The sequence below is a fragment of the Notolepis coatsorum genome, assembly GCF_963971535.1.
Source record: "Notolepis coatsorum genome assembly, chromosome: 16".
Classification (NCBI taxonomy): domain Eukaryota; kingdom Metazoa; phylum Chordata; class Actinopteri; order Aulopiformes; family Paralepididae; genus Notolepis; species Notolepis coatsorum.
Window position 1 is genome coordinate 108,900,364 of NC_140180.1, and position 144,179 is coordinate 109,044,542.

At 44.0% G+C, this 144,179-nt stretch overlaps 4 protein-coding genes and 1 long non-coding RNA gene across 5 annotated transcripts in view; 2 read left to right on the forward strand and 3 right to left on the reverse strand.

Annotated features, from left to right (window-relative positions):
• Positions 1-11,745: 11,745 nt before the first annotated feature.
• LOC311243080 (snRNA-activating protein complex subunit 1-like) lies at positions 11,746-19,319 on the reverse strand (the record flags this gene model as incomplete). Its single annotated transcript, XM_084332151.1, has 4 exons — positions 11,746-12,250; positions 12,984-13,247; positions 14,405-14,623; positions 19,216-19,319. The coding sequence occupies 4 exons, from the start codon at positions 19,317-19,319 to the stop codon at positions 11,746-11,748; spliced, it is 1,092 nt and encodes a 363-aa protein (XP_084188277.1).
• LOC311242559 lies at positions 16,267-18,818 on the reverse strand. Its single transcript, XR_014620619.1, has 3 exons — positions 18,615-18,818; positions 17,859-18,020; positions 16,267-17,540 (listed from the first exon to the last, which is right to left on the reverse strand). It is a non-coding gene; the product is annotated as an uncharacterized lncRNA (long non-coding RNA).
• Positions 19,320-22,828: 3,509 nt separating the features above from the next.
• Positions 22,829-61,503, reverse strand: srp72 (signal recognition particle 72). The gene is made up of 19 exons (XM_084331523.1): positions 61,381-61,503; positions 53,636-53,756; positions 52,058-52,181; positions 51,227-51,370; positions 49,754-49,865; positions 48,892-48,923; positions 47,864-47,988; positions 45,807-45,864; positions 45,521-45,652; positions 43,316-43,444; positions 35,974-36,046; positions 34,761-34,825; positions 33,945-34,040; positions 32,666-32,769; positions 30,776-30,853; positions 27,689-27,826; positions 25,815-25,852; positions 25,146-25,305; positions 22,829-23,142 (listed from the first exon to the last, which is right to left on the reverse strand). Exons 1-19 carry the CDS (start codon positions 61,481-61,483, stop codon positions 22,974-22,976), a joined length of 2,001 nt encoding a protein of 666 aa, XP_084187649.1. The 5' UTR covers positions 61,484-61,503; the 3' UTR covers positions 22,829-22,973.
• Positions 61,504-112,277: 50,774 nt separating this feature from the next.
• On the forward strand, positions 112,278-123,005 carry LOC311242558 (leptin receptor overlapping transcript-like 1). The gene is made up of 4 exons (XM_084331528.1): positions 112,278-112,381; positions 114,336-114,411; positions 118,463-118,649; positions 119,960-123,005. Exons 1-4 carry the CDS (start codon positions 112,366-112,368, stop codon positions 120,074-120,076), a joined length of 396 nt encoding a protein of 131 aa, XP_084187654.1. The 5' UTR covers positions 112,278-112,365; the 3' UTR covers positions 120,077-123,005.
• Positions 123,006-141,823: 18,818 nt separating this feature from the next.
• Positions 141,824-144,179, forward strand: part of LOC311243081 (uncharacterized protein) — a 31,269-nt gene continuing 28,913 nt past the window's right edge. Inside the window, exon 1 of the mRNA XM_084332152.1 lies at positions 141,824-141,923. Within this exon, the coding sequence (XP_084188278.1) occupies positions 141,833-141,923 (91 nt within the window). The 5' untranslated portion in view covers positions 141,824-141,832. The remainder of the gene's footprint in view (positions 141,924-144,179) is intronic.

Here is a 144,179-nt window from a genome sequence, read left to right on the forward strand (position 1 = left end):
CCCTTAACAATTGTGTGTATTGAGCCGTACTGTATTGTACCCATTATGCAATCTGTTAAATAAAGTTTTCATTCATTCATTCTTTCATTCATTCCATTTTGTCACAGGAAAGATTTGCCTCTAGGATGGAACCCAGGTAGGTAATTTCATTTTACCTTGTGACAATATTGTCAACCACTGTAACTGAGAAGCCGTCGGTCTTGCTGAGTTTGTTATTTGATCCAAAGAGAATGGACTCTGTTTTACCCAGGTGTAATGATAGTTTGTTATCAGCGAGCCAGGTGCAGATTCTGCCGAGTTCCGAGCTGAGGGCTTTTTCAACCTGCAACTTGTCCCTGTCAGAGACCAGCAGGGCTGAGTCGTCCGCGAACAGGAACAAGTTGCAGTCACAAGCATGTGCATGTTAGAGTTCAAGGTGGTGACGGCTCTTGGGAAGAAACTGTCTCTGAGCCTGTTTGTTCTGGCTCTGATGCGATGGCAACAGGTCGAACAGGTGGAAGCCAGGGTGTGAGCTGTCCTTCATAATGTTTTTTGCTCCGTTGAGGCAGCAGGAATTGTGCAAGTCCTTCAGGGAGGGGAGGGGGCGGCCGATGATTCTCTGTGCTGAGTTTATGACCTACAATGACATACAAATACAATAAATAATATAAAATAATAATAATAAAATAAATATACATTAATATCTTACAAAGAGACAACTGTACCACTGTCTTGGAAATTATAAACTTTTTGTAGTTTGACCACAAGTGTGCAGTATAGAGTGGTGTACAATATGCTCTGAACAGAGACATCTTCACTCCATCTGTACACATGCTAAACTTATGTGACAGAATGTTTGCTTGTACATACAGAGACACTAGAGAGAGTGAACAACTTCAAGTACCTCGGAGTCCACATATCCGAGGACTTGACATGGACCACACACATATACAGTGTATAGTGAAGAAGGCACGGCAATGCCTCTATTTCCGTAGGCGCCTAAGCAAGTTCAAAGTGAGTCAGAGGAAGATCCTTAAGAACTTCTACTCATGCACAATAGAGAGCATCCTGACTGGTTTGGGAATAGCACCACACATGACCGCAGCAGACTGCAGAGAGTGGCTCGATCAGCCAAACGCACAATTGGAGGGGGGCTTCCTATCCCACTCTCCAGGACATTTACACCAGGCGTTGCAGGGCCAAGGCTAAAGGCGCTCCCATAGTCCAGCAGACTGTACACAGAGCAGACTCCGCGGATGTCCGCGCGGCTCTTTGAGCTTTCATAGTCCAGCAGATCTCAGCGGACGTCCGCGGTCTATTTCCTACATTTCTCGCACCAGTTTTACTACATTTCCCACAATTCTGTCTGTTCTACTGGAGGGAACATTATCAGCGAGAGCGAGAGCGAGAGAGAGAGAGAGAGAGAGAGAGAGAGAGAGAGAGAGAGAGAGCGAGAGAGAGAGAGAGAGAGAGAGAGAGAGAGAGAGAGAGAGAGAGAGAGAGAGAGAGAGAGAGAGAGAGAGAGAGAGAGAGAGAGAGAGAGAGAGAGAGAGAGAGAGAGAAGAGCTTCACGGGCTCATCTCTCTCCTCGCGCCGCGGCGTCACATTAAATGCAGTTCGATGTCAACCAAAACGCCGAGCAGCGTTTTGTGTGACACCAAGTCAGCGGCGCGGATGTCCGCGCCTCAGAAAATAGGAGCGTCGCACCTGTGGGTCTGCTGTCCGCAGAGATCAAAGCTCAAGAGTCCGCGCGGACGTCCGCGGAGTCTGCTCTGTGTACAGTCTGCTGGACTATGGGAGCGCCTTAAGAGAATAGTCAAAGACTCTAGCCACCAAAACAACTGCCTCTTTGCACTGCTGCGGTCAGGCAAGCGCTACCTACCGGAGTCTCCTGGCCAGTACAGAGAGATTCAGAAGGAGCTTGTATCCCCAGGCCATCAGGATGCTCAATGACTCTATGCAACACTAGCACATTCATCTACATTCATTGCACACACATCCACATGCACACACTCACTTTAAAACAAACACTCACCTTTAACATTCACTTTAGATACTTTTAACACTATTTTACTGTTACATTTGTACTCTGGTTAGATGCCAAACCTATTTTCGTTGTAATGTACTTGTGTTATATAATGACAATAATTATGAATCGAATCGAATTTTCAGCCTAATCTAAATCAGTCACAATTTGCTTTCGCGCTACAGTACCTGTTGAATCTGTTTTGCACACGGTCCTGTTGTCATTATTATCATTACACCATACTTAGTATGTTGAGACTCAGACTCGGAACTCAGCAAAATCTGCACCTGGCTCGCTGATAACAAACTATCATTACACATGGGCAAAACAGAGTCCATTCTCTTTGGATCAAATAACAAACTCAGCAAGACAAACGGCTACTCAGTTACAGTGGGTGACAATATTGTCACAAGATTCCTCCTGAGCAACGTCAGAAGGATACGCCCCTTCCTGACAAAAGAAGCCACCCAACTCCTCATCCAATCAACAGTCATCTCCCGCCTCGACTACTGCAACGCACTGCTAGCTGGCCTCCCGGCCACTGCCACCAAGCCTCTTCAACTCATTCAAAACGCAGCGGCCCGCCTGATATCAAACCTACCGAAGTCGGCCCATGTCACCCCACTTCTTAGGGACCTGCACTGGCTCCCCATTGCTGCACGTATCCGCTTCAAGGCCCTCGACCTAGCATACCGTGCAGCAAAGGGAACCGCTCCCGCCTACCTCCGGTCAATGGTCTCTAACTACACACCCTCAAGACCCCTACGCTCTGCATCTTCTGGCCGCCTCAGACCTACTCCTATCCAAGCTCCCGGAGGGTCATCAAAGAGAAGCCGCCTATTCTCAGTCCTTGCCCCACAATGGTGGAATGAACTACCCATCCCAGTTAGGACAGCCGAATCCCGTCCAATCTTTCGCAGTCGACTAAAGACTCACTTCTTCAACCATTATCTGAAATGAAAAAAAAAAAAAAAAAAACTAACCCTGACTAACCTTACTGTCATGCACTTGTCCTAATAAACTAACCTACACTGTAACACGCAACACTTGATGAACATTGTTACTCAGCTGATAGAGTTGTACCCTTCTTGCTGTCTTGTCGTACAGAACTTGTAAGTCGCTTTGGATAAAAGCGTCAGCTAAATGACTAAATGTAAAAACAAGGAAAGATGAAATTACCTACCTGGGTTCCATCCTAGAGGCAAATCTTTCCTGTGACAAAATGGCATCAGATGTAATAAAAAAAAGTCAACCAACGAACTCGATTCTTGTACCGGATCTCCTCACTGGTAAACAAGAATACCCTGAAGACTCTGGCAGGAGCACTCATTCAAGGGTACTACGACTATGCTTGCACCTCATGGTACCAAAGCACCTCAAAGGCGCTAAAAACAAGATTACAAACATCACAAAACAAACTGGTCAGACTACTACTTGACCTTACCCCTAGAACCCACCTCACCCCTGCCCACTTTGACAACCTAGGATGGCTTAGAGTAGACGACATGTGGCGAACCACATAACGCGCCGCTGAGTCGCGGCACGGCCGACCCGGGTTCGGGAATCATTATTTGTTGAATATCTTCCACCCACTCTGTCTCCCGTTTCACCTCTCTCTCTCTCTCTCTACTCGACTGCCCAGTAGAATAAAGCGATAAACGCTAAAAAAAGTAGACGACAGAGTACAGCAACTTGCAATGGGCCTGGTCTACAAGATACACTACACGACCAAGGTACCCATGTACATGTCAAAATACTTCCCAAAGGTCAGTGAATACCACGATCACAACACCAGAGGGAGCTCCACAAATCATGTTAAACCCAGATTCGGCTCAAACAAGGGACTAAACACGTTTTGCAATTATGCCACATCAATGTGGAACGCCCTACCCAAACGAATGTGAATCACTACCCACTTTCATATTTCAATATTCCCTACCATAAGCCAAACGGTGAAGCACAACTACGTAAAAATCCAAAACAAAATCAAATACGACCTTGACAGGTGGTCAAAACTCAAAAACTCAGTACAGGCACGGGTATCAATAGTTAAGATGGACGTCCTACCTAGAATCAACTTCTTCAGCTCAATGCTACCGTTACCCCCTCCAGAGGGTTACTGGAAAGAATTACACTCCTCCACATACAAATTTATTTGGAATAACAAACCACCACGTATAAAAAGATCCACCGCACAGAGAAACAGAGCAGACGGTGGTATGGCATTTCCAGATTTCTACCACTATTTTAAGGCGTACACTTTAAGACCACTGACAACATGGTTTGATCCCCAAGCATCAGTATCCTGGAGAAATTTAGAAGAAAATATAGTAGCTCCACATAGGCTGAAGGACATAGTATACACCAAATGATCAATTAAGCAATGCAAACGGAAATTTGGCCCCACAATTACTCATGCGATCCGGATATGGCGTGAAACACAAAAAAAATATTCTATCCCACAGAAATGGCATAATCATACTCCCTTATTCAATAACAATGCACTCTTGATTGGAAAACAACCTATAATATTCCCTAGATGGGAAAAGCAAGGCATACACTCATTAGGAGATGTTTTCAACAAACAGGGTTTTTGTAGTTATGATGAAATACGCAAAAAATTTAATCTCACCAAGTCCACATATTATTTTTACGCACAGTTATTGGCATGTTTGAAGGCTCACAGTGTTCCATTAAGGATACCAATTGTACACCACAGATACCACAAATTCTTCTATGAAAGAGAGACATCGAGAGGTTTTGTTTCAGATTTTTATCATCAATTACTAACATCCTCATATGAAACCCTCCATCTAGACTCAGTCTGGAGGAGGGATATACCAGACCTGGAGATAGATTTTGATTGGCAAGAAGCCTGGGCAAATGTTCGACTTGCATCAAGGAACCCGGACCATCAACAAATCTTAACTATATTCACAGGACATACTTAACTCCTATAAGACTGAACAAAATGGGTCTTAAACAAGACCCCAAATGCTCCTTATGTACAAATGGGGACGAGGGGACATTTATGCACATGTACTGGGACTGCCCACCAGTTAAGATATTCTGGAAAGAAGTGACCCAACAATTATCAAATCTCTTAACTCTGAATATACCTGTACACCCCTCTGTATTACTGCTGAATGATGTCTTTGAGTGTGCAGTACATCCACAGCTAAAGAGATTGGTTTTATCTGGTATCACAGTGGCTAAAAAGCTGATAGCATCACAATGGTTTCAACCGGAAAAAATGTGCCGGAAGGTCTGGATTCTTACATATCTCGATGTGATTTATCAAGAAATATCTACAGCAAGAATTTTGGGTCTCAATTAATCCAAAATGACAATGTGGTTAGAAGTGGTGGAGAGAATAAAAGCTAGCATATAAAGGTAGTGTCTGGTAGGAACAAGTTATAATGGATGGATTATCCAATGGGGGGTCCGGGAGGGGGGGGTACGAGCTAGAGCATATGTGTGTAGGGTATAGATAACAGGTATTAGGGGTATATCCTGTATAAGACATTTAACTAAATGGTGATTTCATTGGATATGCACTGTTAATTAATGCTTGTATATCTTATCGTGTGTTGTCATGTTTGTTTAAAAAATAATAAAAAAATAAAATACAAAAAAAGTTGATAATACGTTTTTCCAATGATAAATCCCTATACAGATGGACTGTGCTGGAAACTAAAGTGACGTCCCGTAACGGTTAGATCCTAATGAGAAAAACTGATATGCCTTACCTTGCTGCTACCTTTTTTATGCTCCGTTTATATCCTATGTCTGTAACCAATTATGTTTTATATGTCTGCACTTTATGCCTGCATTGATTTGTTATATTGTTTACACTGCTTTTTTACCTCCCCTCCCCCCTCCCCAATGCTGCTATGATGCCTGAATTTCCCCAAGAGTATCAATAAAGGAATATCTTATCTTATTTCTTATTGCTGTGAAGCACTTTGAACTCCAATTTCTGTATGAAAAGTGCTATACAAATAAAGTTATTATTATTGCAAGCAGAACTACACGTTCACAGGGATTCATTCTCTTTGGAGGGGAGAAGGCAAGTGCTTTGCTTCATGAGATGAGAATGAGAAATTACTTGATTTACACCATCATACTATTTTGTTCAAGTCTCCCTTTTCCTCATCGCACATTACTCCACTAGTGTAGTTACAGGTAATGACCAGTAGATGGCAACTTCTACATTTAGAACTAAAATGAATAAAGACCGGAAACTATTAAGCATCAAATAAATCTGGTCTTAATTTCATACATACATTGTTTTAAGCCCAAACTGGACTTTCTTTGGAATATGGGGTATTTTCACATACATTCACAAGGGGGTTGATTTGTATTTGAAAAATGAGGTGTATGGAACCTTCTGAACCCATTGTAAATCAGAATATAGATTTGTTTTACTCCAGCATATAAACATTACCAATGTAAATACACTTTTTACAGCCACAAAATACTGCAAAAAAAACTTGAATTTATGTCAGCTTGTATCAAAAGCTCAGTCAATCAACTAGAATAATAAAAACATTCCTCACATCATTCCTACCATATATTTTTGGTAGTGGGGCTACTAATTTGTTTAAATCTTGATCATGGATTGGGCCTTTAATTGATCTAGAGCCAAAATATTGTTAAACTACTCATTATCTAACGTTTCTAAACCTTATTCATCCACAGATTTGCTGAGGACGTATGCTCCTTCTCAGCAACACCCTGCAGGCCAGCCACACCTGGAAGCTGCTCAGTACAACTCAATAACACGAGTCTCTAGGACGGGCCCATGGGCAAACCCTTAACTCATTCAGCGCCAGCCATTAGCCGGGTCCCGTTGTAGCCATGCCACGCTTTAAAGATAGGAGTGCGTCACCTTGTTTGTAGAGCTATATCTATATTCTAGCTATGGGGACAATACTATGGTCATTTGACACCGACTTTCTTCCGTCCAAGATGCAAAAAAGAGATAATTTCTTCATGCATATGTTCGCACGTTATCCCGTGGTGAACAGAAGTATAATTTCAGTGGTCCGGGATCATTCCTGGGAAGTGAGTAATAGGGTGCAACGTGAATTTTACTATAAGCGTTGGCGTTTCTTGCCTGGACACGCTACTATTTCCAAATCAAATGTATATAATAGGTATTATGTTTCATCATGAATGCATGAAAAGGGGGGGGGGGGTCGTTTCTGATGCTTTGATTGCCAATAACGGCATTCGTATTGAACACTAAAAACGCTGATCAGCTGGATCGGTATCAAAACATTGTTGGATCAAGCTGAAATTGTCAGATATTCCCAGGGATGATTAAAGCAAAAAAAATATCTCCTCACTGAACTTTTTTCAGGCCAAGTCATATTCTTATTTTAACCTCCATTGTTTGTTTTTTTAATAGCGTTAGCGTTTTAAGGGAGCCTACTTGTTTCGGTTAACAACTCACCACTACAGACAGCCCCCAGTAGCCTAGGCCCTAGCCAGTCTCTTCAAACTTCCTCTCGCTACTTTCTTTTATTAGGCAGGGCTGTACGCTAAGGCATACTTGGCACAGAATATTTTTTAGGGGCACATTTTTAAATAACAATTTTACCATTATAGTGCAAAAAAACATGTTCCTCCTGCCTCATTACTGTGGTCCTTTTATTTAACATTTAAGTGCGTTTGTTTTCAGGTTTGTATCTTTTATAATGAACCAACTGAGAAAGTGTGTAAATCACTAATAGAACAAAAACAGCATGTGTGTGTGTGTGCGCGCGCTTGTAGTGCTCCTTGAATGAGATCACCACAACACACACACCATTGCATTAATCAGGACGACAAGAAACTCTGCATACCTTTGTTTCACAATGAAAAGTGCTTTATAAATACAATGAATTATTATTATTGTAAATAACCCCATGAAAGGTTTATTATTTTTATGGGTAATTACCCGCTTCATATTTGTGATGTTACTGGTTTCAGGGTGTGCCTAAAGTGATCAATGTGTTGGGCCGTCTATAGAGATCTATGCTAATTAATGTTTGTGTATATCCGGGACTTTTTTTATAAGAATTGAGAGGCCTACTACGGTATGTGTATATGTGACCTTTATTTTGAAAACCGTGTTGCGACGCAACCTTGTTTAAGTTTGCGCTTTCAACTTACTTCGAAGGAAAGACTCTAATCAAAAAGGTTTAATGGACCTGTATGAGGCCATAGCTCTTACGGTGGGACTTTATAGAAGAGGAATGTAATACTATGCAAAACAAGAAATAAACAGTGATTTTACCAGCAGTAAGTTGCAAGCCACTTTCATACGGGGAACCGTGACAAATTGACAATTATTAGTATTATCTTATTTGCATATTGTCTCATTATTAGATAGATAGGTTCATACTTTATTGATCCCCGGAGGGAAATTTAAGTACAGTATTTAAGTATTGAAAAACGTCCTAATAGTGGGCTACTCACCTAATACATGGCTGAACGTTAGAAGTGTCCGTGTCCCGTCATTGTAATCATCACTGCCAGATCAGACTTAATTTAATCGGCTATGGTCTCTTATCATCTCTCCACATCGGACGTGGTTGTCATTAGGGCTGCAACTAATGACTAATTTGGTAGTCGACTAATCTGTCGATCATTTTTTCGATTAGTCGACTAATCGAAAACCAATGTAAAAAAAAAAAAAAAAAAAAAAAAAACGATTTTTTTTTTAATTACCCATCTTTGTGAAAGTGGCTTCTCAGCTCTGGTCCAGCTGAAGACAGAGCAGAGGAACAGATTGGACATTGAGCATGACCTCAGAGTTGCTTGTCTACCATCACCCCAGACTTTGAGACTCTTGTCAGGAGCAAACAACAACATCATAACATGATGATCCCATAGCAAATTAAAATAATGACTCATGAAACATTTGAATTTGGATCTTTAAGCCACTTTAAATGAAAATGTATTTGAAGAACAATACAGCAATCACTCATAACAAGATAAATAAATTAAATACAAATTAAAGTGGAAGTGTACTTTAAATAACTTTTGTTTGCTGTGTGTGAGAGGAGTCCGTGTGTGTGTGTATGTGTGTGTGTCTTACTCTGATCGCCAGGGACGTGCACAGGATTCTAGAGGGGCAGGTGCTCAAAGGCTGAAAAGGGCACAACACTTGTGTGTATATATTAAGCGAGTGCGCGTAGCGCGCGAGCACGATTTTTAAGGGCCCTTTTCGGGCGGGGGGCCCCCTTTTTATGCTTTTTGGGGGGTTTTGGTGATCAAATATTGAATATTGAACTATAATAATCAGTGCAGGAGCTCACTTATCTTTGAAAGACACTTTTATCACTGACTTAAAAGGCCCATACATTTCCATAAATGTTCAGGGGGGAGGGAATAAGTGCTTACCCTACAGACCCCAAGAAGTGCTGTATATTCTGTATTGTTTAATATAAATGCATTTTTTATTCCAATCCCAATTTGTATTTGAGATTCCCAAATCCCATCGGACTTGACTTCTTTGTGTCCCTCAATGAGTGTAATACCAGCATTCAACAGCGGTTTCTATCATCATCATCATCATCACCACGCTATGCATAAAATATATAGGTCCGCGGAGAGGTACGCTGAGGAGGCAGTGCAAACTGCAATGGAATATGGGGCATCTCTCTCTCTTTACCTAATATTTTTATTCTATCCTGACATTTTTCAGTTGGAAGGGCAGTCTATATGCGTAACAGTAAAAAAAAAAAAAAAAAAAAAATTTCAAAAAGGGCACTTTTTTGATGAGGCTCAAAAAGGCAGGTGCTCAGGCACCCCTTGGCCTCTATGTGTGCACGTGCCTGCTGATCGCTGTGTGAGTGAGAGGAGTGCGTGTACTGTGTAATTTGTGTGTGTGTCTTACTCTGATCGCTGTGTGAGTGAGAGGTGTGTACTGTGTAATTTGTGTGTGTGTCTTACTCTGATCGCTGTGTGAGTGAGAGGTGTGTACTGTGTAATTTGTGTATGTGTGTGTGTCTTACTCTGATCGCTGTGTGTGAGAGAGAGGAGTGTGAATGTGTGTGTGTCTTACTCTGATCGCTGTGTGTGAGAGAGGAGTGTGAATGTGTGTGTCTTACTCTGATCGCTGTGTGTGAGTGAGAGGAGTGTTAATGTGTGTGTGTCTTACTCTGATCGCTGTGTGAGAGAGAGGAGTGTGTATGTGTGTGTGTCTTACTCTGATCGCTGTGTGTGAGTGAGAGGAGTGTGTATGTGTGTGTCTTACTCTGATCGCTGTGTGTGAGTGAGAGGAGTGTGTATGTGTGTGTCTTACTCTGATCGCTGTGTGTGAGTGAGAGGAGTGCGTGTGTAATGTATTGTCTAGTCTGATCATCATCTCCTGCAGGGGAACAATGTTTTCAATGTCCAAAATTTGCTATGGGATCATCATGTTATGATGTTGTCTGGAACCCTGAGAAGCCACTCTCACAAAGATAGGTAGTGCACACAAAAAAAAAAAAAAAAAAAAATTAAATAATTTTTTTTTTTTTTTTTTTTAATGACTAATCGACGCAACAATTTCTCGTCGACGATTTTTTATAATCGACGTCGTCGATTATGTCGACTAATCGTTGCAGCCCTAGTTGTCATAAGATAGACTGATATCCGCTCCGTTCTTCTTGCAGAGCAAGATTAGCGGCTTAAACTTATTGAAAGGAAGTTCGGCGATGCCACATCCAGTTTCGATTCGATTGTTCGCTAGGAATTATGGGATTTGGTGTTGGATGTATGGACTCTACGCAGATGGGGACATGGTATTTAATCGCACGATAAACTACCAAGTTGAATAGCGTGGCCCATATTCACTTCACACTCAAATCTTTTTTCACACAGGCTATGACTGCTTGCCGCGGCAAAAAAAAAAAAGCCATTTTTCATGATATTTGACGCCTCTGATTGGCTCAGGTTAAAATCCGTCACGACTCCGAATCAAATGACGGAACTCCAAATCAAATGGACGGATATCCGTCTCAAGACGGAACGCTTTAATGCCTGTATTCCTTACCTGTGGTGGGTGGTATTCCAAAAAGAATATTCCATTTGTCTGATAGCGATTTCCAGTCTGGTCCAGGACATAATTTGGCACAACTTATGGATCGAGAGTGCCAGATGCGTTTCCAAGTGTTCGGATGAAGCAATTTACTTCGGCTCCGTCTAAATATAGCGCCCGGTGACATTTGAGTGTAACACAGAGTTAGATATAAGGTTTCAAAGGGTGGGCGACACTGCCATCTGGCAGGATGCGGCCGGTATTGCACTTTGGCAATCTCAAAATCCTTTCATATGGCAACACTGAGGTCAATGGATGAATAATGAATGAAAATAGTGAATAAAAGAAAAAACAACCAAAACCCGAGATATCTCCGGTTCTGGCGTCCAACGCATGGCGAGTTAACCCGAGATATCTCGGGTCTGGCAATTAAAGAGTTAATGTACCCAACATTCGGCCATTTTGAAATCAGTCTATCCATCTCAATGCAGAAAACATTTTGTTTATTGAATACCAAGACCGCTTTCGTTACTTACAAACACTGCCCTTCTGGACAGATATGAACGGACGCTCGCCAAAATGTAACATGTGTTACTTGTCCATTCAAAGTTATCCTTCAACTGAAACATTTGTGCAACCAGGCTTAACAAAAAAAACAGCGAGCAAACAATCTAGATAGAACTCAGTTCAGGCAACGCCCTAAACTCTTGTCTCCCAAGTTGGACAGTCATTGGGAGGGTCCTGGTTGGTTGCTCCTCTTCAAGGCGTTGTTCAGGGCTACCGCGTCCTGCTCGGAGGTCTCCATGAGCCAGGGGTAGAAACCCCCCCTCGAGTGGCTCGTCGTGTCCAGCTTCAGCTTGTCGCAGGTCCGGGCTTTGAGCGAAGGGGGCCTCCTCCGTCGACGATGGGGCCCCTCCTGTTCATTCTCAGTGCCGGAGCAGGACGCGTCCACGGTCTCCACCTGCCGATTCCGCCGCGCCTTGGACGCCTTCTGGTAGGTGTTGTAGCTCCTGCTCTTGATGGATGCTCGGCGCTGGGCCGTTCCCCTGCACTCCTTCGCCGTCCGACTTTCCTCGTCGGCAGAGTGCTCGTCTTGGCTCCCTGTGGGGAAAGCCTTCTCCTGCCAAAGGTGGAACCCGAGCACAGACTCGTAGAGGCGGGCGGAGAAGTCTCGATGGACCACGGAGACGTGGCAGCTCTTCTCCATGACAGTAGTTTTCATCTCGTCGTACCTGTGGGAAATTAGTGTCAGGCTTGAGAATATTCAGTTGACTTTGTACTTATATTTACCTTATTGGGGAGTGGGGACGTTGATCTAAGTTATTATAAATGTTATTAGGTACAATCAATATCGATATAGAATATGAATTATGACATTTTGTTCAGGCCTCTCTTTAGTCCAGTGTGTCTGTGTCAAGGCCAAGCACCTGTGCATTTTCTCTAGTTATCTCTGGGCCAACGTGTGGCTAAATGGGTAGGGGAGAAACACGTCAGCAAAAAAACACATAAGCTATGCATTTGAACCTACAGGTTTGGTGGGAAAAGGCACAGATGCCGTGTTTGGGACTTGGGATTGGCCTTTGACCTTACGCCTATGGACAGAGCAGAGCGTAATAATGAGGGCTAGGGCATTAGCGCCCTCGCTCTTTCTGCACTCTCTTGGTCTGGAGTCACTCTCCCTCTCTTTCAGTCTTTCTCGGCTTCCATCTTTAATCTCTCGTATTCTCCATCTATACTCTTATTTCCTACTATACTTCGCTATCCCCTTCCTGGTTATTCTTTCGTCATATTCTGCTGTCATGTCATTAATTGAATGTATGTTAAGTGTTCCATGGACCACCATACGTAAATATGATGTCCTTATGATTTTTTTCAATAAATACATGACATATTGTTCGATCTCTTTTCCAGTGTCTTAACATTCTATATCATTCCGTCTTGAGTAACAAACGTACCCCCACATACCGTCTCTGGATGTTGGCCACCTCGTCCAGCGTGTCGGAGCTTATGAGCTCCTGGACCTTCGTGCACCTGCCAAGAAACCGGTGACTCACGGGCTCTTGTTTGGGGTTCCTCGGCTTGGTGTAGTTGAGGTAGTGAGGCATCGCCGTGTAGTGGATCGCTCTCACAGCCATGAGCTTCTGCAATATGTAAACCACATCATGGTGCCCAGACTCCACGGAGTCTCTGAGAAACTTCAGCACGTGGTCCAAGCCCTTCAACGGAAGCCTGAATGAATGAATGAATGACAACTTTATTTAACAGATTGCAGAATGGGTACAATACAGTATGGAGCAATACACACAATTGTTAAGAGGATGCAGACCAGAGAAAGACGTTTGTCTTGTTTACATCAGGGTCCCCCATTTTCAATTCATAGTGACATTTATGACATACACAACATACATGACATGTATGGCATAGGGACATACATGATATACAGGTATATAGTACTGTTACATTTGTGACATATACAATATGCAAATATACAGTACTGTTACCCTGTATATTTCTCTCCCACCCTCCCACCCGTCCTAATGTACAGTCCCCTCCCCATCATATGTATATACTCTGTCAGGATCTATGGGTAACAGTACTGTATATTTGAATATCGTATATGTCACAAATGTAACAGTACTAAATACCTGCATGTCTATGTATGTCCCTATGTCATAAATGTCATGATGTCATGTATGTCATAAATGTCACTATGAATTGAAAATGGGGGACCCTGATGTAAACAAGACGAAAGTCTTTCTCTGGTCAGCATCCCCTTAACAATTGTATTGTATTGTTGTTGAATGATGTTTCGCAGTTAGCAGCCTCTATACAGCTAAAGAGACTAATTTTGTCCGGTCTTACGGCTGCTAAAAAGTTGATAGCATCACGATGGATTCAACCGGATAAAATGTGCCGGAAGGTATGGGTTCTGACCTATCTCGATGTGATTTATTTAGAGATATCTACAGCAAGAATTTTAGGGGTCAATGAAGCCAGCATTGCAATCTGGTTAGAAGTGGTGGAGAGAATAAAGGTTAGCATATGAATTGTAATCCCTGGTTAGAAACAAATAATGGATGGATTATCCAAGGGGGGTCCGGAGGGGGGGGGGAGAAGAACGAGCAAGAGCATATGTATGTATTGTATTGTGGGGATTATGTATATATCTCGTAACCTACATTTATTGATTCAAATACAGGAATGTATATTCCTGTGATTTATTGGGATATTTACAGTTAATGTTTGTCTTGTCAAAAAAATAATAAAAAAATGTGTTCACAAAAAAAAAAAATTGTATGTATCGAGCTGTACTGTAGTGTACCCATTCTGCAATTTGTTAATAAAGTTTTCATTCATTCATTCATTCGCCCTTAAGTGACTGTCACCTGATCTTCACCCTGGGCATGGCCAGCTGAGTGTGGTAGAAGGCGTGCATCAGATACAGGCCCCCCACCTGGATCTGGTAGCTGTACGGCGGCAGGAAGAACTTGTAGGCGGTGGCCAGCGCCACGCGGCAGAAGCGCTTCATCTCCGCGTTGTTCATCAGACCCCGAAACACGTCGGAGAAGCACATGTCCCTCCAGATGGCAGAGAAGTCCTCGTACCTGAATTAGTGAACACTTTATTTAACAGATGATTGCAGGTGAATGGGTACAATACAGTACGGCTCAATAAATACACACAATTGTTAAGGGGATGCAGACCAGAGAAAGACGTTTGTCTTGTTTACATCAGGGTCCCCCATTTTCAATTCATAGTGACATTTATGACATACACAACATACATGACATTTATGGCATAGGGACATACAGGTATATAGTAGCGTTACATTTGTGACATATATGATATGCAAATATACAGTACTGTTACCCATAGATCCTGACAGAGTATGATGGGGAGGGGACTGTACATTAGGAGGGGGTGGGTGGGTGGGAGAGAAATATACATACAGTGGGGAGAGAATATATACATACGGTGGTGAGGAGACTGTACATTAGGAGGGGGTGGGAGGGAGAGAAATATACAGGGTAACACAACAGTACTGTATATTTGCATATCGCTGCTGGCGGGACAAAACCTCATAACTCCAAAAACCCAACTTTTCAGCAGATGAAAAAAACGAACACAGATTTGAGGGCGAATAGAGTTACGAGGTTTAGACAGATGATTGATTTAATGCTTTCCCATTGTGTAGACTTTGTAAAACCACACACGTAGAGGATGATCTACTGAGTTGATAAACAAAAATTTAGTTAGGTTTTGTCCCGCCAGCAGCGATATCGTATATGTCACAAATGTAACAGTACTATATACCTGTATGTCATGTATGTCCCTGAATGAATTAATGAATTTAACAGATTGCAGAATGGGTACGATACAGTCAGTGGTGCGTTGCTCATATCAACTGAGATTGCACGCAGGATAATGACGCCGCACGGTCCCGCGCGCGCATATGTTCCCTCGCGCACATGTATAATAATACACTTTATTTGTATAGCCTTTCATACATAAACTGCAGCTCAAAGTGCTTCACAACAGAAGAAAGACAGGCATAAAATGAGCACATAAAGTGCAGACATATAAAATCAGTTTTTCACATTAGGATCTAACATCCCAACAGGCAACCTTGTTTATGGTTTGATTCAGTTTTAATATAAAATAATAAAAAGAAAAAGAGTAAGATTAATTAATTATCTACTCAGTCCCAAAGTTTGTTATGTAAATATGGAATGTCCCAAGTTGCTGCTGTTTACAGGGTTTATTGTTGTCCAAAGGTGAATGAAGGGTTAAATCAGAACAGTTGTCAATTGCTCCATTGTCAGTTCCAAACGGTGAGACAGGTAGGAAAAAATGGGATTACGGCCATAATGGAGGCGGTGAGCCCCCTAGTGTTCAAACATAAATAAGACACTATTCCTAAACAAAACACTCATGGCCTTTACAGACAGAGTAAAATAGTGCAATGCAATACTTGTTGAATAGAATACAAAATATATATATTTTACAGTGCAATAAAATATGTAGCCTTCAATATATAAAGAAATTATATTGTCAACAGATATGGTGGGAAAAAAAACAATGTTTTAAATGTAATTGTTGTTACATTGTTAATTTAGTTTGTATTTATTCAATTAAAGAAATAGTTTTACACAAACTTAAAATAATCAGACAACTTGTGTTTACGTGAACTTATTTTGAGAAGGGGAAAAAAATTACACAACATCACTTAAATTTTTCTCAAGTTTCTTTAATAGTTGTCATAGTAAAATACAGAATACTTTTCCATTAAATGCTTTTTTCTGTATGAGCTCCTGAGTGTGCTAGATAAAAAGTATAAAATTAAAAAAAGTCAAGAGTACATAAACAAAAAGTGTTCAGTCAATCAATATACAAAAAATAGTAACAGCAAGGTACAATGCAGCAATGGGATCGGGTACAATTTAGGGTAAGGTGCAATGAGGTATGAATTCAAAACCATCAAGCTAACCCCCACCAATTGGTCCTGGGCCTGTATTTTGGTTTTGCCGTCTTCGTTCTCTTGTTCTCAGCTGAGTGATGGGCTCTCAGCCAAGTTGTCACGTATGTTGTTGGATCCCTGAACCTTCGAGGTGGCCCGTTTATTTTAATGAACATCAAAGATGCTACCAGTGAAACCATTAACCGTGAGCAGGTTGGGGTGATAATTTGATTCATGGCACTGAATACCCTTTCACATTCTGCAGTGCTACATGGAATGACCTTTGTACAATTCAATAAAGGCCTAAGCTCATCAGGTATCGTTTCTCCATTGCTCTCAATGAAGTCCCTGAATCCATCAATAGTACTATTAATGGCCAGCTTGAATCTTTTGCACAGATGCCTTATTTCCACCTCTCCAAATCCTAGTGGCATTTCTTTTGGCCAGCTTTTACATTCAAGGACTTGGAGTTGTTCAAGCAATTGAACATACTGTGCTTCAGACTCTCTGTGCAACTAATGTTGACCCCTTAAAAGATGCAGTGGTGAACAACCGATTGGTTAGATTATCACTCAGACTTCTGAGAAACTGTTTCCGGTTGATGGAAATCATTTTTGGTCCGTCTGTCAGATTAACTGTGCCAAATGTACCTTCTTTTACTGCAGTTTCAGCTTCAAGGACTTAGTTGCCTTGTTTTTCTCCCATTGAGTCAATGATTTCTCAATTTTCAGTTTTTTTGCCTCATTGACAATCTGTTCTGCATGGCAATGCGAAGCTGAGGTGTTGTGCATAGTCACCTTTTTCCTAAGAGACAGCTGCATAGCATTTCTTACTGTTCCACTGTATGTGATGTTGTAGGTAGTCCATTCTCTATTCAATCGCATATTGTGGCCTTTGAAGACAGAGAGATCCGTAATGGATGAGCACACTTTGCAGCCCAACTTCCCATCTTTAAAATCGAGCCAGGGGTAGTTAACCCGTCTCTCTTTCCACATCTTGTCTGACCATAGGTGAGGAAACGGTGAAAATGTAGTGGAATCAGATGCAACAATTTCATCTCCCTGCTGAAAAAACAAACAGAGAAAAACACATTCCCAGCATATGAAAGACTGAATGAAAACTTTATTTAACAGATTGCAGAATGGGTACAATACAGTACGGCTCAATACACACAATTGTTAAGGGGATGCAGACCAGAGAAAGACGTTTGTCTTGTTTACATCAGGGTCCCCCATTTTCAATTCATAGTGACATTTATGACATACACAACATACAGGTACAAACAACCCGTTACCCCCCCCCCCCCCCTCACTCTCCAACCTCAGCATGCATAGACCACACTACAGTAAAATACTTATTCTGAAGACATTATTGTTACTTACAGCATTGAGTGGTGGCGATCGTGGCAGCGTTTGTGTAGGCAGACCCGTTTCATGCTGAATAAACAAAACAAAAAAAAGTGGTGGTGGGAGCTGCTGTGTATCTGGCAGTGGTGTAACAGGTGTTACACCACTGCCACTGCCAGCAGTTTGTTCATCTCCCTGCTGAAAAAACACAAACAGAGAGGGAAATATTAGAACACATATCCTGGTTCCCATTAGTCATTACTGCAGGATTTGTTTCTTGTCTAGCTAATTCAACAGATTTAAGCATCATGTGATTATTATGAACAGCAAGGCCTATGTCAAAGCATGCGTTCATGGTTTTGCATGGTCTACATCATTGATTCACTATATTCCAACCACATGCATGGCCTACACAGTAGATTACAAACAAAAACGAACTGAATTTCGTATATTTATTTTATTATTATTCTTCCAATGTGATCGCGTGGCAAATACATTTCTCTTTGGCTGGCCTTGTTATGATAGCAGAAGAATATATCTGCATTTCTGTCAGTACAAGATTAATCAGTGAATCACATTGAATAATAACATGATTATGTCTCGATGTCTGATGGACTCTGTAAGACTGTAAACACGCATTTGTCATGTCTCATCAATCATGAACCACGATTATTTTCAAGAGAAACAAAACAGGCAAATAACCTAGCTAGTCAATCTGGACAAAAGCCTATATTACAAAAATGAAAGCTGTTCAAACGCTGTTGCTGTTACTATTAGGTTAGTGTTACTTGCCTTCCTGCTCCTGGCGTCCACTCCTGGTTTAGCAAAACTAAGTTTGCTTTGAACGAGTGTCGCACTCGTCCTCCTCTTCTTCCTGGACGGCATCATCCTTGCTCGGTTGTGATTGTGATGATGAATGAAGAAGACACTCAGGTAGTCAGATACTGTTAACTTTACATTGTATGTGCGGACGTGGTTGAAGACACCGGCCTAGCGGCTATTGTTATGATAATGCGAGGCGGCGCCGCGCCGGGAGGCAGGTAAACACGACGAGCCGAGTCGAGTGCTGTGCAGCGCGTTGTTGAGTGCACGCGCATGCGCGCACAACCATGCATGTGCGTGCACGCGCTTCTGCTAAAATCTTTACTAACTCCGTCCCATGAACAACGCATGCGTACGGCTCAGTACCTATGTTATTTTATTTCATACTTATCTTGTCTTGCACAGTCTCTGGAGCGTAACAGTAAGAAGCATTTTGTATAAAAGTATTCTGTACTTCTGTCTTCTGTATGACAACTATTAAAGAAACTTGAACTTGAAACTTGGTACACAGTTAAGAAGAGGACGCAGACCAGAGAAACACGTGTCTTGTTTACTAACCAGGGCCACTCACCTCACCGAGTCGGCGAGCTGGAAGCGCCCCAGCAGGGCCTCCACGTCCTCGGTGAGGGGCCTCCAGAAGAACTCGGAGTAAATGGGGGGAACACGGTTGGGCATTCTTCTGTCTCCAAACCCTGCAGGCTTTACAGCAGGGTGGCGAGGAGGTTCAAATCAACCCGACAGACAGACACACAGGTGGTTGGTTCATTGAAGAGTTAATTGAAGTTGACCGAGAACCACCTGGGTGGTGACGCGGCGCGCAGTGATCCGCGGTGCTAAAAGGACTATAGCACCTCCTCTTGAACTTCCTCCATGTGGCGAAATATTGATTTTATTTAACCAGGCAGGTCAATTAAGATCAAATTCGTATTTGTAATGACGGCCTGGCGAAAGGACAATGAGGGGGGGAAAAAGGGACAAAGATAAATAAATAAACAAACCAATAATGAACAATCCAGATACTATTCCATAACATATAGCTGTTGCAGATGAGTGCTCTGGGAGGCACATTAGTTGTACAGCTTAGATGTTTGTCCTTGTTTGAAGCAGCCGTTTTAGATTGAGTTTACTTTTAATTCATGTTACTTATCCCGTCTTGCTTCAGGATAGACTCTGGCGTTGAGTTGTTGGATGTTGAAGTAAAGTAACTCAAATTAAATCTCCCCTTGGCTTCAGATAATAAGACACACAGGCTCCCGGTATTCTCTTTTATAACACAGGTTCATTGGCATAAACGGTTATAATACCATTAACCCTTACACTACCACACAACAGAAGGTTAACCTTAGTTTCACTACCACAAGGTAGGCTATAGGTGGTACATGGGGCCCATCTCTGAAAGTGTACCGTTTAACTTTACCAGGTTGCAGACTTTCGGGGACAGAGCCTTCAGCGTGGCGTCCCCTACCCTCTGGAACTCTCTCCCCCCTGAAATCCGCAACGCCCCAACCCTGGACACCTTCAAAACTGCTCTCAAAACACAGCTCTTCCCCATTAGTTAGTTTAGATTAGGTTAATTATCCCTTACCTGCCCTCACACCCCCCCCCCCCCATTTTCCCTACTTCCACAGCCCTATTTTTTGTTGCGATTGTGAAGCGACCTTGGGTTTCATGAAAGGCGCTATAGAAATTTGATCTATTAGAGGCCCCGAGTAGGTGGTACATAAGGCCCATTTCTGAAAGTGTAGTTTACCAAAAGAGGGCCCATCTCTGAAAGTGTAGTTTACCAAAAGAGCCCCCCAGTAGGTGGTACATAGGGCCCATCTCTGAAAGTGTACTGTGTTTACCAAAACGTTGCTTTACTACAGCAAAATTAGCCATCAGCTGTGCACATGTAATAAGGCCCCAGATACAGCGCTAAAGTACTGAGCATGCTCCAGCTTCCAAAAGGACTACACTGAGGCGAGCATAAAACACGAGTCAAAGGTTACCACTACCAAACACACACAAGGGCTGAGCTGTTACACTCCTACCAAACACACAGACTGAGCTGTTACACTCCTACCAAACACACACAGACTGAGCTGTTACTCTCCTACCAAACACACACTAGAGGACTGAACTGTTACACTCCTACTATACCAAACACACTAGACTGAGCTGTTACACTCCTACCAAACACACACTAGACTGAACTGTTACACTCCTACTATACCAAACACACTAGACTGAGCTGTTACACTCCTACCAAACACACACTAGACTGAGCTGTTACTCTCCTACCAAACACACTAGACTGAGCTGTTACACTCCTACCAAACACACTAGACTGAGCTGTTACACTCCTACCAAACACACACTAGACTGAGCTGTTACACTCCTACCAAACACACACTAGACTGAACTGTTACACTCCTACCAAACACACTAGACTGAGCTGTTACACTCCTACCAAACACACTAGACTGAGCTGTTACACTCCTACCAAACACACTAGACTGAGCTGTTACACTCCTACCAAACACACTAGACTGAGCTGTTACACTCCTACCAAACACACTAGACTGAGCTGTTACACTCCTACCAAACACACTAGACTGAGCTGTTACACTCCTACCAAACACACACTAGACTGAACTGTTACACTCCTACCAAGCACACTAGACTGAGCTGTTACACTCCTACCAAACACACACGAGAGGACTGAGCTGTTACACTCCTACCAAACACACTAGACTGAGCTGTTACACTCCTACCAAACACACTAGACTGAGCTGTTACTCTCCTACCAAACACACTAGACTGAGCTGTTACACTCCTACCAAACACACACTAGACTGAACTGTTACACTCCTACCAAGCACACTAGACTGAGCTGTTACACTCCTACCAAACACACACGAGAGGACTGAGCTGTTACACTCCTACCAAACACACTAGACTGAGCTGTTACACTCCTACCAAACACACTAGACTGAGCTGTTACTCTCCTACCAAACACACTAGACTGAGCTGTTACACTCCTACCAAACACACTAGACTGAGCTGTTACTCTCCTACCAAACACACTAGACTGAGCTGTTACACTCCTACCAAACACACACTAGACTGAACTGTTACACTCCTACCAAGCACACTAGACTGAGCTGTTACACTCCTACCAAACACACACGAGAGGACTGAGCTGTTACACTCCTACCAAACACACTAGACTGAGCTGTTACACTCCTACCAAACACACTAGACTGAGCTGTTACTCTCCTACCAAACACACTAGACTGAGCTGTTACACTCCTACCAAACACACACTAGACTGAACTGTTACACTCCTACCAAGCACACTAGACTGAGCTGTTACACTCCTACCAAACACACACGAGAGGACTGAGCTGTTACACTCCTACCAAACACACTAGACTGAGCTGTTACACTCCTACCAAACACACTAGACTGAGCTGTTACACTCCTACCAAACACACTAGACTGAGCTGTTACTCCTACCAAACACTATAGGGCTGAGCAGATTCAGATATTTAACCTTTTTTGATGCAGGTAGTTTTTTAGGAATCTCAAGACATATTTCTGACGTCTCACGATATGTTCATAATAAAGTATGTTTGGGACAAAGACGTGGGAACACGCAGGGAAGGCATGTCGTCAAGGAACACTTTTATTAAGACGTCACAAATGGGACACGTTTGGCCAAAATGGTTCCTTTCATCTTTTGTAAACTGTTCCAAAAACAACATGCGGTCGACATACTTCCAAGAATTAAAATCTTCCTTTAAATGAGACCAACACAGGGTTTAAAAATAAATATACTTTTAACTTTGTATACATAACCTGTAATTTTTTCTTCCTTATTTTGGTTGATAACAAGGTCAGTGGATTGAAAATGAACAGGCATGTCAAGGAAGCTCATGTTGACAGCCAGCCAGACATTTTACACACACTGGGCCGTGGGAAATTGAAATAAGAATTTGATCTTTATTGTGAAGTATGCATTACAACAAAGGAGAGGCCCCTCTTGCCAATAACAAACACAAATGAGGTCTCGAGGCCATTTCTGTGTGGATCAAATCAACGAGGTAGCAGGTCAGGGCAGAGCCTTGTACTCCACTCCTTTAAAAACGTATACAATAACTAAAATACATTGTTTGTACACATTTTAATGGATGGTCTTTGAAAAAAAAAAAAAAAAAAAAAAAGAAGAAAGTTGAACAGAAAGAAAAGAAAAGCTCATGTTTTTTTCCTCGGTTACTTCCAGCCCACATGGTCGTCACTACGTCAACGACCCTTGTCTCAGTCACGTGTCGCCTCTTCCTCTTCCTCCTACCAGCCTCCCTTGCCGCTCTTCTTCTTCTTCTGGGGGACCTTCTTACGCGTGGCCCCCGAGGTGGAGGGCTTCTGCTGGCGCGGGGGGACGGCCGGGGCAGAGCCGGAGGCCCCGGAGCCGGGCCGGGGGGAGGTGGGGGGGCTGCTGGCCGTCTTACTGGCATCCCTGCAACACAGCACATGGGAGACGGAAGTATTCTTTACTCAAGTACTGTACTTCAGTACATTTTCTAGCTACTTGTACTTTCAAAAAGAAATGTTCTACAAGCTGGTCCCATGTGGTTCTGTCCATCCTGACGGTATAGAGATCTACCAGGAGAGACTAGTGTGTGAGAAAACTACAAACTTTGTCAATTACATTTACACATTTAGCTGAACGCTTTTATCCAAAGTGACTTACAAGTTCTGTAAAAGTCAGCAGGAAGGGTACAACTCTAGCAGCTAAGGGTCAGTAAGTACGCTCATCAAACGGTGTCGAAATTGAGTGCTACAGTCTTGAATGCATGGGTAATATATATATATATAGACATATTAGCATAGTAGGTAGTAGTATAGGCAAGGTAGATTCTTTAGTAGCAAAGTGCATAATAGTAAACTTAGTTGATTTAACCCAACAAATCCATGCCATTGGGTGGGGGTGGGGGGGGCTCTATGCCCACATTATAACAACGCTTCCCAGAGAAAATTACTGTGCGTGAGGGGGGCGGGGGCATGATTGCACAATACCAATAATCAGTTGTACGTTTTGTTTTCTTATTATGGCCAACTACAACTATGTTATTTCAGCCCAATCTTGCTTAGAATATGTAAAGAAAGTACTAATCAACCACAGGTACATAATTGTACATTATAGCCATAAGTAGTACATTTACGTATTGAATCTTAAAACTTTTTACGTTTTCAGAAAATGGGGAGGTGAACCCAGAGCGCCCAGACGGGAGGTGAACCCAGAGCGCCCAGACGGGAGGTGAACCCAGAGCACCCAGACGGGAGGTGAACCCAGAGCGCCCAGACGGGAGGTGAACCCAGAGCGCCCAGACGGGAGGTGAACCCAGAGCGCCCACACAGGAGGTGAACCCAGAGCGCCCAGACGGGAGGTGAACCCAGAGCACCCAGACGGGAGGTGAACCCAGAGCGCCCAGACGGGAGGTGAACCCAGAGCACCCAGACGGGAGGTGAACCCAGAGCGCCCAGACGGGAGGTGAACCCAGAGCGCCCACACGGGAGGTGAACCCAGAGCGCCCACACGGGAGGTGAACCCAGAGCGCCCACACGGGAGGTGAACCCAGAGCGCCCACACGGGAGGTGAACCCAGAGCGCCCACACGGGAGGTGAACCCAGAGCGCCCACACGGGAGGTGAACCCAGAGCGCCCACACGGGAGGTGAACCCAGAGCGCCCACACGGGAGGTGAACCCAGAGCGCCCACACGGGAGGTGAACCCAGAGCGCCCACACGGGAGGTGAACCCAGAGCGCCCAGACGGGAGGTGAACCCAGAGCGCCCAGACGGGAGGTGAACCCAGAGCGCCCACACAGGAGGTGAACCCAGAGCGCCCACACGGGAGGTGAACCCAGAGCGCCCACACGGGAGGAGGGCTGCGACGATGACGTCCGCCGCACAATATTCAAATCAGATCTTTCCCGGGCGGCCGGGTAGTGCAGCGGACTAATCGTCTGTCTACCACCACAGAGACAGTGGGACTGAATGCAGCTGTGGTGCTTCCGGGTTGGCCGACCGTCCATACTGACACAATTGGCCGTGTTAGAGGGTGGGAAACCCGGCGAGGGTGGGTCCTGGTCGTTGTAAACAGCAACTCCTACAGTTGGGTCGGGGCGCCTGCACAGCGAGGGAAGGAACTAGGAGAGGTAGTGTGACCTTCCACACCTTACACTCTCCCAGTGAGAGTCTGCGCTGCCAGGTGAAAAGAAGCGATGGGCTGGGTACACATGTGTCGGAGGAAGCATGCGATAGTCTCCGCCCTCCCGGACCGACGGTAGGGGGTAGAGTGCGCAACGACCAGGAAGGGGATTGGGAATTGGCCTAACAACTAACATTGGGAGGGGAGAAAAATGGAAAAAAAGAAGGAGGAAAAAGATAATTAAAAAGAAATATATATATCAGATCTTTCCAATGAAGGCAGGAAGGAAGGAAGCGTGTGCAGAACTCACAGGGCGTCTGAGGCGGAGGCCGTGGCCCCCTGGGTGCCCTTGCCCACTTGCTCCTTCTTCTTGCCCTTCTTCCTGCCCCGGAAGTAGGTCCGCTCCCTCATGGGCATCCAGCGCTCCGGGTCCGGCGTGGCTTTCGGGTCACAGTTCTTGGGCAGTTTGCCTGAAAAGAAAAAAGAAAGAATTATTAAACAGGAGAAAAATTCCAACAGCACAACACTGTAGATGAAAAATACGGCAACGATGTTGACATCGGCGTGACAGATCTGCGTGGTGAAATGGTGCGTGTTTGGCCCAGGGAGGGAGGGGCCTGTGGTTTTGGTGAAATTGTGCGTGTAGAAAGGGAGGGGCCTGTGGTTTGGACTAAGAGGTAAATGGACTGCATTTATATAACGGCTTTTATCCAAAGCGCTTTACAACTTATGCCTCTCATTCACCCGCTCACTCACACACACACAGATGGCAAAGGCGACCATGCTCATCAGTTAGGGGTTAAGTGTCTCGCTCAAGGACACTTCGGCATGCTGCTGGGAGGAGCTGGAATCTAACCGGGAACCTTCCGATTACCAGACGACCGCTCTACCTCTTGAGCCACTGTTGCCCCACTCTTTGGCAGTGTAATAATGCATTAGTCAAGGAGGAATAATAATAATAATAATGATGATGACATACCCTTCTTTTTCTTCTTCTTCTTCTTGATATCCGCTTGGCTGTGAAGACAGAACAAACGGATTGAGATAAATGCAAGTGGATGAAAGACACAAGGGAACCTAAGTGAAGGGATGTGGAATCACCAAGCTGTGTCATTATGCAGCCCGATCTTGCTTAAAAATAAAGTACTAATCAAGCACAGGAAAAAAGGTACATACCGGTAATGTATGTTATGTTATAGCCATAAGTAATAGTACATATTGTATAAAAAATATAACATTGTGTACAAAATGTTATAATCAGTGAGATAGTCACCACTAACTACAATCATAGTGAGATAGTGGTGAGAGCACTTGCCCACGACTGCAATGGTTGTTGGTTCAACTCCTGGTTGCAGCGCTCGTTTTGCACCTTTGCCAAACACAATACGTAAATATATTACTTCTGGCTAACGTACATTATGTACCTGTGGTGGATTAGTACTAGAGATGTTCCGATACCATTTTTTCCTTCCCGATCCGATTCCGATACCTAAGCTTTGGGTATCGGCCGATACCGATACTGATCCGATACCAGTGCATACATAAAAAATAATAATTATTATTATATTATATAAATTACCGGTATACATTTTTCTTTTCTTTTTACAGCTACAGATACTGTTTTATATATACTGTTTTTTAGTAATAACTAGAAAGTAATGGTATTTATTCAACAACAGGTGATTGTATAGATTAGTATTAGTATCATTAATTGACAACTATGTTCAATGAGAACGGTTGTTGGGACATTGGATCCGCAAGCCGCACGGACATTATACGTTGTTGCACTTGCTACCCAGTCTGCTCGGGTAGCAGAGGCGCATGCTTTTTTTCTGTAGCCTATGTGTGCGAAGACGCTCTCTGATTGGCTAGCCGCGTACAGCGAAGACCCTCTCTGATTGGTTTGTACATATATATTCTCTGCTTCAAAGTGGTTATGCTTTGGCCCTCTTTCGAAGTGGGTTATGCTTAGAGTTAGGGTTAGGGTTAAGGTTAGAGACCCTTCGGCGCTAAACCAATCAGAGACGGTCTTCGCTGTACGCGGCTAGCCAATCAGAGAGCCTCTTTGCACACATAGGCTACGGAAAAAAAATCACACAGCAGAGGCTATGGCTAGTAGTAACGTTTATGTTGTGATTTTCGATGCAAAATAAATATTCAACATTCTCTTTTGAGACTCCGCCTCAGACTCTTATCCTTTGGAACTTGCTGTACTTTGCTTGCAGGTCTGCAGCCATTATTGCTGGATTATGAATAGCACCAACTTTAGCCAAGGTACCGTTATCAAGCTAAGCTAGCTGACCTAGCTCATCTTCCGCAAGGTTTTCACATTGACATTTGATAACGTTAGTCAGTAGCTACTTGACTTAAATACGATTCACCGTGGGTGCATTATTGTTGATAGACGGCCAGAGTCAGGTCCTGGAGAAAGGACAGGCGATCATCTGATTTGATGTAACGTTAAAGCAGATGTTGTTCCAACTAGCTAGCTTTTCAGCTGTTAATGCTACAGTGTAATAACACCAGCAAGCTAAACACATCCGAGCTCCCCGTCACACCGCTCTGTACAGTCGGGACAATGGAATTTAAGAAAGTATCTGCTGTTAAAATGACAAACAGCATCACACTTTAATTCACGTCGATTAAAAACACGTTCATTTTATAATCCTCACTCTCCGCAGGAGATAAATGACATCATATGGTATCGGAGCGCAGAATTAGAGGGTACTCGCCGATACCAGCATTTTAGGTAGTATCGGAGGCATTTCCGATACTGGTATCGGTATCGGAACAACTCTAATTAGTACTTAATGTAGGTTTTGTGACGAGAGCGTGTCCCAGTGTGACCCTCACCCCTGCTCTTTGGGCAGCGTCTCTCCCGCCACCTTGACCTTCCTCCTGACGTAGTTGAAGGCTCCGGGGGAGTTCTCCAGCTCGTCCACGTCCACCTTCAGGGACATGGCGTCCGGCGAGGGCAGGTGTTTGCTGAGGCTGGGGACACGGTGCTAAGGAAACACTAGGGCTGTCTTAAATACTTCGAAGCTTCGTTCGATGGCACTGAGGCTGGGCACACGCTGCTGAGGAAACACCAACACTAAAGAACAGGGCTGTGACAAGGAAACACCAACACTAAAGAACAGGGCTGTGACAAGGAAACACCAACACTAAAGAACAGGGCTGTAACAAGGAAACACCAACACTAAAGAACAGGGCTGTAACAAGGAAACACCAACACTAAAGAACAGGGCTGTAACAAGGAAACACCAACACTAAAGAACAGGGCTGTAACAAGGAAACACCAACACTAAAGAACAGGGCTGTGACAAGGAAACACCAACACTAAAGAACAGGGCTGTAACAAGGAAACACCAACACTAAAGAACAGGGCTGTAACAAGGAAACACCAACACTAAAGAACAGGGCTGTAACAAGGAAACACCAACACTAAAGAACAGGGCTGTAACAAGGAAACACCAACACTAAAGAACAGGGCTGTGACAAGGAAACACCAACACTAAAGAACAGGGCTGTAACAAGGAAACACCAACACTAAAGAACAGGGCTGTAACAAGGAAACACCAACACTAAAGAACAGGGCTGTAACAAGGAAACACCAACACTAAAGAACAGGGCTGTAACAAGGAAACACCAACACTAAAGAACAGGGCTGTAACAAGGAAACACCAACACTAAAGAACAGGGCTGTAACAAGGAAACACCAACACTAAAGAACAGGGCTGTAACAAGGAAACACCAACACTAAAGAACAGGGCTGTAACAAGGAAACACCAACACTAAAGAACAGGGCTGTAACAAGGAAACACCAACACTAAAGAACAGGGCTGTGACAAGGAAACACCAACACTAAAGAACAGGGCTGTAACAAGGAAACACCAAGACTAAAGAACAGGGCTGTAACAATGCATCGATCCTAAGGTGACGATTCAACTGCATCGATTGAAAATGTTAGAATCGATTTAAAAAAATTAAAAAAATAAACAATGTTGTCGACTTTTTATTTACCTATAGTCCATTCATGCTGAGTGAATCAGTTCCCCCAGACACATTAGTGTATTCAACATTTCTTGGGGAATTAACTGATAGAAAATGTATGGAATCATGGTCAAATGAAGAGATTTCATGATGCATTGAATCGTTGCCTGAAGAATCGTAATCGAATCGAAGTGGGGTCAAATATTTACACCCCTACTAAAGAAACCTACTGCACACAAGTGCTTAAGAGAAGATATTCCTTTATCGATCCCCTTGGGGAAATTCGGGCGTCATGGCGGGATGGGGGAGGGGTAATAGAAGAAAGACATAATAGACCTGTTCGCTGTCCACGCCAAGACTCGGTGTGTGCACATCAAGGGGGCAAAAGGAACGTAATCCTGGTCAGAACAACGGGGCAGACTACAATATATTTCCATTTGTTAGCCATGCTAGCGATCTAAACAATCAATCCATGCCAAAGCTAGATATGTAAAAGGTGAAAGATTCACAGCCACGCTGATTTGGCAAAATGACATCCAGCTGTTCATTTGAAAGTACTTTTAGTCAGGGGAGTGTCATGGTTTCTCCATCGAGCCCCGTCGTGTTCTTTAGCGCAGCAGCTCACGCAGGTAGGGGGAAACTTAAGTCACGTGACTCAGTTGGTGTTGCTGATTGGCTTGAACGCAGTATGTTTGGAAACAGCAAACAGGTCTATAGGCAATCAAATCTGAATATAAAAATACGAGACACATAAAACCGTGCAAACAAAGGGGTGCAGATGATGATTGGAGATAGGTTATAACATACGTTACAATAACTATAGGCTAGGGGTGGACGGTATGGTCTAAAATGTATATCACGGTATAATTTGAAGCATAGACGGTAACGGTATATATCACGGTATCATCGTTTTTGATAAACATTTTTTTTTTAATTTTATATAATTTTTTTTTTTTTTTTTTATAAAATATATATATTATATAATTAGACTTGTACTGGTATTATCTGCGAGACATCGCCACCACGCAACAAGCTCCACTGTCTGTGTACTACGGCCAGGATTCTCCGGAGCTGCACCTGGACCTATACTCTAGTAGCCTCGAGCAGAGCTACGGCCAGGATTCTCCGGCGCTGCACCTGGACCCTATTGTATTGGTATTATAACGTTAGCAAGCCCTCAGCTCGAATACGCATCGAATCAGTGTTATAAGACATTGATATCATGAGCTATCTGTAGCTACTGCATATATAATGTTAATACAACGCCTCAGTGAATTATTTAGTTCAATGGGACATTTCGTTTTGAACGGTGAACTAATTTGCGTTAACGTGAGCTAACAGGTAGCATACACGTCTCTAGTACTAGACTTTGTGGAGCGTTTGTTGATGTCAGGAGCTATCGGTAGCTGGCCGACTAGATACCGTTCGGTTAGACAATGCCCCATCATGTATTAAACTAAAAGTGAATAGTTGACTGGGTCATTTAGTAACGGTAGCTAAGCTAACGTTAGCTCAGGGAGACGCCGACAGCTCCCGTGTCCCGTCCCACTAGACTACTAGACCCGTGTTTACATGCGTGCGGTAGGGGCTGGCACGCCCACTGCGCGAAGCCTCCTAAATAACTTTTTCCAGTTCGCACATATCTATTATCTATGACTAATTCTATCTATTTTTAGGGGCAAATGCGAGTGAAATAGTCGCGCTGTGGTTACATGACGTCATTGCTATTTTAGAGCTGCACTACCGGTTACACGGTATACTCAAAATCCATACCGTAGAGCAAATTCATACCGTTTATACCGTATACCGTTTATACCGTCCACCCCTACTATAGGCACTCAAATAAAGTTTTAATCAAACAGGACAACTTGGCGGTGTTAATCCTGTCCACAAACACTGTGGGTCAACAGTCATTTCAAACACTGGTTAAGGTAAAGAAAAGGATACGACTTGGCTTTGTCGGTGTCCACTAGAGAATAGGCAGAGATGAGCTGAGCCAACGTGTGGATGTCATTGGTGTTTTGTCTGGACAGAAGAAAAACAAGGGTTACATCCAACAGATTGGTTTAGCAACAACAAACACTTTAGCAGCCAGCAATGATATTTAGATGTTGGGAACACATTTGACATTGCTACTTAAGCACTTTGAACTGCAATTTCTGTATGAAAAGTGCTATACAAATAAAGTTATTATTATTATTATTACTCCTTTCCTTTGTCCAGGGTGATAACTACTACCTTACGTCACACAACCAATCATCTTTAACCTCACATTAGTATAAAATGGTCCAGGAACATCACTTACCATCTCGTACTCAAGACTCATCTATTAACACTTTGCATGCCACGCCCGAGATTATTCGGGTTATTACCCCCCGGGTTGAATGCCCAATCACGAGAATATTCGTTTTATTCGTTTTTTTTTAAATTTTTATTAGCGATCTGAAATCATATTGCATCAAGTGAGTCTACCGTTGGAGATCCAGTCACCCCAGGCGCTCAGATGTGAAAAAAGCACCCCCTATCGTCTCCCAGATGGTAAATCACCCTTTTGGATTGGACTCAATGAAAAAAAAAACCTGCACTCCACATTTGACTTCTCACTCATGTAACCGGGGTCTACCAGCTTCACTCTGGAGCCTCGGAGCCGCGGGGAATATGTGTTTTACTGTATACACGATGGATCAATCAAATGAGCGATTTTTTCGAATGGCGATCAGGAATTGGAATAATCCATTTGGATACCATCTGATCTCAGGTAAGGAATCTATGTTATCAGTATTAGGATAATCAGACCCGTTTTCACGGATATAAGCTTTTATGTGATTATGGTGATAGGCTGTTTGACTCTGCTCGCGGTCAGGAAATAGGAGAATCGATTTTCAACTGGCGGCACGAGCGTGCAATGCGTACACATAATGCTATCGATCATCTAGCGTTTATTTGAAAACGATTCATACATAGGCCGAAAAATGACAACGTTCTAGAATATTCCAGTAAAAGGCGATTATCATAGAATGTGTTGTTTTTTCCGTGAAAACGAGTGATTCCGTTTAAAATGCTATTAAACGGAAATGAAGCGATAAAAAAACAATCTGCTAAGACAATGTTGACTGGAAAATGAGTCTTTGATAAGCGACGGGCAGATTAGACACATAGCCATAAGATAAAACATAGATTAGGCGATATTAACGTTAACATTGGAGTGGATGTGGGCATTCAAGAGGGTAAAAAGGAAAACACGGCTGGCTCTCAAAGTGTTAAAGGATGCAGTAAAATAAACCACCCCTCAGAATAACAAATGGGGGGGGGGGGGGGGGGTGTACTTCGTTCCCACATGAAACTGCTCACAACAAGGTCTGGATTATCTTTAGTAACCGTCATGATTGATGTAAGGAGACATTGCTGTTTTTTTGCAGTCACCAAAAAAAATTTCACACAAAAATAACAGTTCTTAGCTTCCATGATCTTGTTGTAACTAAATGATTTGCTGGGGGGGGGGGGGGGATGACAGTGTGGCCAGCTGGGCGTCAGCAGCCATGATAGGCTCACAGGGCTACAGAATTAGTCGTGTCACACAGAAGCTCCTCCCACTCCAGTGGCAGAATGTGAACAGGGCTCTGGTGACGAGTTCTGCACACGCCTCCAAGGAGTTAAGTGTTTTTAGTGGAGGGGACCGTTACGTCTTCAGTGACGACATCCTCCATTCATTTACCTTCCAGAGAGACTGGGAACTAAATGATGGGTATTATAATTCATAAAGGAAAGTACAACACTATGGGACGTATGAAATAGGTTCTTTGTTGTTGTTGTTTTTCTCTGCAAAGCACCACTCACTTCCACAGCTGTTCCAGGTCACTAATGGCTTCTTTTTTCCGTCCGTACTTCAGTTTGAAATTTGCGGCCTCTCGCACCAGGGCCAGGTGTGACGTGGATCCAGGCTGGTATAGAGAGGGAGCCAGTTAGTCAACACAGGGGAACCGTATCTGCAACATTATGGGATATGCGCTCACCGTCTTCTCCAGAGTCGGACAAGAAGATGGATACCACTTTGCTCCCTGCGTGTTCAGTACAATCCTATCTGGCTGCAAGCTAGCCTAGCTTAGCACAAATAAATGGAAGCAGTATCCGTATCGGCCCAGCTTAAAACTCCTGGAAGGGTGTTTTTGGCCAACAGCTAGGCTAATGGTCCGTATCCACTTCCATCATTTGTGCTGTGCTAGGCTAGCTTGCAGCCAGGTTTGTAGTGAACACGCAGGGAGGGAATTGGTATCCATCTTCTTGTCTGACTCTGGAGAAGACGGTAAGCAAATTTCCCATAATGTTGGCGTGTTCCTTTTAAAAAAGTGAACAATGTAGTTAGGAGAGAGAAATGGGAAATTCAACAGAAGTTAAAAATAAATGTTACAGTATATAACTAGGGGATCCTAAGGTCGAATCGCATCGAAGTCAAATTAATATTGAATCGTTGCCTGAAGAATCGTAATCGAATCGTTGTGGGGTCAAATATGTACACCCCTATTTATTGACCTATAGTCCATTCATGCTGAGTGAATCAGTTCCCCCAGCCACATTTGTGAATTCAAAATAGTTTGGGGAAATATTAACTGATCGAAAATTAATCGCATCGCATTGAATCGTGGTAAAATGAAGAGATTTCATGATGCATTGAATCGTTGCTTGAAGAATCGTAATCGAAGTGGGGTCAAATATTTACACCCCTAATATATAACTGAATAAACAAACCTTTGTAAAAAATAAACGAATAGAGTCTCACGTGACAAGTTACCGCTTGGCTGTCGTTTACAACGGCAGGGACCACAGTTATGTTTACTTCTGTTGGAAGAAGTATCTTCCAGACAAATTATTTGGTTTTGATTAGGGATGTCCGATATTATCGGCCTACCGATATAGTACATGTCACCTTTAAAAAAAGATTTCTTTGAAGTAGAATCCACCCAAAAGTATAATTCACAGGGTTATTTCCATAATATCACACCGCTCATAACAGTTTTGATTTGAGAATATCGAACAAGTGCTCCAATTCCTAGCTTAGGGAGACGGTTGTCTATATAGATAGATTTGATCTTGTGAATGTTAATGATAAGACACCAACCTGTTCAGCCTGGTAGTACTGAATAGCTTGGCTGAAGACGTCGATGGCGCTGTCGATGTCCTCCTCATGGCCGTACATGGTGACCAGAGCCGACACCTGGGGACACATGGTGTGGGAAGCTGGTTAGCTGGACAGCACTGCAGTCAGCAGGTACATTTAACCCTTTCACTACCACACTACAGACGGTTAACCCTTTCACTACCACACCACAGAAGGTTAACATTTCACTACCACACTACAGAAGGTTAACCCTTTCACTACCACACTACAGACGGTTAACCTTTCACTACCACACTACAGAAGGTTAACCCTTTCACTACCACACTACAGAAAGTTAACCTTCCACTACCACACTACAGAAAGTTAACCTTTCACTACCACACTACAGAAGGTTAACCTTTCACTACCACACTACAGAAGGTTAACCTTTCACTACCACACTACAGAAGGTTAACCTTTCACTACCACACTACAGAAGGTTAACCTTTCACTACCACACTACAGAAGGTTAACTTTCCACTGCCACACTACAGACGGTTAACCTTTCACTACCACACTACAGGTTAACCCTTTCACTACCACACTACAGACGGTTAACCCTTTCACTACCACACTACAGAAGGTTAACCCTGTCACTACCACACTACAAAAGGTTAACCAGAGCCAGACTGCCCTCTAGTGGCACAAAGTCAACATTACAGTGTGACACAAACACCAGGGGGGGACAGAGGAACAGGAGGGGTGGGGGACAGAGGAACAGGAGGGGGGGGGGGGCAGACTGGGCTGAACTTTAGTTATCAGAGGTAACAGACTCACCATTCCTTGTTTGTATTTCAAATCTTCAATCGACCTCAAGATGTCACAGGCTTTCGTCACATGACCTGAGGACAGGAAACAAGCTCTTATTGCAAACTGAACAGGAAGCCCAAAGCTGCAGTTAAAAGGACCACCCCGCTCTAAATAATTTGAGTTTTAGCCCATTTACTAATCAGCACACGCATGTTACATTACCCCTGGTCATTTTCCAGATTTTTTTTTTTTAAAACCTTATTATTTATTTTAAACATTATAGTAATAAACCATATAATTATACAGAAGAAACCATCTCCTGGTCGTGCTAACAAATAAAATATGGCCCCCACTTGCTCTCTCTCTCTCTCTGCGTGTCCAACGCACGCATAACATTTTCTGACAAGAGGCTACCAACTTGTGTAGTGCGTATATTTTCCCTAACAGAGTTGCACTTCCGCGTTCGGTTTGCGCGATCCGATTGGCCACTGACGGTTTTTTCAGCGCCAATCGCGTTACTCCTAACAATCGCGCCAGCAGGCTGTTACCCTAACCTTAACCAACTAACCCTAACCTTAACCAACTTTGAAAGAGTCGCCAAGCTTAACCAGTTTGTTAGGAGTAACGCGATTGGCGCTGAAAAAAACATCAGTGGCCAATCGGATCGCGCAAACCGAACACGGAAGTGCAACTCCGTTAGGGAAAATATACACGCAACCAGGAGATCAACATAAAATTGGTTCACCACCATACCCATATGGTCCTTTAAAAAGGGGACTCAGTACTACCGAATTACGTGGGTACTTGAGAGCACCGATTCATGCTAGATGGTAAATGGTGCATTTTATAAAGCGCTTTACAATTTCTGTTCCTCACATTCATCCATTCACACACCAACGGCGGAGGCGCCCATGCAAGGTGCCAACCTGCACATCGGGAGCAATTAGGGGTTAAGTGTCTCGCTCAAGGACACATCAACACGCTGCCCGGGAAGAGCGGGAATCGAACCGGGTACCTTCTGACTACCAGACGACCACTCTACCTCCTGAGACACTGTTGCCCCTAGATCAATCTTTATGTGCTTGTTATATGTACCTTTATGTGCTTGTTATAATAATAATAATAATACATCCATTTTATATAGCGCTTTTCCAGGTGCTCAAAGACGCATATATGTATATGTACCTTCATGTACAGGTATATGTGTACACCATGTGAAGGGGCGGACGGAACACAATACCTTGAGTCAGGTACAGCTGTGCCATCGTCAGCTTGATGCCCGGCGCACTCTCTGGGTGCTGATCTGAGAATTGCTGAACAAAGAGTACAAACAATTTGTAAGATTTCATGAAAAAGAATAAAGCTGATGACCAGGATTCTGCAGGGTAAAAGAATAAAGCTGATGACCAGGATTCTGCAGGGTAAAAGAATAAAGCTGATGACCAGGACTCTGCAGGGTAAAAGAATAAAGCTGCCTACAGATGACCAGGATTCTGCAGGGTAAAAGAATAAAGCTGCCTACAGATGACCAGGATTCTGCAGGGTAAAAGAATAAAGCTGCCTACAGATGACCAGGATTCTGCAGGGTAAAAGAATAAAGCTGCCTACAGATGACCAGGATTCTGCAGGGTAAAAGAATAAAGCTGCCTACAGATGACCAGGACTCTGCAGGGTAAAAGAATAAAGCTGCCTACAGATGACCAGGATTCTGCAGGGTAAAAGAATAAAGCTGATGACCAGGATTCTGCAGGGTAAAAGAATAAAGCTGCCTACAGATGACCAGGATTCTGCAGGGTAAAAGAATAAAGCTGCCTACAGATGACCAGGATTCTGCAGGGTAAAAGAATAAAGCTGCCTACAGATGACCAGGATTCTGCAGGGTAAAAGAATAAAGCTGCCTACAGATGACCAGGATTCTGCAGGGTAAAAGAATAAAGCTGCCTACAGATGACCAGGATTCTGCAGGGTAAAAGAATAAAGCTGCCTACAGATGACCAGGATTCTGCAGAGTAGGGTGCAGGTATGATAGTTGATCATCATAATTGTCATATGGGGCAAATGTTTTTAAATTCTGGGGAGCCACAAATTGGAATTTGCTACCGTCACAGTTAAAAAGCATTAGTAGCCGACACAATTTTAAGAAAAAAGTCAAATCATGGCTCCTCGACAATGTTAAAAACTAGATTTGAAAATGTATGCAAATGTTGTCCGATACATCGTTGTCTGTGGCTACGTTTGTACTGCACTTAAAATTGACATGTCTATGTAGTTTGTCATATTGTTATTTGTGGTCATGTTTTGTATTGCTCGTCTGTCGGAGACCAAGGACCACTGTAGGCGCCGTAATGGAGGTCTCTTTATTATGATTCAGTATTCTAGTTTTGTTGTATTATTAGTTGTACTGTCACTTTAGGTGGTGGGCGTGCTCACGGGGGTGTGGCGCTAATGGGAGCGTCTTATGGAATTTCATTCACCTTTTCACGTTGACAGTTCACAGAGGTTGACAGCTCACGGAGAGAGGGGGTGAGAGTTAGGAGAGCATATTATCTTTTGACCGCAATAACGCAATACCGCAAAGTGCAAATCGTATTTTGTTTGTCTCATGATGAAGCGAAAGAATAAATGCCGTAAAAGTATTTCCTGGACGTGGAACGGAGTTATTTCATGTCGCGCGTCAATTGTTTGAACTCCATCGCTCAGCCCCTCGGCACTATCTGTCTATGACAGTCTACTGCCGCAACATAGTCAAAAGATAATTTAAGCAAGCAAACAAAAGCGTTGATAAAAGGAAATCAACAATATTGACATTACGGATTCCTCGAGTTGCCTCGGGGCGCTGATCTTGAGGGCATCACTGAGACGCTCGGATCATCGCTGCATTGGAGGAGCGCGCCATCACTTCTGAATACCTGACACGCAGACCAGCAATAAGAAGCTAAGTAAATTGTTTTATTCAACTGTGAAGCCTTTCGTGTTAAAGAAGAGTGTGAATTAGTTACTTTGCTCGTCCATTGAGGATCGGTTTGTTGACTGGCTGCGTCGTCTTGCGCTCATGGACGTTGCGCGGCCTAAGCGGCAGCTAATTGATTGATGGATTGATTGTTCATTAAAGAGGACTGTGGATTATTGAATAATTGCACCTGAGCACATTGAAAAATGGCATCGGGAAGATCAATTGTTGATACTAATGGCTCATCAAAAACGGATGGGAAGAAAAGAGAAATTAAACTCACTGCCAAAGGCATGGCCTATAAATTGGAGACACTTCATAGTGAACGTCACGCAAATGTTCGCAAAATGAAAGGTCTTATGAAGGTATTAAAGCAGCTTATGGACGATAATGACAATGCTTCACAGGTGCAGTCTGAATTGGACAATTTGAACCAAATGGTTGAAGATACCACTCTGTTACACAAATCTGTAATCTCTTTAATTTCTGAAGAGGAACATGAAAAACAAAACGAATGGTTTGAAACAATATTAAAATGCAAAAAGGGATTCACGGATGATGTAAGGCAGTGGCTTTCTGAAACTGGGAGACAAAAATACAGTACAAGTGCCAATGTTTGTGTACATGATTCCCCCATACCTGTAACACAGCAAGTAACTCCTGTTGAAATACCCGATGAACACTGTGATGTAATTAAAGCTGATGATGAAATCAAACCAAGTGACAGTGTGTCAAATTCTGGAAGCAGAGGTTCAGCCTATCGAAGCTCTGCTGGGCCTAGGTCTAACATCTCAACCACGTCTTCCGCACGCAAAGCTGAATCTGACATGGCCGCTCTAATTGCAAAACAAAGGCTATTAAAAGATAAGCACACAATAGAGCAAGAGGAAGAAGAAGAAGAGGAGCTGCTAAGGAAGAAAAGGGTACAATTAAGAATGCAGGAAGAAGAGCAAGAGGAGCAGCTAAGAAAGCAAGAGGAACAGCTAAGGAAGCAAAAGGAGCAAAGAAGGAAAGAGGAAGAAGAGCAAGAGGAACAGCTAAGGAAGAAAAAGGAGGAACTAAGAAAGAAGAAGGAGCAACTTGAACTTGACATGGAAATAGCCTCAGCAGCGGCTAAAGTCAATGTGCTAAGAGGCTCTGGAGGATCTCGTATTTCAACTAATATGTCTGTTGTATCTGATGGCATGAGCTCTTATTTCCGAAGAGGACAAAGGAATGTTCAGACACTCAGTACTGAAGCACAAACCGCTACAACCACAGATCAAAATCTAAAACCACAACCCGAATTGTCAAGACACACAGGGGTCAAGGGACAAAGGACGTTACAGTGCCCTCAAGCACAGCCACGGATTCAGCACCAAAGCGTTCACCCTGCACCACAACAAGCAATCAGCAGCAGCAACATAATCACTGTTTTAGAGAAACAGAATGAAATAACAGCTTTGCTAGTCCAACAACAGTCTCTTTCATTCTTGCCTAAAAGAGACATTCAAATTTACGATGGTGATCCTTTACATTTTCACACCTTCATAAAGTCATTCGAGCACAGCATTGAACAGAAGACTGACAACCATATGGACTGCCTGTACTTCCTTGAACAGTTCACTAGGCGGCAGCCTCGTGAGCTTGTCAGAAGCTGTCAGCATATGGCTCATGACAGAGGGTATGTGAAAGCTAAGGCTTTGCTACATGAGCACTTTGGGAATGGACATAGAATTGCTTCTGCCTACATGGGAAAGGCTCTTTCATGGCCACCAATAAAATCAGAAGATGTCAGAGCTCTGCAAGCATACAGTCTCTTTTTGAGAGGATGCTGCAACGCCATGGAAGAAGTGGAAATGATGTACGAGTTGGACATGTCTGCCAACATGCTAGCCATCATTAGAAAATTACCTTACAAGCACAGAGACATATGGAGAACTGTGGCCTGTGACCTGCAGGAAAGGCGTGGCCATAGAGCTAGATTTCCTGACATTGTTGACTTCGTTGAACGACAGGTGAAAATTGCAAGTGATCCAGTGTTTGGCAATATACAGGACACACCATCAGCAGCAGCACCTAAGGATGTGAGGAAGTCCAGCAATCAACCATATACAAGGGCAAAGGAAAGTAGCTATGCTACCACCACTGCAACAATTGAAAGGAAAGATGAACCTGGAACAAAGATGGAGAGAAGCTCATCTAGTACAACGACTTGTTGGTTTTGCAGAGGTGGACACACATTGGATATGTGCTCTCTATTGGAAAGGAGGGTGCATAGCGAGAAGATTGGCTTCTTGAAGAATCATAATGTGTGTTTTGCCTGTCTGTGCATTGGGCACTTGAGTAAAGAATGTAGGCAACGCCTCTATTGCAAAATATGCAATCTCAGGCACCCTAGCGTACTTCACATGTACCACAAGGAGGAGGGAACATATCAAAGGCCAGCCAAAAGAGAATCGGAGACAGCAGTGGGCAGTGCGCCGATCTCTGTACAATCCAGTGGTCTTACAGGGGCCGGTGAGCAGGACTGTACACTCTCTATAGTACCAGTACAGGGCAAATCTAAAAAAGGACATGTTACAATGACTACCTATGCCTTCCTGGATCCCGGTAGCTCAGCATCTTTCTGCACTGAGCGGCTGATGAGCAAGCTGAACGTCACCGGAAGAAGAACAAGTATTCTCCTTAGGACTATGGGCCAGGAGAAAGTGGTTGAAAGCCACATTATTTCAGACTTGGAAGTGGCTGCGTTAGCTGGTGACTGGTTTTATGAACTCCCTGACATTTACACACAGGAAAGCATGCCAGTCCACAGAGGCAACATTCCGAGACAGAAAGACCTTCAAAGATGGCCTCACTTGGAACATGTTTACATTTCTGAGATTGACTCTGGGATTGACCTGTTGATAGGAGCCAACGTTCCCAAGGCATTGGAGCCTTGGCGAGTTATACGGAGTGTGGACGAGGGTCCATACGCAGTCAAAACTGTGTTGGGTTGGACTGTGAACGGACCTCTCGGAAGAAAATTGGACAACCAGAATCGTCCAAAGAACGGGAGTTTGGCAAGAGACAAATCAAACCTAGCAGAGGACAGACAAGCTGCCACTTCAGAGAAAGAGCTACAAGAGGATTTGGACCGAAAATTGGAAAAGAAAGAAAAGCGAACAGACGATTCTGTTGATTCCAAGAGAGCGAGGCGGCGTGACAGAAACGTAGACAATAACATTAAGTTTGAAAGCAACAATTCTGAGGACCATCACATGGATTTCAAGCCTGTGTCCCAGGAAAAATCGAAGGACAACATTGATACAGGAAAGAAATTCAGAGCTAAAAGAGAATCAAAGAAGGAAGCACTGGCGAGTCCAAAATCGAAATGGCCAGTTGAAGATTCATACACAACTGACTCTAGGGACAAAGCAAACGATGACACTACTTCTGAAATGCCCCGTGGCTATAAGAGCCAAATTAAAACGAAGAGATGTCCAAGGAAGAGGTGCCGGCTCAAAGACAAAAGGTTTGCCTTCAACAGGAAAGAGAGGTGAAAAGAAAAGAGAGCCGTGAGAACTTCAGAAAATGAACTTCATCAGGAAGCGAAAGAGCCATGAGGACATTAGATGTTCATATTCATTGAACCCCATAGACTGACACATAGATATACACCCATAGACTGATACATAGACATACACCCATAGACTGATGCATAGATATACACCCATAGACTGATACATGGAGATGTGCACCCATAGACTGACTTTGCCACATTGGATTACAGTTTTGTTTTTTCTGACTTGACTGACCTAGCGATCATAAAGATCCCTCCTTAAGGCTATGTGCTAGTAACCTCTGGCCCTAGGATACGATTAAGAAAGAAGAAAAGGACATTTGCGAGAAAATTATTAAAAAAAATCGAAAAAAAAATTGTCAATAATCGTGCCTTATATTTAATGTTTTTCTTGTATGCTCCTACATAATTTACAATTGTATAGTTATTACATGTGAATAATTAGGGGCCGGTAACGAAAGAAGCTATTGTTTGAGTAATTAGGGGCCGGTAACGAAAAATAACTATTGTTTGAATAATTTGATGTTTTTTCTTGTAGGCACCTACATATTTTACAATTGTGTAATTATTATATTTGAATAATTAGGGGCCGGTATGTAGGCGCCGTAATGGGGGTCTCTTTATTATGATTCAGTATTCTAGTTTTGTTGTATTATTAGTTGTACTGTCACTTTAGGTGGTGGGCGTGCTCACGGGGGTGTGGCGCTAATGGGAGCGTCTTATGGAATTTCATTCACCTTTTCACGTTGACAGTTCACAGAGGTTGACAGCTCACGGAGAGAGGGGGTGAGAGTTAGGAGAGCATATTATCTTTTGACCGCAATAACGCAATACCGCAAAGTGCAAATCGTATTTTGTTTGTCTCATGATGAAGCGAAAGAATAAATGCCTTAAAAGTATTTCCTGGACGTGGAACGGAGTTATTTCATGTCGCGCGTCAATTGTTTGGACTCCATCGCTCAGCCCCTCGGCACTATCTGTCTATGACAGTCTACTGCCGCAACAACCACAATGGAAATAAGTCTCGACTTGACTGTTTTCTGGAATCTTGAATTTTTGTCAAATAAATGTCAAATCAAACCAATGTCACAGGTGATGTATTCCCAGCTGCTCCAGTTCTTTTTTTTATATCTACTTTTTCTTTTGATTTTTTTTTCTGTGATTTTTCTCCCCATCCCAATTTACCTCTCGTACCAATTGTCCCTCCCCTGGTCCTGATCGTTGCTCGCATATGCCCCCCACTGGCCGGTTGTAGGGAGGATAGAAGCCTTGCATCACATGTCCCCTCCGATACATGTGCAGGCAGCCTGTCATATCTTTTCACCTGCCAGCGCGGACTCTCATTTGACGAGGAGTTACGTGTAGGAGGCTCACACTGCCCCCGCCATTTTCCTGACTTTGCTGTGCAGGCGTCCCCCAACCGACCTGTAGGAGTCGCTGTTTACAACGACCAGACTACCACCCTTCGACTTCCCACCCGCTAACTCTGCCAATTGAGTTAGTATGACGACCGGCCCAAGCCGGAGGCAACGCCGACAGCCGGATTCGAACCCGGTGTCTGTTGCGTTGGTGACGAGCGAAATGTCCGCTGCGGCACCCAGCCGCCCAATGGCCTTGATCGTGCTGCTTTTCTCTACACAGCTGGGCCACCTGGATGAGTACTGACCTGTAGGGGTGGGAATCGCCAGAGACCTTGCGATACAATACTATCGCGATACTCGATATATTGCGTTTTTTTTTTATCAAATTATTATATATATATTTTTTACCTGCAAAGTAAAACTCTCAACATGTTTTATCTAATAAAATAAAGTTCAGTCCGTTCATCTCACTTCAATCATTTTTATTGCAGAACATGGTATTTTCTCAAGCAGACAGATGTAAACACTGTAATCTGTGTTGCATGTACCTGACAAACTGAACTGTTTGTATTACAGTCATATTCCAACTTAACTGAATGCACATGTGTGCGTGTGGACTACTGTACTATTACAGGTATTGAAATGAACAATGCAACTTCCTTATACAATTTTTTTAATTATTATGAATATACTACTACGTATCGATTCCCCCCCCACCCCTACTGACCTGCAGCAGCTCGATGGCCTTGGCGTGCTGCTTCTCTCTACACAGCTGGGCCACCTGGATGAGTACTGGCCGCGGGTGACCCGGGTTCTGAGACTGGAGGCTGGAGGACAGCTTTCTGCACTGGTCCGCCTGTTGAGGAGCACACAGATATATATATATACACCAATGAATAGCACTCTGGGATTTATTCAAAATTATTATTAATAAGAATGTCATCTATCCCGGGAACAGAAGCACACTATCCCGGGAATCCCAGGACAACGTACTCGCTTTTAAAGCACAACTTCAGCTACCAGTCAAATTTCAGTAGATCTTTGTTGATCTTTACCTGGTTAGTGTACATGGTCAGTTAGTGTGTACCTGGTTAGTGTACATGGTCAGTTAGTGTGTAGTGTGTACCTGGTTAGTGTACATGGCCAGTTAGTGTGTACCTGGTTAGTGTACATGTTAGTACTGTACCTGGTTAGTGTACATGTTAGTACTGTACCTGGTTAGTGTACATGTTCGTACTGTACCTGGTTAGTGTACATGTTAGTACTGTACATGTTAGTACTGTACATGTTAGTACTGTACATGTTAGTACTGTACCTGGCTAGTGTACATGTTAGTACTGTACCTGGTTAGTGTACATGTTAGTACTGTACATGTTAGTACTGTACCTGGTTAGTGTACATGTTAGTACTGTACATGTTAGTACTGTACCTGGTTAGTGTACATGTTAGTACTGTACATGTTAGTACTGTACCTGGTTAGTGTACATGTTAGTACTGTACATGTTAGTACTGCACCTGGTTAGTGTACATGTTAGTACTGTACATGTTAGTACTGCACCTGGTTAGTGTACATGTTAGTACTGTACATGTTAGTACTGTACCTGGTTAGTGTACATGTTAGTACTGTACATGTTAGTACTGTACCTGGTTAGTGTACATGTTAGTACTGTACATGTTAGTACTGTACATGGTTAGTGTACATGTTAGTACTGTACATGTTAGTACTGTACATGTTAGTACTGTACATGTTAGTACTGTACATGTTAGTACTGTACCTGGTTAGTGTACATGTTAGTACTGTACATGTTAGTACTGCACCTGGTTAGTGTACATGTTAGTACTGTACATGTTAGTACTGCACCTGGTTAGTGTACATGTTAGTACTGTACATGTTAGTACTGTACCTGGTTAGTGTACATGTTAGTACTGTACCTGGTTAGTGTACATGTTAGTACTGTACATGTTAGTACTGTACATGTTAGTACTGTACCTGGTTAGTGTACATGTTAGTACTGTACCTGGTTGGTGTACATGTTAGTACTGTACATGTTAGTACTGTACCTGGTTAGTGTACATGTTAGTACTGTACATGTTAGTACTGTACCTGGTTAGTGTACATGTTAGTACTGTACCTGGTTGGTGTACATGTTAGTACTGTACATGTTAGTACTGTACCTGGTTAGTGTACATGTTAGTACTGTACATGTTAGTACTGTACCTGGTTAGTGTACATGTTAGTACTGTACATGTTAGTACTGTACCTGGTTAGTGTACATGTTAATACTGTACATGTTAGTACTGTACCTGGTTAGTGTACATGTTAGTACTGTACATGTTAGTACTGTACCTGGTTAGTGTACATGTTAGTACTGTACATGTTAGTACTGTACCTGGTTAGTGTACATGTTAGTACTGTACATGTTAGTACTGCACCTGGTTGGTGTACATGTTAGTACTGTACATGTTAGTACTGTACCTGGTTACTGTACATGTTAGTACTGTACATGTTAGTACTGTACCTGGTTAGTGTACATGTTAGTACTGTACATGTTAGTACTGTACATGTTAGTACTGTACCTGGTTAGTGTACATGTTAGTACTGTACATGTTAGTACTGTACCTGGTTAGTGTACATGTTAGTACTGTACATGTTAGTACTGTACCTGGTTAGTGTACATGTTAGTACTGTACATGTTAGTACTGTACATGTTAGTACTGTACCTGGTTAGTGTACATGTTAGTACTGTACATGTTAGTACTGTACCTGGTTAGTGTATTAGTACTGTACATGTTAGTACTGTACCTGGTTAGTGTACATGTTAGTACTGTACATGTTAGTACTGTACCTGGTTAGTGTACATGTTAGTACTGTACATGTTAGTACTGTACCTGGTTAGTGTACATGTTAGTACTGTACATGTTAGTACTGTACCTGGTTAGTGTACATGGCCAGCAGGGCCTTGTTGAAGTCGATGGCCTGCAGCTGCTTCCTGGCCAGCTTGTATTCCACACCGTCGGCTTGCGTCAGCTTCACCTTCTTCTTTGAGTCAAACACATTTTGGTCCTGGGAAGAAAAACAAACCGGGTATAAAGAAAAACCACTATCCTTCCCACAGTATTAGTGGGTCGACGTGATGTCCGTCGTTTTCATTTTAATGAGACGTTTAAACCCGTCTTTAGTGACTCTGATCCTGGGCTCCCTACCAACACACACCCACCTTGTTTATTGTGATGATGTTGTTGGCCGTCACGGCCAGCAGCCCTACGTCAGACGGCCTGCAAAGTAAGCACAGGATTAGAACATAACAAGACCATTTACTTGAGAAATGAATTTAAGATGAAATACTAGGGATATTCAATTATTCCATTTCCATTTCCTCATCGACTTCAATTCATTCGAAAAAGAATTCTCTTCCCGTTTTCGCTCGTGACTTTTCACCTAGATCCCACGTGGGGTAATCATTGGAAAGCCACACTCATTGGCTACAAGATTGTCCAATCATTTTCAAGATTGGCAAACGATTGACGGAGCTAGAGACCCGGGAGTCCGGGGTGGTAATCTGACTCTGCCGTGTACAATGGTGCACGCCTCACATATCGGCATGTAACTCACGAACCGCTGAACAGATTTGGTCAGGTGAGGTGGCATTAGAATGGCAACAAATAGGGCTTTAAAGTGGAAATGAAGCAGTGCGATAAATACATATTCATAGCATCACATTAGTATTTAGATAAGCCACAGAAGAAGTCACGTTATAAAAATAAGCAGTTTCTAAGAAAAAACGATTTGTGTACATTTCTGAAGCATTTAGCATTATGGGCGCGGCCATTTTGTTGCTGACGTCATACCGTGGGTTGGGTGTATACACTCTGGTTAGCTGCCTATATTGAATGGGTCAGTCAGCAAATAAAATGTTGCCTACAAAACAACGGGACCGCGGTGGTTCTGTTTGTATTGCTCCTGGCTGTTCAAACTAATTTTACCATGTGAGAGAGAGGAAAGTTGGTTAATTTCCACAAACTACCAGTGAAAAAAACAGTGTTGTTGACATGTTGGCTCGGGCTGGCTGCACTCAGGCGGCGCGACCAGCCTGTTGGACAGGGAAGGAGGATCTGCAGAGAACACTTCATTGCCTCGGATTATGTTGTTGGGGTGGGATGTTTGTCCAGAAGACCACTAATCAGCTGAAGCCGGACGCGGTTCCCTCGGTCTTCGACAGACAGACCGGCGTTAGCTCTCGGGAGCGATCGCTAGCTAGTTGGCACCAGCCGGGGCCCGGCGTTAGCTCTCGCTAGCTAGTTAGCGTTAGCAACCGGAGCGTCGCGGAGCATTCAGCCTGCTGGCTACACAGCTTGTGTAGCCAGCAGGCTGAATGCTCCGCGACGCTGGTTGAAGTGGGTCTAGGTAGCCAGCAGGCTGAATGCTCCGCGACGCTCCGGTTGCTGACGCTAACTAGCTAGCGAGAGCTAACGCCGGGCCCCGGCTGGTGCCAACTAGCTAGCGATCGCTCCCGAGAGCTAACGCCGGTCTGTCTGTCGAAGACCGAGGGAACCGCGTCCGGCTTCAGCTGATTAGTGGTCTTCTGGACAAACATCCCACCCCAACAACATAATCCGAGGCAATGAAGTGTTCGCTGCAGATCCTCCTTCCCTGTCCAACAGGCTGGTCGCGCCGCCTGAGTGCAGCCAGCCCGAGCCAACATGTCAACAACACTGTTTTTTTCACTGGTAGTTTGTGGAAATTAACCAACTTTCCTCTCTCTCACATGGTAAAATTAGTTTGAACAGCCAGGAGCAATACAAACAGAACCACCGCGGTCCCGTTGTTTTGTAGGCAACATTTTATTTGCTGACTGACCCATTCAATATAGGCAGCTAACCAGAGTGTATACACCCAACCCCCGGCATGACGTCAGCCATGACGTCAGCAACAAAATGGCGGCGCCCATGTTGAAAACAGGGATATTATATTATATTTTTCAGACAAATAAGATAGATTTCACATTTGATTATAGAACCCTGTCTTACACAAGGTACACAACAAACAAACTAGGATCACATTGCTCACTGCTTCATCTCCACTTTAATCCTCTCTATATATTGTATTAAAAAAAATGCAGACCCGAGCCGCCAGACGCTCGGAAATCGTTCTAAAAGAGGGCCCGGGGCCGGGCCGTTGCCAGTTAAGTGGTTAAAGAGCTTCAACATGGTGTATGAAGGTCTTATGACAGAGATTGAATGGAGGATGCAAAAGCACAATTAGAACAAGCCTCACTTGAGCTTGATGACCTGGTTGTAGAGCTGCAGCGCCTCCTCTGTCCGTCCTTGTAACTGCATGATGTAGGCCATCTGAGAGTGGATGACGGCCAGCTCAGACTCAATGTCCTCCTCAGTCACATCCTACAAAAGAACAAAGCCCGTCACGTCAGTCCCCCCAAGTCCACAAACCGCTCACAACATACACAATACTAACAGTCAGTGGTGATGGGGGCTGCAGTGGTCTACAAAATGTTAGCGAGGCTAGGCTAGCAGGCTGGTGACCAGAACGTTGCCAGTTAGATCCCCTGAATGACGGGAACATCTGTGTGGGGAAATTGAATGAATTACACTCTGTCCCCTCACTCATCACCTGGTTGAAGTGCTTTTGAGCAAGGCCCTTAACCCCGAACTGCCCTTGTAGGTGTGAATGTGGTGAGTGTGAAGCGCTGCATTATGGGATCAGCAAATCGGGTCAATAAAAGGTAAAAGATTATATATATTTACATGGTAAATGGTGCATTTATATAGCGCTTTTATTCAAAGCGCTTTACAATTTAGTTCCTCACATTTGACCCATTCACTAAACACATCACACACCGACTGCGGAGGCGACCATGCAAGGTGCCAACCTGCTCAGCAGTTGGGGGTTAAGTGTGTTGCTCAAGGACACTTCGACACGCTGCCCGGGAATCGCATCGGGAACCTTCCGATTACCAGACGACTGTGGGATTCAATGTCCCCGATGACATCACTGGTGGCCATATTCAAACTCATTTACTATCAACAACTGTCAAACTAAATGAAAGTGTGCAAAACTGTTTAGAGTTGTTGGATGTGTGTTGACATTATGTGCAAAATAAATCAGCATTGTTTTTTTGGTGAAGTGCCCCTTTAAAGGCTCACAGATGTTGGGAGAAAAGGTTGCAGACTAAAAAAACATTTTCAGAAACAAGTCGCTGTCCAAGAGAAACGCTGAACCAGTGGAAAAGCAGCAGAACTTTGGACGTGGCAGAAAGCAATGCTTTAGAAAAACAGATCACTTACAGAATCCTCAGCCAGGGACGCTCGGCAGAGATCTGCAAAGACAAGGAACAGGGGTGAGAGCGACAACGGCAGGGTTTACCAGTAGAGTTCACCAGTAGAGATTACCAGTAGAGTTAATACCAGTGTTGTGGATTTACCGGAAGAACAATTCTGATCGTAGTTGGTTTTTACACATTTATTAGGTCAAATAGGAGATTGGCTTCAGAAGACCAGACAGGGAGTCCTGGCCTAGGACTCCAGAAGCGGCAAAATGAAATTCAAGGACTCAAGTACTTTTCCCAGCACTATTTTTCATTTAAAAAGGGCATTTAAAAGGATACAATTCACTTTTAAATGTTTTATTTATTTATTTTATAACCCCCCCCCCCCCCCCGGATGCTATATTTAAGGCTTAAAAATAATTCCCGACAATTAGTTACACTTTAAATAAAAAAAAAATGATTTCTTGATTCAGAACAATTTCATCATGGATGAACAAAAGTTTCAATGCGAATGGTTGATTTGAATTTCAGGGACTTTTTAAGCACCTTGTTAAAAAGATTTGCCGTTTTCAAGGAATTCCAGGCCTTGATTTTATTTTTATTTTTAAGCACTTCAAGGACCTTGTGCGAACCCTGTATACATTACAAAGGGGGGCGGGGTTAACCAGTAGTTGGGAAAGAGGATAGGAGGATGAGACAGGGGGGCGGGGTCAAAGGGAGGGGCTGGAGAGCGGTGAAGGAGGTAGAAGGGTGAAAGGTGGACAGGATGTCAAGGTGAGAGACAAAGGAGAGTAGGGGCGTCACTGTGGGAGAGTGTATTGGAGGGGGGAGGGACAGAATGTCCACTACATCGCTGGCTGCTAGAACGCCACGGGACTGACCTTCCGCTTGCCGTAGTTTATTGAAGGCCTCCGTAAGCTGTCCTTGGCCAATGAGAGTGCAGGAGGCGTTGTAGCACAGCTCATATGTGGTCTCGGGGAGGCCCAGGTCATCCTGCAGGGACAAGACACCGGCCGAGGGACTTCAGTATAGACAACGGGTAAAGCGGTTTGTTTCCATGTACCACTCAAAAAATGAATCACAATTATTCTGTATGATCGTGATCATTGTTTTATATTGCCCCTTTGAATTGTTCCTCTTCCATAATACATTTCAGATAGATGTAAAAGGTAGATCGATATTTTTTTAAGACACTGTACATCTTAAGATTGCCACCCTGTGGTCGTGAGAGGTAACTGCACTTTGTAAAAAAGAATGTCTTCTTGTATTTAAATGTGTTATAGCCAGGAAGCCATACGTTCCCATTGTCTGTTTAAATCATGAAATACTGCTTGCAAACACATGTTTTAAGCTTTGAATACTGTCATGTATTATCGTGGAAAAACAGGGAAGCTCTGGATCTATGGATGTAGATTAGTAAACAGCACATTACACTCCAGGAACAAGTGCAACGTCTGTCTATGTCGATCACAAAGGATGAATTATACTGACCAAAGCAACATTATGACTGTGACTTGTTTTAATCTTAATGCGACTTCAGGGTATGAGCCACATCTGGTGTCACTGTCGGCTAGATGCACCGTACTTCTAAGTTGTACAAATGCATTGTAGGTTTTGGTATTTTTTGTAAGCTTATGTTGATAATAATAAAGTGTTTTCTTAGACCGACTCCATCATTTATTTGCTAAAGAAGGATTTTTTTTCTTCTTTTTTTCATGAAAAAGTTATGTAATGCAGGTTTAACAAGCAGGAAACCTTGCAAAACCATGGTGCTACCCGGGCGTGCGTTCCACAAAACATCCCTGCCAGATGCTCCATGAGTAGGCCTGGTGAGTGAGTGAGTGAGTGATCCCAATTTGCCACACACAGCAGACAGTGCCAGTCCTGTGCAGCATGGATGAATGTCAATAGTGTCTTTTATGAAAAGCTTGGACGGCCATCTCTGGTTGAAAGGCGTAACTATCATTGGTATTTGTTTATCTTTAAAGCCCTTATTGGTAAACTTCCCCCTTACATCACAACACTGTTGGAATGGAATCTTGGAACCAATTCTATACATTAAAATGACTGGCTGGTTCTTAGGGTTCCTCAAGTTTGCTCTGAACTATGGAAAAAAAAACAGCCTTTTCCTTCGACACTTCCAACACCTAGCCGACTCTGAAGCTGAAGCTTCTTCCTTCTCTTGCAGAATAAAAAGAATACGATCTCCGACCACTGTGCGTCGATTTGTAACCGAGTTTATTGATTGTTCTCATCTTATTTTGTTGAGCCTATGTGTATGAATTTTCTGATAACGGTGTCTTGTTTTGTAAAGGAGGGTAAACCTCAGTGGTTTGAAACAGGGCGCCGCTCACCATAGACCCCTCCTCCCACTGGCTCATCGCAGCCACCACAGCCGACAGGTTGGTCTTCCGCTCCTCCTCGTACTCATCCTGGGAGTTCCTGATCAGGTCCGTGTAGACGGCTCTGCACTCCTCGTATCGCTCCAGTCTGTACAGCTGGGCCAGCGGTGCAAAGAGAAGCAGGGTTTGAACAGAACTCCTGGAAGCCTTGTTCACTCTGTGCCTTTTCTAGATACAAACATCTCTTTTGCCTAATTTTTTTTTTTTACTTTACACAAAAACGTCCAAGAAATATATTGCAATATATTTGACAGGGAAATTCACCAACACTCTCTATAATTCATATTATGTATGTCAATGCTCCACTTAGTTTTGTTATATTATAAATACTTTGTTAGCTCGTCATTCAACAGAGATCTAGGCATAAAATATGTCCCTTTTAACCCTTTCACTACCACACTACAGAAGGTTAACCTTTCACTATCACACTACAGACGGTATTGAACTGTGTGGGTATCAAGCAGGAAGAAAGACTGCCAGGTTTAAACTGTGTGGGGGACCATCATTTTACTACTATTTTATTGCACCATTGTACTCTTTATTATTGTCTATTTTAAAACGGCCATAGAATCAAACCATAAACAAGGTGGCCTATTGGGACGTTAGATCCTAATGTGAAAAACTGTGATTTTATAGGTCTGCACTATGTGCTCATTTTGTGCCCGTCTTTGATCTGCTGTGAAGCACTTTGAGCTGCAATTCTTGTATGAAAGGTGCTATACAAATAAAGTGTATTATTATTATTATTATTAAGGTCACAGTAGCAGTACAGAAACCACTCACCACTTGACCGTACAGCTCCTTCAGCTTGTCCGTCTGTTCAGCAGCGCCTTCGATGGTCTTCAGGGCGTTTTCCACTCTGTTCAGCCGATACTCACAGTACGCCTTCTCGAAAACAACCAGCTCACTGAGGAGAGGAGAGGGTTAACAGGTGATAAACAGCCAGCTCACTGAGGAGAGGAGAGGGTTAACAGGTGATAAAACAACCAGCTCACTGAGGAGAGGAGAGGGTTAACAGGTGATAAACAGCCAGCTCACTGAGGAGAGGAGAGGGTTAACAGGTGATAAAACAACCAGCTCACTGAGGAGAGGAGAGGGTTAACAGGTGATAAACAACCAGCTCACTGAGGAGAGGAGAGGGTTAACAGGTGATAAACAGCCAGCTCACTGAGGAGAGGAGAGGGTTAACAGGTGATAAAACAACCAGCTCACTGAGGAGAGGAGGGTTAACAGGTGATAAACAACCAGCTCACTGAGGAGGAGAGGGTTAACAGGTGATAAACAACCAGCTCACTGAGGAGAGGAGAGGGTTAACAGGTGATAAACAACCAGCTCACTGAGGAGAGAGGGTTAAACAGGTGATCAGGGTTCCCAGACATTGTAAAATAAAATTCAAGGACTTTCAAGTACTTTCCTAAGCACTATTTTTCATTTTAACACGTTCAGCACCAGCCAATACCCATATCCCTGTAGCCGATATAGACATCTATGTAGGTTCTTTATTTGCAGTGGTTGCTGGAGTTTGAGCATTTATAGTTCCACAGATATTTTTTTTGCTAATCTGCGTCAAAATAAATGGGAAAATGCAATGCAATCACAGCACTTGCAGGTGCTGCGTCGCCCAACACACAGTGAGGTTTTGGGAGAGGTGCACGCAGCATTTTTTCGTTCTGACTATAGACCTGTTCGCTGTATACATCAGACTGTGTGCGAAAAGGGGCAAAAGGAGCGTAATCCTTGTCAGAACAACCGGGCAGACTACAATACATTTGCATTTGTTAGCCATGCTAGCGATCTAAACAATCAATCCATGCCAAAGCTAGATATGTAAAAGGTGAAAGACTCACACCCACGCTGATTTGGCAAAATCAGACATCCAGCCGTTTCCATTTGAAACAACTTTTAGTCAGGGGAGTGTCATGGTTTCTCCATAGAACCCTGTCATACTTTTTTTGCACATCAGCTCACGCAGGTAGGGGGCAACTTAGTCATGTGACTCAGTCGGTATTGCTGATTGGCTTGAACACGGTACGTTTGTATACAGCAAACAGGTCTATAAATGAAATGTTAAGCTTGAAGGCGCTGGTTTCAGGGGGTCAGCACCTGCCATGCTGTCAAAAGACGTCATTTGGTCAACTGAGTTCCCATAGTAGTTCAACAGAAACTCGGTGCAAATCAAAACTAGAGACATCTGCAGGAAAGGAGCCACGCTAGAAATAACGTTTAGTGAAAATCGTATACACTGAAAAAGACTTGACGGATTTGAATAATCAATTTGATTCAAATGAAAATACTTCTATATACGTTTTCCCCGTCATAGAATAGAACACACTACTAGTAAAATACACAAGAGTAACATACCTGCCAAGCACCTTCGAAAAGATGTTCATAACATTCAGTGCCTCTTTGAAGCTGCCGTTTTGGACAAGGCATACAATTTTACAGTGGATGGCTGTGACATCATCCTTGGTTTCATGCACAACTGCAACAGACAAAAGCACACGTCTTTAACAGGCAATATGATGTTCATAGAATTAGAAATCAAATGGTACATTTTTGGGCTAGAAATTCAGCATTGGCTTTAGCAAAAGCTGGCCCTAGAATCTAGAGCCATATGAAATCCGCGTTCACGGAATCGCGGACGGAATCGCGGAATTAACCAATAAAAATGGAATCAACTGCAAAACGTGGAATATTGCAGAATTTGGCCTAATCTGGACTGAAATTTCGTTTTTGGGTGGAACGTTTGGTGCACACACGACCGGGGAGGCGGGGACTCTACAGCGTGTTACACACAACACAGCCGCGGTGCTCAAGCGTCTGGCTGCTTCAGTGTTAAAGGATAACTCCACTATTTTGGGAAATTAGCTTATTTAGCATCTTCCCTGGAGTTAGACAAGAAGATACATACCTTTTTTGTCTCTGTGCGTGCATTTTAGCTTTGGGAATAGACGCTCCGTTAGCATAGCTTAGCTTCATCACTGGAAGTGAGGCAGGACAGTAGCCTTACAGTGCCTTACAGTGTATTGCAAGGTCTGACATTGACCAAACTTGATATGCATGACCTTGGTGGGCTCTAGGTCAACTCCTGCAAAGGGGGTCAATGTCAGACTTTGCAATCAAAAGTTAGGGGGCTAATAACCCTTGCCATAATTTCAGTGCGCCCCCTAACTTTTGATTGCAAGGTCTGACATTGACCCCCTTTTCAGGAGTTGACCTAGAGCCCACCAAGGTCATGCATATCAAATTTGGTCAATGTCAGACCTTGCAATACACTGTAAGGCACTGTAAGGCTACTGTCCTGCCTCACTTCCAGTGATGAAGCTAAGCTATGCTAACGGAGCGTCTATTCCCAAAGCTAAAATGCACGCACAGAGACAAAAAAGGTATGTATCTTCTTGTCTAACTCCAGGGAAGATGTTAAATAAGCTAATTTCCCAAAATAGTGGAGTTCCCCTTTAACATCGTCAAGAAGCTAAACTATTCCACAATAAGCCCTCAATTCAGAGCAGAACAGTATCCTAATGACTTTTATGCCTCCGGTGATAAGGTGTTTTGCTAATTCTGTCAACGTTCCGTGGACTGGACCCGCAAAAACACTTGCGACACTATTGTGATTAAATAGCTATAACGTTAGGACGTTTAGCTTCTAGCTAAATCTAGTGCACCCATCCATTTGTTTAATGCAAACGATTGTCATTATACACTGCCCTTTATAAACTAAATACACTTAAATAGCTATGTAACGTTATAGGACTATCTATGGAAATGATAGCTTCTAGAAGTTCTAGCTAAATCTGGTGCACCCATCCATTTGTTTAATGCAAACGATTGTCATTATACACTGCCCTTTATAATCTAAATAAACTTAAATAGCTATGAAACGTTACAGTACATAGGACTATAGATGGAAATGATAGCTTCTTGCTAAATCTAGTGCACCCATCCATTTGTTTAATGCAAACGATTGCCATTATACACTGTCCTTTATAAACGAAATAAACTAAACTAAAGGTGCCTAAATTATGCATTACTATATTTCATCACAATAATATAATAGATATAGCTAGGTTACTGACATTGTCATTGTGATAATGTCAGTAGTAGCTAGCTGTATCTATTGTTTACACTTGAAATATGTATTTTTATTTTGTCACAATATTAATTGAAAAATATTGTGTAAAATTGAACTGTATTTCTGAGTTGCAGCACTTAAAAACATTAAATGGACTGTTATATCTTATTCAATTGTGGACATTTATTCATTCCCACTTATTAGACACTATTTCTGATGGTAAAATGAGCATAAAAGGCAAAATACAGAATTCTGAAATATTAAAACGGAAAAAATGGAATTCGGGAAAAAATAAAATGGAATTTGGAAAATAATAAAACGGATTTCATATGGCTCTACTAGAATCCATACATTGGATGCATTCCATATAGTCATAGAACACTCCATGCAATTTGTTGGGGGGGTTCCCCTAGAATTAGGGATGCACCGAATGGGAAATTCTTGGCCGAAACCGATACCGAAAATAGGATTCATAAATGATTCATAGAATAGAATTTTTTTTTACCAATGTTGTTCAGCTACCCGATTATGGAAAAATATATGATTATGGCAAAACTTAACTTAAATAATAAATCCCTATTATGGGTCCATAAAACATTTATTCAGCACTTCTGAATGCATACAGTCCATTAATTCCAAGTCAAGTGGCGGACATCTGTGCTCTACTGAGCGCACCTTTCTAGTCCGCAGATGAATGTGCTCTCTTGACTTTGGCACAGTAGACGCGCAACGTGTATTCTCGAGAATGATAATAATAATAATGCTCTTCAGATTATATTATCAACGACAGACAGCGTCAATGTGAGAAACACAATCCCCCCCTCTTAAGTTAACCGCGACGGGCTATAGTAAATAAGGATATAAAGCATGTTAAAGACGCATTTATTGGACGCGTTGCGCGCTGAGTTTACATAGAAACAGCGCGACACATAGAAACAGCGCGCATGTAATGACTGAAGCCACGTTTTGATGACATCATCACAACAACACGCGTTGGGTTCAGCGTTTCCGTTAGCCGGTAATTACCGGTATTTGACCGGCAAAATCTGTTGAAGTCCGACATATTTAATCTCTCCGGTCTTAATGTCCGGTGAAAATAATTCCCTGAGTCTAAGCACAATTTGATTATTTGAATTGTATTAAAATAGGCTAAAATTAAATAGCCTATGCGATGAACGAAACAATCATTACATGATTTGTTTCATCGTTGCTTCTAATAATGACAACGACGTTGTCAGCGAGAGCTTAGTGCTGGGTGTGCGAACTTTTGTGAAGCTGCAGAGCCGGAACAACAGCAGCACAATGCAGTACTCCAGCAGTACTCCAATTCAGCCATTTTCAATTCAATGTTGGGTGGGGGGCGCTGTTGTGCGGTTCCCAGAAAAGAGCCAATAACAGCTGAATATGCTGCTCTGCAGCGCCATACTCTCGCAAATAAGTCATTGGGAGGTGGAGAGAGAGTCGTCACGCAGACCCACGATAATGTTGCCGTCTCTCTCTGCCAAATTTCTCAGTTCTTCGCTTGATATAATTAATACAAATGTCCAATATAACGGAATTCGTTAGCTCATAAAAATGTGATTATAACAGACTGTTGTTTATTAATGTCGGGCGACTGCCCACAGACACCTATTTGATTTAAAGTCGGCAGCAGCACGAGTCTCGGGACTTATTTTATTTGGAATATAATGACTTTATACGCAAAAGTAGCCTAGTTTTAAGTAAAAATATTATAAATCTACATGCCTTGATGATGTCATTCTTTTGTTTTGTTGTCATTCTTTTGCCTATCAATTGTTTTTAAGCTCAATAAACTCTGACCGGAATGTCTCTCATTTGACCGGTAGATTGAAATCTACCGGACACTGAGGCCGGCAACAATTTTTTCTAACGGAAACCCTGGTTGGGTTACAGGTTGTTTCTGTTTCGGTGATATATTTTCGGTGAAAAAACTCTTTCGCCCGAAAGCCGAAAGGCCATTTTTGGTCATTTTTCGGCCGAAAACATTCGGTGGCCGAAATTTCGGTGCATCCCTACCTAGAATACATACATTGCATGTATTCCATATACAGTCATAGAACACTCCATGTAATTTGTTGGGGGGGGGGGTTCACTGTGTTACTTAATAATTAATTGCCATAGCCCCTTTCGGGACTGTAAATCACACCAACATTGTTGGACGAACTACTCGCTCCGTGAATACACAGACAAGTCCCTTCTACGATGATGTAAAAATCCTACAATTCAGTCTGTCGGGCTGTTCCGCATCAAAACGCTCGCCGTACAGGTGTCGCACAGACATTTCAACGGTAGTCACAGTTGCACGAGGGTTTCGGACAGACAAACGCTAGGGTTTAAAAGCTTGGCGTTGCTAATAAACATTTTAAATAATTTTAATAAACTTGTCAGCTCAAAACGCTTGTCTTCCGGCTTTGGCTGCCTAGTGCGCCTGCGCTGTGATGGCAGCCAAAGCCGGAAGAAAAGCGTTTTGAGCAGCGTTGACAAGTTTATTAAAATTATTTTAAACGTTTATTAGCAACGCCAAGCTTTTAAACCCTAGCGTTTGTCTGTCCGAAACCCTCGTGCTACTGTGACTACCTTTGAAATATTACTGTGTGGGCGAAAAACTGTATGATTGCCCCGTCTATACCAAATCAAAACTGCCCTTGTTCCCGGTAGACATCCACTTTAAACACCTGATAATTACCACCTGATAAGTAAGGGATAAATAAAATAAAATAAATAAAATAAAATAATTGACCGACACAGAGTTTAAAATACCGAGCCGCTTCGGCGAGGTGTTTTAAACGTCAGTGAAGGTCAATTATTTTGCGACAATGATCGAGTATAGCTATACATTATCCCGCTTATTACATGGCTAACTTACTAACAATATACCTAATTCATTTTACATCGACTAGCAACACTGGTTCTGGCTGCGTTCTGGCTCCGCCCCCTGTCATCGCCGGCAGCAGAACACCGGCAGTGTCTAATTGCACTGAAACAGTGTGTGTCAGTGGGCTTGATTGCGAACAGCTGAGCACAGCGGTCATTATTGTCCCACAGCGGTCATTATTGTCTGATAATGACCGCTGTCGGGGGCTATTGACCAATCACAAGCAAGCATTTCGGCGAATGTGAAAACGCCATGTAATAATTATCATTAATCAGCTAACCATTAGGCCTACCATTTTCATACCAATAGGGGGAGCAATCATTCCAAATAACCAAAAAGATTCTGTTTCATTATAAATATATACACGACAATATAGAATAAGTTTAAATCTAAATATCAGCACATGGTCAAAAAGAAAATTTTTAAATAATAAGCAATATTATATGGCTACAACAGAACGTGACGGAATAGCAAACACAGCAGCACCAATCACATGAAAACGTATGTTAATCACAAATATGGTGAGGGACATTGGACAACTGTAAACGCACCTGTCTCATCAACATTTTCATTTGATTGGTGCTGCTGTGTTTGCAAACACACACAGAGCAACAAATTAACAACGTTTGTCCGAGATAAGCGACAGTTGTGATTGGAGGATCAAGAAAAGAGGGCAGGGTTTGAGATAGGTCCAATATTGATTGATTGAAAATTTTATTAACAGATTGCAGAATGGGTACAATACAGTACGGCTCAATACACACAATTGTTAAGGGGATGCAGACCAGAGAAAGACTTTCGTCTTGTTTACATCAGGGTCCCCCATTTTCAATTCATAACATTTATGACACACATACACAAGATAATGGAATACAATGCAATCAATGTATGGAATATCAGCCATTCTAGGGCTAACCAAAGGGCGACACGAACCAATATACATCTCCTAGCCTAGGGGCACACACTCTGGTGGTTTTCATAACCACCTGAACGGTTTTGGGTCAAATTAACTACTCCATAATATGCTTGGATCCCTTTGATGCTTGGATTTCACTATGCATTGAAAATGGGGGACCCTGATGTAAACAAGACAAACGTCTTTCTCATGGTGCCTGGTCACGTGTATGCTTTTACCAACGCAGTTGTGTTTCCGGGTTCCCGTTTTGCGCTCTGATTGGCCACTGACCTACACGCGTACGCCCCCCCTCGCTATCGCCTTTGGGGCGTGAGATATGAAGACAGATTTAAGTCTGCGACAACAACCCAATAATAAACACTCGAAACAGCTATTACCAGACAATTACAACAGCAGTGGTGCCTGCTTCAAATGTCACGTATTATAGGCTATAAGCCTGTGTAGATCTATTCGGAATAATAAACATATACACCCTCTAGCAAAACATGACACAATGTGATCCTATCTCCGATAGAGCGGCTGGTCGCAGAGACGCGAGTTGAACGAACACATCGGGAGGAGAATGAATGAATGAAAACTTTATTTAACAGATTGCAGAATGGGTACAATACAGTACGGCTCAATACACACAATTGTTACTGGGATGCAGACCAGAGAAAGACTTTTGTCTTGTTTACATCAGGTTCGTTCGTTCATTCATTCATTCATTCATTCTCCTCCCGATGTGTTCGTTCAACTCGCGTCTCTGCGACCAGCCGCTCTATCGGAGATGGGATCACATTGTGTCATGTTTTGCTAGAGGGTGGCGATGTTTATTATTCCGAATAGATCTACACGGGCTTATAGTCTATTTTATTTGACAGATTGCAGAATGGGTACAATACAGTAAAGCTCAATACACACAATTGTTAAGGGGATGCAGACCAGAGAAAGACTTTTGTCTTGTTTACATCAGGTTCGTTCGTTCATTCATTCATTCTCCTCCCGATGTGTTTGTTCAACTCGCGTCTCTGCGACCAGCCGCTCTATCGGAGATGGGATCACATTGTGTCATGTTTTGCTAGAGGGTGTACTGTATATGTTTATTATTCCGAATAGATCTACACGGGCTTATAGCCTATAATACGTGACATTTGAAGCAGGCACCACTGCTGTTGTAATTGTCTGGTAATAGCTGTTTCGAGTGATTATTATTGGGTTGTTGTCGCAGACTTAAATCGGTCTTCATATCTCACGCCCCAAAGGCGATAGCGAGGGGGGGGCGTACGCGTGTAGGTCAGTGGCCAATCAGAGCGCAAAACGGGAACCCGGAAACACAACTGCGTTGGTAAAAGCATACACGCTGCCTGGTCAGTGAAGTGGTAACACAGCTGGTGCCTGGTCAGTGAAGTGGTAACACAGCTGGTGCCTGGTCAGTGAAGTGGTAACATAGTGGTGGTCAGTGAAGTGGTAACACAGCTGGTGCCTGGTCAGTGAAGTGGTAACACAGTGGTGGTCAGTGAAGTGGTAACAGAGCTGGTGCCTGGTCAGTGAAGTGGTAACATAGTGGTGCCTGGTCAGTGAAGTGGTAACATAGTGGTGCCTGGTCAGTGAAGTGGTAACACAGTGGTGGTCAGTGAAGTGGTAACACAGCTGGTGCCTGGTCAGTGAAGTGGTAACACAGTGGTGCCTGGTCAGTGAAGTGGTAACACAGCTGGTGCCTGGTCAGTGAAGTGGTAACACAGTGGTGCCTGGTCAGTGAAGTGGTAACAGAGCTGGTGCCTGGTCAGTGAAGTGGTAACACAGTGGTGCCTGGTCAGTGAAGTGGTAACAGAGCCAACCGATGACAAGCTAGCAGCTCGTCTTGAAGGGAAGGACACGTCACTCGTGAGCCAGGAGACAATATCACTGGTTATTATTCTTCCTCTACAGCAAACATATGACCGATATTCAGACTGATACCCGTAACGTTACACATACAGTGTGCAAAAGGTGACCAGCTGATTATAGCGTGTAAACCAAAACCCAAATATCTGTACGCATTAATGTCAAGCCTGCTACTAGCTAGAGCCAGCTGTTAGCATGTCGGCTAGGCTAACTGTTAGCCTATAGCCGACATGCTAACAGCTGGCTCTAGCTTTAGCTGCTTCAGAGATGAAGAGCTTCTCTCTATTCTGCAGCACAACGACAACAAGCCGTGTTGGTTTCGAGAGAGACGGCGAACAAACATGAAGCCCTACTTTTGCTGACCGCCTTCAGGGCCCTGGTAAAGTCCCCGTTCTGCCCACAGCGGTTGACTTCGGTCCACAGCGACGCCACGGAGCCTCCAGCGCTGCTCGCCATCTTGCTGCGTGGGTCTTCTGCTGCTGCGACCCGGAAGCAGAAGGTGCTCCTCTTCCGGTGTCGATGAAACCACAAACAACCCGACGAGCGTCAAACAAAAATAATGTATAATAATAATAATAATAATAATAATAATAATAATAATAATAATAATAATAATAATAATAATAATAATAATAATAATAATAATAATAATAATAATAATAATAATAATAATAATAATAATAATAATAATAATAATAATAATAATAATAATAATAATAATAATAATAATAATAATAATAATAATAATAATAATAATAATAAACATTACATGGGGTAGTTGGAGAGATAGATAAATTACGTTTCACATGATAGATACAATTAAATAAAATAGCTGGACATAATAACAAATCACACAGAAAATTACATGAATGAATGAATGAATGAATGAATGAATGAATGAATGAATGAATGAATGAATGAATGAATAAATGAATGAATGAATGAATGAATGAATGAATGACAACTTTATTTAACAGATTGCAGAATGGGTACAATACAGTACGGCTCAATACACACACTTGTTAAGGGGATGCAGACCAGAGAAAGACTTTTGTCTTGTTTACGTTATCAGGGTCCCCCAGTTTCAATTCATATTGACATGTATGACATACTCAACATACATGACATTTATGGCATAGGGACATATAGGTATTAGTACTGATACATTTGTGACATATGCGGTATCCAAATATACAGTACTGTTACTCATAGATCCTGACAGAGTATATACATAGCATATGATGGGGAGGGGACTGTACATTAGGAGGGGGTGGGTGGGAGAGAAATATACATCCGGTGGTGAGGAGACTGTACATTTGGAGGGGGTGGGTGGGTGGGTGGGAGAGAAATATACATACGGTGGGGAGAGAATATATACATGCGGTGGGGAGGAGACTGTCTATTAGGAGGGGGTGGGGGTGGGGGGTTTGGACATTTACGGTGGCCGCAGTTTAGAATTGCAGCCTCCCGTAGGTGCTCTTTAAGAGTGGTTTTGAATGTGGGTAGGGATTCACATTCCTTTACAGCTTTGGGTAGGGCGTTCCACATTGATGTGGCATAATTGCGAAACGTGTTTAGTCCCTTGTTTGAGCCGAATCTGGGTTTAACATGATTTGTTGAGCTTCCTCTGGTGTTGTGGTCGTGGTATTCACTGACCTTTGGGTATTTTGACATGTACATGGGTACCTTAGTCGTATAGTGTATCTTGTAGACCAGGCCCATTGCAAGTTGCTGTACTCTGTCGTCTACTCTAAGCCATCCTAGTGTAGCAACCTAAATATGTCTGGCTATTATTCAGATTGGCTAACGTAATCTTTTGCATTCCCTGTGTTCACAAGGACATTGTAACCAGTTGTCCGCCCTTGATCATACCTGCCCGGACATGGACAAATAACGTGCAGTTCTCTTTGATCACCCCGCCCTGAATATGTAAGGGATAATGTATAGCTACGAGGTCATTGTCGCAAAATAATTGACCGACACAGAGTTTAAAATACCGAGCCGCCTCGGCGAGGTGTTTTAAACGTCAGTGAAGGTCAATTATTTTGCGACAATGATCGAGTATAGCTATACATTATCCCGCTTATTACATGGCTAACTTACTAACAATATACCTAATTAATTTTACATCGACTCGCAACACTGGTTCTGGCTCCGCTCGTCGCTCCGCCCCCTGTCATCGCTGGCAGCTTCCCCAGCAGCCGGCAGTGTCTGATTGCACTGATGTCAGTGGGCTTGATTGTGAACAGCTGCGCACAGCGGTCATTATTGTTCCACAGAGGTCCGTTATCGGGTAATATCGGACCTCTGACGCGCTATTGACCAATCACAAGCAAGCATTTCGGCGAATGTGAAAACGCCATGTAATAAGGATTATTAACTTGCTGCCCTTTGATCCTCCTCTTCTAAACTTGGGCGTTTCATAGCGGGATAGGATTACAGGTGCCGGCAGGGGGCGGTGGTGGAAGGCTGGGCAGAGAGGAGATCAGACGAGCAAGAAGGGAGTTCAACGTGGAGTGGAGCACAGAGGAAGCTCTCTTCGGCGTTGGACACAGACAAGGACAAGCGAGCGTGCGAGGAATATACTCTGCTACCAAACGGGTTATTCCAGAAATACATGCGATAGTTGAGCGGTTGATTAATGTGCCGGATAAAGGAATAGGCTCTGCTACAAAACGGGTTATTCCAGAAATATCTGCGGTAGCTTAGCGTTTGATTCGTGTGCCAGAGACACTGTGAAGGGCGGCTTCACCCGGCGAGGAGAGCCGAAGACCAGGTGATAGACATTGGTCACCTCGCGGTAGCTGTGTATATAGGCGTCATAGTAGGAGGGTGCAATACGACCCGCAGTTTAGTTGTGTTTAGGACAGTACTACAGTTTAGCATGCGCGATGGCCCATCTCTTCAGCCCAGCAGAGGACGCCATTACACTGCACGTTGCTCCAGCCTCTTCAAGCCGTTGCCCGCAGCATCTGCCCCAGCGCCTACCCCGCCCGCCGGCTGTTATCGCGGGATCTCCGTCTGCCATCTTAGCATCCGGACTAGTGGTGCTAAGATTGGGCCCCATCTTGGATAAGTATCAGAGGTGCCCTGAGTGTTGAAACGTGTTCAGTAGACAGTCTACGGTGGGGAGCGAGCTCTATGGGAGTGAAGATAAATGGTGCATTGAATGCACACTGGAGAGCAGTGTAAAAGGGGCGCCCCAAACATTTCAAGCCGGCTCTAGATAGGTTTTATTTGCTAACTGTGGGCCCACTTTTAATTTCTTTTGAGTGTAATAACATGTGTGTTCTTTTATAAAATTCCCATTGAACTCCTTTACTTTTTACCTGGTTCTCCCCTACCGCAAAGCGGAGCAGTAGATAACCCTTAAAGGGAAGAGGTTCTTACTGTGTCTGTAATATAGAGAGAGCACAAGGTGCCCATTGTGGGAAGAGCTTTCAGTGTGGGAAAAGCTTTCTGTGTGGGAAGAGCTGTCAGTGTGGGAAGAGCTTTCAGTGTGGGAAGAGCTGTCAGTGTGGGAAGAGCTTTCAGTGTGGGAAGAGCTTTCAGTGTGGGAAGAGCTTTCAGTGTGGGAAGAGCTGTCAGTGTGGGAAGAGCTTTCAGTGTGGGAAGAGCTTTCAGTGTGGGAAGAGCTGTCAGTGTGGGAAGACCTTTCATTTTGGGAATAACTTTCCTCCATGTGTATTGTAGAGCGAGAGCACTAGGTGCCAGTGAGGAGATAGCTTTTCCAATTGAGTAATACCCATGTAAAGTGAACCAAGTTATATAAAAGGAGACGTAAATGGGAACACTGTGTGTGAGTCTTTAATGTGCACTTTGCCTAACCCTTTTCTCTCCGGGTAATGATCATCATTATTTAACCCTTCCCCACCCCTGTTTCTAGTTCATGTTAACGGCCTCTACAGGTCATTACGGAAGGGTACTGCTTTGGGGAGCGAAAACATTATTCATCTTACTGCCATCAGGTGTGGGAGGGCTCAGGAAGTATTGGTGGAAGTGGGGGTCTGTGGGGAGCTACTGCTGATCGCCCTGGAGGGCCAGAAGGACCAGAGTACCATCCCTAGGTCAGTGAATCCTAGGCCCCATCCGCTCCTGCTGTTGGACCCCCACTTTGACGTTCCTGGCCTAAAGTCGGGGATCCAGTTAGACCCAGTTCTGCTGCGTCCCGCTACCAGGTGGCCGTGTACAACCACTCCCATAAAGCAGGGATAATCCACCCTGCTACACTAGGTTGTCAAAGTGTGCAGGGGTGAGGTGGGTTCTAGGGGTAAGGTCAAAGTCTGACTAGTTTGTTTTGTGATGTTTGTAATCTTGTTTTTAGCGCCTTTGAGGTGCTTTGGTACCATGAGGTGCAAGCATAGTCATAGTACCCTTGAATGAGTGCTCCTGCCAGGGTCTTCAGGGTATTCTTGTTTACCAGAGAGGAGATCCGGTACAAGAATCTAGTTTGTTGGTTGACTTTTTTTATTACATTGGATGCCATTTTGTCACAGGAAAGATTTGCCTCTAGGATGGAACCCAGGTAGGTAATTTCATCTTTCCTTGTGACAATATTGTCACCCACTGTAACTGAGAAGCCGTCGGTCTTGCTGAGTTTGTTATTTGAACCGAAGAGAATGGATAGTTTGTTATCAGCGAGCCATATGCAGATTTTGCCTAGTTCCGAGCTGAGGGTTTTTTCAACCTGCAACTTGTTCTTGTCAGAGACCAGCAGGGCTGAGTCGTCCGCAAACAGGAACAAGTTGCAGTCACAAGCTGACGACATGTCATTTGCATAAATTAGGAACAGTAGCGGTCCTAGTATGCTTCCTTGTGGAACACCACAGCTCACTGTGAGGGGGGGAGGGATAGAGTACCGTTTACCTTCACCATCTGTTCTCTCCCCTCCAGGTAGGATTGCATCCAGCTCACTGATAAACTATCAAAACCAATTGCTTTTAGCTTGTCAATCAGAATGGAGTGATTGACAGTGTCGAAGGCCTTTTGTAGGTCCAGCCTGACCATACCGCAGTATTTGCCCGCGTCCACCTCTTGTTTGATGTGGTCGTTCAAATAGAAAAGGCATGTGTCAGTGGAGTGGGATGTTCTGAAGCCAGATTGGAATTCGTAGATTAGATTTTTTCCCGCCAGGTACTTTTCGACCTGTTCATAGACAATTTTCTCCATGACTTTCGAGATGGAGGTAAGAATAGAAACAGGGCGGTAGTTGCCTGGGTCTAATTTGCTGCTCTTTTTGTGCAGAGGGGTCACTCTCGCAATTTTGAAGTCCTTGGGGACGTGTCCCTGTTTTATGGAGAGGTTTATTATGTGTGTGATGACTGGGGTGATGGCGGCGGCTGCGTCTCTGAGGAATTTGGAGGGGATGTTGTCATGGCCAGTGGCCTTGTTAGGTTGGAGGGCGCTCAGTTTTTTGAGTACCTCATCTGTTGTTACCATTTCTAGTTTGAAGTCGTCTTTGCGGACCCCTAGGTTTTTGTAGTATTCTACTATGTGTTCTACCCCATAATGCCCTCAGTGGGAGGGTAGTTTATTTACAAGTGTTGTGGTTATGTTTGTGAAAAAGATGTTTAAGTAATTGGCTACATCCAGCTTGTCTGTGATGAGTGTGTTGTCCGTTTTTATGTTTATGTTTGAGAATCTGGTTTTAAGTTTTTTACTGCAGCCTAGTTGATTATTGAGTAATTTCCAAAGTTCACATGGTTTGTTTTTGTTTTCCTCAGTTTTGTCATTGATGAAATATTTTTTTTGCGTTTTGATCATGGTGTTTACGTCATTTCTTAGTCTGTTTCTTTGAATTTTTTGTTCAACCACGTGGGCTTGGAGTTCACTGTTTGAGCTTTTGGAAAGCTTTGTCTGACTTTTATGAAGTTCCGAGCATTTCTTGTCTCTGGTTTTCATAGCGGCCAGTATTTCAGTGTGCATCCATGGCTCAGCGCGATTTTTAACCCTGGTGGTTCTTAGGGGTGCCATGTTGTTGAGTATTGTTGTGAATTTGGTTTTGAAACCAAGCCATGTTTCTTCAACCTGTGTACCACTGAGTTCATCTGACCAGTCCATGCTCTCCAGTTCTTGGTTAAAGGCCTCTCTAGAGTAGGTTTTAAGGTCTCTAGGTGTGACTGTTTTGTGACAGCCGGCCTTCTGTTTTAGCTTTTTGCGGGTACAGAAAATCATATAATGATCACTTAACCCGCATGCTATCACCCCTTTATTGGAGATCATGGACTTGTCAGAGGTCAAAATTAGGTCAATGGTGGTTTGTGTTGAATCACATACCCTTGTGGGTTATAGAATAGAATAGAATAGAATAGAATAGAATAGAATAGAATAGAAATACTTTTATTATCCCATGGGAAATTTGACACTGCAAATCGCTCAACATTTAAACATTTAGACAGGACAGGTCACAAATTAGAATAATAACACAAATCAAATCAAGTTGCCTAGGGTAAGAGTAGAGTAATAGAATAAAAATGAAATAAATATACAGTAAATAAATACAGTAAAAATATACTGAGCATGGGGAAGGGGGGGGGGTATAGGTAGTAAAAACAACACAGCAGTGTAAACAAATTGGTCAATATAATTAACTATCTAACTAAATGAAATATATATTCACAGTATTCACAGTGTCACATAAGGTGCAGTATGCATCAGATAGTGTTATTGTCCTCCTTGGGTTCCTATTAGTCCTAGGTCAATGTCTGGCAGCCGTCGTTGCCCCCTGTTTTGGAGCCTGGAGGCCGCTAGTCGCGGCCTCCGGCCACTATTGAGCTGCCGCTCTGTGCTCAGTGATGCAGTGAGGCACAGTGATGCATTGTATAGTCTGATGGCTGTTGGAATGAAGGACTTCCTGTGCCGTTCAGTGCTGCATTTGGGTAGTGTGAGCCTAGCACTGAACATGCTCCTCCTGTCAGCCAAGTCTGTGTATAGTGGGTGGGTGGGGTTTTCCCTGATGGCCTGGAGCAGGGGTCGGGAACCTATGGCTCGCGAGCCATATATGGCTCTTCTGGTGACAGCATATGGCTCCCAGAAATATTTGAGTAAAAAAAAATAAAAAATAAAAAAAAAACGTTTTTTTTTTTTTTTTTATAATACTTGTGATATTTCTTAATAATACTGTGTCATTTTAAAGTAAACAGAATTAGTTTTGAAGATACAGCTAATAGTATCTGTAGCTGAAGATATAGCGAGCAGAGCTGGCGAGGGAACACAAGTGGACAGAAATTAAAAATATTCAACCTGAAGACCAGCTGATTCTTAAAACTTGGAACGAGCTTCCTGTGACATACCACACAATGCAGCGTGAGTATTGCCGTATTGACCATGTTTGGCTCTACATATGCATGTGGGCAGTCATTCTCGCATATGAGGAACATTAAGACCAACCTACGCTCACGTTTAACTGATGGAAGCCTCAACGCCTGCATGAAGCTCAACCTCACCACGTATGAACCAGATTACAAGGCCATCAGCAAAACCATGCAGCACCAGAAGTCGCATTAAAAGTAAGACATATTTAATTTATTATATGTTAAAAATACTATATGGCTCTCAATGAAATATATTTAGAAATATTTGGCTTTTATGGCTCTCTCAGTCAAAAAGGTTCCTGACCCCTGGCCTGGAGCTTAGCAAGGCTCCTCCTCTCCGCCACCCTCGCTAGAGAGTCCAGCTCCACCCCAACCACGCTGCTGGCCTTCCTGACCAGCTTATCCAGCCTGGTTGTGTCCCCTGCTCTCAGTCCGCTGCCCCAGCAGGTCACAGCGTACAAAAAGGCGCCCGCCACCACCGACTCATAGAACATCCTCAACATCCTTGTACAGACATTGAAGGATCTCAGCCTTCTGAGGAAGTAGAGTCGGCTCTGGCCCTTCTTGTACAGTGCCTCTGCATGTTTTGACCCGTTCAGTTTGTTGTCGATGTGCACACCGAGGTATTTGTACACCTAAACCATCACATCAACTCCCCTGATGGAAACGGGGGTCACAGGTGCACTCCTCCTCCTCCCCAGCTCCACAACCAGTTCCTTGGTCTTCGCCACATTTAGCTGCAGGTGGTTTTTATCGCACCATGTGACGAAGTCCACTACCAGTTCCCGGTATTCCCTCTCGTCACCGTCCTTTATACATCCCACTATCGCAGAGTCATCAGAAAACTTCTGAAGGTGGCAGGACTCTGACCGATAGTGGAAGTCGTTGGTGTAGACAGGGTTGGGTGATTAGCTGGCTGAAACCGTGCAGATCAGAAAACCTACTGAAGGCCCTGAAGACGGGTGCTGCTTTACGCAGCATATCCGTGTTCCAGTCCCCAATAAGATTTTTTTCTACACCCTGAATTTGGTATCTTTGTGTATATACACACAGACGCCACCTCCATATTGATTCCTATCCCTCCGGACTATTGAGTAGTTTTCGATTTCAATCTCTGGAGCCTGTACAGATGAGTCTAGCTTTGTTTCTGTGAAACACAATATGTTTGCCTTCCCGTAACTAACTTAACATAACTTACTTTGTTTTAACGGATGCATTTTTAGGAACATTATCATTAAAGGTGACTATGACATCAGCACAAATGTTCTAGAATGTTCGGGCGGAACTAATGTTCCTAACAATAGCTCCGTGGGTGAATTATGTACCATTACAATCACTACACTGACTATAGATAACATTAAGCCACTAGGTGTCGCACTAGAGCACCAGCATGTCATTTATCCAATCAGGTTTGATTGAATTGATTGAAAATTGTATTAACAGATTGCAGAATGGGTACAATACAGTACGGCTCAATACACACAATTGTTAAGGGGATGCAGACCAGAGAAAGACTTTAGTCTTGTTTACATCAGGGTCCCCCATTTTCAATTCATCATAACATATATGACACACCTGACAATGTCCTAGGACAGTTTAATTGGGGGAGAGACAGACAGACAGACAGACACAGAGACAGAGACAGAAAGACACACAGAGAGAGAGAGAGAGAGAGAGAGAGAGAGAGAGAGAGAGAGAGAGAGAGACACAGAGAGAGAGACATAGAGAGAGAGATAGACACAGAGAGAGAGAGAGACACAGCGAACAGGCTCTTGGAATGGGTGTCTTACACACACTTCTGCAGTCCCTCCCGCCGTCCCTCTCTCTCTCTCTCTCTCTCTCTCTCTCTCCCTCTCTCTCCCTCCCTCTCCTCGCTAGTTCTCTGCCTGTCAAACCCCGTTTGAGGAAGTGTCGGGTTACACTATGCCTACGTCCCGACACACACGCAGTCAAGTTTGTGTATGTTTGTGTCCCCAACGAGGGAGAGAGATGGCGCACACACATTACACACACTTCTGCCCGCCCGCCGTCCCTCTCTCTCTCTCTCTCTCTCTCTCTCTCTCTCTCTCTCTCTCTCTCTCTCTCTCTCTCTCTCTCTCTCTCTCTCTCTCGCTCATTCTCTGCCTGTGAAAACCCGTTTGAGGAAGTGTCGGGTTACACTGCACTACAACCATAGAGGGGGCGTTACTGCAGATCAATGCTATGTCGACGTCACAGAAACCGTCAAATCAGAAGTTTAGTTGAGTGAGGGAAGATCTCGTGAACTCGAGACTAGACTGATGAGTCAATATGGTAATAATTAGAGACACAGACCCATTGATACTAACCTGTATTACTATAAACACAGAAAAAAGGCATTTATAATGCATGTCCCCTTTAAATCAACTTTCCAGCCCCCTGTCAACTGTCAAATGATGTCAACTGTCAACCTGAATTAACATTCAGTATGCAATATGGTCTGATATTAACATTCAGTATTCAATAGTGTCTGATTCAATATTAACATTCAGTATTCAAGTAGAACAGCTAGCTAGCCATTGTGGACACTCACCTTTCCACAGCAAAACGGTAGGCAAGGCACCTTGGTTGAGAAATGTTTCAGTCTATATGTGTTGTAGGATAGACAGTCTATCTATCCTGTCTCAAGATGCACAATGGCATCATGAGTTAATATAGCCCAACATTTTAAGTAAATTAAATCAATTTCCCTTGTGAAATTGAGTTCTACTTGCAAAAAAAAATTGGGCTATATTAACTCATGATTTGGCATGTTATTACTAAATCCAACACATTTTAACTGTTATTATTAATAACATGCACTTAAGTTTTTGGTTTAAATTTAGTTCACTTATTCAATCAATTTTAATCAAACTTATGTGATTAAAATCTATTCAATATATGACGTGTCCCTTTGTTGCCTTAATTTTTTTAAGTAAATCTATTCAATTATATGAAGTTTCCCTTAGTTAACTTAATTTTTTTAAGTAAAAAAATTGCAATTTCGAAATTTACTGTGTACATACACATTATTTACAACACATGGCAATTCTTATTTACCTGCTCTAATGAATAATGCAAATGTGTTTTAATTGGCATTATAGGACTTCAATAACACTGAATGTCACTGTTCCCATAATTTCTTCATTTCTATACCCAATATCATGTCTTCTTGCGGTGCTTGGTTTACTTGAATTGGGTCAACAGATTACCATGCATATTAAAAAGAATACCAGGTAAACATGTATTATGCTAAATCAAAACATTTTATTGCAAGTTTATTGCAAGTTTAAACATAAAAATTAAGCACAACATAACCCCACACCCCCCACTTGACCTTGCCTCCCCTCACCCCCACCCCAACACTTGACCTTTCTTAAGCCAGTAGCTTATTCTTGAGGTTGGTCACTTTTGGAGACAGCCTTGTCCAATCCAGCTCCAGGAAGAGTTTCTGGAAGACTTCGAATGTGTACCTGAGACCAAAGAGAGGAAGAAAACCAATGTCAGGTGCTTAAAATGAAATGGACAACAGTCTCACAACATTGTAAATGCCCCAACACTTGACCTTGCCTCACCCCGCAAGGTAAAGTGTACACAAGGTGCACATTATAAACAAACTGTTCTGTGCCAATATTCAAAACCATGAAGCCTCTCCGCTCAAATGAGTATGGCTATTTGGACAAATCTGAGATGAAACAACTACTTACAGTAACCGGATCACTGAAACTCACATTTAACCAAAACTTGAAGGAAACAATGTTATTTTTGACAGTGACTTTTCCCTTTCACTCTGCAAGGGTCACCTTTCTTACCAGTATCTTATTCTTGAGGTTGGTCACTTTTGGAGACAGCCTTGTACAATCCAGCTCCAGGAAGAGTTTCTGGAAGACTTCGAATGTGTACCTGAGATCAAAGAGAGGAAGAAAACCAAAGAAAATGGCATAAATAATACAGGTTCACTCAAGGTAGGTTAGAAAAATGTAAAGGCCTTTAATTCTGTGTACCTTAGTTCCTTGGGATAGGCAAGATTCACTGCATATGCCAACCCAACTAGCCTGGAGCAAGCCCATGGGAAATTACCCAGAGCAGTCAGAACCTTCACGCCCTCTATGACGATACCGATGTCGTCGGGACCCTCTGATGTTTCCTTCTTGATCGTGTAGATTTTTGTTGTTTGTACAGCAAGGTCCTGCGACACACCATCTCCATCAGCATCCTGAAAGGGCAAGAAACTTTAGACTGTACAGCCACAGGAGAAGGTCCTATAATTGAACATCTCCCAAATTCCTTCCTTCCAACCTTTGGACAAGAAAACCAATGGCCGTATTCACAAAACATCCTCAGGCTTAAAGTTGCCCCCAACCCTTTTCTCTATTTTAACATGTGCTTCAACTTACATCATACTCCTTTAAGAGCTGATCTGTAGATTCCCCAAGGTACATCACCAAGCCCCGAATGGCAACATCTCTGGTGATGTTGATGCTCGGAGCCTGAAATGACACAAATAATCATTATTCTTCAGTATATTGCAGTGTGGAGGATGTGAGCAACTGCATCAACTGTGGGCCTATGGATGCCTTTACCTACTTCCTTACTGTTCATTGACTAGTTCAGCTTTTAACACCATAACCCCCCATACTAGTCACCAAATTCGGGGACATTCACATATTTTCAGAGTACATAATTATGAAATGAGTTTGTGTTTTGTCGTCTCACGCACACACGTGTGTTGTGTGTAATTACCTTCCATGGTCCAGTAATTATTATTAGAACTCCGAGCACCAAAACTTTGCAATTGGTTATGAATCCAAACCAGTGGAGTTCTCAATAAGCTGGTCAAATAAGAGTCCATCTCAAAATAAACAGAAATGAACCAAATACAATTTGAAAACTATTTTCCAACCAGGTGCCCCACATTAACCAGCCGCCAACTGTGTATTTAAAAGGTCTGCAACTACAGAAAAGTCATTGAAGAGTACCTCAAGTAGGATAGCCTTCAACCTCATCCCCACGGCGCCACCCTTGGACTGGAAGAGGGCCAACAGCTTGGGAGTGTATTCATCCAGCTTGGACATGAACTGTGATTCAAGGTGCACCATTGTGATTCTTTGAAACTCATCCTGGAGCTGAAAGACAAAAAGGAACATTGAAGCCTCAAATGGTACAAGTACATTTCTAAAAACTGTATAACCATAAAATAAATAAAAACACAAAATCCATCCTCCTCACCATCACTGGCCTCTGGTAGGCCTACATCAGAATGGTCAACAGTCTGATTATGGTGACTCGCAAACACGTCTTGCTTAAAATCACTCAAAGAATAGCCTATATGGCTTGTTTTTGTGTTTGAGAAATGTATTGTATATATTTGTGCAAAAGTCACAACATTTAAATACACAAAAGACAGTTTTGTGCCTCTTCAGATGCCTTCCAATATGCTGAAAGTAGTCCTTCACTGTAGCTGTAGGACAATGGCGACTGCAAACTAAACACTTAAAATTAATAATTCCTGGCCTTGAACTTTCTCCTGCTGCATGGTATCTGGATAAATGTGTGCGAAGGGCACCCTGTGTTTTGAATGTGCAAGGACAACCGTCATGTAGACATGGCTAGGGTTGTGCACTACCGAATGTTGCGTGTTGTAGTCTGTAATGCTTCAGTAGATTCCTCCTTGTAGTAGACAATGATTTGCAGATCTTACAGTTCCACCTCATAGTCCAAGCCTAAGATAAGGAAAAAAGTCACTAATTTACATACCCAAGTAAATGGAAAATTGTGCCACTTCTACAAGAAATATTTGCATGTTCACAAAAAGAAAATAGGGAAATTACACCGTGTTGTGGCTGATAACGTTACAGCTTAGCTAGCACGATAGCTAGTTAGCAAGAACTGGTTGGCTAATATAGGCTAGCTAGCTAGCATGCGAGCCGACAGCATGGTGCCTGGCTGTTGCCACGTTTGAATCTTAACAGGTGGGTTACCGTGTCGGGCCCGTGCACTGAACCACCGGCGGCGATATAGGCGAGGCAGGCGAGGCAGTCGCCTCAGGGCCCGCGGGGGGGGGGGCCCGGGACTGAATGGAGTTCCCGTTCGTGGGACGTCTCTTGTTTCCCCGGGCCCTCCTATTCTTCCCGATTGTAGCCTAAAATAAATTAAAGAATGATGATTGCTGGGAAATGTTGTCTCTCCTGTTGTGCCTCCAGTGCAAAATCTGACTTGTTACTGGAGGACAACAACATTACCCAGAAATCAATGCGTCATTGCGTCATGAGACAATTTACCTGGCGCGGAAAACGAACAGCAGACAGGTCTGTCTCTTACAGCGAGTGAAATCATCAGTGAGTCAGTGAATGATCCATATTCCGCAACCATGACGCCTAAGCCTTACAAACATAAATGTGGCCGTCAAAAAAGAACCGACAAAAAAGAACAGGACGAGAAGAACGCAAAGCTACCTAAATTAGACGCATTTGTTATAAAAGTAACAGGGAAACAACCTGGTGCCGACGTTCCTCCTCCTCCTGACCCCCCATCCCCAACAACAACAAGCCCTTCAACACCACCGGATCACCCGACAACATGCCCGGCACGGACACTGCCTTCAGCCGCGGTGTGTCAACTACCATGCAGCAGCAGGTAACCTTGGACAGTCCCTAGGTTGTACATATTGTGTATACAATGCTAGAAGCTAACGTAGCTTAGCCCAGCCTGGTAGCTATTGTGCTAGCAACATGCCGGGACATAGCTTTCTAGCTGTCAATCTTGCCTCAGGGCCCGTGGGGCATTCCAACCGCCACTGCACTGAACACACACACAAGTCGCGGCACTTTGCGAGCGTCTAGAGGCTCTGGTTGCATTTTTCGCCCAACATATAAATACTGTTAGAAAGATCTATTTTTTGCCGTTCTTCTAATGCAACCTCACTCTACCAATTCCGTGCCTCGGTTCTCGAGTTACATGACGATGTCAGGCGAGCGTCTTTTTAGCAAGAACTGGTTGGCTAGTATAGGCTAGCTATAGCAAGCATGCAAGCCACAGACGCATTAGCGAACCAAGATAAGATAGTGAAGGGGGAGTCGGAATTGCATGTACTCTCCTACAACAGTCGGAAAAACATTTTCTCCTGAAATGTAAAACTTAATAGGCTACTTTTAGCAGCATGTTACATGAATAAAAACATAGTGGTACCAGACCAGGCTGCAGAAACAAATTAGTGGGGGGGCATAAAATGTTCTCGGGGGGGCACAATGGTTTTTCAACACAGGTTCCCTTTTATACTTTTCAGCTGGGACAACGGCGCTGTGGCTTGCTTGGCGCTGCCCACGGTGCTGAACTAAACAGCAGAGAGGCCATTGAAAAATCTAATTTCTCTCTATCTTAAGAACATTCACTTATACAAAAACAGACTGAACGGATATATATAACAGACCTGCTGGGGCAGCGGACTGAGAGCAGGGGACACAAACAGGATGGATAAGATAGCGTGGTTGGGGTGGAGCTGGACTCTAGCGAGGGTGGCGGAGAGGAGGAACCTTGCTAAGCTCCAGGCCATCAGGGAAAACCCCTCCCACCCACTACACACAGACTTGGCTGACAGGAGGAGCATGTTATAGGCTCACACTACCTAAATGCAGCACTGAACGGCACAGGAAGTCCTTCATTCCGACAGCCATCAGACTTTATACAATGCATCACTGTGCGTCACTGCATCACTGAGCACAGTGACAGTTACCATCTTCCTGGACTCTTAGTTTTTAAACAGCACTGTGCAATATTACACCTACTGTAGACTTCAGTATATTTTTACTGTATTTATTTACTGTATCTTTTATAAAAATGTTATTCTATTTCATTTAATTCTAGGCCATTTGTTTTGTTATTCTTATTCGTTACTTGTTCTGTCTAAATGTTTAATGTTGAGTGATTTGCAGTGTCAAATTTCCCTCAGGATAATACATTTCTAGGGGCGGCTACGTGGCGTAGTGGGCAAGGCGCTCGCCATGAATGACGGAGACGCTGGGCTTGCCTGTTCGAGCCCAGCGCTCCACATTGCTTTCAGTTTAGCTGGTCGTTCATACTAATACACATTGGCCGTATTAGGGGGTGGGAAACTGATGGGTGGGAAACTGATGGGTGGGGATCGGGCGTTGTGGACAGCGACTCCTACAGGTCGGTTGGTGCGCCTGCGCAGTAGAATCAGGAAGTGTCGGGGGCAGCGTGAGCCTCCCACGCGTTACTCCTCGCCACTGAGAGATCGAGCTGCGCAGGTGAAAAGATGCGACTGCTGTTACCTCAAGTACCGGAGGGGACTTGTGCTATGTATGACTTAGTCCACATTGCAGCCGGCTTGTGGGAGGCAAGAAACAGCGTTCGTGACAGGGGAGGGTTGAATTGGATGATATGAAATTGGGATGGGAGAAAATATAGAAAATGGGAGAAAAAGTGGATAAAAAAAAGGGATAATACATTTCTATTCTATTCTATTCTATATATTTGAAAAGTCTCCATTTATTCAACACTTCTGAATTCACTGACAAACTGAACGGAACTGACAAAAATAAGTGCATAAAAAAGCAAACAAAATTCCTCCACAGGCTACTCACCATCATTAGTAGAGCGGCAAGCGACGTTTGGGGACAGAGTGAAATCTTCTTAAAACACTGTCCCTCCACTCATTCTTGAACTTTTTTGTTAAGTCCTTCTCAAATGCCAACTGAATTAAATTGGCCTTGCGTCAATGAAGCATACTAAGGCGATGTTCTGTAAAGACGTTCTTGAGGGTAGAAAACGAATTCTCACAGAGTGCCGTGCTAGCTTCAGTAGTGTTGTTGTTGACATCAGTGCCCACTAGGGCTGTCCCCGACTAAGGATTTGGATAGTCGGCTTTGATTGAATTTTTTCTTTTTTTTCTTCTTTTTTTTTGACTCAGTGGGCGGGCCAGGCCCCCTAATGCCCGCCCATGGCGCCGGGTCTGAGTGGTACTGCATTCACTTGAGAACAGGCAACAGATTAAATGTACTCGTAATTATTACTCACCTGGGTCCGTGTGCATGTACCAGTGCCACACTTTTTTTTAGTGGAAAACATTTATAATAAAAAATAATATTAAAAAAAAATATATATATATATATATGTATAAAAAAATAAAAAATAAAAATGTATATTAATAATAATTAAAAAAAAAAATTCTGTCTATTACTAGTGAAGCACTGCCTCACTAGTAGTCATACAATAACCTCCACTGCCTGACATACAGATAGACAATACTGCTACATCTATACATTTATGACATACCAGATTTACAAATACAGTATTGTTTGTGATACAAAAAGAGTCTAAAAAAAGAGAGTCTCGTGTATTATTGGGTTAGGACATTTACTGCATTGGAGGGGGGGTTGGGTTAGGTCATTTACAGGGGCCAGTTTCGAATTGCCGTCTCCCGTAGGTGCTCTTTGAGAGTGGTTTTGAAAGTGGGAAGTGATTCACATTCCTTTAGAGCTGTGGGTAGGGCGTTCCACATTGATGTGGCATAATTGCGAAACGTGTTTAGTCCCTTGGCCGAATTTGGGTTTAACATGATTTGTGGAGCTCCCTCTGGTATTGTGGTCGTGGTATTCACTGACCTTTGGGAAGTATTTTGACATGTACATGTAGGTGCATTCCACATGGGGAAATAGGAAGTATAGGGTGGGGATACATGCACGCAACAACAACATTAATAATTTAGGACCAGAACATTTTTTAAATGATAAATTCATCAATCAATATATTTTTGGGAAAAGCGATTATTCTGCACCTTTCTAAAAGCTCTGTGGATGTATGACCCTTTAATAAATTTTTATCTATAGCACCTTTAACAGATGCAGCTAATTTAGGAACATTATTATTATCATCTATTGTGTGATGTTTCTTCTTGACTTGTACAAGAAGACGTGTACAGCCCATGGGGGCTATAGGGAGGTGTAGTCTGACGTCACTGGTTGTTCCACCCGTATAAGTATTTATCATTGGCAAAATGGATTATCGGCTATTGTAACAATTCTGCCGCATGAACATTGGCAAGCTTTCCATTTTGCACAAAATGAGTTCCCTTCTTTTTTTTAAACACATTTTTTTTTATTTACATTTATAGACAAACAACACTTCCATCCATTGGGCCAGGCCCAGTAGAGGAAAGGATAATTGCCTGCTATTTCCCATGCCATTGAGAGTCCCACCCCACGCCCACCGACCCCCCAACACACAGGGACCCACCGGGCAAAGCCCAGCCGCTCTGATCCCCCTGAGAGAAAACCCTCCCTCCCGCCCTCCTCCCCGAGAGACAGAACACCCCCATATCCTGGTCCACCATGCGTGGAGCCGAGCCCCCAGAGCCCCCACCGCCCCCGCCCGACCGCCAGGCCCCCGGCCCACGAGAACCCCAAGCCCAGGCCCACCGAAGGCCAAAGCACCACGCCTCAATGGCCCCCCGACCCCCTGCAACCCCAAGCCCGGTGCCCCCCCGGCCCGGTAACCAGACCGCCCCAGCCACGGCGGCCGAGGACCCCAGGAAACCCCACCCCCCCCCACACCAATCCCACAACACGCAAGGCCCCCCCTCCCCCGGGCCGAACCGCCACTGAACCCAGCCTGCCCATCTCTGTACCTCCCATGTCACCGACATCACCGCATACATTTATGAAAATAAAACTAACAACACAATAAGAAAAACTGACATGAATATAAATGGTTATATGGTTCGCACTCTTTCCCCGGTTGGCGGTTTGGAGGGGGATCAGCCCTCCCACTGGAGAAGCCCCCCCCAGAGACAGAGACACCCCCCAAAGGAGATTCTCCAAGCCTCTCTTCATGTCCAACATTTTGAATTCTTGTCCTTCATATTTGTCCATGTGCACATAATAATTTTTTTTTTTTTTTATAAATTCTTTTATTTTAATTTTTTTTTATTATCCTCAAACTAAATCCTCAATTTGCTAGCGGTCAGGTGGCATAGCGGAGATTGCACTCGTCACCAATGCAAGAGGCTGCGGTCTCGACTCGTGGAGTCAGCATTGCTTGGGGCCTGGAGCTGATCGCTATACTAACCCGTTTGGCTGGGTTAGGGGGAGGGCAGGTCATGGGTGGGGATCTGGCGTTGTGGACAGCGACGCCTACAGGTCAGGTCTGGGCGCTTGCTCAGCGAGTGGCAGCACTTGATGGAGGCAGCGTGCCCTCCCACGCGTTACACTTCACCAATGAGAGTCCTCGCTGCCAGGTGAAAAGAGAGTCACTGGCTGTCGCCGCGCGTATCGGAGGAAGCGTGCGGTAGACTTCAGGATTCCCTTGTACCGACCAGTAGGAGAACATGCGCATAACAAACAGGTAGGGTAGGGGGGGGGGGGGGGGGGGGGGGGGGGAATTGGCACAACAACTAAAAAATTGGGACGGGGAGAAAACAGAAAAATCTGAGAAAGAGAGAATAAAAAAAATATATTTAAAAAAAAATCCTCAATTTGAATAAAGTGATTCAAACTTCGTCAGGGTTTTTCGAACGAACGTTGGAACCTTTTTATATATCCTCAAACTAAATCCTCAATTTGAATAAAGTGATTAATCTGATTAAATGAGTCTTTTTTCTTTTATTATTTTGTTAGTGATGTAATAAGTTCAAGTTTCCCGCCTCCGCCTCCGCCCCTCACTCTCCGACACCTCAGCGGAAACACTCATTCACGCCTTCATCACTTCCCGCCTCGACTACTGTAACGGAATCCTTTTTGGTGCTTCCAAGAAGGTTCTGGATCGCTTACAGTACGTCCAAAACTCTGCTGCGAGGGTCCTCACGCGCACCAAACCCTGGCAGCACATCACCCCCACCCTGCAAAAACTCCACTGGCTCCCCATCCACTACCGAATCCCCTACAAGATCCTCCTCCTCACCTACAAATCCCTGCACGGGTTGGCCCCTTTATACCTGACCAACCTACTCCACCCCTACACTCCAGCACGAGGCCTCCGCTCTGCCAACTCTGACCTCCTCACCATCCCCCGCACCAGGCGTTCCACACTGGGAGACCGAGCTTTCGCTGTAGCTGCCCCCAGGTTGTGGAACTCCCTCTCCCCCTCCATCCGAGGCTCTGACACCATCAACCTCTTCAAAACCAACCTAAAAACCCACCTGTTCACACTTGCCTTCACGCAACACGGCCCCGCTCCCAAGTAGCCCACCCCTGACTCTTTTCTTTTAAGCCACAGATCCACGTTGTTTTGTTTTGTTGTTTGTTTGTTTTTGTTTTGTTTTCTGTTTTTTTGTTTGTTAATTTCAACCACTTCATCCAATTGGACAGCACCTTGCTTCCTTGTTTTATCTTATTTGTTTTTTCCTGTTGCTACTATACACATATATTCATAATTCTTTTTTTTATCCTTTTTTTTATTCTTTTTTTTCCGCCCTTTCCTTGTACAGTGTCATTGAGTCTGAGAAAGGCGCTTCTCTCTTCAAATCCAATTTATTATTATTATTATTATTATTATTATTATTATTATTATTATTATTATTATTATTATTATTATTATTATTATTATTATTATTATTATTATTATTATTATTATTATTATTATTATTATTATTATTATTATTATTATTATTATTATTATTATTATTATTATTATTATTATTATTATTATTATTATTATTATTATTATTATTATTATTATTATTATAAGTTTCAAGTTTGTTTATTATTTGTCATACAGAAATACAGAATACCTTGCATGAAATGTTTCTTTCTGTTCTGCTCCTGAGAGTGTGCTAGACAATAACAGATAGTATAAATAAGTATAATAAGTAAAGAATAGAAAGTCAAGAGTCAAGTAAAACAAGTGTAAACAACAATCTTTCAGTATACCTCTATTTACAGTATGTACATCTGGTACACAAATGGTGAGGTATAGCTTAGCTTGTGGTGCCACCTTGTGGTGATCTGCAATAAGAATAAGGAAGGAGAGTTCAGTTCAGTTCAGTTCTTTAATAGTTGTCATACAGAAGTACAGAATACTTTCATACAAAATGCTTCTTACTGTTACGCTCCAGAGACTGTGCTAGACAAGATAGTATCAAATAACATAATAACATAATATAGCATGAATTTAGAAGAAGAAAATGAGGTCACAGTGTTCGGTATAGACATATGTACAATGTTCTGAGTTACCATATAATATACAATACACAATACTATGCAGTGTACTAATGTACAGTACTATCTAGTGCAAAGCAGAAATGGGATGAGGTACAATTTTAGGTACAATTTACAGTAAGGTGTACGAGTTGTAGTGCAATCCTTCATCCATAAATATAAAGTGTGGGGAGTGGGTGCTACAGTGTGTTTGTTTAAAGTGGGTGTGTGCTATAAGTGTGTGGAGTGGGTGCTACAGTGTGTTTGTTTAAAGTGAGTGTGTGCGTGTGGATGTGTGTGCTATGTGCGTTTGGTGGTTGTTGTTGTGTAGTGTTCATTCATTGTTCGTTTAGCAGCCTGATGGCCTGTGCTCGCCTTGAGACTCCTGTATCGCTTGCCTGACCGCAGCAGTTCAAAGAGGCAGTTGTTCGGGTGACTGGAGTCTTTAATGATTCTCTTAGCCTTGCCCTTGCAACGCTTGTAGTAAATGTTCTGGAGGGTGGGGAGCCCCCCTCCAATTGTGCGTTCGGCTGAACGTGTCACTCTTTGTAGTCTGCTTTGGTCTTGTGCAGTGCTATTCCCAAACCAGGAGGTGATGTTGCCGGTCAAGATGCTCTCTATTGTACATGAGTAGAAGTTCTTAAGGATCTTCTGGCTGACTTGGAACTTCCTTAGGCGCCTGAGGAAGTAGAGGCGTTGTCGTGCCTTCTTCACAACACTGTTAATGTGTGTGGTCCATGTCAAGTCCTCGGATATGTAGGCTCCGAGGTACTTAAAGCTGTTGACTCTCTCAACCGGTGCCCCGTCGATGCTGAGGGGGCTGTAGTCCTTGACCCCCGACCTCCTGAAGTCCACAATCATCTCCTTTGTTTTGCTGACGTTCAGGGAGAGGCTGTTTTCCTGGCACCATCCCGCCAGGACCTTGACCTCTTCCAGGTAGGCCCTCTCGTCGTTGGCAGAGATCAGGCCCACCACCACTGTGTCGTCAGCAAATTTGACGATTGTATTGCTACTCCGCTGAGCCACACAGTCGTGTGTGTACAGGGAGTAGAGGAGGGGACTCAGAACACAGCCCTGGGGGGCCCCTATGTTGAGGGTGATGGATGAGGAGGTGCAGTTGCCTGCTCTCACCACCTGGGGTCTGCCAGTCAGGAAGTCCAAGACCCACTGGCAGAGGTCATAGCCCAAGCCCAGGTCCCTGAGCTTGGCTATGAGTATGGAGGGGACTATGGTATTGAATGCCGAGCTGTAGTCGATGAATAGCATTCTCACATAGTTCCCCTGCCTCTTGTCCAGGTGTGATGCTGCTGTGTGCAGCACATGGGATATGGCGTCCTCCGTGGACCTGTTGGGGCGGTATGCAAATTGCAGGGGGTCCATGTTGATGGGGAGGGAGGAGCAGATGTAGCCCTTTACTAGCTTCTCGAAGCACTTCATGGCTATGGAGGTGAGAGCTACAGGGCGGTAGTCGTTGAGGCAAGCAGGCTTGGATTTTTTGGGTAGATGTGCAATTCCCTTACTAATAATATAAATATAAATTGTAAAGTGTAAAATAACACTTGGAACAAAAAAAACTGATAATATACGATTGGTAAACACTCTGATGAACCAAAACACTTAAAAGAAAACTGGATGAATTATTATAATAATATGAAGTTGGCACTTCTTTATCATTGCTATTGTAGATAACTGTGGCAATAGAGTTAATACATAAAAATACATACATTTTTTAATTCATTGATAACCCAAAAAAAACCATTATCTACTTGAGGAGAGAATGTGTATATCTGTGTTTTAACTTTGTGTACACACTTACCGCCCATAATGGGAGTAGGTATGCGTTACTCATAAATTGTTTCTGCTTGGGGAGACGTCTTGGTTTTGGGGAGAGTAATACTTAGGCCGGGTTTCCAACCTGTTCTACTTCTAGAAACAAAACAGTGAACAAAATGTGTATTTTAGCAGCTTTAGGGGCTACAGGCGTGTAGTTCACCAGTTTGATAAGAATCTATTATTTGGAAACAGAAAATACTCTGTTACATTATAACCACTTGTAGGGCTGGGCGATATGGCCAAAATGATATTGCGATAACGATATCGATAAGAATATCATATCACGCAATATCCATAATTATCGATATTGTTATAAGTATTAAAAAATATATATATATATATATTTTTTTAAACAACAGATGTATGTTTATTTTGCAGCAATTCTTTGTCGTTGCCGCCATCTTTAGTGTTACATCCCCTCACACTCCAGTTTTCAGGCTGCAGCTGGTTTGAAAGCGAAAGTAAACAGGCTTCTCTGCTGGCTGTGGCTCCAGGGGAGTTGAACAGTTCTGGCTCTGCTAGTTTCCTTTCTATTTGTTGGCGCTTTTTTGGTGGACAAACCACCGCACATGTGCACCGTGACTCATGACTGGAGACTAGCTCTGCTAGCACACATAGCCTACTGTGTACAGACGGTTTCAAACTGTACATTAGAAAGCAAACCAAATAAATGGACAAGAGAAAAATAAATCTCAATTTGGTCAGTATTGTCATTTGGGCAAGCAAAGCCATTACTTTAAGTTGCAGGCAAGAAAGACAAAATATATCGCGATAATTATCGTTATCGTTATATCGCCCAGCCCTAACCACTTGAATGTGTAAACACCATGTCTCATGCCTCACCATAGTGTGAACAATATGTATATATATACCATCTTATATATCTTTACATATTGTTTTCGAAGGAATTTATTTTGGTCTCATGAGTGTTTTACAAAGGTGTGAGAGAGAGAGAGACGATATAGACAGACACATGATCAACGATATATCCTTTGCTATTTTAAGCTTGTTCTGGAAGAAATTACTGTGAGTGTCAACCTTTAGTAAAGTCCTGTCTTTAGTTATCCTAAATAAATCTTGTACAATTGATATCTTAATTATAACTTATTAACCTTAGTTGTATAGTGCATAATGAAACGTTTGTCAATCTGTATTGTTCTAGAGAAAGAATGGGCATTCATTCAAGTCAAAGTCTGGGAGGAAGTGGGGGGGTCTTTCGATGTTGATTAAAAGGCAAGCAACTAATGTCATGAGTGCAAAATGAAAGGACAATAAATCTAATCTAACTGAAATTGTGTAGCACAGACCTTTCTATGGATCAAAACCTCAATATTATTATGGTGTAGTTAATACTTCATGTATCCTTAATCCCTAGGCTAATGAGGCACTAAGATGTTAGTAAAAAAAAAAAAACGGTGTGTGTGTGTGTGTGCGTGCGTGCACTGTGCACGAGTGCACATCTAGGGGCGGGGTGTAGATTTGGTCTCCCTGATGTTGACTCCTTAGCCACAGCCTTGGGTTGCTTCAGCCCCCCTACAGTGGCAAATCCTTATGGAAGCCAACGGAAGCCATGCCTCCCTAATATTAAAATATGAATTAATATCAAATATGAAATATGAAAAAAAAAAAAAAAAAAAATGTAATATAGTTTACATTCTTTTTCATCTGTGTTATAATTTTTTTTTTTTTTTTTTTTAACTGTCTCCCTCTTCTCCTTCTCACTCCCTCTAACACACTGTCAGACTCACTGTGCTCACTGCAGCTAGTATAGGAGAGAGGCAGGGGGTAGGTCTCTTTCTCCAGGCTTCCAGCATTATAGAGTCCAAATCCGATCCTAGCCAATCAGATTCGAGCTGACTGCCACACCCTAAAAGTTTAAAACTGTGAGGAAAACACTCAGCATATTTTCCCCTCTGCACTCTGAACATTGTATTAACCCGTAACTGTTCCCACGGGCCGAATATTGCCCCGATCCTCGCGAGATTAAATCCACGGGGACCTCTCGGCGTGCCGAAGCTTTTCCTAAATCACTTCCATCATCGAAAACGAGGGGAAAAGGTCGGCTCGCGACCCTGAAAATGTCGCGTGATTTTAAAAACGCTGTATTAAGTGAGCCTATTATGGGATCCACGCGAGCTTTCTATCGTGGAAACATCTGGGCGTCCCGCAACTTTTTCTTATTCACATGTAGCCCCGAAAATGCTTAGAAAAGGAAAACAGAAAGCGTGGAATAAACTCGCCGAAACGGAAAAGTGTCCCACGGGCGCGCCGTGGTTCCGATCCGCGTGAAAATATTCACGGCCATAGAGGAGACCGTGGGACACCTTTTTACAACCGAATACGTGTCTCGAATTTGCTCCCACGCGGCGCGCAAAATCGTGCAAGGAAAAATCGGACCAAAAATGAACCAATGCTCCAGCAGTATTAATGACCCTGATGTAAACAAGACAAACGTCTTTCTCTGGTCTGCATCCCCTTATACAATTGTGTGTATTGAGCCGTACTGTATTGTACCCATTCTGCAATCTGTTAAATAAATAAAAAGAAAGTTTGACTGGCCGCCGAGCCATACTGTAGTGTACATGGTGACTGCTTGACTTAAAAAAAAAAATATATATATATATATATATTAATACAAATATTTAATAATTTTTTTTTTAATAATTTTTTTTGGCTTCCCCTGTTATTTTACCCACGCGACGCCACTGCCCCCCTAAAAAGGGTCTAGAACCACCACTGGTAGATATTATAATGTTGCCATCTGCGAACCACCAGAAATAGGTCTGCAACTATCTGCATCCATAAATAAAGCAGGCTTCAGAGGAATGTCTGTTATGGCTGTGGCCAGTGCATCTATCATCTTCTGCTTGTGTAAGGAAGTTGAATTCTCAATTTAAACATATCCCAGTTTTGCGCTGTGCCATTTTTTTTTTTAGTTTTTTCCCCCACAGGTTTATGTCTTCTTTCTTCTCGGAAAATATGCCTGATATTGCGATGGATACAGTATTTATACGAGACCCAATACGTCATTTGGTGGTATGTATCCATCCGCCTTTAAAATAGTACCGTATACAGTACAACACAATTTTATCTACATTTATCGTATATATCTTGCTGAATTAATTTGTTAATACTCTTTACACACATTTACTATACCCAAAACGAAATAATTTTAAGGCACTATGAACCAAATGTGAGCCTAGAAGACACTTACGAGTATTGCACAGTAGGTAGCAATGACAACCAATTGTATAAGTATTAATATTTTGGAGGTTATCCTTTCAGCTTCCAAGTTAAACATTCAGAGGAAGAACCTTGTTTTCAGATTAGTGTTATTGCCAAATAACCTTATCTAAATACGTTAGTTTATTCAGATTTAGACTGTAGAGGTTGTGTACTTCCAAGACATAAAACATTCACACTCTAGATTAAATTACAACAGCATCTAGTCTTGTATGGTTTATTGTAAGGCTTCAAATGTTGGGTCTACTTTATACAAATGTATTGGACATTTAGTTACTCTGGGGAAAGACAACATTTTGCATACAATACCATGGTTAATGAAAATAATGTATAATATTGTATGCAAAATGCTCTTTCCCAAGAGTAACTAATTAAATGAGTCCCATACATTTGTATATAGTAGACCCTGGCTGTGCTTTCACTTGCAAATGGTGGTCTGGATTCTAATTATCTAGAATCCAGGCCTCCATTTGCAAGTGAAAGCACAGCCAGAGCCAGTGCAACACATTTAAGAGCCTTCACTGGTTAATTTTACGGTTTAATAAAATGTATTCAGTGTTGATTCAATACACCAGAGTAAAATGTCTTATGACCTGGAGATCTCTTACGCCACTATATATGCCATATGTGAAATGTTGCATACTACCGTTAGTAGATCCATAAAAGTAGTAAATACATTATCCATATTTTAATAACAATGCCAAAAATTTGAAATGCAATGTTCAAATTAATTTGATTGGGTCATGACCAGTAACAAAAACAAAAATAATCTCTTACCACGGTAATACTGCTGATATTTTACTCATGTATACGGGCAAATTGGTAATCAGGAGATTAACATGCATATAAACACCACCATATCCTATCCAATACTGTAACTGGATATTGGCTAGTATCTGGAATATTCATAAGCATACCATTGTAAAAACAAGGACAAGTAGTCAAGAAAATGGAATCATTTACTGCCCCATTAAAAAAAAAGTTATTACTCAGGTTGGTGCAAATAAATATACTGCAATGGGACCCTTAGTGTGTAGACCTTTCTTTCATGTTTACACTTTACTGCCCTCCCCTCAGACGCAGGACAAGGTGGAGAGTGGATTCTTTCTGGATGTTGTAGTCGGACAAGGTGCGGCCGTCTTCCAGCTGCTTGCCGGCAAAGATCAGCCTCTGCTGGTCTGGGGGAATTCCTTCTTTGTCCTGGATCTTGGCCTTGACATTCTCAATAGCATCACTTGGCTCAACCTCTAGGGTGATGGTTTTGCCGGTGAGGGTCTTCACAAAGATCTGCATGCCTCCCCTCAGACGCAGGACAAGGTGGAGAGTGGATTCTTTCTGGATGTTGTAGTCGGACAAGGTGCGGCCGTCTTCCAGCTGCTTGCCGGCAAAGATCAGCCTCTGCTGGTCTGGGGGAATTCCTTCTTTGTCCTGGATCTTGGCCTTGACATTCTCAATAGCATCACTTGGCTCAACCTCTAGGGTGATGGTTTTGCCGGTGAGGGTCTTCACAAAGATCTGCATGCCTCCCCTCAGACGCAGGACAAGGTGGAGAGTGGATTCTTTCTGGATGTTGTAGTCGGACAAGGTGCGGCCGTCTTCCAGCTGCTTGCCGGCAAAGATCAGCCTCTGCTGGTCTGGGGGAATTCCTTCTTTGTCCTGGATCTTGGCCTTGACATTCTCAATAGCATCACTTGGCTCAACCTCTAGGGTGATGGTTTTGCCGGTGAGGGTCTTCACAAAGATCTGCATGCCTCCCCTCAGACGCAGGACAAGGTGGAGAGTGGATTCTTTCTGGATGTTGTAGTCGGACAAGGTGCGGCCGTCTTCCAGCTGCTTGCCGGCAAAGATCAGCCTCTGCTGGTCTGGGGGAATTCCTTCTTTGTCCTGGATCTTGGCCTTGACATTCTCAATAGCATCACTTGGCTCAACCTCTAGGGTGATGGTTTTGCCGGTGAGGGTCTTCACAAAGATCTGCATGCCTCCCCTCAGACGCAGGACAAGGTGGAGAGTGGATTCTTTCTGGATGTTGTAGTCGGACAAGGTGCGGCCGTCTTCCAGCTGCTTGCCGGCAAAGATCAGCCTCTGCTGGTCTGGGGGAATTCCTTCTTTGTCCTGGATCTTGGCCTTGACATTCTCAATAGCATCACTTGGCTCAACCTCTAGGGTGATGGTTTTGCCGGTGAGGGTCTTCACAAAGATCTGCATGCCTCCCCTCAGACGCAGGACAAGGTGGAGAGTGGATTCTTTCTGGATGTTGTAGTCGGACAAGGTGCGGCCGTCTTCCAGCTGCTTGCCGGCAAAGATCAGCCTCTGCTGGTCTGGGGGAATTCCTTCTTTGTCCTGGATCTTGGCCTTGACATTCTCAATAGCATCACTTGGCTCAACCTCTAGGGTGATGGTTTTGCCGGTGAGGGTCTTCACAAAGATCTGCATGCCTCCCCTCAGACGCAGGACAAGGTGGAGAGTGGATTCTTTCTGGATGTTGTAGTCGGACAAGGTGCGGCCGTCTTCCAGCTGCTTGCCGGCAAAGATCAGCCTCTGCTGGTCTGGGGGAATTCCTTCTTTGTCCTGGATCTTGGCCTTGACATTCTCAATAGCATCACTTGGCTCAACCTCTAGGGTGATGGTTTTGCCGGTGAGGGTCTTCACAAAGATCTGCATGCCTCCCCTCAGACGCAGGACAAGGTGGAGAGTGGATTCTTTCTGGATGTTGTAGTCGGACAAGGTGCGGCCGTCTTCCAGCTGCTTGCCGGCAAAGATCAGCCTCTGCTGGTCTGGGGGAATTCCTTCTTTGTCCTGGATCTTGGCCTTGACATTCTCAATAGCATCACTTGGCTCAACCTCTAGGGTGATGGTTTTGCCGGTGAGGGTCTTCACAAAGATCTGCATGCCTCCCCTCAGACGCAGGACAAGGTGGAGAGTGGATTCTTTCTGGATGTTGTAGTCGGACAAGGTGCGGCCATCTTCCAGCTGCTTGCCGGCAAAGATCAGCCTCTGCTGGTCTGGGGGAATTCCTTCTTTGTCCTGGATCTTGGCCTTGACATTCTCAATAGCATCACTTGGCTCAACCTCTAGGGTGATGGTTTTGCCGGTGAGGGTCTTCACAAAGATCTGCATGCCTCCCCTCAGACGCAGGACAAGGTGGAGAGTGGATTCTTTCTGGATGTTGTAGTCGGACAAGGTGCGGCCGTCTTCCAGCTGCTTGCCGGCAAAGATCAGCCTCTGCTGGTCTGGGGGAATTCCTTCTTTGTCCTGGATCTTGGCCTTGACATTCTCAATAGCATCACTTGGCTCAACCTCTAGGGTGATGGTTTTGCCGGTGAGGGTCTTCACAAAGATCTGCATACCTCCCCTCAGACGCAGGACAAGGTGGAGAGTGGATTCTTTCTGGATGTTGTAGTCGGACAAGGTGCGGCCGTCTTCCAGCTGCTTGCCGGCAAAGATCAGCCTCTGCTGGTCTGGGGGAATTCCTTCTTTGTCCTGGATCTTGGCCTTGACATTCTCAATAGCATCACTTGGCTCAACCTCTAGGGTGATGGTTTTGCCGGTGAGGGTCTTCACAAAGATCTGCATGCCTCCCCTCAGACGCAGGACAAGGTGGAGAGTGGATTCTTTCTGGATGTTGTAGTCGGACAAGGTGCGGCCGTCTTCCAGCTGCTTGCCGGCAAAGATCAGCCTCTGCTGGTCTGGGGGAATTCCTTCTTTGTCCTGGATCTTGGCCTTGACATTCTCAATAGCATCACTTGGCTCAACCTCTAGGGTGATGGTTTTGCCGGTGAGGGTCTTCACAAAGATCTGCATGCCTCCCCTCAGACGCAGGACAAGGTGGAGAGTGGATTCTTTCTGGATGTTGTAGTCGGACAAGGTGCGGCCGTCTTCCAGCTGCTTGCCGGCAAAGATCAGCCTCTGCTGGTCTGGGGGAATTCCTTCTTTGTCCTGGATCTTGGCCTTGACATTCTCAATAGCATCACTTGGCTCAACCTCTAGGGTGATGGTTTTGCCGGTGAGGGTCTTCACAAAGATCTGCATGCCTCCCCTCAGACGCAGGACAAGGTGGAGAGTGGATTCTTTCTGGATGTTGTAGTCGGACAAGGTGCGGCCGTCTTCCAGCTGCTTGCCGGCAAAGATCAGCCTCTGCTGGTCTGGGGGAATTCCTTCTTTGTCCTGGATCTTGGCCTTGACATTCTCAATAGCATCACTTGGCTCAACCTCTAGGGTGATGGTTTTGCCGGTGAGGGTCTTCACAAAGATCTGCATGCCTCCCCTCAGACGCAGGACAAGGTGGAGAGTGGATTCTTTCTGGATGTTGTAGTCGGACAAGGTGCGGCCGTCTTCCAGCTGCTTGCCGGCAAAGATCAGCCTCTGCTGGTCTGGGGGAATTCCTTCTTTGTCCTGGATCTTGGCCTTGACATTCTCAATAGCATCACTTGGCTCAACCTCTAGGGTGATGGTTTTGCCGGTGAGGGTCTTCACAAAGATCTGCATGCCTCCCCTCAGACGCAGGACAAGGTGGAGAGTGGATTCTTTCTGGATGTTGTAGTCGGACAAGGTGCGGCCGTCTTCCAGCTGCTTGCCGGCAAAGATCAGCCTCTGCTGGTCTGGGGGAATTCCTTCTTTGTCCTGGATCTTGGCCTTGACATTCTCAATAGCATCACTTGGCTCAACCTCTAGGGTGATGGTTTTGCCGGTGAGGGTCTTCACAAAGATCTGCATGCCTCCCCTCAGACGCAGGACAAGGTGGAGAGTGGATTCTTTCTGGATGTTGTAGTCGGACAAGGTGCGGCCGTCTTCCAGCTGCTTGCCGGCAAAGATCAGCCTCTGCTGGTCTGGGGGAATTCCTTCTTTGTCCTGGATCTTGGCCTTGACATTCTCAATAGCATCACTTGGCTCAACCTCTAGGGTGATGGTTTTGCCGGTGAGGGTCTTCACAAAGATCTGCATGCCTCCCCTCAGACGCAGGACAAGGTGGAGAGTGGATTCTTTCTGGATGTTGTAGTCGGACAAGGTGCGGCCGTCTTCCAGCTGCTTGCCGGCAAAGATCAGCCTCTGCTGGTCTGGGGGAATTCCTTCTTTGTCCTGGATCTTGGCCTTGACATTCTCAATAGCATCACTTGGCTCAACCTCTAGGGTGATGGTTTTGCCGGTGAGGGTCTTCACAAAGATCTGCATGCCTCCCCTCAGACGCAGGACAAGGTGGAGAGTGGATTCTTTCTGGATGTTGTAGTCGGACAAGGTGCGGCCGTCTTCCAGCTGCTTGCCGGCAAAGATCAGCCTCTGCTGGTCTGGGGGAATTCCTTCTTTGTCCTGGATCTTGGCCTTGACATTCTCAATAGCATCACTTGGCTCAACCTCTAGGGTGATGGTTTTGCCGGTGAGGGTCTTCACAAAGATCTGCATGCCTCCCCTCAGACGCAGGACAAGGTGGAGAGTGGATTCTTTCTGGATGTTGTAGTCGGACAAGGTGCGGCCGTCTTCCAGCTGCTTGCCGGCAAAGATCAGCCTCTGCTGGTCTGGGGGAATTCCTTCTTTGTCCTGGATCTTGGCCTTGACATTCTCAATAGCATCACTTGGCTCAACCTCTAGGGTGATGGTTTTGCCGGTGAGGGTCTTCACGAAGATCTGCATCTCTGCACCTGTACAGTAAAAAAAAATAGTGCAACACGTTATATAGATCCACAAATCAAGCTCAGGCAAGCCCACTGCAAACCTATAATCTCAAATAGCATTATCTTACAGCTAGCAGTACCATGGGGGGGCTGATAATTGATTCTATTTTCTAAGCTAAATTAAAGATAATCAAAAAATCGATTTTTAGTGTTGTGATATGGTTTTGACTATCATGAGCCAAGAACTAAGACCTGGCTAAATCCAACAGATGGCAAAGTTAACAGAGGAGAATGACTCATGACAAATACAATATTTGTAAGGTGTATAGTAATCTAGACTAGACAATTCCGTGCTGGGAAATTGTGAGTGTGGGTGATGCCTGTGCACCGCCAGCCAACGGGAGAGGGTCTGTATTGTCTCTTTCCACAGCATCTGAATCTTCTGAGAGAATTGTTGAATAGATACAATTTTTTTTTCTAGAATGTTTGATTATGACATGTTCTAGTGTTCTGTGACATCACAAATGTTCTAGAATGTTTGATTATGACATCATACTGTGACATCACAAATGTTCTAGACTGTACTATTATGACATCATACTGTGACATCACAAATGTTCTAGAATGTTCTATTATGACATCATACTGTATGATCGCAAATGTTCTAGAATGTGCTATTATGACATCTTACTGTGACATGACATCGCAACGGAACATGTTTGAGTTCAATTTGAATAATATAAATAATGTTTAGTAAGGCTGTCCCCGAAGCCTGTTTTTGGGATTCAAACTTCGTCAGGGTTTTTCGAACCTAGAGGTTCGAACCTTTGTTTAAAAAAAAAAATTAATAAAAAAATGTATTCTCATTTTTTTTTATAATTAAAATAAAATTATATCCTCAAACTAAATCCTCAATTTGAATAAAGTGATTAATCTGATTAAATGAGTTTTTTTTCTTTTATTAAATCAACTTTCCAGCCCCCTGTCAACTGTCAACCTGAATTAACATTCAGTATTCAATATTGTCTGATTCAATATTAACATTCAGTATTCAAGTAGAACAGCTAGCTAGCCGTTGTGGACACTCACCTTTCCACAGCAAAACGGTAGGCAAGGCACCTTGGTTGTTTGTTGAGAAATGCAGGCTTCAATCTATGTTGTTTAGTCTATCTGTTCAGTACTGTTCAGTCCTGTTTCATGATGCACAATGAGATCCTCTGAGAAAATTGTTGAATATATATAGAACACAAATGTTCTAGAATGTTTGATTATGACATCAACTGTGACCACAAATGTTCTAGAATGGTCTATTATGACATCATAGTGTGAGATCGCAAATGTTCTAGAATGTGCTATTTTATGACATCATATGACATGACATCACAACGGAAAATGTTTGAGTTCAATTTGAATAATATAAATAATATGTTTGGTAAGGCTGTCCCCGAAGCATGTTTTAGGGATTCAAACTTCGTCAGGGTTTTTCGAACCTTCGTTTAAAAAAATAAAATAAAAAATGTATTCTCGTTTTTTTTTTTTTTTTTTTTTTTTTATGTTTATATCCTCAAACTAAATCCTCAATTTGAATAAAATGATTAATCTGATTAAATTAGTATTCCTTCTTTTATTAAATCAACTTTCCAGCCCCCTGTCAACTGTCAACCTGAATTAACATTCAGTATTCAATATTGTCTGATTCAATATTAACATTCAGTATTCAAGTAGAACAGCTAGCTAGCCGTTGTGGACACTCACCTTTCCACAGCAAAACGGTAGGCAAGGCACCTTGGTTGTTGGTTGAGAAATGCAGGCTTCAATCTATGTTGTTTAGTCTATCTGTTCAGTACTGTTCAGTCCTGTTTCACGATGCACAATGAGATCCTCTGAGAAAATTGTTGAATATATATAGAACACAAATGTTCTAGAATGTTTGATTATGACATCATACTGTGACCACAAATGTTCAGAATGTGCTATTATGACATCATACTGTGACATCACAAATGTTCTAGAATGTTTGATTATGACATCATAATGTGACATCACAAATGTTCTAGAATGTCTATTATGACATCATACTGTGACATCACAAATGTTCTAGAATGTTCTATTATGAAATCATACTGTGACATCACAACGGAACATGTTTGAGTCTATTTGAATAATATAAATAATGTTTGGTAAGGCTGTCCCCGAAGCCTGTTTTTGGGATTCAAACTTCGTCAGGGTTCTTCGAACGGACGTTCGAACCTTCGTTTTTTATTAAAAAAGTAAAATTAAAAAAAGAAAATGTATAAAAACATCTTATTATATATATATATATCCTCAAACTAAATCCTCAATTTGAATAAAGTGATTCAAACTTCATCAGGGTTTTTCGAACGGACGTTCGAACCTTCGTTTTTAATTAAACCTGCATTGCTATTCCTAGCACTATTTGGGCAACTTTACACAATTCCTGTGAGTCTATGGAAGACATCTGTAAGGTTTATTTAAAAAAAAAAATCATTGTTTTATATTTCTAATGGAGTACTCAAAAGCATCATTTTCCAGCCTCAAGATTTCAGTCTGTTATTGGCTGGGCTCCGCCCATAAGCACTTTCAGTGACAGTCATCCACACAGTCTGCGAGTGGCAGACAGAGAGAGAGAGAGAGAGAGAGAGAGAGAGAGAGAGAGAGAGAGAGAGAGAGAGAGAGAGAGAGAGCACTGTGTAAACACAGCTGCGTGCGAGATACGCAGGTCCCATTCTCTTCCTCTCTCTCCCTCTCCCGTTTGAGGAAGTCTTCCACTGTGCCGCGCGCTACAGCTATAGACGGGGCGTTATGCTCCCGAATCGAGAGAGAGAGAGAGATAGAGAGGGGGAGAGAGAGAGACAGACCGAGAGATGACAGCGCGACGCGCGTGTGTGTATGTGTGCTCTGTCACGAGGGTCTATATGATTGTCCCTCTCTCTCTCGCTCGCTCTCTGTCAAACCCTGTTTGGTGCGCTACAACCACACTAGTCAGACTACTGCTTGACCTTACTCCTAGAACCCACCTCACCCCTGCCCACTTTGACAACCTAGGATGGCTTAGAGTAGACGACAGAGTACAGCAACTTGCAATGGGCCTGGTCTACAAGATACACTACACGTCCAAGGTACCCATGTACATGTCAAAATACTTCCCAAAGGTCAGTGAATACCACGATCACAACACCAGAGGGAGCTCCACAAATCATGTTAAACCCAGATTCGGCTCAAACAAGGGACTAAACACGTTTCGCAATTATGCCACATCAATGTGGAACGCCCTACCCAAAGCTGTAAAGGAATGTGAATCACTACCCACTTTCAAAAACACTCTCAAAGAACACCTACGGGAGACTGCAATTCGAAACTGGCCCATGTAAATGTCCTAACCCAACCCCCTCCAATGTACAGTAAAAATGACCAAGTATGGTTGTCAATATTCCAATGTACAGTTTTGCTTGTATAGTTGTGCATCCCCTTAACAATTGTGTGTATTGAGCTGTACTGTATTGTACCCATTCTGCAATCTGTTAATAAAGTTTTCAATCAATCAATCAATAGACAATTGGCACTTCCCAGGTAATTCTTTTTAACCCCGTTTGACCCCCGTTGGCGGGTTGGAGGGGTAAGGCTCAGGGGCGGATTTAGGATTGTAGGAGATCCGGGGCTTAGCCCAGACGGGCCCCCCCTTTTTTTTTTTTTTTTTTTTTTTTTTTGGCAGGCAAGGGGTGGTTTGGAGCGGTCAGCAGGCCATGTGAGCGGATCGGAGCGTGAGCGGCGTGGGGCGCGGAGCGGGCGGTTTTGACGTGAGCGAGGAGTGGGTTTTAAAATGGGTCGGCGCGACGTCCGGAGCGAGAGTTCTCCTCCGCTCCAATCCACTCCAGGTCGCTCACAGTGGTTTAACACTGTTGATGTAATATACATGCAGTACAATGCCAAAGCAACAGATGGCGATGTACAAACATGAAGGCCATTTTCAACCAATGAGAAGGGTGAACCTGTGATATCCGGTTCAGGCTTTGTCACTGTAGAGACGCCCACACTCACTCCTGTTAGAAAACGTATCGACGCCATTGTTGTTGACGTTAGCTTACATGCTAACGTTAATGGCAGCGACCATAGCATTGTGGCTCGGCTAGCCTATCATCGCTTAATAGAGCTAGTGGATGGATAAACAACGTTATTTAACATTGCAGAATGGGTACAATTACAATGCGGCTCAATACAAACAATTATTAAGGGGCCCAGGGGGTGTAGACTGTTGTAGTTTGAGCTGATTTACACCATGCTCCAAAAAAAAAAAAAAAATCTGCCGAGCGATTTGGCGCGGGGCTCGATTCAAGGTGAGCGGGGAGCGACTTGGGGGCGGGGTCAACATGATCGATTAGCGGAGCGGACCAAGCTTTAAAGAGCGAAGAGCGGATTTCTCGGCCGCGCCGATCCGCTCACGTGGCCTGGCGGTCAGGCACGACCCCCTCCACGACAGATTTTTTTTGAATTTAATGAACCTGTATGTGCAATTTCCTGCAATATAGAGCCTTCAATCTTGACCAATAAAGCTGCTCTTTTCACTATAAAACTCAGTTAACCATAACGTAGTTATGGTTAGATTTATATATTGGGGGGGGATATATCATATTTTTCATATAATCAAAAAGTGGTGGAGCAAGATCATACCTTTGCTCCCCCAAGTTCAATAGTGGGAGAGCAGAGATGCTCCGAATGCTCTTATGGCCAGGCGTCTATGATTCACTGATACAAAGTAAAATAGTGCAGTGCAATAAAATAGTTAGTAAAATAGAATAAAATAATGCAATAGTGCATTGCAATAAAATAGTTATCGTATTTTTTCGGGAGGCTGGTAAGGAGTGCATTACAGTAGTCGAGTTGGCTTGAGATAAAGGCATGGATCTGGTTTTCAGCGTCCTTTTGATTTATAAATGGCCGTACTTTAGCTATGTTTCTAAAGTGGAAGAATTAAGTTTTTGTCAACTTGTTGATTGTGATTTAAAGCTTAGGTCTGAGTCTACCATAACACCAAGACTTAACTCACTCAAATACAGTTAGCAGCTGGATAGACCACAGATGGAAATTGGCTTCTGCTAAATCTGGTGCAAACATATTTTCATGTAACAATGATGAATTGTAAAAAAAAAAAAAAAAAAAAAAAAAAATCATTTATTTTTTTATTTATTTTTATTTATTTTTTATTTTTTTTAAATAGATTCGGGGCTTTTCAGAATACATCCGGGACTTGAGCCCAGGTAGCCACCCCCTAGCTCTGCCCCTGGAAAGGCTCTCCTGGAGAGGCCCCCTCCTATAACGATGGAGATATTCCCAGTGGGGATTCTCCAATGTCCCTACAAACATAATAGATAACAATACTGTGAGTGAGCTATTACTTAATGACATTAGTGACCATCTACCAATTTTTGTTGTGTATGATACTATGTATAGAAAAGTCCTGGAGGCAAAACATTTAAAGCCCAACCTCCAGGTTAAACCCTACTGATCAATTATGGGTAGTTTACATCATTGGTATATAATTTCATTATCTATTTTTTTTCCATTTGACACCGGAAATGCCACTCTGAAAGAGTTAAAAAGGTCCATGCACGAATAACATGCACGCGCGAATCAAAAAAGCTTATCAAACGCCGACGTCACAACAGGACAACAGGTGCATATTAATGAGCCGAATCTAAAAGCTTATCAGACGCTAGCACCTAGCACGGCCATGACGTCACTTCAGGAAACGTATGCCTTATGTCCGTCCGGGTCATAGTACTAGATCAATGGTGGCTCACTCGGTGCATCACAGTTAGCCTATATCTCCGCCGTCCCTGCTACAGTCGGGACCACTACACTCACTGACGTTAGCCTATAGCCCGCCGTCCCTGCGGGTGGTTCTCTCCTCTTTGTGTGCCCCCGTCCCCGCGGAGGAGCTTGTGGACTCGACAACAGCGGCGGCCGCAGGGCGCCGGAGCCCGCAGCGCTAGTTAGCTCATAGCTATCGTGTAACACTATAGCCTTTACGGGCTCGAGCACCCTACGGCTGCCGCCGCCGTCGCGTCCATGGGCCCCCCAGCAGGGCACCCGTGGGGACGGGGTGTACAGAGAGGAGAGAACCATTTTGGGTCGGCTGTTCATGCCGGCCAGCGAGCCGGATGTCGGGATATGTTGTTAGCACAATAGCTACCAAGCTAAGCTATGTTATCTACTAACGTTATAAACACAATATGTGTACAACGACACAATGATTTACATTATTACAAATATGGTAACGTGGTTGTGGCTTTTACAAATAGTGGTTAGCTTTAGAGATGGATGGATGGCTATAATCACGGAGCAATAGTGAGGTGAAACAGATACATTTTCATTCGGCTAGTAGCAAGCATATATCTATGGTAGCAAGGCTCTCTGCCTGCCACTAGCTGTGTGACTCTCAGCGCCCCCTGGTGAGCCCCCTGGTGCCCTGCACCTGTTGTGACGATCATTTCGATTACACACGCACGTTATGAACCATTGATTAAAATATGCACGTGCGTGGTGATTGTGTTGGGCAGACAAAATGTTTGATAAAAACGCTAAAACTGGGTCAATTTCAATACTTTTTTTTCCCCTTCTTCATGAAAGCCACTGTTGGCCTAGTCCACATTGTTTATTGAACAAAAATACAACGTGGAGGTTGACCTTTAAACTATAGCCGTGTAAGAAGTGAGGAGTCATTGACTGCTCTGAGAAATAACTTAATTGAACAGGATTGGAATACAGTATACCAAGCAAATAATATTGATGTCGCCTATGACTCTTTTCTGGAAATATTTAAAGCATCATATGACAAAAAATGTCCAATAAAAAAACAGGACAAGAGAAGAAATTCCACAAAGAATCCATGGTTAACAAAGGGGCTATTAAATGCTTGCAAAAATAAAAACCTGTTGTATAGAAGATTTATTAAATACAGAACTAATGAAACAGAGTCTAAATATAAAATGTATAAAAACAAGTTAACAATTATTATGAGAAACTGTAAAAAGGAATACTATGCCAATCTACTAGAAAGTAAAAAAAAACATGATATTAAGGGTATTTGGAAGGTGCTTAATAATCTTATCAGAAAGGGGTCTAATGGTGTGAACTATCCAGATAATTTTATTGTAAATGAAAAGTCCATAAGCAACATGGATGAGGTGGTTGATGGTTTTAATAAATTCTTTGTACGTATTGGACCTGAATTGGCAGAAAAAATTACATTCACAACTGGGTCACTGATAAACTGATAGACTTCAACTCAAGCTCAATGTTTCTTTATCCGGTAGATGAAAATGAAGTAATGGACACTCTATTGAACTGTAAGAATAAAATATCTAAAGATTATAATGATATTGATATGGAGACGATTAAGAAAATTGTTGGAGGAATTATAAAACCACTAACTGTCATAATCACAGCACGGGCCTACTTCACTCCCCCTCCTTTTCCCCTCACGTCCTCCACACGCTCCTCTTCATCCCCCTCTCTATCCACTGCGCACTCCTCATCATCCTCTCTTTCTTCAGTCACCCCTTCCTTCACCCTCATTCACCCAGCTGTATTCCATCCCCCTAATTCACACACGGGCAAGCACACCACTCTCCCCAGCTGCACCCTATCCTCCCCTGATGAGGGGACTATATCTGCACCTCGACGCTGACCAGAAGCTGTCGTGGTATTAATTACCACTGCCCAGGTACGACGTCTCTGCCACAAGCTCTACTGCTAGATACCCTCCGTGTATTGGCTTACTCTAACCCGTTTCTCTCCTGTGCCCCAAAGGACCGCCGTCCCTGTCTGGACGTCACCTGTTCCCGAAGAGGAACATCTATTCTCCCGCTGCCACCCAGCAGCTCCAGCGTCCCTGTCTGGACGTCACCTGTTCCCGAAGAGGAACATCTATTCTCCCGCTGCCACCCAGCAGCTCCAGCGTCCCTGTCTGGACGTCACCTGTTCCCGAAGAGGAGCACCTATTCTCCCGCTGCCACCCAGCAGCTCCAGCGTCCCTGTCTGGACGTCACCTGTTCCCGAAGAGGAACCCCTATTCACCCGCTGCCACCCAGCAGCTCCAGCGTCCCTGTCTGGACGTCACCTGTTCCCGAAGAGGAACACCTATTCACCCGCTGCCACCCAGCAGCTCCCCCGACAAGCACCAGGACCGCTTGCTCGCTCACTGCCGCCGTGGCAGCCACAGGACAGAACATTAACCCTGTTCTATTTCCCCCCAATTCCTGTGTTGCTCAATTTCCATTAAACACCCTTGAAACCGCTCCTTTCTCTTCTCGTGTATTCAGCAATTGGGCTGTGCTCCAGACTCCAGTTCTCACACTAACTCACATTTACAATTTAACTTTTCAAACAGGAACATTTCCAAATAAAATGAAAATAGCAAAAATAATACCATTATTTAAATCAGGGGATAAACATACTTTTACAAATTACCGGCCAGTCTCTCTCCTACCTCAGTTCTCAAAAATACTAGAAAAGCTTTTTTCAATAAGACTTTTCAGTTTTATTGAAAAAAATAACTTGCTTTCCGACAGCCAGTATGGTTTCCGACATAATAGATCAACTTCATTGGCACTTACAGACCTAATTGAGGAAATCATGTACGGACAATAAGAAATTAGCTGTAGGAATATTTATAGATTTGAAAAAGGCATTTGATAGATCATGGTATATTATTAAAAAAAATTGATAGATGTGGTATTAGAGGAACTGTTCTAAATTGGTTCGAACGTTATTTGGAAGACAGGAAACAACTTGTACAAATTGACAAACATATAGGTCAACACTGATGAACATCGTCTGCGGAGTACCGCAAGGGTCAATTTTGGGTCCGATACTGTTTTTATTATACATTAATGACATATGTATCATAAGTATCATCTATCATGAAATTCATTCTTTTTGCAGATGACACTAATATAATTTGTTCAGGGCAAAATGTACAGGATCTTTTGCAGGTGATCACACAGGAGTTGATCAAGTTAAAAAAATTGTTTGATGAGAATAAATTGTCGTTGAATTTGAGTAAAACTAAACTAATGTTATTTGGAAAGCGCAATAGTGACATAACAGTGAAAGTTATGATAGACAATGTATGTATTGAAAGAGTAAATCAAACCATATTCCTGGGTGTGATCATAGATGACAGGATAAGCTGGAAACCACACATCAGTCATGTAAAATCCAAGATGGCCAAAAGTGTGGGGATTATGTATCGATCCAAGAATTTTGTCAACCAAAGGTCACTGTTCATCCTCTACCATGCACTTGTAGTCCCATATTTAAATTATTGTCTGGAAGTATGGGGTAATACTTATCGTTCCAATATATCACCTCTTTATATTCTGCAAAAAAGGCCATTAGGAGTATGTACAATGCTAAGTACAACCAACACTCTACCATTGTTTTTACAAGCATCAGCTTTTAAATTATGGGACTTGATCAAAATTAAAACTGCCGAAATCATGTTCAAAGCTTCACATAACTCTCTTCCAACCCCCATCCAATATCGGTTCACTGAGGGTAGGAACCAGGATTTATAATCTTAGAGGGAAACAGAAACTCCAGCAACCGGGTGTAAGAACCACTCTAAAAATCTATGTGTATATCTGTTTGTGGAGTAAGATTATGGAATGGATTGGACGAGGAGGTTAAATTGAGTAAAAACATATACCAGTTTAAAAGAAAGTTAAAAAAAGGAATATTGGAAAGGTATAAGGAGGAGGGTGAACATGATGTTTGGCATTAACCCATTCCCTGCCACCACTTTGATCATCTTATACCATTCTCTGCCAGTACTGTAAGTCTATGGAGATGTTCACCTTCTTTGCAGGGCTATAACTTTTTAAATTGTATTGCTAAATTGACATTACTATGGCCCATTCAACATCGATTATCTATCGTTCAGGATGTAGGAACGTTTAACTTTTTCATTCACACATTCATACGAAAATACCGTCTAGAGTATAAATATGTTTTTATCGTTTTCTGCAGTATTTCCTAGAACGTGAGATATAGACATAAATGCATATATTAGATTATCAAATGCCGTTTGATACCGATGCACGCTATATTAAAAATTTCAACTGTACATGGTCCTAAACGTTATGACTGATCATCTGCGGGTGAACGGAGGGGGGGGGGGGGGGGGGGGGGGTCGTTTATAATTCCGTGACCGACGTTAAATGATTTATGTAGTATGGGTGATATATTGATCACAGCAGTTTGTATCGAAAATGATAAACAAAAACGATGAAACTCACGGCATCTTCCTCGTAGCATTGGGCGATGAGAGCAAACAGATCCCAGTTATGTGATGTGGATCGAGGCGATCCAGTTCCGGTTTGTATAATACTAATATACGCCCAAATCATGTGGATTATTGAGTTATGGCAAAGATCCATATCCACGGTGTGTGTCTTGAGTCCCGGGACGATAAACGAGTGGCCGGACGGAATTAGGGGACGGACCGAGCTGCAACGGGAATTTCCGGTTTGGCAACTCGCCGATCAGCCACCAGGTGGCAGTATTGAAGCGTTGCAGAGTTGTGCTGAGTCCTACAGCATCAGCCAAGACTCCGTGGGTGAAATATGAATATGAACTTGAAACACGTCGTACGCCGTTATTGGCAGAATTCGCATGAACTTGAAACCAGTTGTATGACGTTATTGGCGGAAAAAGGGTGAAAAGGAGTATGTATATAAAATATGTATTGACTGGTCAGACTCATGTGTGTCTTGTTGAGATGTCGGGGGAATGTGGGAAGCGGAGCTGTGTTGCATGTTGTGTGTGTAGCGGTTGATGGTTGGGGTGTGGGGAATGGAAGTTCACAGGCTTGGCTTCTTCCATCCCACTTTTCGGACCATGGGTGGTGTCTGTTGTTACTGTTGTCTATTGTTTTGTTGTGGTTGTAGTGCTGTTTTGTGGTTGTCTTGTATTGTATAGGTTGTATGGTTAGAAATGAACAAATGAAACTGATAATGATACTTGTTTAGTTTAAGAATAGGGGGCAGGTAACCATAAGATTTATTCTTCTTCCTGCTCCTTTTGCCCATGGTAGAACTGTATTTATGATTTTGTATGAAAACTGTATGATTGTATTGCTTCCATGTAGCAAATAAAAACTCTGAATCTGAATTGTCCAACATTTTATTTTAATTTTTATCTTTCATATAGTACATTTCCCGAGCTCCCGGTCAGGTCTCCGAATGTGATTCCCCATGTTCCCCGTCATCTTAGTTGTGTGTCATGTGTGCTAGTGTCCTCAGTTTAGTCTAGCACATATTATTTGTATTATATGTCCCGAATCAAGTCCCAATTTCCCCAACTAATGTGTTCCACTAATGTGTTTACCTTGTCTGTATTCCCAGTGGTCTGTGTGTTGTCTGCAGTGTCTCGAATCATAACCTCCATTCACTATATATATATATATATATATATATATATATATATATATTAGTGCTGTCAAACGATTAAAATATTTAACTCGATTAATCGCATGATTGTCCATAGTTAACTCGCGATTAATCGCAAATTAATCGATTTTTTATTTTTTTTTACCTTAAACAGATCTTTTTCAAGTTCCAAGTTTTAATACTCTTATCAACATGCGAGTCAACAAATGCTTGCTTTGTGCAGCCATTTAACACAAAAGGATGACCCTCATGCATTGCAAATTTGCATCAAATTCAAAACAGAGTGATGCACAAAATAACTTAAAAGAAAATAATAATTTAAAACAATGAATAAAGTGTGCATGAAATAATAGGGGAAAGAAAACGTTAGGAACTTGTTACATTCACACACACAAGGGCTGATTAATCACACACCCCCCTCTCTCCCTCACACACACACTCTCCCAGTTCTTTTTCTCTTTTGCCCCTTCCTCATCTCTCTCACCCCCCTCTCTCTCTATATCTCACACACACACACACACACACACACACACACACACACACACACACACACACACACACACACACACACACACACACACACACACACACACACACACACACACACACACACACACACACACACACACACACACACACACACACACACACACTTCAGAAACAAACATAGTATCAATGAGAGCATCAATAATACACTTGAGTGAAGTCTAGTAAAAAAAAAAAAAAAAAAATTTTTTTTTTTTTTTAGTTAATCTTGAGTTAAAAAAATTAGTGGCATTAATAGAATCGGGAGTTAACGCGATATTAACGCGATATATTTGACAGCTTTAATATATATATATATATATATTTTCTTTTTTTTTAATCTTTTTCCCCCTCCTTTTTCCTCCGATTTTCTCCCATCCCAATGTTAGTCGTTATGCCAATTCCCAATCCCCTTCCTGGTCGCTGTGCACTTACCCCCCACAGTCGGTCTGGGAGAGTGGAGGCTATCACGTGCTTCCTCCGACACACGTCCAGCCAATCAACCGCTTCTTTTTACCTGGCAGCGCGGACTCTCACTGAGAGGGTGTAACGTGTGGAAGGATCACACTACCCCCCTTAGATCCTATCCGCGCTGAGCAGGCGCCCCGACCGAACTGTAGGAGTTGCTGTTTACAACGACCTGGACCCACCCCGCCAGCTTTCCCACCCTCTAATACAGCCAATTGTATTAGTGTGAACGGCCAGCCAAGCTGGTGACAACGGCGGAGCTGTGAGCTGGATTCGAACAGGCGAATCCAGCGTCTCCGGTGTTGGTGACGAACGCAATCTCCGCTACGCCACCTGACCGCCCTACCTCCATTCACTATCTATTTATATGCATATGCGATATTGAATCTTGGTCGGTGTGTGTGACCTCAGTGCTCGAGTCCTGCTTGGTGTGTGAGACTTCGTTATTCGAGTTATGGCTGGTCCGGTCGATCTCGGTGCTCGGATCCCGGTTGGGGTGTGTGGCCTCCGTGTTCGTATCTTGGCCGACCCGGACGGCCTCTGCGCCTGCATCTCGCGTGCGGAATCGATGGTCCGGCCGACCTCTGTGCCCGAGTCCTGGTTGGTCCGATTGTATCCAGCGTCTCCCTGTCCCTCCCCCGGGGGCCGTCCGTTTCACCTCTCCCGAACCAGCCTCCATGCTCCTCCGAACACCCTGCACTGCATCGAGTCCAGTCCGCGCGCCGGCCTTGTTAGCTTGTAGCTCCCTCTCCAGCCAGGCCTCGCTGCGGTCCAGCGTCCCGTCAGCTTGTATCCCTTGCTGCTTCATTTTCATCTTGTTAACTTCCATGTTAGCCTGCAGCTTCCTCTCCAGCCAGGCCCCGCCTCGGTCCAACGTCCCGTTAGCTTGCATCCCCCGCTGCGCCATTTTCATCGTGTTAACTTCCATGTTAGCTTGCAGCTCCTTCTCCAGCTCCAGCTGTCATATACGGAAGTATATAAGATATGCAGGGGTAGTTCTAAGGCATGCGCATTGATCTGGAGTTATATATTGTTACACGGAACGTGAAGGAGTCTGTCTGTTACTGCATACTGAAGTTGTCAATAAACAAGCTTGCACCAAGTCATAGCCTCCAGACGATCATTCTACATGGTGTCAGAAGTAAAGTAGAAAAACAAAATGGCAAAATTTCAACCGCCGGCGAGTTTTCCTTTCGACAAACCAGGAGAATGGCCCGAATGGAAGCAGCGTTTTGTGAAATTCAGAACGGCTACCAAGTTGGATAAGGAAGAGGGTACCGTGCAGGTTAGCAGTCTGATATATGCTATGGGAAGCGAGTCGGAGAATATATTCCATTCGTTTGAATTTGAAGTAGTAGCACATCAAAATGACTTTAGAAGAGTGCTAGTGAAGTTCGATGACTACTTTGTACCGCGACGGAACGTCATACACGAACGGGCATGTTTCCATCAACGGGTACAGAGAGCAGGAGAAAAAGCAGAGACTTTTATTAGGGCTTTGTATGAACTGGCTGTGCATTGTGATTTCGGCGCGAGCAAGGATGAGAACATCCGTGACAGAATCGTCGTTGGAGTCCTCGACAAAGAAGTCTCCCGTAAGTTGCAGATGACGAGATATCTGACACTCGCGCTAACCATAGAGACTGTCAGGCAGTCTGAAGAGGTTGCGGCGCAGATCAGCATGCAAGGAGAGACAGCCGGAGGCGGGGCGATACACGAGGTGACTCACAACAAGCGCTACAAAGGAAATGGCCGCCAGGGTAAGCCACAAGGGGGCGACAGAGGACAATGTAGACAATGTGGGAGAACGTGGCACAGTAGAGATGAGAACTGTCCAGCTAAAAAGTCCACATCTAATACCTGCGACAAAGTAGGGCACTGGAGCAAAGTGTGTAGAAATAGGAAAGCAGTACGTGAGGTCAGAGAACAGCAACAGCAGCAGGACTCTGGGTCAGAAGATGGGTACTACATGGGGGAAGTGAGTAAAGCAGGTGGGTCGCCAAAGAGGTCGGACGTCAAGGTGTTGATGGGCTCCACACCGGTCGAGTTTAAAATCGACACTGGGGCGGATGTGAGCATCATTCACGAGGAGACCTACCACTCACTCATGCCAAACAGACCGCTGGAGCCTGCGGAAATAGGACAGATCCAGAGCACTGTGACCTACAAGGGTAAAACACACCCACTCACAGCTTATGTCATCCGGGGGCCTACAGTAAACAACCTACTCAGCAGGCCAATGTCAGTGAAAATGAATTTAGTGAGAAGAGTGGAGGAAACGGTGAGCAGCAGCGGGAAAAATGAACATTTGCAGGCATACGGGGAGCATGGGACATTACAAACTGAACCAGTAAGAATACTGCTGAAAGATGGCGCCCAGCCGTACGCGGTATACACAGCGCGACGTGTACCTCTCCCTATGCTGCAGAAGGTCAAGGAGGAGCTCCAAAGGATGGAGAGGAATGGCATCATTGAGAAGGTGACACAGCCTACCGATTGGTGTGCACCCATGGTGCCGGTCCTGAAGAGCACAGGCAAAGCCTGCATCTGTGTGGATCTCAAGAGGCTGAACGAGGCTGTTAAAAGAGAACAGTACACCCTGCCCACTACCGACGAGATCACAGCAAAGCTAAGCGGGCCACAGTCTTCACGTCACTCGATGCCGCCAGTGGATTCTTCCAAATCCTGTTGCACCCAGACAGCTGTAAGCTCACCACCTTCATCACGCCGTTTGGCAGGTTCAACTTCAAGCGACTGCCATTCGGGATCACAAGCGCGCTGGAAATCTTCCAGAGGAAGATGATGGAGACCCTGGACGGGTTAGAGGGCGTCGAGATCTTCATGGACGACATTCTCGTCTACGGGGCCACAGAAAAAGAGCATGACAGTCGCCTGGAGAAGGTGATGCAGCGCATAGAGACGGCTGGCCTGAAGCTGAATAGAGAAAAGTGCTCCATCAAGCAAAGTCAGCTACGGTTTCTCGGGCACATCATCGACCAGTCCGGGATCCGGCCTGACCCAGCAAAAGTGGAGGCTATCCGGCAGCTGGCGCCGCCAACAGATGTGCAGGAGCTGAGGAGGGTGCTGGGAATGGTGAATTATCTCGGCAGGTACGTCCCAGACCTCTCAACAGTAGGACAACCGCTGTATGAGCTCCTGAAGCACAAGAATACATGGACATGGAACCATGCCCAGCAAACAGCTTTTCAGAGGATCAAAGAGCTGTTGACCACAGCACCAGTACTCGCCTTCTACGACGTGAGCAAGCCCACCGCTGTGTCTGCCGACGCAAGCAGTTACGGGTTAGGGGGCGTGCTACTTCAACTTCATGGCGAGCAGTGGAAACCTGTGGCGTACTGCTCAAGACGCCTCACCGAAGCAGAAACGCGCTACGCCCAGATTGAAAAAGAAGGTCTGGCGGGCGTGTGGGCGTGCGAGAGGTTCGACCAGTACCTCAGTGGACTGGGCCAGTTCAAGCTAATAACTGACCACAAGCCCCTTGTACCTCTCATTAACACTCGCAGCCTGGACAATGTGCCTCTCCGATGCCAGCGACTCCTCATGAGGCTCATGAGGTTCAACGCGGTGGCAGAGTATGCTCCTGGAAAGACTCTGGTTGTCGCAGATACTCTGTCACGCAGCCCAATGGCCAACACAGATGCAGACTTGGACACACAGCGTGAGGTGGCATGCTATGTGGCTAGTGTAATGGAGGGGATCCCAGCGTCCACAAGCAAGATGGACGAGATCAGAGCGGCCACAGCAGCTGACGCCGAACTGTTGTCAGTCGCCAGACTCATAAAAAAGGGATGGCCTGAACACCTAGCCGAGGTGCCTATCGAGGCGAGACCCTATGGCCCAGTGAAATCAGAGCTGTCAGAGCTAAATGGACTTGTCCTAAGAGGGAACAGGATTGTCATGCCGAGACAGATGAGAGGAGAGATCCTTCAGAGAATCCATGAAGGGCACCAGGGCCTAGTGAAATGTAGGGAGAGAGCGAGTTCCTCAGTATGGTGGCCTGGTCTCTCCACAGAGTTAAGCCAGCTTGTGGCGTCGTGCCAGGTGTGCTGTGAACTGAAAAGAACTCAACAAAAAGAGCCTCTCCTCTCCACGCCACTCCCAGAGCGACCCTGGAAGAGGATCGCCATGGACCTCTGTGAGTACAAGCACAACAACTACCTAGTAATATCAGATTATTACTCTAGGTTCATCGAGATACTCCACCTGTCTTCCACAACCAGTACACAAGTCATTCAGAGGCTGAAGGCCGTGTTCGCGAGATTCGGAATTCCTGAGGAAGTGGTGAGCGACAATGGACCCCAGTTTGCAAGTATGGAGTTCAAGGAGCTGGCTAGGCAACTGGACTTCAAACACTACACGTCCAGCCCTCATCACCCGCAAGGCAACGGGCACGCAGAGAGAGCCGTGCAGACGGCAAAGAAAATCCTCAAGCAAGATGACCCAGCTATGGCTCTACTGAGCTACAGGTCTACTCCGTGCTCCTCCACAGGCTACAGCCCAGCGGAGCTCTTGATGGGGAGGAAACTCAGAACCACCCTCCCCACTCTTGAGAAAAACCTCACCCCAAAATGGCCCAGCAAGGCAGCTGTGCAAGAGAAGGATCAGAAGGAAAAAGCTAAACAGGCCTTCTACTTCAACCGCCGTCATGGGGCCAGGGCCCTACCCGCCCTGCGACCAGGAGACGTTGTACTCTCCAAGCTGGACCATGACAAGAAGTGGTCCTTGCCAGCAGTGATATCCAGCGAGAGCAGCACCCCGAGATCCTTCGTCATCCAGACACAGCAAGGAACAGAGCTGCGGCGTAACCGCCGCCACCTCCAACCGGTGCCTGCGATGCAGCCAACCCCAGCAACGCCTGGTGAGTGCGCAGGGACAGACTCCCACTCTGACAGACACACCTTGTTAGAGACTGTTCCTGCCAGTCAGAGTGTGGCTACAGCTACAGCTACAACCCCGTTGTCTGGTCAAACGGTGACCCGATCGGGACGACTGAGTAAGCCAGTCAAGAGACTTGACCTGTAGATCGGTCGGGTAAAATGGACTGTGCAGAGTTTTGGGTACAATGTTAAAAAAAAAAGAAAAAAAGAAAGGAATGTTGTATTGGATGTTGAAATGTTGGTTGGTGATTTAACTGTAATAATAACACTTGAAAGCTTAAACAGTTCATTGTTTTAGACAGAGACCAGAATGTGTGATGATGTCTCAGATTTAAGTTAAAAAGGTATGTTCAGCCTATAGTACTTTTCATTTGGAATGTTCCTATGATGTTAGAGATAACATGCTGAAAAGGGGAGATGTCATATACGGAAGTATATAAGATATGCAGGGGTAGTTCTAAGGCATGCGCATTGATCTGGAGTTATATATTGTTACACGGAACGTGAAGGAGTCTGTCTGTTACTGCATACTGAAGTTGTCAATAAACGAGCTTGCACCAAGTCATAGCCTCCAGACGATCATTCTACACCAGCCAGGCCTCGCTGCGGTCCGACGCCACGTTAGCTTGTATTCCCCGACCCTTCTCCAACTCCTCCCTGAGTCCATCGATGTTGCCCTGGCTGTTCCGCGTGTTAGCTTGGATAGCCATTGCGTTAGCCTGTATGCTAGCTTGTAGCTCCTGGTTAGCTACTGCGCTAGCCTGTTGGCTAGCCAACGCGCTCTGCATTTCAGCTTGGATGCCGGCCCGTATGCTAGCTGCCCACTGCGTCACGCTAGCCTGTAAGCTAGCTTGTATGCTAGCTGCCCACTGCGTCACGCCAGCCTGCATGCTAGCTTCCCACTGTTTCATGGCAGCCTGAATCATCTCCTGCACCCTCCTTTGTACTTCTTCTGGGGTCGTTTTTCTCTCGCCTTTTCTCGTGTTCCTCCTTCCTCCTCTCTTATATCCTTGGATTGTCACTTTTTATTTCGCTTTGAATTGTTTTACTTCCTTTTTTGATATTCAATGACCGGGAGCTCTTTCATGTGGCTGTTCACCAGAACGTCGCCATGAGTTCCCTTCTACCACTAACATTATTGTTTAAGCATTTTTGGTTGAAATAAAGGTAGATATAAGGTTCTTAATTTGTCGTAAAAAAAGGACTACATTTACCAGTAGGCAGCCTGTTGTTCAGTAGCCAGTAGGCAGCCTGTTAGCGTCTATACTTTCCACTAACCGTCCAAAAAACTTGCCGTCACAGTCACACGATTGGGCGCACATGTCACATGACCAGAAACGTGCGTGGCCAATCAGAGCGCAAAACGGGAACGCGGAAGGACAAGTTGCTTGTGGAAAGTAAACAGGCAGCCTGTTAGGCTGTCGCCAAACAACGTCACGGCAAGCTGATATCAAGCTAGTTAGCTAGCTAACGTTAAGATTACCTAGCTAAACGTACTAGACGTTAGCAATGTCTACTGTCGTGAACCATTTTAAATTGGGGCATGTAGAGGAGTTTCTGGAACGAGTAAAATGTGCAGGTCCTCTTCTCAGACCTGTGGGGCAAGCACTGCACACGCATCATGCCGGCTAGCAAGCTAGCTAGCTACAACGTTACAAGCTCAAAAACCTTATAACTACTACTACTGTCGTGTCCATAAGTTCCCTGGAAGAATACTTTGTTTGTGAGGACAAAGGTATACAAAGAGGAGAGAACCATTATAAATCGGGGCATGTTAGGAGTTTCGGGAATGCCGGCTAGCAAGCTAGCTAGCTAACGTCATGTAAAAAACATTAACGTTATAAACTATACACAATATGTACAACGAAACAATGATTTACATTAGTATTTACAGTGATTTAATATGCAGCAAAATAACGTTATACGATTTAAATTATAAATACAAATATGGTAACTTTCTATCATGACGTCATACTTTGGTTCTAGAATGTTTTATGTTCTAGAAAGTTCTATTATGACATCACCACAAACGTTCCAGAATGTTCTATGTTCCAGCAAGAACTATTATGACATCACCACAAATGTTCTAGAAGGTTCTATGTTAAATAGGATGGTTCAATGACTTTATCTAAATCCAATCAATATTAAACATTCATATACAATAACCTAAATATATATAGCTTTGGCTCTTACAGTGGTTGTGGCTTTTACAAATAGTGGTTATAGCTTTAGAGATAAATGGCTATTATCACTGGAGCACTAGTGTTGGGTGAAACAGATACTAGCCACAGATTCAGGGTCAGTTATTTTCCCATTGTACGAATTGTTAAGCTTATGGAATGTAAGGGAAATCTGATCCTAGGTCTGCGACTAAAGCCAGGAGGCTACGCTGTGGTGACGTCAGTCAGCAGCGGCCCAAATAGCAGTGTAGTTTCCCAGCGAACGAAAACATAAACGTTGTTATTTTGCTACCTTTACGATTAATTGCGAATATTTTCCTGTTGAGCTATAGAGTGTGGATAAATACGCACAGAAAGGTACACCATGCCAACCAGGCTTTATTTATCTAAAACGAGCCGATTTAGAAATGGTCAATGGGGAAATACACTAAATGGAACAGAGGGTGGAACAGGAAAAACCGAAAATGACGTAACCACTACACATCCCTCCCTATTCCTGATTTGATTTTTTTATTTTTTCATTGAGCTTGTGCGCAGCGCATGCGCAACGCCCCCCCCCCCTGCACGGTGCGAGCTGGAGAGAGGTCCAAGGAGGAGGAGGGCGCATTGTTGTCGTTTGTCAAGGGCTGTCTCTCAAGCTTCTGTCCAGGAGAATGGCCGGGATTAAAGGTAACGAAACCAATCTTCACCCTGCTTTACTGAAGGAACATAATAATTCCACACCAGTTGATTTAGCGGTGACGTTAACTTGTCTTATGATGGATCGATATATGCTAGTTTGCTGATGTTAGCTCACGGTAGCGGGTGGCTAGCTGCAAGGCCAACACAGTCAGTCAGTCAGTCAGTTAGCAGCTACAGCACCTCTCACTGTGTCGGCTGATGGATGATGGTAGTAGCCCTCTAGCCTGGTCGGTTAAGTAAACTAATGTCAACGTGATCAGCATCCACCCCCCACTGCAAATGAGCCTGCATTTGATTGATTGATTGATTGAAAACTTTATTAACAGATTGCAGAATGGGTACAGTACAGTACGGCTCAATACACACAATTGTTAAGGGGATGCAGACCAGAGAGAGAAATACTTTCGTCTTGTTTACATCAGGGTCCCCCATGTCATGTCGGTGTGTTTGGCTGTATTCAACGAGGAGGACGAACTACACCCAATTTAAGTTTCCATTGATTGAATTGATTGATTGACATTTGTTAACAGATTGCAGAATGGGTATAATAGTAACACAATTGTTAAGGGGATGCAGACCAGAGAAGTCTCATACATACGTCAAATGTATATACTCTCTTTTCTGGACTCTTTTTGTATCACAAACAGTACTGTATTTGCAAATCTGGTATGTCATAAATGTATAGATGTAGCAGTACTGTCTATCTGTATGTCGTGTGTGTGTTATATATGTTATGATGAATTGAAAATGGGGGACCCTGATGTAAACAAGATGAAAGTCTTTCTCTGGTCTGCATCCCCTTAACAATTGTATGTATTGAGCTGTACTGTATTGTACCCATTCTCCAATCTGTTAATAAAGTTTTCAATCAGTCAATCAATCAATCATACACGTTATCTAGTCTTAAGACAGTCGAAACAATATTAGTGAACACGAGCAACTCTCCCCCAAATCCAGAAATAAAAAGTGCTCAAAGTAAAATAGTCTTGACTTTCAGCAAGTCTGAAGCTGCTCCATACTGGATGTAACAGTACTGTATATCTGTATTGTCGTGTATGTCATATAAAACTTTCGTGGTCTGCATCCCCTTAACAATTGTATGTATTGAGCTGTACTGTACTGTACCCATTCTGCAATCTGTTAATAAAGTTTTCAATCAATCAATCAATCAATCACACAATGAACTGGGAACGATGGATAACATTTGAGGGCACCCAGGGGACTGCTCTTTAAAACCGGCTTTTGGCGTTTTCACACACTGAAGCGGTGTGACAGCCATGGTCTCTGACATTCGTTCGTATCGTATCGTACAAGACTGTAGGCAGCGGCCAGCAGGTACCCCCCCCCTCCCATGTGAAAGCCCCATGCCTCCCCGCCAGTTTCACATAATCCTTGCGCGTGAGCTAGTTAAGACAAGCTACTGGTATATGTGAAATCAGCTGATCACCATCACATGAGAATACCTCACCCATAGTAATACTAGAGCCCCCCTCTCCTACACACACACACACACACACACACACACACACACACACACACACACACACACACACAAAGAAGTTAGATATAAAACATGTAGCCCATTATTATTATGGTTATTATTATATCATGTGGCCAGCCATTGTTCTATCCCACCTTTAATGCAACAATTAATAACTGTACAGGGCAATATTCCTGTGGGTAGGTGGTGTGGGGATAGTGGCATGGGGCAGCGCTCCACCACAATATGAAAATAGTTGTTGGTTACTTATGATATAACTTACAAGCTAACCCCCACATCACATCATGAAAACATCACACCCCTGTCTCGCGATCTTTCCATTCTGTGTTTGTTCCGGCGTGACGGAATAATGGGGTAAGGTTCCCAGCTTGAACGGGCAGCGTGAAAGGAGCTACTGTCTGGGCTGTCAATGCTAACTGTTGCTCTCTGTCTCTCATCTAGCTCTGATCAGCCTGTCTTTCGGTGGGGCCATTGGACTCATGTTCCTCATGCTGGGATGTGCCCTCCCAGTGTATGAGTAAGTTACACCCATATAGTAGTAGAAGAAGAAGTGTATGAGTAAGTTACACCTATATAGTAGTAGAAGAAGAAGTGTATGAGTAAGTTACACCCATATAGTAGTAGAAGAAGAAGTGTATGAGTAAGTTGCACCCATATAGTAGTAGAAGAAGAAGTGTATGAGTAAGTTACACCCATATAGTAGTAGAAGAAGAAGTGTATGAGTAAGTTGCACCCATATAGTAGTAGAAGAAGAAGTGTATGAGTAAGTTACACCCATATAGTAGTAGAAGAAGAAGTGTATGAGTAAGTTACACCCATATAGTAGTAGAAGAAGAAGTGTATGAGTAAGTTACACCCATATAGTAGTAGAAGAAGAAGAAGTCTTTAATTGTCATGCAGATTAACACACACATGCAAGATGGGTAACACACAGCAACACACAGATGCACTGAGTCGCCAATTAAATGTCTCTCTGCACTTGACCCATCCCGTCGTCCTTCCCCCTAAGGGCAGCCGGGAGCAGACATGGGCGTGGGCCGCGCCCGGGGATCAATCCAAGTGCTCCTGTCCGTCTTCGTCAGAGACACGACACCGTTTATCTTATTGGGAGGGGAAACCCTTGCAAGCACAGGGGGAGAACATGCAAACTCCACACGGAAAGGCCCGGGAGATACCCCCACCTGGGTACCTGGCAACGCGGCGAACCCAGGACCTTCTAGCTGTGAGACGACAGTGTTAACCACTACACCACCGTGCCGCCCAGTAACCTCTCCGTGTGGGATTGGAGCTGCACGATGGGACACGAGCACGAGACACATTTCTGGGAGATCAGATCATTCTTTGTTTTCATAGGTCGCTATGGATGCATTTCAATTCACCTTATTCACCCTGTCACCATATTGGTGGAGTTTGATGTAATGTGTCAGAATCAAACCAAGCTTGTGATCACCTAACCTCGTTCCCAGTTTTATCTCCATGAGATAAAGCCTGGTAAAGGACTACTGCCGAAAGTGTCTATGGGGTAGAATTTACGGTGTATGTACTTCCCCTGGAAGCTGCCTCCGAAGTCCGAACGGACCAAACTTTTCCCGAATCCTGTCGGCAAACAAGCTAGAACGTCCCGGTCATGTAGTCAATTCTTCAGGCAAAGCCGTTGCAGTGGCTTAAACGAGGAAATATTGTGCACTTCACACGTTTCTATAATTGTTTTGTCGAAACCGGAAAGCCTGTAGCCTGTACTTCCTGTACTTCCGTTTAGACATTTTAGGAGGCATATCTTTACCAGCCTAGTGATCACCTGACTCACAGTTGTTCACCACTGTGGGTTTTGTGTTTTGAGATACATGGAAGTGAATTAGTCATCAGTTCACTGAAATGCACTGAAAATAAAGATGGCGCCAGTGAGGTGAATAAGGTGAATGAGCTGATGACTAATTCACTTCCATCTATATCAAAACACAGAAACTATGGATGTGAAAATAATCAGGTGATCTCCTCTGGTAATCAAGAGCTTGTAATTCCGATAGCATATATATATATCCTATTTCCGTTCATGAAGAGGCATTTGCATAGCTATGTTTTATCACTGAAGTGAACAAGCACTCGCGCATCATTACCTCACATTGCATCAGACTTACTTGACCAATATGACGGGAAGTGACCAAGGCGAATTTAAGTGCTACTGCTATCTCATCTCATCTCATTTCTGCTAAGGCTTAATAGCTTTAGTCGCTTATAGAGGGGAAGGCTGTTACACACACTGGGTAAAAAGATGAGATGAATAATAATAATAATAAATTTTATTTGTTGGCGCCTTTCACGACACCCAAGGTCACCTTACAGATCATAGACAAAAAAATACACGGCAAGGCAGTTAAAAGTCAAGGTAAAATTTAAACAAACAACAGGAAGTATAAAAACAGTGAAGTTAAAATGACAAAAAAAAAAGCAGGGGGTATAGTGAATATGCGAGTTTGAACAGATGGGTTTTCAGTTGTGATTTGAATGATTATAGTGAGTCAGACTGTCGGAGAGGAAGTCAATATTTCCCTTGGCTTGAGTGTATGGGCAGCAGGCCAAATATCACTTGTTGTGTTTTGAATCTGAACATTAAGCAGTGCTCATGTTTCTTCACCCTCCACCTGGCTTGACCACAGGCAGCATATATCAAATTGCTGCAACAAAAACAAGGTTATGTACATGCATAAAAGTAAATAAAATACAAAATTACAGTAGCAATAGTATACAAGGAAATTTACAATAAATAAGGGAGAGAGGGAAAAGAGAGAGGGAGAGAGAGAAGAAAAGGGGAGATGCACAGATAATGTTTACATTTAGAATGCCTTGTTGAATGCATCCAGTGAAATTAACACATCGATGTATACTTTTATTGTCAAAAAGAAAGTGTTAATTCCACCACAAGAGATATGCAATGTTAGTTACCTGAAATTATATCGTTTTTTGGGGGGGGGTAGAAACCCTGCATATATCGGTATCGGATATATCGGTAAAAAGCAAATATCGAACATCCCTATATCAAATCAATGTATCTTCAAAGTAACGAGATCTAGGATGAGACGACACCATGTAGCAATTATTTGGGAGATGGTTGGGAACTTGGGATTTAAAAGATCGGAGGAGCAGCAGAGCCATGGGAACTCAAAGATTTGTCGTTTGGGACTAGGGACGGCACGGTTCGTAGGCCCGTCACGATAATTACGTTATCGACTTATCGTACGATATATATGGATATGACCTCGGTATTGCCCATTGTGTTTTACATGCGCGTTTGTTCATATAAGATTGACACGACATTTAGCCAATCACGCTGCTCCTGTCCTCTGGTCGGCTCTGTGTGGGAGGCGGGGCTCAGGTGCGGGGGCCATGGTTAGCGTTTGTTGCATAAGCAATGTGTTCATTTAGACATGTGGTCGAGAGAGGAGTTGTTTTATCCGTTTTAACTGAGATCAGGACAAGGCGAGAGCCAGAATCGGTCAAGGATCGGGACGAGAGGGTGACTCAACAAGTCGGGAGGTGATGAGACGGGAGTACGAACTGTGTGCTGGAACTACTGCCTCTCCCTCCATCATCTACCTCCTTCCATCATCTACCCCTCCCTCCATCATCTACCTCCTTTCCATCATCTACCCCTCCTTCCATCATCTACCCCTCCTTCCATCATCTACCTCTCCCTCCATCATCTACCTCTCCTTCCATCATCTACCTCTGTCCATCATCTACCTCTCCTTCCATCATCTACCTCTCCCTGCATCATCTACCTCTCCCTGCATCATCTACCTCTCCCCTGCATCATCTACCTCTCCCTGCATCATCTACCTCCATCATCTACCTCTCCTTCCATCATCTACCTCTCCTTCCATCATCTACCTCTCCTTCCATCATCTACCTCTCCTTCCATCATCTACTCTCCCTGCATCATCTACCTCTCCCTGCATCATCTACCTCTACCTGCATCATCTACCTCCATCATCTACCTCTCCTTCCATCATCTACCTCTCTTCCATCATCTACCTCTCCTTCCATCATCTACTCTCCCTGCATCATCTACCTCTCCTTCCATCATCTACCTATCTGTCCATCATCTACCTCTCCTTCCATCATCTACCTCTCCTTCCATCATCTACCTCTCCTTCCATCATCTACCTCTCCTTCCATCATCTCTCTCCTTCCATCTTCTACCTCTCCCTTTATCATCTGCCCCCATTTTCAGTAGTTTATTGAACAATGTGGTTGAAAAAAATCACATTTATACAAATTGTTATTCAATATAGAACATGTTTAAGGGTCTAAATATATCTGCATGGGATCTTTGAAAATAATTTAAAAGAAAATAAAGAAAATGACTCCTGCAACATCAAGATGAATTCAATATATTGTTCAGCCCTAATCTCTCTCTCTCTCTCTCTCTCTCTCTCTCTCTCTCTCTCTCTCTCTCTCTCTCTCTCTCTCTCTCTCTCTCTCTCTCTCTCTCTCTCTCTCTCTCTCTCTCTCTCTCTCTCTCTCTCTCTCTCTCTCTCTCTCTCTCTCTCTCTCTCTCTCTCTCTCAGTAAATACTGGCCCTTGTTCCTCCTCTTCTTCTACATCCTCTGTCCCATCCCTTACTGCATCTCACGGCGGGTGGTTGACGACACGGACTCGGCCAGCAACGCTTGCAAAGAGCTGGCCATCTTCCTCACGACGGGCATCGTCATCTCGGCCTTCGGTCTGCCCATCATCTTCGCCAGAGCCGCCGTAGTGAGTTCACGTTCCATTAACCCTTTCACTACCACACTACAGACGGTTAACCTTTCACTAGTGTGGTTGTGAAAGGGTTAACCCTTTGGTAGTGTGGTAGTGAAAGGGTTAAAGCACAGCTCTCAGTCCTAGAATGGATTGGATAGATAGATAGGATAGGTACAATGTTTTCAAACTTTATTATCTACAGATGGTAAGTTAGTGTTGTGTTCATTCCTAGTTAAAGACAGTAGAGGTTGAGTACTTTATTATCTAAAGATGGTAAGTTAGAGTGATGTGTTCATTCATAGTTAAAGACAGTAGAGGTTGAGTACTTTATTATCTACAGATGGTAAGTTAGAGTGATTTGTTCATTCATAGTTAAAGACAGTAGAGGTTGAGTACTTTATTATCTAAAGATGGTGAGTTAGAGTGTTGTGTTCATTCATAGTTAAAGACAGTAGAGGTTGAGTACTTTATTATCTAAAGATGGTAAGTTAGAGTGTTGTGTTCATTCATAGTTAAAGACAGTAGAGGTTGAGTACTTTATTATCTAAAGATGGTAAGTTAGAGTGTTGTGTTCATTCATAGTTAAAGACAGTAGAGGTTGAGTACTTTATTATCTAAAGATGGTAAGTTAGAGTCTTGTGTTCATTCATAGTTAAAGACAGTAGAGCTTGAGTACTTTATTATCTAAAGATGGTAAGTTAGAGTGTTGTGTTCATTCATAGTTAAAGACAGTAGAGGTTGAGTACTTTATTATCTAAAGATGGTAAGTTAGTGGTGTCTTCATTCACTCTCCTCTTTGACCCTAAATAAGAGCGGGTGTTACATAGTAGGTTGACGATGTAGGCTATTATTGAAGCTCCCTTTTGTCTTTCTGATGGGTATATATTGCAATGAATGATACTGTAAATGTTATTAGTTGCTCTTTGAAGAGAAAAGAGGTAACGTTAGATATTTATTTGTTTGGTATAGAAGTATGGGCACCTGTTAGACGGGTGTAACTGGGTTTACTAAATTCTCAAAATGTGTAAAAAAAAGAAAAAAAATAATTTGTTGAGGTCCTAGTCTGGGGGAGGGGTTTTCTTTTGTCTATAATGATTTTTTATTTTTATTTTAGGGGGGGGGGGGGGGTGGTTTATTTTGTATCTATTTTTCTGTAACTCGGGGAGGGGGGGCAGTTGGCAGCATTTCCTTTTGTATGGTTGTTGAACTGTTGAACTGATGCTGTAAAACTGAAAAAAAGAAAAAAAAATACTAATAAACATATTGTTTAAAAAGAAAATCAGAGCGGGTGTTGAGCTGAACTGTGACTGTGTTTCCTCCAGATCGCCTGGGGGGCGTGTGCTCTGGTGCTGACGGGGAACGTGGTCATCTTCGCGACCATCCTGGGCTTCTTCCTGGTGTTCGGCTCCAACGACGACTTCAGTTGGCAGCAGTGGTGAACGCCAAGGGGGAGGGGCTTCGCGGGGGGGGACCTTAGTAACTGTTTTTATTATTATTATTAGCGTTATTATTGTTACTTTACTGTTCTCGTCATTGTTATTTATATGGCCGCCCATCCGGACACATGAAAACCAGTGCAATAATTATTTTTCTTTCTTTTTATAAAATAAACCTGTTTATGTATTTTCTTCAACTGACACTGACACCTCGGGTGGGAAATGTTGACGTTCAGTCAGATGTTTTATTTTTTTTTCTCTCATCATTCACATGTTGAGGTCCTCAGCTGACAGCCTTCAATCACATATTGTTAATTTTTATCAGTGCAGAGAAAACTAATTCCAGTTGAATGTCAAGCGGGACGTGGAACTGACCAAAAAATAAATAAATTCACGGCCGCGCTGTAGTCGTCATCTCTCCCCTGGTTAGTATGCACCCTACCGATACTAGTATGCACCCTACCGATACTAGAATGCACCCTACCGATACTAGTATCACCCTACCGATACTAGTATCAGATATCGGTCCTCTTCTGGTTAGTATGCACCCGTACCGATACTAGTATCAGATATCGGTCCTCTTCTGGTTAGTATGCACCTGTACCGATACTAGTATCAGATATCGGTCCTGTTCTGGTTAGTATGCACCCGTACCGATACTAGTATCAGATATCGGTCCTGTTCTGGTTAGTATCCACCCGCCACACATCACCCAAGACTCTGTGGGGAACGGTGTCTAGAACCAGAATGTTGGATGTCGTCACTTATTTATGCAGATGGTGTTTTAGGGAAGTGGGGACTGGGAGGAGAGTTGTTTTCTTCTTTTAAACAGCACAGTCAAAGCCAGTGCAGACGGTGTTTTCGGAAGCTGAGAGCTTCTGGCGCCTCTGACCTCCAAATCTTGAACCGATCGGCTCGAAAACAAACGCAGGCCTGGGCAGAAGCGGTAAACCTCCCTCGACGTCCCAGAGATCAAATTCTGAATGACTGTGCGATATCCCCCCCCTCCCCCCGGACGCCAACTCGATACAGGCTCTCGTTTGCTTCACGTTCTGCGGAGTGAAGCAGTTTTGTTGTAGCTATTGCCTTACAGTAAACAGCACAGGCTATCTCTCTCTCTGTGTGCATGGACTCGACGCCGCAGAGCAAGGGTTTCTAAAAGCAGGGGAAGCATTAGCAGGCCGCTAGCCGGGGATTAGGCTGACGACAGGAAGAAGGGACTTCACCGAGCCAAGTTAAGACCCCGGCGCTACTTAAACCACGGCACGCTGCGTCGCAGACGGCCCCTAGACGTATTAGAAATGTGGCTTTCAGCGCTGTGTTGTATAAAGGAAAGGAGGTGCAGCTTCAGTCCACCTGCTGTCTGCCTCCTCATGGGTTTGGTTTGTTGTACGGTGTTCTCTGTGTGTGTGGGGGGGGGGGGTTGAGTGAGAGACGTGCACATTGCATTCCTTAAACAGCCAATTTTTTTTAACAAGGTGCTTAAAAGGTCCTTGAAATTGTATCCTTTTAAATGCCCTTTTAAAATGAAAAAAATAGTGCTTGGGAAAGTACTTGAAAGTCCTGTCCTTGAATTTCATTTAGTAATGTCTGTGGGAACCCTGACATTGGCTCGTGTCGTCGTCGCTATAGCGCCTCTCGCAGGCCTAACGGTGTAGGTCACTCAGTCTGCTCTGTTACATTTAACTGCATTAGCGGAGCTAAGCAAGGTATTAAGCCTCTGCCGCCCCGCGGGCCACCGCTCCCGCACCAGCTGACTGCAAGGTTCTCACATCTAGTTCAGATCCAGCCCCCCCCCCCCCCCAGGTGGCACGGAGGTACCACTGTGAAGACGTGGTCTCTGGAAGGAGCGTAGAAGTGAGATGTTCTCGACTTACTGTTAAATGAGCGCTGATGAGTCGGGAGTCGAGTGTGTGCTTCGCTGGTCTTCCAGAGCGCACGGCGTCGACAAAAACATGCATGTAATACCAATAACGATAATATTAACAGTATCCGGGCGATGGTACCTCGCTTTCTCTTTTCCTTTTAATCGTCGTTACCTCACTTGATGAACTTATACCGTCTCAAAACAGCTGACATTCCTGTCTTACTTTATGTAACATCAGTTTTTGAAATTCATTCTAAATGGATATAATTCCGGTTATCTTCAACTCAGATCCATTCCCTCTCCGGTGGTCTGGCACCGTGCTGATGGATTAGACCGAGACATCTCTCTTTGATTGAGCCACGAATGAGCGAGTCCTGTTTTCCCCCCCGGGCTCCAGTGTTGGCTTCAAGCTCAGTCGGATGCAATTCAATCCCAGCGGGGCGACCACGGAGAAGACGCAACTCAAAAGATGTCCTTTCAGAGTCATTACAGTTCTGATCTGAAAAAGCCACTTGGCTGCTTCTGGAGGACGTGTCTTCGCCCGGAGCGTCGGGGTGGAACTGCATCCGGGACGCTCCGATAAGATGGAAGTCGCCTGTTTCGCTCCAGTTGATTTGAGTTTGGTCAGAATCCAACGGTTAGATGTTGCCAGACGATAGAAACATATGGCCTAGCTAGAGAATAACTGCAAGTTATGGTTTTTGAATGAGGAACACACTCCCAGAGAGCCGGCAGCATGTCGACCTCGCCTCGCCGCCAAGACGCCCTGAACTACTGAACGTCACGTCTTCTCAACGACATCAACCCCCAAATGTTATGAGAATCTGGTCATTGTGGGATGGGTCTGTCGAAATGTTTTTCTTTCTTTGTTTTGTTGAGGGGGGAAAAAAAGCTATTATGTTGTTTCACAGATCCGGAAGAATATTTAATTTATTGGTTGTGTTACGGGACGCTTTGTGTAGATGTCCGATGCCATTTTCTATCTCCAACTTTTGTGTTTTAAAAAAGAGGCACGAAGTCAACATGGTGGTTTTCTTTTTTAAATAAATGCCATTTTTGAACATCCTTTCCTTGAGTGATTTTAAAATGCATTTGAGCCACTCTTGTATTGGTAACAAACAGGCTTAGGCTGGTTCACTTTGTAAGGTCTTTACAGCATCAAACAGGCTTAAGGCTGGTTCACTTTGTAAGGTCTTTACAGCGTCAAACAGGCTTAGGCTGGTTCACTTTGTAAGGTCTTTACAGCGTCAAACAGGCTTAGGCTGGTTCACTTTGTAAGGTCTTTACAGCATCAAACAGGCTTAAGGCTGGTTCACTTTGTAAGGTCTTTACAGCATCAAACAGGCTTAGGCTGGTTCACTTTGTAAGGTCTTTACAGCGTCAAACAGGCTTAGGCTGGTTCACTTTGTAAGGTCTTTACAGCGTCAAACAGGCTTAGGCTGGTTCACTTTGTAAGGTCTTTACAGCGTCAAACAGGCTTAGGCTGGTTCACTTTGTAAGGTCTTTACAGCATCAAACAGGCTTAGGCTCCACAGAGTCGGGCATACTGTGAGCGGACCGGACTCCGCACGGCATGTCCGCAGTCGTTTGAGGTTTCATAGTCAAGCGTACCACCGCGTACCAATTTTCTACATTTCTCGTGCCAGTTTACTACATTTCCCACAATCCTTGCGGACTATTTACACTTTCTGTCATGGCGTCGTCCACCGATGTCAAAATAAAGAGTAGTTTATCTCCGTTTGCAATATTTTGAAATAAAACTCGCAGTTTTACACACTTTTAGAAAAGCCAAACTTCTCAAGTTTCTTCAGATGATGAAAAAAAGACATGGTCCAAATGATTATGAATTGGAATGGATAACGATTAGCGATAGTAAAACTAAATTGAGCGTCTACCTGCCAAAGTTTTACCGGACCAATCCTACCCATAGAACCATGATCCTGCCCTACTCACTCTCTCTTGGCACGGAGCGAGTGTTCAGAGTAAAATGCAGATTGGTGTCACATTTTTTATTTTTACAATATATTTATTGTATTTTTCTTTTTTTACACATATACGACAAAAATACAGGACAAAAAATACAATTCAACCCCCTCCCTTCCCCAACTCTATAGTTCAAATCGACATTCACATAAACATTCAACAAAGAAATACAGTAAAATGAGTCATAAGAAATCATAAAAATAAAAAACCCTCTTCGGCCTCCACCCCCATCTGTTTCCTTTTCCTATCCCCAAACTCATTTCTCCTATCTCTTTCCTTTACACTCTCACACCTTTCAAGAACCCTACAAATGTCACCCATGTCCTCTCAAACTGTTCCTTTTTCCCCTTTTGTATGTAGGTTAGCTTTTCCATTGCCAAATTCTCTGACACTTCCTTTAACCATTGTTTAGATCCTGGTCTCTGCATCTCCTTCCAGTTTAGAGCAACCACTCTTGGCTTGTAACAGACAAAAAGGTATCAATTTCCTCTTTCTAGTGTTAGCTGGAAAGTTCTCTGGGTACATGTGTAGTAAACATAACTTAGGATCGATCGGGACTTCTATCTCCGTCAGCTCGGAGATGAGCTCCAGAATCTCTTTCCAACACTCCTGCATCTTGTCACATTCCCACCACATACAGTGGTACAGGGTCCCCACCTCTACCCCACACTTGTGTAATTTCTCTGGTGTCATTGTATATTCTATAGACCCATTTGTATTGTAAAAGTTTACATCTGGTATTAATTGAAACGGTCTGACATTTGATCAGTGTCGCTTTTAATGCAGGTCGATGTCAACCAACACGCCGAGCAGCCTTCTGTGTGACACCAAGGCGTGATTACATATGTACGCCGCATTTCTCGGAGACGCTCTCTGATTGGCCGACGCCTGTTTCTACACTGGTTAAGCGTAGGCACTCTTCGAAGTTGGTTAAGGTTAGAGTCTGTCTTAGAGCATGGCGATAGAATGCCAGGTAGTTTGCAGGCTGTTTGACGAGGACATGGGCAAAGACACAGCTCGTCACGGATTGGGCAAACGCGTCAGTGGCCAATCAGAGAGCGTCAGTCAGTGCCAATCAGAGAGCGTCAGTCAGTGCCAATCAGAGAGCGTCAGTCAGTGCCAATCAGAGAGCGTCTCCGAGAAATTTAATCACGCGACACCAAGTGAGCGACGCGGACGTCTGCCCAGTCCGCTCCGCCCGACTATGTGGAGCCTGTAGGCTACAAGTGCCCCCTGACCTCCCAGCTGCCTCGTTGGTGTTGAGCCACCCTGACCTCCCAGCTGCCTCGTTGGTGTTGAGCCACCCTGACCTCCCAGCTGCCTCGTTGGTGTTGAGCCACGCCGTCCTCATGCCCTCTGACCTCCCAGCTGCCTCGTTGGTGTTGAGCCACCCTGACCTCCCAGCTGCCTCGTTGGTGTTGAGCCACCCTGACCTCCCAGCTGCCTCGGTGGTGTTGAGCCACGCCGTCCTCGTGCCCCCTGACCTCTGACCTCCCAGCTGCCTCGGTGGTGTTGAGCCACGCTGTCCTCGTGCCCCCTGACCTCTGACCTCCCAGCTGCCTCGGTGGTGTTGAGCCACGCCGTCCTCAGGACACGTCTCCGTCAGTGAGACGTTTCATTCTCATTGTTTTACAAAACAAAACAAAAAAAAAAGGATAATAACAGAACATCAAAACGAAAACAACCTATCTACAGAATAAAATAGAAGTACTTTATTGATCTCGAGGGAAATTCAGCACTACAGATCGCTCACAATAAACATCTAGGTAATCACAAATAAGAATAAAAATATGGTCAGGGATATACATTCTAAAATATGTATATACATTCTAAAATATACACCCAAAATATACAGTAATAAGTAAAAAAAAAAGTTAAATGTCGACGTAAAAGTCAATGCAATTGGAGCCCTCAGTCAGTGCTGGAAGCAGAGGAACAAATTTAAAGGGAAGACCTCTACAGGAAATACTCAATATTTAAGGTCATTCTTTTTCATATTTAGCTATAGTTCATGTTAAAAGGAGCAGCGAGAAATAGTTAATACTTGAGGACCAGCCAAACACAGAAAGCTAGTCCACAGAGACCACCATCGATGGCTCAGTGTGAATTGCCATGGTCCAGCCCTGGCACGCCCTGCAGTGCGGTGACCCCGCCTGGCACCGAGATCAGCCCATCAGCACCCGCCACGTCCATCTCCAGACGTCAGTCCCCCCCGAAAGCCTGTCCCACGTGTCCTGCTGTTCAGAAGACGAAAAACAAGAAGCTGTTCATCTCTACAGAGCATGTAGTGTTTCATTCCATATTTGGCTAAATTGCTCTTATTTCTTCTTTTCAACCAGCCAAACGTTGCTCCATTTTCAAGATAATGTAACATGTATTATTTTCCAATGAAATACAGAAGGAGGTCTTAAATAGTACCAGTGATGAGTAGTGTTGTATGAGTGAATGGGTAAAATGTGAGGAACAGATTGTAAAGCGCTTTTGGATAAAAGCTGTTATTTAAATGCAGCCATTTACCATTTAGTGTAATAGTCTATTTGCCAACACGATGAACCCGGAAATTTTGGAACCACCAAACTTTTATGATAGATATGGATAGTATGGGTCACCAGCACTTAGAAACTGCCGGATGCTAAGTTGTAAATGTTGGGCAACTTTTTTATTTGCATAATTAGCTAAAATTTGCATAATCGCCTAAATGGACAAATCTCAGAAACTACTTGATCAATTTCAACAATGTTGGAGTGGTTTTGGGGGTTATTCTGGATGCTGAATCCATTGGTGATACTCAAGAGTTATGAAATTGCAATATTTAAAAAGAAAATCCAAATTTCAACTAATTTTGGTGCAATTTTGGTGCATTTTCAGTCAATTAGAAAGTTTTAGAGGACACTGAAATTATTACATTTTGACAGCACAGACATTATGTATTCACAATATCTCTACTGACCCCAAATAGTTCATATGGTAATGTCATATTGTCATAGTACAGTAGATAGGCAGGTTTATAAAGATCTGCGTTGTCAAGACAAAGACTCACAGCAAATTGGAAAAACTAAATTAAAACTGGTACAACATGCAACTGGTGTACAATAACATAGCTTAATAAAACAGAAATAACAAAAGAAAGGTATTTACATTACTCAAGCATATAGGCCACAACATAACAATATGCACTTCCTCCTACTGCATAGTAGATAATTACTTCTCACTCAGAAAGTGGCTACCGTGTTCAGAACTCTGAATCCACATCATCAAACTCCTCATGATCAAACTCCTCCCCACTGTCTTCATCTTCCTCTGAATTTACTTTAATGTCATCTTCTTTTTGCTGCGAGTGTGTCAGTGAGTTGCAACATGTGCTGTCATTGCCTTTACAGAAGCAGTAGTTGGTACAAGCCAGGCCTGCAGCTACGCAGCTGCACTTTGCTTTTAAACATGGCTTCAAACCTGCTTTGCAGTTGCAACTAATCATTTCCAAGAGGGCAGGCGGAGCAACTGGGCTTCCATCCAGGACAGGCATGATGACTTCCTCTCCCTCCTTTTCACCCTCCTTCTTGTTCCATCCAAACTCTGTGATGTCCACAGCTGGTGGGTCTGGGCGGTCTGCTGCTTTCCAAAGCAGCACCTGTAGATGGGCACGTGGTCCATGGAGAAGAGCGTTAAGGTCTGTCGGAGGCAGTGTCTTCAGTGCTGGGGGGATTTTGCGCTTTCTGTAGATTTCATATGTGGCATTGTTGAGAGATGCTGATCTTCTCTGGTTGTACAGAGCCAGGAAGAAACTCTTCACTGTCTCTGTGATTTGTGAATCTGTAGTTCCCTCCTCTCCAATGATGTGAAGCAGATCACCAGATACTGCTGTCATGGCCTTAAGCGCAGATACCTTTCCTTTCCCACATGGATAAGAGGTGGTGTCACATCCGGAGAGAGCATGGATAGCCAGGATGGAGCGACACTGCTCACCAAGGTTTTCTACTGTCAGATTTATGTTGAGGACAGTCCCATCCCATCTCTCCATCTGTAGATGACAGGTGATGTCCCTCTTCCAGCACCAGTAGACCATCAGGACAAACACATCAGTGTCATCGCTGAGAATGCGGACTGTTTTAGCTCCACTGATGGTGGCATCCAGCATGTATGAGATCAGGGAGACATCGGCCTTGTCATGTGTGACAATGCTGTCTGCTCTACTAACCATTGTGATGTGATCTCCTATACTGTGTGTGCACAGAAGCTCACCCAGTCTCCGTTTGTTAGCTTTGTTCTTCATCACTTTTTCGCGACTAGGTAGAGGAGTTGTCACTGAAAGGTGGTACTCTGTGGAGCTCTCCCCAGCTCGTCTCTGCCTCTCATGGTCTTTGGCAGACACTTGCTCATAGCGGTCAAAGATGACACATGTTTGAGTGTTGTAGCGTTTAAGCCGGTGCCCCATGCCAGCTGCGAGGTCAGCAACGGTGCCTGATGATGGCCACACCACGTGGTAGATGAGTTGCGATGCATCAACAAGTACAACATCTGGGACAGAGGGATCAGGCTCAAGGATTCCAAGACGCTGGACAATCACAGACTTGTTCCCCTTCCTGAGGCATCCATACTCATTGATGATGGATGCAGGGACTGGGCTGAGCTCGTAGTTGAAAAGGTCAGACAGCTCCATGCTTCTCTTGCTTCCCACCACTAGTAGCCGAGCAAAGAGAGCCTCTAGGTCACATGTGATATTTTCATTCACCTTCACCCTTTTTGTGGTGAATTCCATTGTTACCACCTTTTTTTTGATGGGTGCATGAAAGCCCTCAGGAAGTGTTGAAGAGAACTCTGTGCTCATGTCCTGTCCTATCTTCAATGCATCCTGCACATTCACCTTTCCATCTGCCACCTGGCCGTTTATGATATGGCGGAGTGTTGCTGTCTCTGTGGTGAGCGGATGTGAGTTTTCCTGAAGTACTTTCAGGATTTCAGCTCGGTCCTTTGTGTCCAACTCCTGCCTTGCTTTACCTTCCTCTTTGTGTTTGTTGGGGTGAATTGTTTTATCTGGTGTGTCAGCGTCATCGTATATCTCATCCATGGATTTGGAGAGATAGGAGCAGATACCGAAAGACTGGATCCAAACAGCAACCTGCTCAGGGTTAGTAGAGAGGCCCTTCAGGCCCCCGACTCCCTTACCTTGCTTGATGCATGTTTGCTCCCCAAACATATCTGCACTCACTGCAGCTGCACTGTCTGAGTGGCGGCACACATGGCTTCCAGCAAGGAGGTCATCCTTGGCAGTAGAAGGAAGGTTCTGCATGTCACGCAGATGCCAGGTGATCCATCTTGCATAGTGGTGATGACCAGCAGCGAAGAAATAGGGGAGCATCTCTTCAAGACAGTGTTGTTGAAGCAGCCAGTCACCCTCTCTTTCTGCTCGCCAGAACCTGAGAGCTATCAGGGTTGGGAGGATGAAACAATCCACCCATAGCTGGCCAGTGGGGTGCTATCTGGCCTTCACCAGGAATGCTGTCATGTGCTCATGAGTCTTCTCTCCCTCCTCTAGGAAGTCATGAAGAAGAGCAGAAACAACCATGCGGAAGGCTCGCATAGCCTTGGGCCAGGCCTTCCCATTGAAGATTGATGTCAGGCCTCCAAATGACGCACGCACAAGCTCCTCCACACCGGTTGACTTCATCAGTTTTCCGATTGAGCCGATGAATGACATGAGTGTGTGCATCATCCCAGGTCTGAGAGTCACTGAAGGCCATCGCTTCGGATCACTCCACTTGATGAGGCAAGCAACCACATATAGCTGCATATCAAATGTTATATGGCTTTGGCTCATACCGAGTTGCTTGAGTGATGTGTCTAAGTAGGCCATGGTACTAAGCACTGTATCAGGGTGCGCAGGTGGGGAGTCAAGTAGTGGTCCAAAGACACTTATGGTCTTCAGTTTTGTAACTCTGTTATCATCACTGCGATCTTGCACAGCATTGTATGCTGACCAGTCCAGGGGAAGAGGGGAAGAGTGGAGCTGCGAGAACCAAGCAGCATCCTTCTTCTGTGCTCTTGACAAACTCTGTGTGATGGCATCTTGGATAGCATCAGTTCTTGGGACTTCAGAGCTGGTGGTGTCATCTTCTTGGGGCCTGTGTAATGTTCGATCACAAAACTGCTCTTGTGAGCCAGACAGAGTTTCCCAGCGTCAAGCTTTGTCAGACGAGGTAGTTTTAGTGACATGACCCCACCACCAGGAGTGGCTCCTCCAGGGAACAGAATACCTGCAGGATTCTGCACAAACTGAGTGGCCATGGCATGAGTCGTGCGGCGACCGTTCCGTGTGAAGACCACAAGATCAAAATTATCACCCCAACTGTGGGGCCAATCTGCCTCTCCAAGCCAACTGTGCGCAGATACTTCTCTGGGTCCTCTGAAACATATTTGGCAGCTGACTTCCGGAACCGTATGACTTCATCGTAGGTGGTGACAATGCCATGCTCGTTAAGATTCTTGACCAGCTCTGCGCTACCATATTTATGGTGGAGTCTTACGGCAAGCCCCAGGGTTGTCTGATTCCAGCTCCCACTGATGTGCTGCTGGATGCACTGAGCGAGTGTAAGTGATGGTTTGGTCACTTTTCCTTCCTTTGATACCAGACAGGAGACAAACTTCAAAAGGGATGGACTTGTGGCTTGTATGATCTTGTCATGCTGGAAGCTGCCAAGGTCATATTCACGGTGCAAGGGAATATTCTGCACCTCAGCTTGCACTCTCTTCACAAGCTTGGTGATAACTTCATCAGCGGCAGTGGTTTTTTCTTGTTTGACCAGTTTGAGTGACTTACTCATGGAATGTCTAAAACCAACAATAGTCTGGCACCCTTCTACCCTCATGACAGCTACAGCATCGCCATAAAAGTCACACAAGTTAGATAGTATCTGCTTACTGCAGAGGTGCCCGGAGTTGGCTACATATATATCATGTAACTCTGACACTGTCCAGGTTGATGACTTGTCTGCATTCATGTGGTCAATGACAGCAGCTAAATAGCTATCAAACGGTCTGCATTGGGAACTTGCACTTGAGGAAACTCTCTTGAAGTCATCGTAGCACTTGGTGTGATACTGGGCATCGGCTGCATGCAGGTCCAGGACGGCATTTACCCGTAGAGCCACTTCCTCAGCCCATTGATCCTGGCGCTCATCACATTTAGACAAGATGATGTTTTTGAAGGATTGCATTCCTGGTCTCTCAACAGTCCGGCATTGTTTCACTGGCTTCCATCTATCAGGGTGTTTGGTGTCTTTGGGTTCGCAAATGATACCACAAAACAGACATTGTTTAGAAAAGTCAAAGGCATGAGAACGAGACATACGTTTCCCTAGCTGACCATCAGATGAGCTGAGCTTGCGTTTGGTTGCCTTTCTAGACTTAGAGCTATATGAGCTATAACATGATTTGTGACAAACTACAGAGGCTGACACACCATGGGTAGCAATGATGTTCGATAAAGTCTCAGTTGTAGCTGAATCGTCAAGCTCTTCACTCCTCTGAAGCAAAGCTGTAATGCCTTTTGGTCCAGATGTCTTGAAGTCATTGTCCTTGCCGTCACAGGGCTCCAATAGGCATTTCTTCCTTGACATGTCAATCTGAAATTAACAAAAGAAGAATGCACTATTTGTATCCACCGTCTCTGCACTACCACACCACTCTACATTACAGAGCAATATGGATACATTGCCAGAATGTACATTTCGGACGGGCTGTTCACTATTCCAATGAAAACATGTATTTCCCATGTTATTGGTATCTTACATGAACTTGACTGGTATTTGCATTACCTTTTGGGTCTCTCTCTGCCTCAGTGCCTCAGATCTTCTATCACACAATTCTACATTAAGGAGAGCAAAAGTACCATATGAATATTCTATACAATATTTTTAATCAAACTTGATGCTTCTCTGTGTGACAAGGGATAGAGCCTGGTGACGCGAGGCTAGGTAATAATCACACATTCATGTCATTAGGGGTATAACGATTCACTGATGCATCGAAATGCATCTATTCTAATGTGACGATTCAACTGCATCGATTCGAAAATGTTAGAATCGATTATAATCGGAAAAAAATTTAAATCTTTAAAAAGATATTTTTTTTTGTGTGTATTGTTTTTGTTGACCTATAGTCCATTCATGCTGAGTGAATCAGTTCCCCCAGCCACATTTGTGTTTTCAACATTTTTGGAGGAATTAACTGATAGAAAATTAATCGAATCGAATCGTGGTCAAATGAAGAGATTTCATGATGCATTGAATTGTTGCCTGAAGAATCGTAATCGAATCTAATCATTGTGAGGTTGAATCGTTACACCCCTACATGACATACATTGCTAACATAGCTAACTAGCTATGCATTAACATTAGTTACCGTCAGATGGCTAACGTTAACCCTAAGAGCTAGCTTACTGTAGCTTACTGTGTAGAGCTAGCTTACTGTGTAGAGCTAGCTTACTGTAGAGCTAGCTTATTGTAGAGCTAGCTTACTGTAGTAAGCTAGCTCTTAGGGTTAACATTAGCCATCTGACAGCTTGTGATCATATTATATTCAGTGTTTGTTATTGGATAGTAATAAAACCACAGTTTGTGTATCTGTTTATATTTTCTCAACTTACTTGCATTGAAACAACAATCCTTGAAAATCAGGGGTCTGTATTTTCTGCAGCTGCAGTTGCTCGTTGCCACAGTAGGAATGAGATCATGGTGCAAATTAGCCACTACTCACTTGGAAGTTTTGCGTTAACGATTAGCACACTGAAGTCTTAGTCAAGGCTAGGAACTGGGGTTCTGAGGAAATTTTATAAGGTCAGTTACATACAAAAATCCAGTAGAATAGTTTCTAGTTGTGGCAACAAACAGCTCCGCTGCCACGTGGACTCATGGCAGAGCTCACCTGCAGCAGTTACCCCAGTAACCAAGCATAAACGCCTAGAGTACCCCATTAGGCGCTCTGCAAATGTAAGTTATTATTATTATTATCATTCTGTTTACAATTGAACTTTTCATGAAAATGATCTATAAATTCAGCATCTTCTGAAACATTTATAAACTGAAAATTCATAAAAAATTGGTAAATTCCAGTAAATATTGCAATTTTGAAATACATTTCTTCTCTTAAGTATCATAAATGGATTCAGCATCCTGAATAACCCCCAAAACAACTCGATAGAACACCAGCCCTGATTCCAAACTCTAACCTTAACCAACTTCGAAAGCGTCGCCTAAGCTTATCCAGTGATAAACTAGGCGTTAGGTAGTTTGCATGCTGTTCGAGGCGGAAATGGGCAAAGACACAGGCGTCACGCGATTGGGCGCACATGTCACATGACCAGAAACGTCAGTGGCCAATCAGAGAGCGTCTCCGAGAAATGCGGCTACGGAAAAAAATCACGCCGCTTCGCATCTAATGTGAAGGAACTCCGCCGGGTTGGTTGACATCAGCCATGGCTCGGTTTGCTGTACTACTGCTTCTACCGGTTCTCCTTGAGTCAGTATTCTCAACGTCTTTCTTTTTACCCGTCAATTCGAGAAAGTGTTTACGGGAAGAGATCCACAGAAATGTCCTTGTCGCGGGGGAGTATGAAATCAGCGAACAGTCAAACACCAAAACGAACGTGAAGATCACAGACTCCTCAAGCCACACTCTTTACTCAAAGGAAGATGCAACGAAAGGGAAGTTTGCATTTATCACAGAGGACTATGGCACGTTGGAGGTCTGCTTTGAGAGCAAGTCGCCCCTGGGAACTGGGAGGGTTCCAGACCAACTGGTAAATGTTGACATGAAACACGGCGTGGAGGCCAAAACCGATGAAGAGCCTGAGCCGAAGTTAGGGTGTGACGAGGAGCTGTAGACTCGTCTTGAGGTTTTCCATGAAGGACGTTTGCCTGTTACATATCTACACACACACACACACACACACACACACACACACACACACACACACACACACACACACACACTGGACAAAACATTATGGACAGCTGCTTCTATCATCAACTGAATTGACCACAGTGCCTAAAAGAAGAAAGTCTGCCTAGGGAAAATGTCCTTTTTGTCTTTACAGGATGAGGGGTTGTCCCAACACTGAGAACAAAGAGCACCTACGGGAGGCCCCCGTAAATGTCCAACCCCCCCCTCCCTATGCTTGCACCTTGCACCCCCTCCCAATGAAAGACAAAAGTCTTTCTCTGGTCTGCATCCCCTTAACAATTGTATGTATTGAGCCGTACTGTATTGTACACATTCTGCAATCTGTTAAATAAAGTTTTCATTCATTCATTCAGTCTCCTCCCCCTCGTATGTATTAGTCTAGATGGAAACAGGTCCACCTACATGGCCTGGATTTCTTTTCGCCACGTGTTTTTTCTTAATCCTTGACGTGTCTATTTTAAGATTTTAACAGGTAACCGGTTGAAATAATGTCCCATGGGGTTTATTTTTAACCCTTTATTACACCTATCCTGAACGAAAACCTGAAAAAGTAAACAGCATAACTTTTGAAGTTAACAACATATAGAGACAAATTAAAACATTTCCCCAAACAATATTGACCCAAGGAATTCAGTAAAATAGTTATTTTTTTAAGATTCAAACACATCTTGATTCTATTTCAAGACAAGAAAATGCAAAAAAAGCTGAAAATGTTTAGATCACATCTCTATTTTCTAACTTTACTCTAATGTAGTCCATCAGATGAGATCAATTTGAGGTTGGAAATACAATGTTAATAAAGATTGTATCATGCTGTTATGCCCTAAATATTGTAGATTTTGTGTAAACAAGGCCAAAAGTGGAAGACTAATTTGTTCTACATAGACAAATTAACACATTTTCCTATACAATTTGAAATCCAGTGAAATATGTTTTGTTAAGGTTCAAACAAAGTACTATTACAGTACATCTTCTCTGTTGGCACAACATTAAAACCTATCATCATCAAAGAGATCGTCAAAGTCTATCTCTCCAATCTCCATCCTCATCACACTTGTACTCTCCATCCTCCTCATCCACTTTATGTTTTGCATAATCTGCCTCCTTATTAAGAGCTTCTTGCTCTTCTGACTCCGCTTTCTGGGCCAGTACCTCAACAAGAGAAGGAGGGAGGATGGGTCCAATCGTCCAGACAGGCTCTAACACGGCCTCATCCATCATCTTCTCCCAGCCCATATCCTCATCATAGGGTTTGGGCATCTCAAATATTGGCTGGTCTGCTCTTTTGTAGCAGGCAACTCTGAAGTTGACTCGCTGTACATGTGGGATGAGACAGACCTTGGCAGGAGGCAGGCGTTCAAGGTCTACTTTGGACTTTGCATCCAGGACTTTATCAAGACCCACCATTTTTTGCAGCATCTTGGTCCGCACAGCATCAACTGACTTCATCCGACCATGGCCATACATAATCTCTGTAAATGTACGAACACCCTCCCACCCACCCACCCCCTCCTAATGTACATTTCCCTCCCCCTTGTATGTATATATTTACTGTTAGGATCTGTTTAACAGTACTGTATATTTGCATATCTTGTATGTCACAAATGTAACAGTACTGTATATCTGTATGTCATAAATGTCATGATTAGATTAGATGATTAGATTAGATTCTTATATCTGTATGTTGTGTATGTCATAAATGTCATGAATTGAAAATGGGGGACCCTGATGTAAACAAGAGGAAAGTCTTTCTCTTGTCTGCATCTCCTTAACAATTGTGTGTATTGAGCTGTACTGTACTGTACCCATTCTGCAATCTGTTAATAAAAATGTTCAATCAATCAATCAATCAATCAATCAATGCCCCCAACCAGAACACATGAAACCTCACTAACTACTAGTATGAAGAAATAGCTTTGGTTTGTCTCCCCCGTCTGGTAAGGAATGGATACTGCAGTCCTAGGTAAGTATGGCAGAAGCACCATAACCTGCAGACTGTTCTCTTTCAGTTAAATTAATTCACGATTGCACATTCACTGTCAGTTATTAATAGCATTAACTAACCTTCTCAGACCAACGTCTTTTTAAATCAAGTTCATTTTTTTTAATAAATATTTGTTCTGCCCAGGGCAATGCATTATTTTCTGAATTCCAGAAAAGAAAAAAGCAGATCAAAGCACATTTCAATTTGCACATTGTATGACCAAATGTTATTTTTCCTGGCCTTTACTCAAAACAATAAATATACAATAGAAAAAGATTGTCTGTCAATTAAAATGATCAACAACAAATCAATACTTACAGTTACATGAGAGGAAGAAAAGAAAAACTAAAATAGAATCATAGCCATACTCAATCATTCACTATATCACTAAGGAAACCTTCATAGTCTGATTGTTCTTTATACATTTTCTTGAACAGAAAGATATTTATACAACCCTTTAAATCTTTCTGTGGAGAAACCCACACTTTTACGCCATATACTGAAATACACATCTGCTTTAAAGTCCTACATACTTAACTTTATGGTTCTCGTCCTCTGAGCTAAAAACAAGCAAACCTTCTGGTAATACTCTGCTTTTTGCCCTGTCTAATACTGTCTGTAACTCAACTACATCTTTAAGTTTCACAAGTCCTGACTTAATCAACAGTCTGTTAGTGTGTTCTCTTGAATCCACTTCATGAATCATTCTTACAAAAAAGATGGCTTGTACTAATGGCTTCATGTTATTCATGTATTGTTGCCCCACACTTCTACACAGTAACTGAAATATGGCAAAATAAGTGAACATTACAGAATTTGCATTGCCTAATCTAATGGATACTTTTCTTTGTTTAAAACAAATAATATTTCGGAGAAGGTCTATGCAAATGTAAGTAACGTATAATTTATTAACGGTAATGAATATATATCATTATATACTATTTACTTGATACATGGACTGATCGTCAAGTGATTTTGTTTGCAGATTATTTACTTTGCAGACAATTTAATACAGTTTGATGGTGTACTTGGTTAATGTAGGACTAATGATGAAGTGATTGATATATCAAAGGAAATATAAAAAAAGGAATATTAGGTGAAAAAAGTGTTAAGGGGTTGGGCCTGATAAGAACATTGCTTCTTCCTATTCCTTTTCAGACAAGAGTCTTATTTTTATTCTATCTTTATTATCTTTTATTTTCACAGCAAATTAGCTTTGTATTTTTTTTGCATTGCTATTTTTTGTTTATTTTGTTGTTCAAACAAACACTCCAACTGACCATCTTTTGATAATAAAGTACTCAACCTCTACTGTCTTTAACTATGAATGAACACAACACTCTAACTTACCATCTTTAGATAATAAAGTACTCAACTTCTACTGTCTTTAACTATGAATGAACACAACACTCTAACTTACCATCTTTAGATAATAAAGTACTCAACCTCTACTGTCTTTAACTATGAATGAACACAACACTCTAACTTACCATCTTTAGATAATAAAGCAGTACTCAACCTCTACTGTCTTTAACTATGAATGAACACAACACTCTAACTTACCATCTTTAGATAATAAAGTACTCAACCTAGGATGGCTTAGAGTAGACGACAGAGTACAGCAACTTGCAATGGGCCTGGTCTACAAGATACACTATACGACTAAGGTACCCATGTACATGTCAAAATACTTCCCAAAGGTCAGTGAATACCACGACACCAGAGGAAGCTCAACAAATCATGTTAAACCCAGATTCGGCTCAAACAAGGGACTAAACACGTTTCGCAATTATGCCACATCAACGTGGAACGCCCTACCCAAAGATGTAAAGGAATGTGAATCCCTACCCACATTCAAAACCGCTCTTAAAGAGCACCTACGGGAGACTGCAATTCGAAACTGGCCACCGTAAATGTCCAAACCCCCCACCACCTCCTAATAGACAGTCTTCTCCCCACCGCATGTATATATTCTCTCCCCGCCGTATATGTATATTTCTCTCCCACCCACCCACCCCCTCCTAATGTACAGTCCCCTCCCCATCATATGTATATACTCTGTCAGGATCTATGAGTAACAGTACTGTATATTTGAATACCGTATATGTCACAAATGTATCAGTACTAAATACCTATATGTCCCTATGCCATAAATGTCATGTATGTTGAGTATGTCATAAATGTCAATATGAAATGAAAATGGGGGACCCTGATGTAAACAAGACAAACATCTTTCTCTGGTCTGCATCCCCTGGTCTGGGGGTCTGCTGATGGAGACTCAGTGTTCAGGGTAACAGAGCATGAGGTGAGACGGATCTTTAAAAAAGTGAATATCAGGAAGGCAGCAGGACCGGACGGCATCCCCGGCCGCGTCCTAAAAGTCTGTGCCGACCAACTGGCCCCGGTATTCACTGACATCTTCAACCTGTCCTTGGAACAGGCTGTCATCCCCACCTGTCTGAAGAAGTCCACCATCATCCCTGTACCCAAAAAATCTACGCCCGCTTGCCTCAACGACTACCACCCTGTAGCTCTCACCTCCATAGCCATGAAGGGCTACATCTGTTCCTCCCTCCCCATCAACCTGGACCCTCTGCAATTTGCATATCGCCCCAACAGGTCCACGGAGGACGCCATAGCCCATGTGCTGCACACAGCAGCATCACACCTGGACAAGAGGCAGGGGAACTATGTGAGAATGCTGTTCATCGACTACAGCTCAGCATTCAATACCATAGTCCCCTCCAAACTCATAGCCAAGCTCAGGGACCTGGGCTTGAACTATGACCTCTGCCAGTGGGTCTTGGACTTCCTGACGGGCAGACCCCAGGTGGTAAGAGCCGGCAACTGCACCTCCTCATCCATCACGCTCAACATAGGGGCCCCCCAGGGCTGTGTTCTGAGCCCCCTCCTCTACTCCCTGTACACACATGACTGCGTAGCACAGCGGAACAACAACACCATCATCAAATTTGCTGATGACACAGTGGTGGTGGGCCTGATCTCTGCCAACGACGAAAGGGCCTACCTGGAAGAGGTAGAGAACCTGTCACAGTGGTGTCAGGAGAACTGCCTCTCCCTGAACGTCAGCAAAACAAAAGAGATGATTGTGGACTTCAGGAGGTCGGGGGTCAAGGACTACAGCCCCCTCAGCATCGACGGGGCACCGGTTGAGAGAGTGAACAGTTTCAAGTACCTCGGAGCCCACATATCCGAGGACTTGACATGGACCACACACATTGACAGTGTTGTGAAGAAGGCACGACAACGCCTCTACTTCCTCAGGCGCCTAAGGAAGTTCCAAGTCAGTCAGAAGATCCTTAGGAACTTCTACTCATGTACAATAGAGAGCATCCTGACCGGCAACATCACCTCCTGGTTTGGGAATAGCACTGCACAAGACCGTAGCAGACTACAAAGAGTGACACGTTCAGCCGAACGCACAATTGGAGGGGGGCTTCCCACCCTCCAGAACATTTACAACAAGCGGTGCAAGGGGAAGGCTAAGAGAATTATTAAGGACTCGAGCCACCCGAACAACTGCCTCTTTGAACTGCTGCGGTCAGGCAAGCGATACCGGAGTCTTAAGGCGAGCACAGAAAGACTCAGAAGAAGCTTCTATCCCCAGGCCATCAGGCTGCTAAACGAACAATAATCGCTAAACGAACAATAATCACTATGCAACAACCATCAAATGCACACAGCACACACACCCACACTCACTCAAACAAACAACACACTGCAGCACCCACTCTCCACACTTTAGATCACACAAACACACTTACACTTTATATTTATTGATAAAGGATTTGCACTACAACTCGTACACCTACTGTGAATTGTACCTAAATTGCACCTCGTCCCATTTCTCCATTTCTGCCTTGCACTATATAGTATTGTATATTAGTACACTGCACAGTATTGTATATTGTATGGTAACTACGTCTATTCTGCATCGAACATTGTACATATGTTTAAACTGAACACTGTGACCTCATTTTTTTACTTCTAATTTTACTATGTTATTTTATTTCATACTTATCTTGTCTTGCACAGTCTCTGGAGCGCAACAGTAAGAAGCATTTTGTACAAAAGTATTCTGTACTTCTGTATGACAACTATTAAAGAAACTTAAAGAAACTTGAAACTTAACAATTGTGTGTATTGAGCCGTACTGTATTGTACCCATTCTGCAATCTATTAAATAAAGTTTTCATTCATTCATTCATTCATTCAACCTCCACTGTCTTTAACTATGAATGAACACAACACTCTAACTTACCATCTTTAGATAATTAAGTACTCAACCTCTACCTTTAATGAGCTTGTAAGCCTCATTAAAGGTAGATTCTGTAATGGGTTGGAGTTTACAACTTGTGGCCAGCAATAGCAAACCCTCCCCTTTCCCCGCTCAACGTTAACCCACACATTAGAACAAAACGAATGTAAACAAAGTGCAATACCAAGCAGGGCTCTATTGCCTAGAGGTCACTGTTTGACGGAATTACAGAATCTACCTTTAATGAGACTCTTTCACCTTTTCTTTGTTTTCAGTCAGTCTGGTCAGAGGCTGAAACAAAACAGGTCGGTTCAGGATACAGTTCTTCTAAGCATTATACAGGGCTGGCCTCTCTTCTGGAGCAGTAGTGCAATATAAGAATTATTTTCGACCAAGTGCTGGTCCCCTCAAAAGACGACGTTGTCTTGAGAGATTACATCTCACATACAGGGACGTGCACAGGACTTTAGAAAGGCAGGTGCCCAATAGGAGAAAAGGGCAAAAAGTATGAAATGTAATTTTTGGGGTTAATACAAGTCTATGGTACATTCAGTTTCACCACTAGATGTCACCAAAACTACATAATGTCCCTTTAATAACACTATGTAGCCTGCCTGCGAGAGAGAGAGAGAGAGAGAGAGAGAGAGAGAGAGAGAGAGAGAGAGAGAGAGAGAGAGAGAGAGAGGGGTGGCATTTCTCTCTCTTTCTTTACCTAATATTTAGATTCTATCGTGACATCTTTCATTTGGAAGGGCAGGGCAGTATATCTATATGTGCAACAGTAAAAAAAAAAAAAAAAAAGAAAAAAAAGAGGGTTGCATAAAAAGGGCACTTTCTAATGAAAAATGAAAAAGGCAGGTGCCCGGGCACCCCTTCACCCCTATGTGTGCACGTGCCTGCCGTCGATATATATACACTTCAAAACGTGCAAAGAGTCCATGCCGGGCGGTATTTCCCTTCATAGAAGCCAGACCGGCGTGGTCTGTTCCTTCATAGGAGCATGTTGTGCAACCTTTAAGTCTTTAAACGTTTTGACCCGAGGGTGTAGTTTAACGAAGCCAGCCCGCTCACCATCCCCAGCTGCCGGATGGAACTTGCCCTGGACTCGCTGCGCCGTCTCCCAGAAGCCTCGCTGCCTGCCTCGGAGCGCAGGATCACCGTTTAACACGTGATTTGTGTTGACAACTTTGGATCGAACTCAAGAAAAAGGTCAAATCCAGTGTTGCTCTTCTTCACACAATAGGACTAGTTGACACACAAACACAGTGGGGGGGGCCTGCGTGTGTGTGTGTGTGTGTGTGCACGTGTACACTTCCATGACCTTTGTGTTGTGAAAACAGCCGCTTGGATTAATGCTTAAACCTGCCCTCTGAGATGAAGGTGTGTTCCGAGGGGCAGGTGTTCCACCAGGCAGAGACAGAGCAGATAAACCTCCAGGGACGTTAAACATTGTCGGAGCCCCACGTCGTGACCTACATCTGTGGCTATCGGGACAACACGCCCACCCCTGCTCTCTGGGGGAGATCGCAAGTGGCGAAGTGGCGAATCAATGACCTAGAACCCTTCTGCTGCGAGGACCAGGGGAGAGAGAGAGAGCACAGGTTGGAAGGAGATCACAGGGAGACGGAGCGAGAGAGGGGGGGGAGAGAGGAGGAGGAGAGGTGGGTGGGGTTCAAACAGGAGACGGGGATGAGGAGGTTCTTCAGAGCGCACAGGGACGAGGACTACAGCCAGATCCAGTACCTGACGTCCAAGTGTAACCGTCTGGCGCACGACAAAGGTACGGCTCCTCGTGTGTGTTGTTGGCTCCGGCCTGGGGCTCGTGGTGTGTGTTGTTGGCTCCGGCCTGGGGCTCGTGGTGTGTGTTGTTGGCTCCGGCCCTCATGGTGTGTGTTGTTGGCTCCGGCCCTCGTGGTGTGTGTTGTTGGCTCCGGCCCTCATGGTGTGTGTTGTTGGCTCCGGCCTGGGGCTCGTGGTGTGTTGTTGGCTCCGGCCCTCATGGTGTGTGTTGTTGGCTCCGGCCTGGGGCTCGTGGTGTGTGTTGTTGGCTCCGGCCTGGGGCTCGTGGTGTGTGTTGTTGGCTCCGGCCCTCATGTGTGTTGTTGGCCTCGGCCCTCGTGTGTTGTTGGCTCCGGCCCTCATGTGTGTTGTTGGCTCCGGCCCTCATGTGTGTTGTTGGCTCCGGCCCTCATGTGTGTTGTTGGCTCCGGCCCTCATGTGTGTTGTTGGCTCCGGCCCTCATGTGTGTTGTTGGCTCCGGCCCTCATGTGTGTTGTTGGCTCCGGCCCTCATGTGTGTTGTTGGCTCCGGCCCTCATGTGTGTTGTTGGCTCCGGCCCTCATGTGTGTTGTTGGCCTCGGCCCTCATGGTGTGTGTTGTTGGCTCCGGCCCGGGGCTCGAGGTGTGTGTTGTTGGCTCCGGCCCGGGGCTCGAGGTGTGTGTTGTTGGCTCCGGCCCTCGTGGTGTGTGTTGTTGGCTCCGGCCCGGGGCTCGAGGTGTGTGTTGTTGGCTCCGGCCCTCGTGGTGTGTTGTTGTTGGCTCCGGCCCGGGGCTCGTGGTGTGTTGTTGGCTCCGGCCCTCGTGGTGTGTTGTTGTTGGCTCCGGCCCGGGGCTCGAGGTGTGTGTTGTTGGCTCCGGCCCTCGTGGTGTGTTGTTGGCTCCGGCCCGGCCCTTGTGTGTGTTGTTGTTGGCTCCGGCCCTCATGGTGTGTTGTTGTTGGCTCCGGCCTGGCCCTCGAGGTGTGTGTTGTTGGCTCCGGCCCGGCCCTCGTGGTGTGTGTTGTTGGGCCCTCGAGGTGTGTTGTTGTTGGCTCCGGCCCTCATGGTGTGTTGTTGGCCTCGGCCCTCATGGTGTGTTGTTGGCTCCGGCCCTCATGTGTGTTGTTGGCTCCGGCCCTCATGTGTGTTGTTGGCTCCGGCCCTCATGTGTGTTGTTGGCTCCGGCCCTCATGTGTGTTGTTGGCTCCGGCCCTCATGTGTGTTGTTGGCTCCGGCCCTCATGTGTGTTGTTGGCTCCGGCCCTCATGTGTGTTGTTGGCTCCGGCCCTCATGTGTGTTGTTGGCTCCGGCCCTCATGTGTGTTGTTGGCCTCGGCCCTCATGGTGTGTGTTGTTGGCTCCGGCCCGGGGCTCGAGGTGTGTGTTGTTGGCTCCGGCCCTCGTGGTGTGTGTTGTTGGCTCCGGCCCGGGGCTCGAGGTGTGTGTTGTTGGCTCCGGCCCTCGTGGTGTGTTGTTGTTGGCTCCGGCCCGGGGCTCGTGGTGTGTTGTTGGCTCCGGCCCTCGTGGTGTGTTGTTGTTGGCTCCGGCCCGGGGCTCGAGGTGTGTGTTGTTGGCTCCGGCCCTCGTGGTGTGTTGTTGGCTCCGGCCCGGCCCTTGTGTGTGTTGTTGTTGGCTCCGGCCCTCATGGTGTGTTGTTGTTGGCTCCGGCCTGGCCCTCGAGGTGTGTGTTGTTGGCTCCGGCCCGGCCCTCGTGGTGTGTGTTGTTGGGCCCTCGAGGTGTGTTGTTGTTGGCTCCGGCCCTCATGGTGTGTTGTTGTTGGCTTCGGCCTGGCCCTCGAGGTGTGTGTTGTTGGCTCCGGCCCGGCCCTCGTGGTGTGTGTTGTTGGCTCCGGCCCGGCCCTTGTGGTGTGTGTTGTTGGCTCCGGCCCGGCCCCCGTGTGTGTTGTTGTTGGCTCCGGCCCGGCCTTTGTGGTGTGTTGTTGGCTCCGGCCCGGCCCTCGTGTGTGTTGTTGGCTCCGGCCCGGCCCTCGTGTGTGTTGTTGGCTCCGGCCCGGCCCTCGTGTGTGTTGTTGGCTCCGGCCCGGGGCTCGTGGTCCAGTCCAGTCCAAAGCGACTTACAAGTTCTGTACGACAAGACATCAGGAAGGGCACAACTCTATCAGCTGAGTAACAATGTTCATCAAAGTGTTGAGTGCTACAGTGTAGGTTAGTTTATTAGGACAAGTGCATGACAGTAAGGTTAGTTAAGGTTAGTTAATAATTATATATATTTTTTTAATTATTATAATTTTCCAGTGATGATGTTGGATCAGTAGAGTC

What these genes read in the sequence shown, in the direction of transcription:
- LOC311242558 (XM_084331528.1), top strand. An exon ending in TGTGCCCTCCCAGTGTATGA is followed by an intron (nt 114,412 to 118,462) that starts GTAAGTTACACC and finishes TCTCTCTCTCAG; the next exon opens with TAAATACTGGCCCTTGTTCC. An exon ending in TCTTCGCCAGAGCCGCCGTA is followed by an intron (nt 118,650 to 119,959) that starts GTGAGTTCACGT and finishes TGTTTCCTCCAG; the next exon opens with ATCGCCTGGGGGGCGTGTGC.
- srp72 (XM_084331523.1), bottom strand. Translation starts at nt 61,483, where the DNA reads ATGGCGAGCAGCGCTGGAGGCTCCGTGGCGTCGCTGTGGACCGAAGTC. An exon ending in TTTTCGAAGGTGCTTGGCAG is followed by an intron (nt 52,182 to 53,635) that starts GTATGTTACTCT and finishes TCCTCTCCTCAG; the next exon opens with TGAGCTGGTTGTTTTCGAGA. An exon ending in TGGCCATGTACACTAACCAG is followed by an intron (nt 43,445 to 45,520) that starts GTACAGTACTAA and finishes GCTCCTCAACAG; the next exon opens with GCGGACCAGTGCAGAAAGCT.